This window comes from Periplaneta americana, chromosome 8, assembly GCF_040183065.1.
Source record: "Periplaneta americana isolate PAMFEO1 chromosome 8, P.americana_PAMFEO1_priV1, whole genome shotgun sequence".
NCBI lineage: Eukaryota > Metazoa > Arthropoda > Insecta > Blattodea > Blattidae > Periplaneta > Periplaneta americana.
The window spans coordinates 24,545,902-24,690,080 of record NC_091124.1 but is presented as its reverse complement, the minus strand read 5'-3'; the positions used below and the strand labels follow the sequence as shown (position 1 = coordinate 24,690,080).

Sequence of the window (144,179 nt, the reverse complement as noted above, 5' to 3'; positions counted from 1 at the left end):
TGTACTAGTGGAAATAGAAACTTTTTCAGTTACTCTATACAATGCAGAAGACATTTATTTAATAAACCTTATCCAAGTTACGATATAAGCTGTTATTCCTGTATACTTTTAGTGTGCACACAGTCGGGGCGGATGCAAGGGGGGAGGGATTAAGGGGATATATCCCCTCCCGAAATTTTGAGAAAAATACGAAACAAGAAACAAAAATAATATTAATTTTAATTTGTGAATGTACATAGGAATTAGAGAGTTTTCCACGTAAATTCTCTTTGCTAAAATGTTAAATTCCAAGAACTGCAGGAAGACAAACGCAGAGTTCTTATTTCAAGACAGAGAGTCATGAAGAGTATTTTAGGCTTTTAATTTTCCTTCTCTTCTTAGAATATTTCATTAGTCAGCTCAAGGACAGGTTTTTAAATCATAAGGGAATCTTAAAGTCCATACAAACTTTTCTGCCTAAAAACATAATGCGAGCATCAGATGAAGATTTAGAAATTGCTGTTCAGGCTGTAGTAAATCAGTGGCCCAATGATGTTGATGCATCACCAGAGTCTTTCTTCAATGAATTGAAGATTTGGAGAAGAAATTTCCTTGATCAGAAAAATCTTCACCTAATACCTACTGTTTTTATATCATCTTTGAACAAGTGCAATGAGATTATTTTTTCCCGCACTCGCAAGGCGCTGAAACTTTTCTGCACGGTGCCTGTAACTACAGCAACACTAGAACGGTCGTTCTCAACATTGCGGTGTTTGAAGACTTACTTGAGGAGCACGATGGGAGCAGACAGATTAAATGGACTGGCCTTGATGTATTACACATAAAAATGTAGAAATAAAAGCTCATGAAGTACTGGATGAAATGTCTAAGAAGCCTCGTCGCCTTCTTCTGTAAATGTCATTGTCATTGTTTTTGTATTGCAGTCATTGTAAATGTTAAAATTAAAAAAATTATGGTTTATTTAACAACGCTCGCAATGGCCGAGGTTATATCAGCGTCGCCGGTGTGCAGTAAATCGACTGATATGAGGCCTTTCGCATTTAAACACACTTAAATGCCATCGAGCTGAGTTGGGGAGCACAGAAGGCTATACCGACTACGCTACTCAGGCCAACTTGTAAAGGTTTGTGACTCGGAAACAAATTGTGAGTATATAAACTTATTTCTCATTACTCCACTTTTACTATCTCCTCAAATCCCTCCCCGAAAAAAAATCCTGCGTCCGCCCCTGCACACAATGTATTTTCATTTCTGTATTTATACTTCCCGCATTTAAATTCAACAAGGCGTAGCCTTCTCGTTAATTATTTCATAATCGCTTACTCATTCCACGAGGCCTAGTCTCGAGACAACAATGAAATTGATAGTCGAAATTACACACATTAATATGTCGCCAATAAGACGTTTGAATTTTATTGTAAAGAATATTAATATATAATTACAAAGAACTGGACTTATTTGGAAATTTACACCACAGTTAAGTACTCTAGATTCAGACTAGGCCTATGTTAAACTATTTCTGTTCCTAAACTAGTTCTGTTCCACGTTTGTTAATCATCTTCATTTGTGCAGCATGAATAAGAATGAATTCATCATGATGTTACATTCATTTGTTTCCCATTGATGTTTTATCATGGTTGACTGGATTCCTCTGTTTATACGCGAACTTTTCGGCACTTGCTTTTACCTTGACAACATAGGTTTGTTCGCCTATCCAAAAAACAGACGATTTTACTGATTTAATAATTATGTGGGGTACTTTGGAATGTCTGAGTTTCGCACTTCATATTGTCATTTTTTTAATTATGACAATTTAAAAAAATATATATTATTTTTCACGTGAACAAGAAAATATTGAATTTGCCTGTTAAAAATAAAATTAAGAGGTTTCGTCGAAGTTGGCAGAATTGTGGCCATAAATTCATTTACGCAATGTTCAACATTATAACGATAATGCTATCGAATTAAAATTTCTATACGGAAGTAAGTTTCAAGAATAAATATGTAATGTTCTGCTGTAACATTCATTTCGCCCTGAATAAATGAAGGGTGCAAATGGCAAAACGTTCTATGTGTCATCGTGAATAATTTTACAGGAGGACACCAACTATTTTCATTGCTTGTATTAAACATAACCATGCACGTATAGAACACAGTATCATCACAGTCTAGTATATAGGCCTACAGTCACGAAGCTCAATACGTAGCAAATATGCATCCATAGATAGTTGCTAACCACTAGGATCGCTAATATCGTCTCATTACAGACAATGCGAAATAATACCGGCACAGTCTATTGTTCCCAGCACCCTCACAACTCAAGCTTCGTGACTGTATATACTAGACTATGGTATCATGGCACATAGAACGTGAATTACGAGAAAAACACTTTTGAAAAAAAAAAATGGCACTTAAAACGTTTTGCCAGTTGCATCCTTCAAATATTAAAAAAAAAAAAAAAGTAAATAAATAAATGAAGTTTGGTTGTAATAATAACATGGAAGAAATTTATTTCATGTTTTTAATATACATGCTGCATTCATTTGTTGACAAAACAAAAGAAAAATACCCAATGCCAACAACAGACATGGCGTACATCATTATTTACCTATGTCTTGAGGATTAAACTCGCTCCATAATGAAGACCTCATGGCTCTGCTAATGGAAATACAGAAACAAGTGTCAAAGCTACTATCCAGAATTTAACACTGTCATCCAAGGCCTATTGTAATTAATGATATCACCGTATTAAAAGAATGTCAACCGCACAAACGTTTCACGTTTAAACAAGGGGATAAAGAAGAAAGGAAGCGAGAAAGAGAAGAATAGAAAGAAATGACTTAAAAAACAAAAAAAAAATAAAAAGAATAGAAGAGAGGAGAAGAGAAGAGAAGAGAAGAGAAGAGAAGAGAAGAGAAGAGAAGAGAAGAGAAGAGAAGAGAAGAGAAGAGAAGAGAAGAGAAGAGAAGAGGAGAGGAGAGGAGAGGAGAAGAGAAGAGAAGAGAAGAGAAGAGAAGAGAAGAGAAGAGAAGAGAAGAGAAGGATGACAGTAAATGAAAGGAAAAAAGGAACACAGAAGGGGAAAAGAGAAAGAGGAAGAAGAAAATATAGAAAAAGATCAGAACTGAAAGAAATAAAAAAAAACTAGGACAGAAAAAGAAGAGGAGAGAAATGTCATGTAATCGCATGCCCACAAATTTGTAAGCTGCAAAATCGTAGGCAGAAATAGATCTGTGTAGCTTACCTAATGTTCTAATGTTTAGCCCACGTTTTGAACTCGTTTTGTATAAAGGGAGAGGGAGAAGCGGAGGCGGGAAACTCGGCGCATTACTAGCATTTGGAATAAGAATTATTACAACTAGCGCCTTGAATTATCTGTGTGGGTATATCAGTTAGCAATACCTCAATCGCACTGTAGTGAGGGCGCTGAAGAGTGAAAGGATGTATATCCTCTACGCGTGCAAGAAGTGAAGCTTGTTAAGTCATATATAAATTTTGTGTAGAAATCGTTAAGGGTGCTATTCATAGACATTTCGCTAGCTCGCGCTACGAGCGTGCTAAACTAGCCCCGGCTACCGACTGGTTACTTATACGGGATTCATATCATAGCATATCGCTAACACTGGTTTATGAATACGAAAAACGTTAGTTCGCTGATCATCCACCAGAAGCACGCGCTAAGAATGTCTATGAATATGGCCCTAAATCTTTTTTAAATATTCGCACGATGAGAGACGCTACATTAAGAGTAAATTTAACACTTTCACATTCGAAACTCTTCAGGATTTAGAAAAGCAAAAATTGGCGCATGATAACTTGAATAATATAAATATGAAGATCATCCACATAAAGCCAACTTACCGAGCGAGGTGGCTCAGATGGTAACATTTGAGACTAGCATTCGGGAGATACTGAGTGCAAACCCCGTGGCCGATCAATCTGGCTCGATTTTTCATGGTTTCCTTTAGTCTCAAAGGCAAATTCTGGATTGGAAATTTAAATGCAATGATTCAACACCGCCTTAATGTAGAAGATGGATGAAAATTCGGTAATTTTTGGTAAAATAGCACTTTTTTGTGGTAGAAAATGAAGCTATGATGCCTACTTTGAGGAAATTTTAGAACTCTACGGCGGTTGTATAATTAATTACCCTTCTTTAAAAGTCTACGCTCTTTAGGTTTAAAATGCATGCAAATTTTAAATAACCTTCCCGTGCTTTTTTTTCACGTCTCTCCATTCACATTGCTAAGAATTACACAAATTTTATGCTAGGACGCTGAAATTTTACTGCATGCTTTTTAAGATATATTTAACAAATAAAACAGAAAATAATAAAAAAAAATAAAATAAAATAAAATTTGGGCTCGCACTATGTAAATTTTATCAATTTCAATATGGACAGATTTAATTTTTTTCTCCTATCTTTACAATGCAAAACTAAAAAATGTGATAACATAGAAACTTTCTAAAGAAATCAAAGGTATCGTAAAAAAATTCAGACAAAATGCTTAAAATTTGGGGGAGAATAAAAATTTTGAAAATATACAAATTATTCATATTATTCATATTATTCATATTCATATTATTATTATTATTATTATTATTATTATTATTATTATTATTATTATTATTATTACTAGTGACGCTGCGAGTGGTTCTGCGTTTGAAGCACTGCTTAATACACTAACATTTTTGTAAAGAATTTTTCAGTATTCCAGTGAACATGGACATACAGGGGGATATACTTTTGACAACTTTGCTCATACGGAAAAAGAATACACGTAAAAACAGAAGAGTCTTGGTCCATTAATTGGTTTTTAATAGACAAAATCGATTATTACTTCACACTTCAGTTTCTTTTTTTTTTTTTCCGCATATTTAAGAAATCATTTCAAGAACTTCTAGCAGGAATTACCAATGAAATTAGAAAACAAGACACTGTGGCACTATAGACTGTATACTGTCGTGGCGGTGTAAGGAATTGGTGGTCCAACAGTCGTCCGTTAGCAGCGCCACAGACGCGCTACTGAAATAGTGGCGTGGCTGTGGCCCCGTCTGAAACCTACAATTTAATTCTGTGTATAATGATGGGAAGCGCCACTTTTAGTGGCCGCCACCAGCGGCGAAGCTAATCACTCAGACCATCTGCAGCGCCAGTATTCTGTGGCTGTGGCTGCGTCAGAAGGCCCTCATTTATATTCTTAATTCACAAGCGGCAGCGCTCCAGCAGCGCTTCTAACAGTGGCCTCGTTTGAAGGGGCTCTAAATAATTCTTAAACTACTGAACTTATTAACATGGAACTTAAACACATCATTGGTGATATCAATAGGAGTATGTGTACAAATAAATCAAGTCTCTAGCTTGAAAAATATATAAAATAGTAAATTAACTCATCACCAATATCATAAACATTAAAACAAAATCTAAGACCCAGTTTCACCAAGCTTCTTTAAAACAAATCAGTTACATGAACACAAACCATCTATAACAGTCATGTCAATTGATGCCCATAGGAGCAAGCGCGCGCTTTATAGCTCAGGAGAGCCTGAGCGCTTACAACGGAAAGGAAAGAGACAGACGAAAGAGGTAGTACTGTACTCCAACCACGAGAAAGTCTTTGGGGACTGAGACGAAGCGGGGTAATGCTGTGAATGAATGTTGATTATATAAGATGTCATAAGGTCACACACATGGGTACTCGTATCTGCATTGGCTAGCTCTCACAGCACAAACAATAACAATGATACACACATATTGATACTACCCTGGTTACAAAACTATATCACTATTAATCTCCTGGTTTTTTAATCTCTCCATACAGGAAGTAACATATGCAGGAGAGCGCATGGTTTTTAAACTGACGTTATAACAGTAATATCATCTATCTACTTCGCTCCAATAGATGACGCAATAGTAAGCACATTCCTTTCACGGTTGGAGAACAGTATATGCCACTTGGTCGAGCTATATTCAGGGATGGCCAGCATTGATTCAATAGATAAAGGGAAGAGAACGTATTAAAACTGTAACCATGTTAATTTTTAGATTTGTCTGAGAAGTATAAGTGCATTATAAGAATGTAAGTTTTAATTTTAATGTTAATTTTTCACAAGTTTGATCTTTTTATTCAAAAGAAATATTTTCTCAACTTTTTTTTTATAGAAAAGTGAATTTTTCAGATATATGCCTATTTATTTAGTAAATCTAATATACTGTAAATACGTATTACTGAAGATAGTGTCCTGAAAATTTTGAAAATATTCTCATGGGAATTGTCTGTAAGGAAATGACTTAACAAAGCAACTACTGTTACATCACAAGCAAAAGATACGTGCCCATGTGTTGGAAAAATGTCAGCTCTATAGCTTCAGTACATTTCGAGAAAATAATTTAATATTCTGACGATAGGAAGTTGCTCACCAATATCACCTTAACAGCATAATGCTTTGAGTTTTGTTATGGAATATTAGTTACACTTAAAATATATACAGCACCTAGGTAACTTTGCTTTGTACTGTAATATTGTTTTGATTAGTTTATTGATTGATTTATAAGGCTAAAGGTACCATCAATATCAATTCCAACTTGTGTCATACTCAATCTCTTTTTTTTGGGGAATATCACTTTCTTTATGAATGATGTGTTTCATCCATTTAATACAGTATAGTTGTACTACTATGGAATTTATGTGAATATTCCTTCTTAACTCTTTATTATGTTATTAACATTTAAAACACAACTGCAATATTAAAAAATTGGTATTAGTACTTTTGTTTTACAGACAATATAGATAATATCAAACAGAAAGAAGCCATATAAAAATAACGACATAAAATTTCACGTTCCGTCTGAAGTTTGTGCACCACTGTTTTCTTAATCCAACAGGCTGCTTATTCATATACTCATACACAACCCTTCCTCTTTCCATACTTAGCGCTTGATGCCCGCGCACGACGTCAAGTTCAGAAAAATGCGCTTGCTTTGACATCACTGATCTATAACATACGATAATAGAAACAGGAAAACTCAACAATAGCCAACGGCCTACTGAAACTCAAAGATTCTACACATGCCATATGACTACACATGTTAAAGCATGTTCGCGTTTTCCAGTGACGAAAGGGTTTTCAATATTGAATCATATTTTCGCACAAGTACTGTCGTCCGTTTGCCTACGTCGCATCCAGATTTCCCCCACCTGCTTCTGTTCACCCCTCTGTAAAGGTTAGTGGTTGGGCTGTCTTAGCTCTTTTCTGAAAACACTAATTTCTGTTAGGAATTGGACGTCTACGTAGTATTATACAATTCTTTAAAATAACTAAAATAAAAGGGCCTCGTTAAGTTATTAACTGTCACGTGATTTCCCTCCCCCTTTCTACGATCCTGCGGCATAACCACTTGGACGGACAGTAGATAGCATGTCTGAGTAATTTTATCTGTTCGAGTCGGGCAGAAGCAAAGAATGAATTTACAGTACGCAAGGTACTCTTTTATAGAGTAGGTACAGAATTATTTCAACATATTATTAGTACGAAGGACGAAACTGGTAATTGGAATTAGATGCAATAGTCTATAGTGCGATAAAATGCACAAAAGAACTGAAGCCTGTATCGAAATGAACGGCCACCATTTTCAAAAATGTGTTTAAATATCCATATTATGACTGTTTTTCAATTTAACTTCATTCTCTATATTGTACGCTAATGTGCTGTAGACAGTATAATATACACTGCCTAATGAATACGTTCGCATGTATAACTCAGTTCGTGAGTAAAAACATTCATTGTTAATACTGTACTGTATTTTGATTAAACAAAAACCTAATGAAAATTATCAAACTCAAAATTGGGATATTTCCTAATTTACGTAAATAGATGAACTACTTTTCTTCCCTCCTATACCTAGTAAAGTGATTTGTTTTTATTTTACGCCAGTATTATCGAACTCCAGTCGTTGAAGCGGGTAACAAACGGTATTTTCGGTTCTCAACCGTTAATCCAAAGGTATAGCCAGGTTAATATTAAAGATGTTAGTAAAAATAAAATGATGTCCTTGTATAAATAAACACATATAAAATGAAAATTGGTTATTTATGAATTGCTTCTTGAATATCTGAATGGGAAAATAAGAGTGTAAAAGATAGCTTATTATCAAAACCTAGCACTGACTGTTATTGTTATGTACAGAAACGATAACGTAATACTATTTATAACTCCCTGTCTGTTACTCAACTTTTAGAAAGTTCAGTTTATCGTGTCAACGGATTCTCGCAACATTACTCCCAGTTTATTGATTCGCGCGATGCCTTTATAGACCGGACGAGGTCCCACGTCAAGCAAGGCGACTGTTTTGAGATTCCTTGACAGGAGTCGTAATAACATCCCATTGGTCATGGCAAAAACCGGTTGTGGTCTTTATATGAAAACTGTTATATAATGAGCAGCATTTAAATTTTATAGTAGAAAATTGGAGAGCTATAAGGACCACCACCTAGCCGTAAGAATGCAGTGGGTAGCATACGACTAATCGATGCTCACATTGAATAAGGAATGAGTCTATTATACTAACAAATTCGTCAGGTCTATTTTTTTGTCACCTAGGAGACATATGTCTGTTGGATAGAAGCTCTTTCTTCCTTGCAAGAATATAAAATTCAATGGTTCGTTTAATTGAATTCTTGGAAATACGAAATCATGAGGAGAAATAAATAAGCATCCTGTATTTCATTAAGGAATTTATTGTACGTTTTGTACAAATTATGGGTTGTTTCCTGAAAATAACATCTTCATAGAACTGCAATATCTTGGAATATTTGTAAAACAGCTTTTCCAGAAACAAATTACTTAGAGATATTTTATAAGGTAAGATTATTAAGTTCCTGGTAAACGATCCACTAATATGGATAAATAAATAAAACATAGGCCACATCTACGAGAGTCATTTCATAAGACATGACAACTATGTTATATCTTCCGAATATCCGAAAATGGGGTTAGTTTAATATAGGCCTATGCCTTTGAAAATCTGTTGTACACAGAGACATCATTTAGGCCCGTAACACACTTGAAGAGTTTTCGCTAGCGAGAAATGTGTTGCGAGAAAGAGGCGAAGAGCCTTCCTCCACACATTTGGCGAGTTCTCGCTATCACAGATCACACCTCGCTATGATCATCTATGCACTGTCTTCATGCAGAAATCATTTCTCTGATTATAGTAATCACTCGTTGGGGGGAAATATTATAGGTTATGTATTGACGTATATTGTCGTACTTAAATATTAGTATTAGTATTTATTTATTTAACCTGGTAGAGATAAGGCCGTCAGGCCTTCTCTGCCCCTCTACAATATGAACAATAAAATTACAATTAGTATTAAATTTGCAATTACAATTACAAATAACATTACAATTAGTATTAAATTTACAATTACAATTACAATAAAATCAAAGTACGAAAAGATTACCTGAATAATTAAACCTAGATAATTTGTCATAGAAAAACAAAGAATATTTTATATTTACTGAATTACAAATTAAATCTAGAATAGCAAAATTGTATAGTGATGAAATTACTGAATATTGAAATATTTTGTGATAGATTAAAGAAACTTTTTACAAGAAATCAATTACTGACCAAGTGCCTAGTAAGTTATCGTTTGAATTCAATTTTATTTCGACAGTCCCTGATGCTAGCAGGTAGCGAATTCCAGAGTCTTGGCAGGGCTATTGTGAAAGAAGATGAGTATGAGGAGGTGCTATGAGATGGTATTGTTAGTATTGTTTCATGACGAGAGCGTGTGTTCAGATTATGGTGGGAAGAAAGGTAAGTGAAGCGAGACGACAGGTACGAAGGAATAGAAGAGTTCAAGATTTCGAAGAGAAAGAGAAGTGAATGTAAATTTCTTTTCTTATCTAGTTTAAGCCAACCTATTGCTTCCAGGGATGGGGTAATGTGATCACATTTACGAACATTGCTTACAAAACGTACACACAAATTATGAGCACGTTGAAGTTTCATGTTGTTGTCGCTGGAGAGGTCAGTCAGTAAAATGTCCGCATAGTCGAAATAGGGAAATACAAGCGTCTGCACAAGGGACTTTTTTAAGCAAGAGGGGAGATGAACATTTATACTTTTTAGCACATGGATAATAGAATATACTCTTCTGCAGGTTTCTGTGATATATAACCTGTAAGTATATTGTCATACTTTACAAATTACGTACGAACGCTTTGTTGAATCTGAGTATTCAGATGATGAGGAAATGGACTTACATGAACATATTTTGTTCATGAAAAGAAGAAGTAGGCCTAAAATTAAAGCTACAAATATCTGAAAATCACATTGTATCTTACGAAAATAAGGGCGAGTTTTGGACACTGGTTTCGATTTGATTGATGATACATTTAGGCGTTATTTGAGGTTCAATGGACCACAGTTTTTTTTTTTGCCATTCATGATATGATAGAGAATTCTTTGCTATATTCTGATTAAAATTACGTAAACTGCTAAGACATATAGATACATTATTTCAAATGTTTAATCAATACTATTAAATCTCATCAAAATAAAATATAGCCCTATTTATTTCCAGATAATCTGATATTTGTCTCCAGATTTCTTCTTTAAGTTTCGTGTTTTTATAGTTTCCATCCTGTGTATCATATAAATAGGCCTACGGGTGACATCGTACAAGTTCGATAAGTTTCTGACTGCAATTATCAGCCATCTTTCCGCATTTTCAAATAAAAACAATACAATTCATCGTCACCTGTGATATCTTTTTCTACAGTAAATCGTCATAAAGAGTATAAATATCAAACATCTTTGATAAATGTGTCAAGAAAATTCGCTGAGCTACCGATTCCAGCGAGAGACTCGCGCGAGGTTTTTGCCTCGAGCGAGAATCTCTTCCAGTGTGTGGACGTCCATTTGAATCCATGTTATCAATTTTTTAGTTTTATCGCAACACATTTCTCGCTGGCGAAAACTCTGCAAGTGTGTTACGAGCCTAAGGCGGCAATCACCAACCCTACAGTCCAGGCTTCGCACCGTCTCACTTTCATCTCTTCGGACCAATGAAGAAATTCATAGGAGGACAACGCTTCGGTTCGGATAAAGAAGTGAAATCAGTCGTGCACAGGTTGCTATACGCCCCCAAAAAACGGAGTTTTATGAACGAGGTGTACTGAATATGGTGTCACGATGGGAGAAATGTGTCGAGAGTCTTGCTTCCAATGTCGAAGAATAGGTCAAATCTGTATCTTTCTTGTGGATTATTTCATTTTGCTTCTCTTCTTCTTCCTTTGAAGTATTAGGCCAAATGACCTATTACGATCTCACAGTTGAATTTTCAATCCAGCGCTTCTTTGGAAGACCGAGAGATCTCTTCCCGTTTGGACGATAGTGGAGCATGACTTTTGGGATTCTATCTCTACGCATGCGATGCAGATGATTTATCCAGTTGTTCCGATAATGTTTCACGTGATTAATTACAGTGTAGTTGTAATTCTTCCATTACATCTTCATTGCGTTTGTGATTCCATTTCGTATATCCCGCTGTATATCTTATAAATTTCATTTCATTAGCCGTTATTCTGCTTTCGTCTTTCTTCCTCAATGTCCATGCCTCACTGCCGTAACAAAGTACAGGTCTCGCCAAGGTCTTGTATAGGCGAATTCTAGTATGCCTTTGTACTAAGGAAGGTTTCATAATGGTGTTATTATCCACATTGTTTTGGTGTATTTAGAAATTTTCTGTGAAATGTCTACTTCATCGAGATATGTAAAATAATTTATCCTTTCTAATAATTTTGAATCTCAACATATTTTGCTAGGCACAGGGTATTTTCCGCAGAAGGCCATAATTTAAGTTTTTTCTTTATCTATGAAATACGTTGCCACAAAAAACGTTGTGAGTTACTTTTCGATCCACCCTCATAGTTGTTTTATGTTCGTATTAAAGAAGAGAACAAAAATCTGGGGACCGAAAATTTGTTCAAAGTTCGTATAAACAGATATTCGTATTAACCAAATAAAAATCCGTTAAAATCACTGTGTTTGGGCCAGGACCGGGAAAACTGTTCATATTAAGGAAATGTTCGTTTTAACTTAGTTTGTATTAACGAGGGTTTACTGTAGTAAGGAGTTTGGGCCAGAACCGGGAAAACAGTTCGTATTAAGGAAATGTTCGTTTTAACTGAGTTTGTATTAACGAGGGTTTACTGTAGTAAGGAGTTTGGGCCAGAACCGGGAAAACAGTTCGTATTAAGGAAATGTTCGTTTCAACTGAGTTTGTATTAACGAGGGTTTACTGTAGTAAGGAGTTTGGGCCAGAACCGGGAAAACATTTCGTATTAAGGAAATGTTCGTTTCAACTGAGTTTATATTAACGAGGGTTTACTGTAGTAAGGAGTTTGGGCCAGGACCGGGAAAACTGTTCGTATTAAGGAAATGTTTGCTTTAACTGAGTTTGTATTAACGAGGGTTTACTGTAGTAAGGAGTTTTGGCCATGACCGGGAAAACTGTTCGTATTAAGGAAATGTTCGTTTTAACTGAGTTTGTATTAACGAGGGTTTACTGTAGTAAGGAGTTTGGGCCAGAACCGGGAAAACAGTTCGTATTAAGGAAATGTTCGTTTCAACTGAGTTTGTATTAACGAGGGTTTACTGTAGTAAGGAGTTTGGGCCAGAACCGGGAAAACAGTTCGTATTAAGGAAATGTTCGTTTCAACTGAGTTTGTATTAACGAGGGTTTACTGTAGTAAGGAGTTTGGGCCAGGACCGGGAAAACTGTTCGTATTAAGGAAATGTTTGTTTTAACTGAGTTTGTATTAACGAAGGTTTACTGTAGTAAGGAGTTTGGGCCAGGATCGGGAAAACTGTTCGTATTAAGGAAATGTTCGTTTCAACTGAGTTTGTATTAACGAGGGTTTACTGTAGTAAGAAGTTTGGGCCAGGACCGGGAAAACTGTTCGTATTAAGGAAATGTTTGCTTTAACTGAGTTTGTATTAACGAGGGTTTACTGTAGTAAGGAGTTTTGGCCATGACCGGGAAAACTGTTCGTATTAAGGAAATGTTCGTTTCAACTGAGTTTGTATTAACGAGGGTTTACTGTAGTAAGGAGTTTGGGCCAGAACCGGGAAAACAGTTCGTATTAAGGAAATGTTCGTTTCAACTGAGTTTGTATTAACGAGGGTTTACTGTAGTAAGGAGTTTGGGCCAGGACCGGGAAAACTGTTCTATTAAGGAAATGTTCGTTTCAGCTGAGTTTGTATTAACGAGGGTTTACTGTAGTAAGGAGTTTGGGCCAGGACCGGGAAAACTGTTCGTATTAAGGAAATGTTCGTTTCAACTGAGTTTGTATTAACGAGGGTTTACTGTAGTAAGGAGTTTGGGCCAGGACCGGGAAAACTGTTCGTATTAAGGAAATGTTCGTTTCAACTGAGTTTGTATTAACGAGGGTTTACTGTAGTAAGGAGTTTGGGCCAGGACCGGGAAAACTGTTCGTATTAAGGATATGTTCGTTTTAACTGAGTTTGTATTAACGAGGGTTTACTGTAGTAAGGAGTTTGGGCCAGGACCGGGAAAACTGTTCGTATTAAGGAAATGTTCGTTTCAACTGAGTTTGTATTAACGAGGGTTTACTGTAGTAAGGAGTTTGGGCCAGGACCGGGAAAACTGTTCGTATTAAGGAAATGTTCGTTTTAACTGAGTTTGTATTAACGAGGGTTTACTGTAGTAAGGAGTTTGGGCCAGGACCGGGAAAACAGTTCGTATTAAGGATATGTTTGTTTTAACTGAGTTTGTATTAACGAGGGTTTACTGTAGTAAGGAGTTTGGGCCAGGACCGGGAAAACTGTTCGTATTAAGGATATGTTTGTTTTAACTGAGTTTGTATTAACGAGGGTTTACTGTAGTAAGGAGTTTGGGCCAGGACCGGGAAAACTGTTCGTATTAAGGAAATGTTCGTTTCAACTGAGTTTGTATTAATGAGGGTTTACTGTAGTAAGGAGTTTGGGCTAGGACCGGGAAAACTGTTCGTATTAAGGAAATGTTCGTTTTAACTGAGTTTGTATTAACGAGGGTTTACTGTAGTAAGGAGTTTGGGCCAGGACCGGGAAAAAAGTTCGTATTAAGGATATGTTTGTTTTAACTGAGTTTGTATTAACGAGGGTTTACTGTAGTAAGGAGTTTGGGCCAGGACCGGGAAAACTGTTCGTATTAAGGATATGTTTGTTTTAACTGAGTTTGTATTAACGAGGGTTTACTGTAGTAAGGAGTTTGGGCCAGGACCGGGAAAACTGTTCGTATTAAGGATATGTTTGTTTTAACTGAGTTTGTATTAACGAGGGTTTACTGTAGTAAGGAGTTTGGGCCAGGACCGGGAAAACTGTTCGTATTAAGGATATGTTTGTTTTAACTGAGTTTGTATTAACGAGGGTTTACTGTAGTAAGGAGTTTGGGCCAGGACCGGGAAAACTGTTCGTATTAAGGAAATGTTCGTTTCAACTGAGTTTGTATTAACGAGGGTTTACTGTAGTAAGGAGTTTGGGCCAGGACCGGGAAAACTGTTCGTATTAAGGAAATGTTCGTTTTAACTGAGTTTGTATTAACGAGGGTTTACTGTAGTAAGGAGTTTGGGCCAGACCGGGAAAACAGTTCGTATTAAGGATATGTTTGTTTTAACTGAGTTTGTATTAACGAGGGTTTACTGTAGTAAGGAGTTTGGGCCAGGACCGGGAAAACTGTTCGTATTAAGGATATGTTTGTTTTAACTGAGTTTGTATTAACGAGGGTTTACTGTAGTAAGGAGTTTGGGCCAGGACCGGGAAAACAGTTCGTATTAAGGAAATGTTCGTTTCAACTGAGTTTGTATTAACGAGGGTTTACTGTAGTAAGGAGTTTGGGCCAGGACCGGGAAAACAGTTCGTATTAAGGAAATGTTCGTTTGAACTGAGCTTGTATTAACGAGGGTTTTTCTGTAGTAAGGAGTTTGGGCCAGGACCGGGAAAACTGTTCGTATTAAGGAAATGTTCGTTTTAACTGAGTTTGTATTAACGAGGGTTTACTGTAGTAAGGAGTTTGGGCCAGGACCGGGAAAACTGTTCGTATTAAGGATATGTTTGTTTTAACTGAGTTTGTATTAACGAGGGTTTACTGTAGTAAGGAGTTTGGGCCAGGACCGGGAAAACTGTTTGTATTAAGGAAATGTTCGTTTTAACTGAGTTTGTATTAACGAGGGTTTACTGTAGTAAGGAGTTTGGGCCAGGACCGGGAAAACTGTTCGTATTAAGGATATGTTTGTTTTAACTGAGTTTGTATTAACGAGGGTTTACTGTAGTAAGGAGTTTGGGCCAGGACCGGGAAAACTGTTCGTATTAAGGATATGTTTGTTTTAACTGAGTTTGTATTAACGAGGGTTTACTGTAGTAAGGAGTTTGGGCCAGGATCGGGAAAACTGTTCGTATTAAGGATATGTTCGTTTCAACTGAGTTTGTATTAACGAGGGTTTACTGTAGTAAGAAGTTTGGGCCAGGACCGGGAAAACTGTTCGTATTAAGGAAATGTTTGCTTTAACTGAGTTTGTATTAACAAGGGTTTACTGTAGTAAGGAGTTTTGGCCATGACCGGGAAAACTGTTATTATTAAGGAAATGTTCGTTTGAACTGAGCTTGTATTAACGAGGGTTTACTGTAGTAAGGAGTTTGGGCCAGGACCGGGAAAACTGTTCGTATTAAGGAAATGTTCGTTTTAACTGAGTTTGTATTAACGAGGGTTTACTGTAGTAAGGAGTTTGGGCCAGAACCGGGAAAACTGTTCGTATTAAGGATATGTTTGTTTTAACTGAGTTTGTATTAACGAGGGTTTACTGTAGTAAGGAGTTTGGGCCAGGATCGGGAAAACTGTTCGTATTAAGGAAATGTTCGTTTCAACTGAGTTTGTATTAACGAGGGTTTACTGTAGTAAGAAGTTTGGGCCAGGACCGGGAAAACTGTTCGTATTAAGGAAATGTTTGCTTTAACTGAGTTTGTATTAACGAGGGTTTACTGTAGTAAGGAGTTTTGGCCATGACCGGGAAAACTGTTATTATTAAGGAAATGTTCGTTTGAACTGAGCTTGTATTAACGAGGGTTTACTGTAGTAAGGAGTTTGGGCCAGGACCGGGAAAACTGTTCGTATTAAGGATATGTTTGTTTTAACTGAGTTTGTATTAACGAGGGTTTACTGTAGTAAGGAGTTTGGGCCAGGACCGGGAAAACTGTTTGTATTAAGGAAATGTTCGTTTTAACTGAGTTTGTATTAACGAGGGTTTACTGTAGTAAGGAGTTTGGGCCAGGACCGGGAAAACAGTTCGTATTAAGGAAATGTTCGTTTCAACTGAGTTTGTATTAACGAGGGTTTACTGTAGTAAGGAGTTTGGGCCAGGACCGGGAAAACTGTTCGTATTAAGGATATGTTCGTTTCAACTGAGTTTGTATTAACGAGGGTTTACTGTAGTAAGGAGTTTGGGCCAGGACCGGGAAAACTGTTCGTATTAAGGAAATGTTCGTTTCAACTGAGTTTGTATTAACGAGGGTTTACTGTAGTAAGGAGTTTGTTCGTCTGCATACATGCTCTGCTTCAAGGTATGAGCACGTCTACTTTTGTACTTGAGACGCATTCAGTTATTCAATAATTTAATTAGTAGAGCCATTTCGTTTGATTACGAAACAAGCAAAATTGATTGTCGGTCAGCTCGACGACTGAGTTCGATTAATCTCTATCACAGAAACGTTAAGCATCAATCAATATTATATCTTAGATCAAATTGTTTGGCAGTAGCCACCGTCAACTCTGAGAGATGTTATCCTCTTCCAAAGAATTTTGAACAGCCAAGGTTTGCATCCCACAGGAATGATGATTAATTACCTTCATTTAACTCGACACTTCATGTTTTTACTGTTTCGCTGGAGAGAATTACAATAAATATAACTGAACTTACGATGAGACATCAACAGCCCCTCTAATAAAGCCAATGCCTGCAGTGTCTTCCTCTATCTTAAGGGGGTTCGGAACCTCAAAAATTACGAAATTTTGAAATTTTATTTTATATCTCATTGTAGGCCTATTCTACAGACTTCAGGGATTACAATGATATATGACACTAATTGTTTTGAAAATTGGGAAGACTTTTTTTTATCTTTTTTATTTATGTTGCACCTGTCAATTGATGTCTCTAGCCAACTTTGAAGTTTCCCAAAGATTAAATTTTTTAAACATATGACCCATTATCTCAACTTCTACCTAAGATATAAAGTTCAAATTTTTACCACATGTTCTCCATAAGTATTTCATACTTTTAACCAGTAGCGGCCCGCGGTTACAATGGTTGGCAGTTCTGAATGAAAATAGTATATTTAGCAAACGCATGCTGTTTATTTCATCTAAATCGGATAACGCGTGTAATTACAGCCCCTTCTCGAAGATGACTGTGCACCCGAAATTGTACTCCAACCATCCGTGCGCTACACCTCTCCCATCTGGTACAACTAGTCACGTAGTGGAGATGTGCCCCACATGCTTTTCTTGTTTTTTAAGTCAAATTAACTAAATCCTTCACTCCGGTGTTTGTCCATGTATTTTCTCCTCTAAACAGTTTGCAGAAAGCGTTTTCATGAGCGCAGCAAAAACCCAATCGTTTCCATTACACATTTCGGTATAAAAATGACTAGTAGGCTACATGATTTCCTCGACTTTTTCCAGAAATTTCAATATTTAAATTTTGTGTAGGACATCCTAATTTCTTAAGTTAACATGCAATTTCTCTTTTAATTTCGAAAAGGGTTGGTCGATTAGGTTTCCATTTCATTCATTTTTAATATAAAATATTTCCTTAGACACACTGACTAATCACATCACACCACCCACAGTACTATAACACACTGGAACTGCAATGACATAAAGTAGTCCAGAAGCCTATGTGTTCTAACGCAGGCCATAAAGAGATGAGGGTGTTGGCGGTTCTTTTGTATATTCGGAGAGAGCTGCTTCGGTTGCAGCTCTAATGCAGTCACAGTCTAAGACATAGTCACGCAACTCATACGTATAAAATATGCCAACATTTGACAGCTGGCGCGACAGTAGCCCTCTAGCGGCAGGCAAGTTAAAAGCGTGCACACGACATATGATAACATATCAGAAAACGGGTTTTGCGTAATTTGTTTTATATTTTTATGCTATACAGTAAGTGTATATGATTCTTATTAATTTTAATTTAGAATCCTAGAAGAATTTCAAACGCAGTTAATCTACAAGTTTCAGAAGCTGAGAATAAACGTAATTCTTTCTGCTCCTTACAACTGAATCATGGAACTGTTCACGTATCATGGTTTGAAATAATATAATTGTTCGTACGTGGATGGTTAATTAAATTCATTCCTGAATATATTTATGAATCATTAGAACTCTATATTTCCTGTGAGAAGAGTCAAAATTAGTAGCTTCAAAATTGTAGGTTACATTGCGTGGTGAACGCCTCTCCCTATTTCCTGAGAAATTAACTATTTTCCATACCGCAAATTGGGGTAAACTCGGCCGCTGAGGTAAACTTGAAAATAAAAAAGGGGAAGATTTAAACCTTAATATGACAGACATTGATTTATGAAGTTTATTATTTTTCATTTCTTAAGAACCGGTATTTCCTTTATTATTTTGAGTGACAAATAGTGCTGATATTATGGTTTAAATGTTTATGGCAAGTTTACCGCATTTTACATTACATTTCCAGTTTTCACACATAATGCCTAATTTTAACTTATCCTACCTATATAATACGTAATTTGCATGCCCTTACTGTTAATATGACGTAGGTGAAAACAAATAAATGAACACACAATTTTGTTGAAAAAATTGTGACTTCAATTATCTCAGAAAATGTAGGCCTAATTTTATTTTCAGAGCAGAAGTGGTGTAAGTCAAAATGGGTAATGAGGGTTAAAGTAAACATTCTTTAAAATACAGCGCAAAGTAGCAGTTAATATTGAATTTATTTAAACTATTAGTAGTCAGTGAATAGCACGAAGGATATATTAATTGCTACTTTGCGCTGTATTTTACAGAATATTTACTTTAAACCTCATTACCTAATTTTGACTTACACCACTTCTGCTCTGAACAGCTCAAATAATCACTGGGAATGTAAAATCAACACCAATAGCAGTCATACAAATTATTACAGAAAGGATTGCTTTTTATATTAAATTTAAAAAGGCTCTTGAGAACTTAATACGTCTGCCACATGAATCTACACCAACACATCAGAAATCTATCGACACAGTCTGGATTTATTCAAGAAGTGAATATTTTGCAAAAGGATTACAATACTTCATGAATTCTTGAAAAATTAACACCATGATCCCTACTTGAATGCAATATAACGTTCAACTTTTGAAAAATATATAGAAAAAAAAACACGAATACAAAAAGTATGGAATTATTTGCATTAAAAACTGTAGATACATTATCCAAAATCGGAATGGTTACACATTTACACATATGATTTCTGCAAAAAAAAAAAATAATATACTGTAACAGGTATTTACTTTGTTTTTATTTAAACTCTCCTTCCTGACATACAAATATGTAACTGATAAGTAATAATAATGTTTTATAGAACACAATACGTAGGCTACCTACAACGTGGATTATTGGTTATTCCTGAGTTATGATTTTCTCATGGTCTTTAGGGAATCTGAAGAACGACAAATTCGGAGATTTAAACTTGTTGTTACTGCAATTTTCGTCATTGCACACATTGCCTTTATTCCGATGTATGATTAAAACGTTATTATAACATCTCGCATCCCTTTAAAGCACGTGCTGGCTGAACGAGACTATGGCCAGTGCCTTGCCTGCCGCTTGGGCGCTAGTGTCGCGAATGTTGGCAGAAAAAGTGTTGAAGTTTCGTAACTGTATGTCTTAGACTGTGATGCAGTCTTATGGGACGGTGAAGAAAACCAGTTTTCTGCTGCCGACTACCCTACGTTGAGCTTCAGGAACTGCCGATCACAGATCCGAAAAGTACACTACAGCTAAAATTCTCGAGCAGTTCAAGGCTCCTACAGACAGTAAAATCTCGAATCGAAGGAGAATGAATTGGAAAAATAAATTAAACAATGAACTAGATTAAGCACGTTTTATATTTTTAATTTTTTCAGGTCCATTTAAATGGCGGTTCTGCAGCTCTGCAGTTCTTATTGTAGAGCCGCCCCTGCTTTTAACACAGGGAAATGTTTGTGTGATGGATAGTTTAAAAATAAAGAAAAAATAATTCTTTCTTTTTCTTTCCAAAATTCAGTTTCATAATAAAAAAAATTATTTTGTAAAGTTTTTATAATAACTAAACGTACTTATATCTAAATCATTAACAGGCTTGCAGTAATATGTGGTAAAAGTTTCATCTTTCTACATATGAAGGTTTCTGAGAAAATGAGTCATGAACTTCGTGCAATTTAACATTGTGGAGGTAGACGATTCCGAACCCCTTGCCTTAAGGTATCGGGATTTGACGTTCATTTTATCTGTAAACTAGAAACATACTCAGTATAAACTTCCGCACAACGCTGGCCTGCGCATAAAGCAGCAGTGAGAAACGACCACTAAATTTTTCCAAGAGCCCCATAATTTTACAAAAACCGGAAAATATATGTCTCGGAGTTCTTCGACTTGCGAAAAAATTAATTCTAGAAATTATAGTTCAGCACTTGGCAGAGCGTTGGCTTTCGATGACCGCAGATCCCACTTCAAATCTTGGTAACTGCGGAATTATATTTGTAGTAAAAAGGCTAAGGTTGTGTAGGTTTTCTCGAGTTCTCCCATTCTTTCCTCGTCATTCCACCAACACTTTCCAAAATACCTATTTCACTATTATTCCGGTCTCAAAAATAAGACAATACTTGTCTATGTACGGCACCGAACGCCACAATGGGAGTTCATCGTGGCCTTCGAGGCATATTAAATAGAAAATGAAGAAGGACGGACCGCGCTGAAAACCACGATACATGAAGTTCAATTCACACTCCTGATTCCATTATTATACAATCAGAACAATCCGCCATGTTGAATCCTGCAGTCAAGGCAACATGAAGAGATTAAATACGAGATCATGGGTAAGGACAAGATTATATGCAAATTTAAGATAGCGAGACATTAAGCTTTCTTTGTAGTTATACATTAGTTAAATGTCAATATTTAAATACAGACTGTGTTACAAAAAATAAAAGAAATACGAACAGGACAGGAAGTAAGTCTATATGATCCTTACAGATTATTTTGAGCTACGATCTTTTTTCTCTCTCAGGAATAGTTTTTGAATTATTCAATTAAAGTTTTCCATTGTGGTTTTATTATTTCGGCATATGTTAGTATGAATATAGCAAGTAAAAGGATTAATAAGCCTATTTAATTTTATAGGTGTAATGTTACTAGCCAGCGATGTATACAATTGAGGAGAGGAACTGACCATTCTATCCATTATCTCCTGACTTATTAGACTCATGAATGATGACTTATTGATGTCATTTATGAGGTTCAAACCTGTCTTTGGGCAGTTGGCTAAATAATAATAATAATAATAATAATAATAATAATAATAATCAAATCAAACAGGAGTTTGATTTGCCCTATGCTCATGAGGAGCTTAGGACATTCACAAAGTGCCTCCATCGGATCCTATTTGTAGCCAACTTCTACGCTCCATGTTTTCCCCTCCCTAGCAATTTCCCCCAAAACTGTTCTCTACCAAGTATTTTTTGGCCTTCCTCTTGTTCTACTACCCTGGGGGTTCCAATCCAAAGCCATTCTTTCTACTGCTCCATCTTCTTTCCTGATTGTGTGCCCTATCCAATTCCACTTTCGTCTTTTGATTTCTAATGTGATTTCTTTCTGATTTGTTATCTTCCATAGTTCTGAGTTTGTGATTATATCTGGCCATCTAATTTTTAAAATTCTTCGTAAACATCTATTAAAATAATAATAATAATAATAATAATAATAATAATAATAATAATAATAATTTTATAAAACAGTTATATTACCGGTTGTTCTGTATGGCTGTGAAACGTGGACTCTCACTTTGAGAGAGGAACAGAGATTGAGGGTTTTTGAGAATAAGGTTCTTAGGAAAATATTTGGGGCTAAGAGGGATGAAGTTACAGGAGAATGGAGAAAGTTACGCAACGCACGCATTGTATCCTTCACCTGACATAATTAGGAACATTAAATGTTTGAGATGGGCTGGGCATATAGCACGTATGGGCGAATCCAGAAATGCATATAGAGTGTTAGTTGGGAGGCCAGAGGGAAAAAGACCTTTGGGAAGGCCGAGACGTAGATGGGAAGATAATATTAAAATGGATTTGAGGGAGGTGGGATATGATGGTAGGGACTGGATTAATCTTGCTCAGGATAGGGACCAATGGCGGGCTTATGTGAGGGCGGCAATGAACCTCCGGTTTCCTTAAAAGCCATTAAGTAAATAAGTAATAATAATAATAATAATAATAATAATAATAATAACTTATTTTTAGAACATCAACAAAACTCTTTTCTTAATTCTTATATAATTGCAATGTAGCTTGAGGGTACAAATATATTTTGGGTGTAAGCTAGCAAAAAAAAAAAATAATAAAAAATAAAAAATAAATATCACTGTTCTAGATGATTAAGATGGCGGCGGCGACGACGGTGATTGTGAACTTCCGTGGTGCAACAGCCCAGGAAGGGCCAAGGCCGATCAATCGATTGCTGGCCTCATGTCCACATACAGCAGCAGAGGTGAACGATCATACAATGGTTAAAAGTGTAACTTTAGATCAGCACAATTATCCCTCAAGCCGTTACAACTGACATACTGAACAAGATTTCGCTACTCAATCTACTTCTCCAAAAACATTCTCGATGCTGGGTGGGCACTCATTCTGTATTGATAGTCCAAGACCAGTGTTCCGCAACCTTTTTATACTCACGGCACATCCTAGATGGACCTAGACTCAACACGGCATAACAAAATATTAATCCCCTCAAAAACATATGATGTGACTCTATTAATATAATTACGTAATGTAATTAAATCCATTATTATTATTATTATTATTATTATTATTATTATTATTATTATTATTATTATTATTATAAAACAGAAATCGACTCTTACATTTGTTAAGAATTTATGAACTTAAATTCACTGTAGAAAATATGCATTTTTATTACTAATGTTAAAGTAAATAACTTTACTGACACCTTCAATGTGATACTTGGGCCTGCTTAGCTGCACACAGGTGGCTGATCTGTGGCGGAATCGTTAACAGTGCAAGCCTCATTTCTTCATCCATGGAGTTGAGTCTCTTCCTCTTTGATGTTTCAATTTTCAGTTAACGTCGAGAAGCCCAGTTTACACACACACACATATATATATATATATATATATATATATATATAGTTGAAAATGGCAATAACATATTAACTGTCATCTCGGAAATAGCCGGGTATTCACTCCTTATTGACAACCAAAATGTTTCCAAAGGCACTTCGGGAAGTTTTTATTTCAATATTCTGTCTCCTTATAAGTCTGCTAGTTCCTCTTGTACGAGTATATTATTCGGAAGATGTTTTGAATTGACAATAAATAAATCACGAACCCAGTAAAAATCTTGAACACTCCGAAATACTTCTTGAACTTCTGTTGCAAGATTACTAAATGTTCTTTAAGTCCATCAACACTTTATTACCGTCAGCAAGGGGTCATAGTTGGGAACATCTCAAACAAACCATTTTCAGGCATTAACAACGTTTCAGCTATTATGTGTGTGTGTGTTTTTTTTTTGCCAAGATAAGTTCGGCTCCTTTTTAGCTAGCTTCCTGTACGTTTTGTGAAACCTGTACCGACATAGTCATGAGCGTCACTTGTTTTTTTTTTATTTTGTTCCAACAACCGATGATAATAATATACATCTATGTTTGACAGAAAGGAATATTTTGTTACCAAATGTCTTTTCAATTTTCTGGGAACCATAGCATTGCTGAGATTTTCACCACACCCAACACACTCGAGGATTGGGCATGTTTTGTCAGCACACCATTTTAATTTCAATTACTTTTCGTGTCACACCGGTTGCGGAACACTGCCTTAAACTACGCAGCTACGGCGCATGACGAAGACGATTTTACTGTTCTTAAAATTTATTTCAAGCAATTCATAGATGAAATACAGTATATGTACCTACGTGAAATTATAACTCTTCTCTTTGGAACATGAGACAAGCAACCTTTCACATTATCCTCGAGTTGCTTGAAATATTGCACGTTGCCGAAGCCGATTATAGTCGCTGATACAGCCCAGCTCAGCAGCAAAATAGGTCGCTTGAGACACTCGAATAGTCAGTCTTTTGTTACTATCTTGTTCCTCCCACTTCGTCTCTCACATCAGAGTCGTTCAAGAAGGTGTACTTGGGAAGGTCATCAGTCCTTTTTAGAACACAACAAAACTAATTCATCTTCACCGTGGATAACACGCTGCAGTCTAGCTCGGCCCACAGGCAGGTCCACGGCCTGTAGTACCGCTCACAGCCTCCAGCTGACGCGAGATGACAAGAGCAACACGACAAGAATGCACCTGCTCGAGCGACGGACAATGTGCGCAACACTTCCTCATGGACAGGCCACGGACATTTCTTGCGAAAAATCTACATATTTCCTTACTTGCTTAGAAGGTGCTTTTAAAAAACTCGGAGGTTCATTGCCGCCCTCACATAAGCCCGCCATTGGTCCCTATTCTGAGCAAGATTAATCCAGTCCCTAACATCATATCCTATCTTCCTCAAATACATTTTAATATTATCCTCCCATCTACGTCTCGGCCTCCCTAAAAGTATTTTTCCCTCAGGTCTTCCAACTAACACTCTATATGCATTTCTGGATTCGCCCGTACTGTACGCCCTGCCTATCTCAAACGTCTGGATATAAAGTTCCTAGTTACTTACTTACCGGTACTTACTTACTGGCTTTTAAGGAACCCGGAGGTTCATTGCCGCCCTCACATAAGCCCGCCATCGGTCCCTATGCTGAGCAAGATTAATCCAGTCTCTATCATCATACCCAACCTCCCTCAAATCCATTCCAATATTATCCTCCCATCTCGTCTCGGCCTCCCCAAAGGTATTTTTCCCTCCGGCCTCCCAATTAACACTCTATATGCATTTCTGGATTCGCCCATACGTGCTACATGCCCTGCCCTTCTCAAACGTCTGGATTTAATGTTCCTAATTATGTCAGGTGAAGAATACAATGCGTGCAGTTCTGTGTTGTGTAACTTTCTCCATCCTCCTGTAACTTCATCCCCCTTAGCCCCAAATATTTTCCTAAGCACCTTATTCTCAAACACCCTTAACCTTTGTTCCCCTCTCAAAGTAAGAGTCCAAGTTTCACAACCATACATAACAACCAGTATTAATTTAATTTAAACAAACTTCCCCTAAAATAGACGTTGCCCAAGGATAAAGTAATACCAAATATACAAGTATTAGTAAATGCGTACAATTTTCGTTAGAAATATAATTATTATTGTTGTGCTATTAATTTACTTTATATATATGATTTTACAGAAGATAGATTGAAGATTTTAGAGCTGTCAAAGAAATAGTCTTAGACAAAGAGGATTCAAGATTTAATTTACTTACTTACTTACTTACTGGCTTTTAAGGAACCCGGAGGTTCATTGCCGCCCTCACATAAATCCATCATCGGTCCCTATCCTGAGCAAGATTAATCCAGTCCCTAACATTATATCCCACCTCCCTCAAATCCATTTTAATATTATCCTCCCATCTACGTCTCGGCCTCCCCAAAGGTCTTTTTCCCTCCGGAATCTCAACTAACGCTCTATATGCATTTCTGGATTCGCCCATACGTGCTACATACCCTGCCCATCTCAAACGTCTGGATTTAATGTTCTTAATTATGTCAGGTGAAGAATACAATGCGTGCAGTTCTGTGTTGTGTAACTTTCTCCATTCTCCTGTAACTTCATCCCTCTTAGCCCCAAATATTTTCCTAAGCACCTTATTCTCAAATACCCTTAACCTTTGTTCCCCTCTCAAAGTAAGAGTCCAAGTTTCACAACCATACATAACAACCGGTATTAATTTAATTTAAACACACTTCTCCTAAAATAGACGTTGCCCTGATGGACAAAGTAATACCAAATATACAAGTATTAGTAAATACGTATAATTTTCGTGAGAAATATAATTATTATTATTATTGTGCTATTAATTTACTTTATATATGATATTTTAGAGAAGATAGATTGAATATTTTAGAACTGCCAAAGGGGATTCAAGATTGAACACTTTGCAGAACTGAAACTGTTTTATAAATTCTAACTTTCAGCTTTTTTCAAAGAAGACTAGATGACAAAAGCTTCTCAACCGAATAATAACAGGTAATTCCCATATTTCTAGAGTGTCATTTATATTTCTTTTGTTGCTCCAAGGTACTTCAACTTTTCAACATTTCCAAAGGATAAATTTCCAGTTTTTATATTTCCATGTCGTATTATATTCTGATCACGAGACATAATCATATACTTTGTTTTTTCGGGGTTTACTTCCAAACCTATCTCCTTACTTGCTTCAAGTAAAATTCCCGTGTTTTCCCTAATAGTTTGTGAATTTTCTCCTAACATAATAACGTCATCCGCATAGACAAGCAGCTGATGTAACCCGTTCAATTCCAAACCCTGTCTGTTATCCTGGACTTTTCTAATGGCATATTCCAGAGAAAAGTTAAAAAGTAAAGGTGATAGTGTATCTCCTTGCTTTAGGCCAAGTGTCAAAATCTATTTTGTAACTAGTAAAATACTCTAGTTCCTAGTCGGCTATAGGCCTATACTGATTCTGTATTATCTGTACGATTATCTATCATCGTTGAAATAGTCGGCCTCGGTAGCGTAGTCGGTATAGCGCTAGCCTTCTGTGCTTGAGTTGCGGGTTCGATCTCGGCTCAAGTCGATGGCATTTAAGTGTACTTAAATGCGACAGGCTCATGTCAGTAGATTTACTGGCATGTAAAAGAACTCCTGCGGGACAAAATTCCGGCACACCGGCGACGCTGATATAACCTCTGCAGTTGCAAGCGTCGTTAAATGGCCCATTATTTATTTATTTATTTTTTTAATTTCGTTGAAATAGGGACCACGGACTGTATTTTTTGGTTCGTTAAGGCGTTACATACATCTTCGAGGCTCAAAACAATAGATTTTTCATTTTTCTCAGGGAAATTTGATATAATCTTTTAACGTCATATCTGTGAAAGAAATTTTAAAGCATCTACTGTATAAAATTGACTAAGTTATGCATTAAAATCTCCTACCATGCACACAAGTACCACCCAGCGGTCTGTAAGATTATTGCTTATTTCTCAAAAATGTATTTTTGAGAACTATCGAAATCATATCGCCCACAATTTGTTTAAGATAAATGCATAAAATTTTGCGTGGCTTTTTTTTCTTAGGGAGATCAACAAACTGTAACTAAATCTACATTTAATAATATTTTACATTAATAGTTTGTGGTTTATCGAATCACCGATAAGCGCTGTCTCCGTAACCGGTATGTGGGAGCGCGTTCGTCGATAGCTAAAGTTGCCGTTTCCGGACAATAGTTAATTTGCTCATCCAGTATTTTGCATAATGAGGAAGTAAAAAGTAGTTAGGATTAATTTCTGTTAGTACTTACATTTTTGTTACTTCCGCACAGCGGTGTAATAAAAAATTAATTAAATAACACTGATCTACTGGCCTTAGCTCTGCCAGATTAAATTAATTAATTAATACTAACAATAATAGGCCTATATTCGTCTTTTACATTGAACCGAGAACATCCATCCAACAAATTAAAGTACATAATAAAAATAATTACGTGTGAAGATACGGTAATGTTCCCATTATCGCCAATTGAACAACTCTGTTTGTTTTTCTAGTTCTGTTTACATCATTAATAGCAGCTGTTTGAAGTGCACTTCTATTCCATTTAGCATATTGCTTTTTGACGACTGAAACCTTCATATCATTCCACTCAGATCAATGCCTTCGTCCAACGATGTAGCACAGAACTCGTGGGTGAGGAGGACGGGTACAATGCACTATTATTCGGTATGGTTTTTAAGCTGCGTAATAATTCATAGTAGCTCCTTGCCAAAGAACGACATTTCAGTCCATACTGCTGCGGACGTCATAGCAGCTGTGAGGAAGCAGTTGGGCTTGGGATGTGTTTCTGTAGTTCGTGTGTATGAAGACACAGGGCACGGTAAGAATTATACTGTTGTGATTCCTGTAATTTTATTTATGTTTTCAAATAACACAGTAACACTAACGCACGCCCCTTTAATATAGGCCTAACACATGCACTTCAGTGGTATCGGTTCAATTATTACTGACCTGAGAAAGAAGTTAATCTTTATTTGAAACTGAACTGAGTACTCGGAATAAGTATTTGGAAAGAAATTTCTTTGTTTATAAAGTGAAAATGAGATGTTTTAAATTGGCATATAGGCTACTGAATAAATAACTTAAAAATGGATAACAGAATTAATAAATTAATGAATCACTCAAGAAATGGATGAGTCAACGAATGAAAAAATTGTATCAATGAACTACTCAACTTGATACCAGCAAGTAGAGTGTTAGCACCACTACAATCAGTTTTATACAAACGAATATGATTATGTGAAGCACCATTAAAATTAGATTAATAATATTAGTAGGCTACAATATTCTGCTCTCATTTACAGAACTTGAAACGAATCTTATGCTGGCAAAGGTGGATAAGTTACTGACGGGGATGGACATACAAACCACCATTACTAGTGACAATGCTTTTAATTATAGTGCTTTAAATAATTGTAATCGTACATTACATGTGGTTCTAATGGGAAGAATGCAGCCATTACTTGAGGTAAATGTATATTAGCTTGACGAAAAGTTCACTTCTTAAATAATAATGTTCACTTTTTTTTTATAAAATTTGATCATATCTTTACAATATATTTTATTATAAACCAATATAATATAAATTATTGTTATAAAACACTTATTGCTGACTTTAACAAGTAAGCTACTTCATATTTTGCTGGAACATTAAACAGCAATTGACAATTTTCTACCATATCGTTAAAACAACTGATCATAATTTCCACGTAGTTAATGTCTAGAAGGTATAATTACATTTCCAAAAGATTATAGTCGTCAAGTATTTAAAATTCAATGGGTTTGTAAATCATAATTCATTATAATTGCTAAGTAATGACTGCTGAGTAAGTTTACATACTATTATGTTTATAAGAATTATAATTCGTAAGTATTGCTGAGTAAGTTTATAAATTATGTTTATGAGGGATTATAATTCGTAAGTAATTACTGCTGAGTAAGTTTATAAATTATGTTTATGACAGACTATAATTCGTAAGTAATTATTGCTGAGTAAGTTTATAAATTATGTTTATGAGAGATTATAATTCGTAACTAATTACTGCTGAGTAAGTTTATAAACTATGTTCGTGAGAGATTATAATTCGTAATTACTGCTGGGTAAGTTTATAAATTATGTTTATGAGATATTATAATTCGTAAGTAATTACTGGTGAGTAAGTTTATACATTATGTTTATCAGAGATTATAATTCGTAAGTAATTACTGCTGAGTAAGTTTATAAATTATGTTTATGAGAGATTATAATTCGTAAGTAATTACTGCTGAGTAAGTTTATAAATTATGTTTATGACAGATTATAATTCGTAAGTAATTATTGCTGAGTAAGTTTATAAATTATGTTTATGAGAGATTATAATTCGTAAGTAATTACTGCTGGGTAAGTTTAAAAACTATGTTCGTGAGAGATTATAATTCGTAATTACTGCTGGGTAAGTTTATAAATTATGTTTATGAGAGATTATAATTCGTAAGTAATTACTGCTGGGTAAGTTCATAAACTATGTTCGTGAGAGATTATAATTCGTAATTACTGCTGGGTAAGTTTATAAACTATGTTCGTGAGAGATTATAATTCGTAAATACTGCTGGGTAAGTTTATAAACTATGTTCGTGAGAGATTATAATTCGTAAATACTGCTGGGTAAGTTTATAAATTATGTTTATGAGAGATTATAATTCGTAAGTAATTACTGCTGGGTAAGTTTATAAACTATGTTCGTGAGAGATTATAATTCGTAATTACTGCTGGGTAAGTTTATAAACTATGTTCGTGAGAGATTATAATTCGTAATTACTGCTGGGTAAGTTTATAAATTATGTTTATGAGAGATTATAATTCGTAATTAATTATTGCTGGGTAAGTTTATAAACTATGTTCGTGAGAGATTATAATTCGTAATTACTGCTGGGTAAGTTTATAAATTATGTTTATGAGAGATTATAATTCGTAATTAATTACTGCTGGGTAAGTTCATAAACTATGTTCGTGAGAGATTATAATTCGTAATTACTGCTGGGTAAGTTTATAAACTATGTTCGTGAGAGATTATAATTCGTAAATACTGCTGCGTAAGTTTATAAACTATGTTCGTGAGAGATTATAATTCGTAATTACTGCTGGGTAAGTTTATAAATTATGTTTATGAGAGATTATAATTCGTAATTAATTACTGCTGGGTAAGTTTATAAACTATGTTCGTGAGAGATTATAATTCGTAATTACTGCTGGGTAAGTTTATAAATTATGTTTATGAGAGATTATAATTCGTAATTAATTACTGCTGGGTAAGTTCATAAACTATGTTCGTGAGAGATTATAATTCGTAATTACTGCTGGGTAAGTTTATAAACTATGTTCGTGAGAGATTATAATTCGTAAATACTGCTGGGTAAGTTTATAAACTATGTTCGTGAGAGATTATAATTCGTAAATACTGCTGGGTAAGTTTATAAATTATGTTTATGAGAGATTATAATTCGTAAGTAATTACTGCTGGGTAAGTTTATAAACTATGTTCGTGAGAGATTATAATTCGTAATTACTGCTGGGTAAGTTTATAAACTATGTTCGTGAGAGATTATAATTCGTAATTACTGCTGGGTAAGTTTATAAATTATGTTTATGAGAGATTATAATTCGTAATTAATTACTGCTGGGTAAGTTTATAAACTATGTTCGTGAGAGATTATAATTCGTAATTACTGCTGGGTAAGTTTATAAATTATGTTTATGAGAGATTATAATTCGTAATTAATTACTGCTGGGTAAGTTTATAAACTATCTTCGTGAGAGATTATAATTCGTAATTACTGCTGGGTAAGTTTATAAACTATGTTCGTGAGAGATTATAATTCGTAAATACTGCTGGGTAAGTTTATAAATTATGTTTATGAGAGATTATAATTCGTAAGTAATTACTGCTGGGTAAGTTTATAAACTATGTTCGTGAGAGATTATAATTCGTAATTACTGCTGGGTAAGTTTATAAATTATGTTTATGAGAGATTATAATTCGTAATTAATTACTGCTGGGTAAGTTTATATACTATGTTCGTGAGAGATTATAATTCGTAATTACTGCTGGGTAAGTTTATAAACTATGTTCGTGAGAGATTATAATTCGTAAATACTGCAGGGTAAGTTTATAAATTATGTTTATGAGAGATTATAATTCGTAAGTAATTACTGCTGGGTAAGTTTATAAACTATGTTCGTGAGAGATTATAATTCGTAAATACTGCTGGGTAAGTTTATAAATTATGTTTATGAGAGATTATAATTCGTAAGTAATTAGCATACTGCTAGGTAAGTTTATAAATTATGTTTATGAGAGATTATAATTCGTAAGTAATTAGCATACTGCTGGGTAAGTTTATAAATTATGTTTATGAGAGATTATAATTCGTAAGTAATTAGCATACTGCTGGGTAAGTTTATAAATTATGTTTATGAGAGATTATAATTCGTAAGTAATTACTGCTGGGTAAATTTATAAACTATGTTCGTAAGAGATTATAATTCGTAATTACTGCTGGGTAAGTTTATAAATTATGTTTATGAGAGATTATAATTCGTAAGTAATTAGCATACTGCTAGGTAAGTTTATAAATTATGTTTATGCCATCCTATCATCATAAACAGGTTGCTACTACATCCACTATCGTACATAATCGGCTTATTATAGCACGCGTGCCGATAATAGCAATTACGTATTCGCTATGACGTAATACCGGAATGCTTGCTGTCTTGGTTATCGCTTCTATGCGCGACGTAACAAGAAATGAAATGCAGGACAGAAGGTAACGTATCATTTATGTCCAATCGTCAACAATTTTGTATCACTTTTGTAATATCACATAAAACAGTTCTGAGGTTTACAGAAACTATATTAACAAAATAAGGCAACAATTGTAACATAACCTGCAAGGTCATCCATTTCTCTTTACTCAATGCCAATGCCAGGCGCAACTAATCGATACGAACATATGAAGACTTTGTCAGCTATGAATCCCGAATTTCTTTCATAATTTATTTCCTACAATTTATAATGCTAAGATGCCATAAAGTGTTGTATCCAACTCATGGATAATGTTATTGTGACACTCGTGAAAATTGTCGCACGAACGATAGTTCGTACGACAAACATTCACTCATCCCATATCATTAAAATCATCCACTTGTTGCATAAATAAATATTATGACAGGTTATATATATATAATTCATAAGTAGTTTCTGCTGAGTAAGTTTATGAATTATATTTATAAGAACTTATAGTTTGTACTTGCAGTTGTGTGGGTTATAAATTATTATATTTACAAGAGATTGTAATTCGTAAGTAGTTAGGTCTTCATTTCCGTAAGTTTATCAATTATATTTATAAGGGTGGTATTCATAGACATTTCGCAGCACGCGCTACGAGCGTACTAAGCTAGCCCCGGCTATCCACTGGTTACTTGTACAGAATTCAAATCATATCCTATCGCTAACACTGGTTTATGAATACGAAAAACGCTGATAATCCACCGAAAGCCCGCGCTAAAAATGTCTATGAATACGGCCCTAAGAGATTATAATAAGCAAGTAGTTATAAAGTTCATTAGCTACAGTAAACTACAATATGCATATATGTTAAAATTTGGTGAAATAAAATTGTATATTAAAAATATTGTTCTAAGGTATATTTCACGCTCTCTATTTTAAACTTCTAGGCTAGAGATATTGCAAATGAAAATTGGCTGATATTTCTGTCGGATATTTCGTCCTTGGAAGACGGGTTCAAAGGGCTGAACATTCCTCTCAATAGCGAAGTCCTGGTTGTCTGGAAACACGAAGTCATACAACTAGTGGAAGTGTATCGTGTCCATGACGAATATTCCTTGACAGTGCAGCAAGTGGGCAACTGGTCCTCTACAACTGGTCTGCAGTGGACAAGGACCTCGCTTTTGCAGAGGAGAAGCAACTTGCAAGGGCTGACACTCAGAGTGGCATTTGTTTCAGTAAGATTTTTGTTTTATCTTCTCTTGGAAATTCTTACAAATATATTATACATTAAACTCAATCTTATAATTGGAGATAAAAACCCAAATTAAAAAAGTAAACTTACAGCATAATAGTAATATGCGTTACAAGAGCGGTATGTTGAAGTTTTCATGTTCGAGGAAAAGTTTGAAAAAGCGAAAAGTAGTTGAGCTTTTTTTAATTTCCGAGAATTGAAAGAAAACATACCGCTCGTGTATCGTACATTATTTTGTGCGAAGATCGTTTATTACATACCTGAAAGAGGAATTTCTAATTAGTTGCAATGAAATCTCCATCTTGGTTTCTGTTCAATGACGGCAAATTTGCAAAACAAAAATATCTATCTTCAATATTGTTGCTTTAAAATATTTTCTGTGTTTACTATACTCCAGCAGGCCGTGATATACGTCTGTCTTTTTTTCCCCCAGTCTATAAATGCGAACTTAAAACAAACGGTAAGGTTATGTAATGATTTATTTTTCATTTCAATATTTTAACAATATTATTTATATAACATATTGCAGTAATAACATCGGCATCTGGAATCTTGTTGATTTTTTCACGGCTTCCTTAATGTTACTTGCATCACGAATGCAATAACTTTAGTGGAGTTGTAGAGTTTACTTAATTTTTGCAAATATTTAAAAACAACAATTAACAGTGCAATTTGGGTGAAATTGCAGTGGTAAGTTTCCAATTTATAATTATTACTATATTGAACGTCTCTAAAAATAATATGTTAAAAGCCTAAAGCAGTAAAATCAATATGTCACTTAAGCGGTAAGAAGAGGGAAATTGTTATGTGTGTTAGGTTGGGAATACTGAATGTGGAATTTTACACTTTCCGCGGTTTGGTTTTGTGCGGAAACCAAGCAAATACGCACGATCTCGCACAAAAATAGTTCAATGTGCGGAAAAAGTTTTGGGGGATTAGCCTATCTGTCTACAGTGAAAAGAATAACAAAAGAGATTTAGACAAAGTTAATGATGAAAACAAAGGTTTGGGACGGGTGGTGAACTGTATTTTGTCCGGGGGCCATAGCCTTCACTGAAAAGCCCTGCAACCCTGCTCTCGTTCGACACTAGAAATGAAAACTGGCAAGAATACTATGTAAGGAAACCAACGGCCAATAATGTCACAAGACATTGGCTGATGATCGTTCGGTAGAGTAGGCCTAATAACATGCCTCTTACTACAGAAAGCATTGCACCGAAGATATTTATGGCACTCATAAAAAGACCATTGCGATCCCAAACAATTTTTCAGTTATTGTGGGCTCTTTATACATTGTTAAAACACTTATTTCTTTACAACGAGGATATGGAAATAATACAGAATGACTCTCTAGGAAGAATATTATGTTATTGTGCTCGCATTACATAGTTGACGATTTTCTTAATTTTCTTCGCTGTTTTACGGCTAGTTGTAGACGATTTATTTTTCTGCCCTTGTAGGAGTCTTTTGAGAGCTTTCATGATGATCGAATTGTGGAGTATATTCAATAACGAATGGATCTACAGGCCTACTAGATTTCTTTTCGTTCAGTATATTAGCAAATGTTTGTGTTACGTTTTTGAACTTGTTTAATGTAGTCCCATGTTACTCCTCAAAACACTTTTCAAATTTAACCACACCCAACAGTAGGACGAATATTTCTCCGTGAAACACACTGTAACAAAATCAGATTTCATACTTTCCTAGTTTTCTTTTTTTATTTTGTTTCTTCGCTATAGAAGAGTAGTTTGCAGTATATACACAGACTATTTCGTTTATATGACGTCATTCCATTTTCGACCAATGAAGTGTAATGAAATTTTGAATTCCAACCAATCACAGTCACACTTTGCGATAATTTTTGCAGCTAGAGTTATCGCTATCAATTTATCGCATTGTCGTTCTTTTGTTTAGTCGTTGTCGCCAACTGTTTCCCCGTAAATTGATGATCATGAGTACATTAAGATGCAACTACACGGTTAAACGTTTCTTTCAACTTTAAAGCAATGAATGCAAGATTGATATTTAATATTAATTAATATATTTACGCAGTGAAGACGACATTCAAAACGGCGCAGCATGTAGTCACAAAATCTTCATGCATCTTAATTGAACGTACGTTTTAAATTTGGTTCTTTCAATATTCTTCCCAGATTGCACGCATACGCGATTGGAATATTGAACTGTGTAGATGCAGCTTTAGTTCCGTTACACACTACAGCGAGAATGCGTTTGTCGAGCTATAAAAATACTTTCGTGTAGCACTGATTGTCAGTAATGGTCGAAATAAGACACAGCTGACCAATGTCAGCACCCACAGGTAACTTAACCTATAATTGTAGCCTATAAAATTTGTATTTTGTAAATGAAATGAACCAATTAATAGAAAGTCAGATGTTCACATTTATGTAACATCATCGCATATCAAACCCAAAGACCTTGCATAGTAATAATGTCTTTGATGAAACTGCCTTCCGTATGGCGTAATAAAATTCGTGTTTTAATTAGGCCTATCTATACAGAGATGGCTTCACTGTGTAGCAACATGTCTCGCTGTGAATACATAAGCATTGGTATAACTCATAGCTGTCCCCACTGTTACTGTTAAATTAAATTATGATTTCAGCAGATAATGAAAATGTATTTATGTTATAATAATAAGAGAAAAGTACAGTACATGTAATTAGCATTGTTAAACTTGTATTTCGCTTTTCGCAATTGGCATTACTGAATAATATCGAATTTCTTCATTGCAGTAATCGATATTAATCTACGAGTATTTGAACTTCACAATGTCTGAATAGGTTAAGTATTCGTTAATATACAATTATTAACATTTTGTGATCGAATTTTAGGGATATATTATTTACATTTTTATTTTATTCACGAAATAGTCCTAATAAATGTCACTCGAGATCTGATTTTTCCCAGATAAATCTCAGACCTCTCGTGACATTACTACAGATATATTTCTTCTTCAATCGGTACGAAAGATAACCGGCTAACATTAAATTTCAATCAATTCAGTTTTTTCATAATTATTTACTTTAAAACTTCGATTTAATTGTTATTGTTAATCTCGCCCGTATGTTTTAAATCTTCTTATACTGCTACTTCCGAAACAAACCCAGTGTGTAGTAAATGATTCCTCCCTAGTTTCAGCGCACGAGATATATCACACAAAACTCAGATTCTATGCCTAGATGTCACAGCTCTTACGAAAGAATGAAAATAAGTAGTGACTCTATTTTGTTATGAGTATGACTAGCCTGGATACTAATACGACTGAAGTGAAATGAACATCTAAATACTGTCAGTAAAGTTATGTATAAAAAAACAACTGTATTTGTAACTGGTGTTGCTATTAGATATTTGTCCTTGTTGGTCAATCATATTTTGAAATGTGTTGAAATCATAATTCCTAGTTTTACTAGGGAAATTTTAGTGTGAAACCTTTTTAATAATATGTATATGTTTTTGTTCACAAGCAGCTGTGTCCCACTACAATACCAATATTTGTGAACTACAAGTGTGTCAAAGTTGAAGGTTATTTTGGGAATATATGGTCAACTTTGACAGAAGTAATAAATTGCAGGTAAGCTGAAGTATAAAGTCAGAAATTTAACCATATTTGATGACTCTGATAATGGAAGGAGATTTGTTACATAATATCTGAATGGGTTAAAGTGCAGATCTATGTGTACATCAGCATCCTATAATGCAAATCTTCTTCTTCTTTTTATTCTTAATTTTTTCATTATAGGCATAAAACGTAGAAATTTTCATTCCCTAGTTCTCCTTTTCCAAGTCCTTCACACTTCTACACCTACCTACCTTGCCTCCCGTTTCAGTTACCTGTCATCATATCATAATCTCTTCACACGCACGCAAAATAGCCGCATACTAGCCATACCAAGACATAAGACATCATCGTATTCATCATCATACACTATCTCGCTATAGCGCTTGTGGAATACCCTACCCAGTGACATCAGAGACTGTCGGAATTTAGTAGCGTTCAAAAGCAAGCTTATTAAGTATTTTCTTACTGCGTAGAGTAGGTTTAATTTTTACTTAATCAATAAAAGAAATACTTCTCTCGTCTTAACTTTTACAATAAACTGTCTAGCTTTTATTAATCAGTTAATCTTTTAGTACTTTTATTTTTATTGTATATGTAAATTTAATATTAATTGTAATTATAATTGTAATTGTATTCTTAATATTGTAGTTGTAATCCCCTGATAGAGGGCAAGAGAAGGCCTAATGACCTTATCTCTACCAGGTTAAATAAATAAATAAATAAATAAATAAATAAATAAATCAATCAATCAATCAATCAATGAATAAATGAATAAATGAATAAATGAATAAATGAATAAATAAATAAATAAATAAATAAATAAATAAATAAATAAATAAATAAATAAATAAATAAATAAATAAATCAATCAATGAATAAATAAATAAATGAATAAATGAATGAATCAATCAATCAATGAATGAATCAATGAATAAATGAATAAATAAATAAATAAATAAACAAATAAATAAACAAATAAATAAATAAACAAATAAATAAATAAAACCTGTTCTTCGGTTCTCTGCCATTCGGCTCAGGTTCCCATGCCGTTCCCTTCTAGTTCGGCCATGTTTCCTTCTACTTGTTGGCGAACTCTGATCATGAGAAAAGCTCTTTAACCCTGAGCTCAATTTTTAGTAAAGTGTAACATTAATCGTTCCTGCCCATATGTCTTCAATTGTCTTCAAATATGTAAATCTATTGTGTATTGTTTTGCAGTTCTAACTTCCGAGCAAAACCTTACTGGGGAAGCAAGATGACAAATGGATCGTGGACCGGAGTGATCGGCAGTATCTGGCGTGACGAAATAGACATAGGACTGTCGGCATTCAGTATGATCTCCGATCGACTTGGTGCAGTAGATTTTCTCACGCCGCTTATGAATGGAAAGTAAGTACAAGTATAATCTGTTCAATTTCCTCGAGTGCAGTTTCAAAGAAAAGACTTTCCCTACTGACCATCTACCGCTTATTCTAATTGATTGTCATAAATACAGTAGAACCTCTATTATCCGTGGTAATGAAGGGGCATCCTGAACGGTTAATCGAAAAATCGGATAATCCGTACCATGAAAGATTTTCGTAAATTTAGTGAATGATATTTACGCTTTCGTAATTGTCTCCATAGTCTTGTATTTAACACGCTAGGTAGTGGATCAGAAGTTCACTAATTTAAGTCTGGTTGTTAACAACGGGTTTTTAAAGGCCTCCTCCTTGTAATGGCTGCCTGTAGAAGGATATGAATAGTAGAGTTATCGTGTTGTAGATTTACATACTTTATAAACTCTAAACTCACATCCTGTTGCGAGATGAACCACAGTTTCCCTTTCCTCAAACCACTCAATTATTTACCCTTTTTTTTCGATACTTAGCACAATAAGATTTCTTTTTACACCTGTAAAAGACATTTTATATAGAAGTTATACAGTACGACAATACGAACAGTAGACCATATTGTGTAAGGAAAAAGTCTTGTAATAGCACAGTCTGGAAAAAATAACGTGCTAATACAATGTACAGTAACGTACTTCATACATTTCTGCAGAAAAAAGAGAGAGGAAGATGGATGGATAATACACCAATCGGTTAACAGAGTTACGGATAATCGGAGTTCTACTATAAATGTTTTTCTTTACTGAGACAAATTTTTCCTCCGCCTGTTAATAACCAATCACAACCCTCGTTTACAAATCCTGACGATTTCCCCTTCAACTCCACGTGGAGAGAGAGTTGCCACATCTATGAATAAACTGAAGTAGCAGTCATAGAGCGGTCGAGGGTCGCTAGAAATGTGGCAACTGTGCAGTATGAGGCGGTTAGAAATGTTTGACAGGGAAAAATAAATCCGTTAAGAGAATGTACATCGAATTGCACACGAGTAAGTTGTAGGAACTGTAACAATGATTCCACTTTCCTTAAACGCAAGATTTTTACAACAATTAAAATCTTGTGTAAATTAAATACAAAAACTCAACAAACACAAAAACACACAAAACACAACACAAACAAAAGAACACAAGAAATACATCACACTAACATACGAAAACAAAAACACACAAAGATCGCATCCTCATTCAGAAAACAGAAATACAACATAGCATACAGAACAGAAAACACACTACAAAGACATCTCAAAACACAAACAAATAAATACAACCACACAGGCGTAATCAAACTCACATGCAATAGTTGCGACAGTTTCTACATTGAACAGACAGGCAGATCATTCCAAATTCGATACAAAGAACACATTAAAGCAATAACCAGAGGACACAATACATCTACAAATCGCTGGCTCAATATTACAAGGTTCTATGTCTATATCAGAAATATTACTACATACACCCTTGTAACATTTAGCCAGCGATATGCCGAACACATAACTAATGCTAACCACACATACAATAACATAAATACAGACATGGAAATCCTACACATACAACCCAAAAACCAAAAACTCAACACACTAGAACAATATGAAATATACAGACACACTAAAACACACCCCAGTCAAATTCTCAACACACAGATCAATTTCAGAACACACACACTATTTGACACAACTCTTCATCGCACGAACGCACCCACACAACAGGCAGCGAAGTTGAGATAGCGCCGAGATCTAGTAGGCTCTGAGGATGGTGTCGAATAGCACCGAAACAGCTGTAAGCCGCACATGCTTACATAATTAACACGAGTGAGGTCGCCATTTAATCAGTTATTTAAATGTAATAATCAGGGAAAGGATTTATATGTAAATACATATTTACTTATAAAGCTAATATAATTTATATTTTACATTATCTTTATGTTTCACAATGTGTAGGGTTGAAAAATCCTACTTTTATTTTCCGTATTTTTCCATATTTTAGAGTTTAGTACATATTTTCGTTAATTTCCATATATTTTCCATATTTCATATAAAACAGTCCATATTATATTAGGTTTAACAATAAAACAAAACAAAATTCCATTAACTTTTAAAAATACATTTCAACAATAGAGATTTAAACACATGTTCAGTAATCCCTTTAACATCAGAGTTATTTGAAAATTAGCAGTCCTATCAACAATGGGAAAGTAAGTTACAAAACTGTATTAATTTAATTTAAAATTTTTAACAGACTTCAGTTGTGCAGCTCAACAGTTAAATGCCAGTCAGAGTACACATAGGTTCAGTTTTGTAAATCATACTATAAAGACGGTAAATATGCCAAAAGTACGTCATTCAGTCAATTTAAAATCAAAACTAACAAGTTACATTTCAGAATTTAAAGAAGATGGTTTATCAACTGACAATAAAATATTATTTTGTAATTTGTGTCAGTGTGCAGTATCATCTACACAAAAGTTCCTGGTGCAACAACACATTACAACTAGTAAACATCAGGCCAACAAACAACTAAATTCCAAGCAGAGACAATTGTTTTTAACACAACCAACAACATCGAATGTAAGATCTGAGTTTAACATCGACCTGTGCCGTTCTCTCATCTCTGCTGATATTCCTCTCTACAAACTAAAGAATAAGGTCTTCAGGGAATTCCTTGAAAAATATACTCAACATACAATCCCGGATGAGTCAACACTTAGGAAGACGTATGCTCCATCCATCTACGATGAGACAATACAGAAGATAAGAGATGAAATTAAAGATAGTTCAATTTGGGTTTCCATTGATGAGACTCCCGACAAAGAAGGTAGACTTGTTGGTAATGTAGTTATCGGTTTGTTAAGTGAACAATATTCTGAACGAATTCTTTTACATTGTGATGTTCTAGAAAAGTGCAATAACAAAACTATAGTTAAACTGTTCAACGAAGCTATGGGTATCCTGTGGCCAAAGGGTATTATGTACGATAATGTGTTATTCTTTATTAGCGATGCTGCCCCTTATATGGTCAAAGCTGGACAAGCATTATCTGTTGTATATCCTAAATTGACTCATTTTACTTGTGTGGCGCATGCATTTCATCGTGTGGCAGAAGTGGTCAGAGACAATTTCCCTAAAGTAGATTTGTTGATTTCATCAGTGAAAAAAGTATTTCTCAAAGCTCCCAGTAGAGTTAACGTGTTGAAAGAAATGTACCCTGAAATTCCATTGCCACCAAAGCCAATTTTAACTAGATGGGGTACATGGCTAGAAGCAGTTGAATATTATGCCGAACATATAGACTCTATTAACAATGTTCTCCTTGCATTGGACTCTGAAGATGCAGTCTCAATTGATACTGCGAAAACAGTTACCTGTGACATAAGTGTGAAGAATGACTTAGCTCACATTCAGCATACATTTTCATGCATCATAAAAACGCTCAAAAGTCTCCAAAATAGGCACCTTTCACTATCTGAAAGTTTTGAAATTATAAATAGTACTGTGGAACAACTGAATCGTGGTAGAGGTAAAGTTGCAGATGCAGTAAGAGCTAAGGTGGACACTGTACTTTCAAAAAACCCTGGATATGAAGAACTACAAAAGGTTGTTGCTGTGATGAGTGGTGAATCAACAGTGAAGATTAACTTGGACTTATCCCCAGCAGACATTGTGAAATTGAATTATGTACCAGTTACTTCTTGTGACGTCGAACGCTCTTTTAGTCAGTATAAATCTATCCTCAGAGACAATAGAAGAAGATTCACTTTTCAGCACTTGAAAGAAATGTTTGTAACCTATTGTTATGGTAACAGACAATAAAAATTGTGTTTTGTTGAAACTACATTGGAAGATAAGGTACGTCCATTATATTTTTTGTTTAGTTTGATTAAAATGTACCAATATTTAACGTACATAGTCATTTTTTTATAATTTTAAGTCCATATTTAATTCCATATTTTGGTAAAAATCCATATTTAATTCCATATTTTGGTAAAAATAACTACATATATATTTACATATTTCATATATTTTTAGTCCATATAAATCCGTTCCCTGGTAATAATTCATAATGTTGATTGTTCAATTAATGATGGTTAAAAATGTCTTATTCTGAAGGAATCTATGCAAGTGAAGTATTTAGGAATTATTGACCAGCATTTAAGGTGGGATAAACATGTTTCTTCTTTATGTAACAGACTTTGTAAAACAATTTCTTTGGTCGACCGGAACAGGCACATAAGTAAAAAAAGTCGATTTTTCTGTTGCACCTAATCACATAAGTCTAGAATTTTTTTCTAATTTTTTTTAAGTTTCTTGTATTTTAAATTGAAAAGGGTCTTAATTTAACCAACACACATGAATTTCATTGTTATACTTATATTCGGTTAAGAGGAGGCCTAAATTAAAAAGAAATTCTCTCCTAAAAAATTATTTTTCTTTTTTTACTTATGTGTTTTTTCCCGGCGACCAAATTTTATAAATCTCTAATTCTTCGCTCCTGCATCCCTACAGATATTATGCGAATATTTTATTTAGGTTTGGTCCAATCTGTCATCCAGTACGGTATAATGGATAGGGAGAAGCAACAAATTTTACACGTTCTCCGCTCACATTGCTTCAAAAGCGGATAATTAAAATCTGCTTAAACAAGACAACTGATTATCCAACAAATTTGAGTTATTTCGATTTTAATGTTTCCCATATTGAAGAAATATATAAATATACATTATTAAAATATTATTATAAAAATCGTCTGAAATACAAGATGAGCCAATGAAAAGGTCGATTTTCAGATTCGTGTCTTTTCGGCTGTTGTCGGGTATTTTAATTATTACATGCAACAACCTATTCTTCATTCGATAGCATTTGTTTATAATGGATCGTTTGACGGATGAACAACGTTCTTTTGCTATTAAGGCATATTACAAAAATAATGATAGTTTCATTGCTGCACAACGGCTCTTTCGACGTCATTACAATATCCATCGCAATGATCCGATACCATCAGCCCATGCAATAAAAATCTGGATTCAGAATTCTGAAGTAACTGGTTCTGCGTTAAAGAAGAAGTCTCCAGGTAAGCAAAGATCTGTACGTAACCCGAAAAATATCAACATCGTAAGAGTTGCTGTGATCCGTAGTTCTAAAAGTTCCTGCAGGTCGTCATGCAATTTCACTTGGCTTGTCAAACACCAGTATTTGAAGAATTCTTCTTAAGGACTTATATACAAAATTCAAGTAGTGCAGACATTAAAAGATGTTGATAAAATAAACCGCATGATTTTTTGCCAACAATTTTATTCTTACATCTAAATGTTAACGAAGACATTGTCCACAATACGCTGATGAGTGATGAAGCTCATTTTCATCTCCCTGGATACGTTAATAAACAAAACTGTCGTCACCAACTAACCTTTATGAAATGCATGAGGAATCATTACACAGTGTCAAAGTCACAGTTTGGTGTACAATAGCGTCATTTGGAACCATCGGTCCTTATTTTTTTGAGGACGATAATGGGGCATCTGTTACTGTAACATCACAGCGATATGTCCGAATGATTCAAGAATTTTTGTCTCCACAAATTGCCAATAATCCTCTCATCAATAGACACACGTGGTTTCAACAGGATGGTGCGTCCAGTCACACGTCTAGACTTAGACTCGAAGAATGTGTGCAACGAAATGGGTCCCACCTGCAGTATGTAGTGTTCAGAATATAAGAATTTCATGAGGTACAGGTAAATGGTATTGTGTACACTTTAAATGTAAAGTGAAAGTTTCGTTTCAAAGTAATCAGTGCAATAATGATTAAAGTTTTAAAATCGCTCGTTTCATTGGCTCATCTTGTATAAATAAGAACAACATGTTTATTCTACTAGAAGAAATTTGACATGCCCCTTAGCTGAACCTAAATGTTACACAACCACCGAAATAAATCGTAGTCATAGTTACGGTACTGGTCAAGGTTATACAACTCTATTTTTAGAATAAATCCTGACCTAGGTTATTTTGAGTTAATATTCATGTCTCTTTTTCCATTTTCCTTTTTCTTAATTACGATATACTGTACTTTTTATTAATTACAGCTTATATTCTGTTCTTGACTTGATTCTCTACTTTTATCTTCGTAATTATAGGCTGATTCACAATAAACCGTGAACGGAAACGACAACGAGAACGAGAAAGGAAATAATGTTAAAATAAATGTATTTAAATGTCAGCGTTCACAATAGTTAATTGTGAATGCTCACATTTAAATACATTTATTTTAACAATATTTCAGTTCTCGTTCTCGTTTCCCTTCTCGGTTTATTGTGAACCAGCCTTATCCCTGTTCATAATAATTTCCTAACAATAAAATTATCAATAAAATTATTAACTCTATATAAAAAACTCCTGAAAGTCCTAAATTGGATTTTATAAAGTCCTAAATCTCTCTTTTTTTAGCACTTAGAAATCCGATCCCTATTCATCATAGACGAAAGAAAAACAAATACTTACTTACTTACAAATGGCTTTTAAGGTGTTAGGTACACAGCAGTAAAATTTTGGAAATTTTCAACATTTTTTTCTTCCATTACTGTATCTTGTACAATAATTAAATTAGTATGTGCAAAACACTGTTCTTCTGCTATGTGAAAAAATTTTTGACGATTTAAAAAAAAAATTAATTAGGGTTTTTTTTTTCAAACTTCAGTTCACTGTGCAATGATGAAGCGTTTCCCACATAACTCAAACACTATCCAACAATCTGTAATGAAATTTTTTGTGTGTATTTATGCATGTCATATCTACAATATGATGCAGGATCACTTCTCTACCTTTGATAGACTGTCTGATAAAAAAATAAATTCATTTTAAAAAATGGTAAAATATCACTATTTTCTTCTAACACAAAAAAAAATTATTAAGGAATGTAGTTGAATGAGCATGATATTGCAAACATGAGTTTCAGCAATAAAATGAAAGAGAGAGAACAAGAAAAAGGTGGTACGTTTATGACTTATGAGGGAAATGCTTCATCACCATTATGAATTTTGAAAAAAAAATATATACATATATATTTTTTTAAATCATAAAAATATATTTTCAAAAATTTTGCTGCTGTAAGTTGTACCTAACCCCTTAAGAAACCCGGAGGTTCATTGCCGTCCTCACATAAGCCCACCATTGGTCCATAACCTGTGCAAGATTAATCCAGTCTCTATTATCATATCCCACCTCCCTCAAATCCATTTTAATATTATCCTCCCATCTACGTCTCGGCCTTCCCAAAGGTCTTTCTCCCTCCGGCCTCCAAACTAACACACTATAAGCATTTATGGATTACAGAAAGACAAATGACATGCAAAAACCGTTTGTCATTATTTTCCTTCCTACTCAATTCAAGTATTGATCGTCATGTGTTCTCTGTTTAGGTCAATGTTATATATCCGGAAACCAGACACAATCAAGTCTTGGAGCGACTTCACAGAACCATTCAAGTGGCAATTATGGTTAGCGATCGTAGCCGCACTTCTCCTCCTGTCTATTGGACTTTGGGCCACCTGCTATTTGGGCTGCCGCTACAACTTATCAGAGCCTCAACGCTACTCCCTTCACGATTCGTTTTACAGTGTTTTCGGCAGCTTCTGTGGACAAGGTTTGATACGGACCAGTTTATACATTAGTATAATCCATACAGAGGTTCTCGACGTAGTCAATTTATTAAAATTTGAGGCAACCAAGGAGTGTAAATCTACTACAAAATATAGTAGCGCAGATTTTGTTCTTACTTACTTACAAATGGCTTTTAAGGAACCCGAAGGTTCATTGCCGCCCTCACATAAGCCCGCCAGCGGTCCCTATCCTGTGCAAGATTAATCCAGTCTCTATCATCATACCCCACCTCCCTCAGATCCATTTTAATATTATCCTCCCATCTACGTCTCGGCCTCCCTAAAGGTCTTTTTCCCTCCGGTCTCCCAATTGACACTCTATATGCATTTCTGGATTCGCCCATACGTGCTACATGCCCTGCCCATCTCAAACGTCTGGATTTAATGTTCCTAATTATGTTAGGTGAAGAATACAATGCGTGCAGTTCTGTGTTGTGTAACTTTCTCCATTCTCCTGTAACTTCATCCCGCTTAGCCCCAAATATTTTCCTTAGCACCTTATTCTCAAACACCCTGAACCTATGTTCCTCTCTCAGAGTAAGAGTCCAAGTTTCACAACCATACAGAAGAACCGGTAATATAACTGTTTTATAAATTCTAACTTAGATTTTGTTCTACATCTTATAATTTTTTAAAGCTATCCATTAGATAGTTTATCTTTCATTGTATTTATTAACTTGTATTCATTTCAAACTTACTAGTAATAAAATAAATAAATAAATACATAAATAAATAAATAAATAAATAAATAAATAAATAAATAAATAAATAAATAAATAAACAAATAAATTAGACATTTTTAATACAGATTAGCGAAAGTCTAACCAATATTCTCTGTTAAATTTTATCACAGTTTCCTTACTCTGTCTTAAAAATTTCAAATATATAGGCTAGCTTTAAAAGTTGATGAGATACAAACAAAATGTATGTATGTATGTATGTATGTATGTATGTATGTATGTATGTATGTATGTATGTATGTATGTATGTATGTATGTATGTATGGGGTTATTTTACGACGCTGTATCAACATCTAGGTTATTTAGCGTCTGAATGAAATGAAGGTGATAATGCCAGTGAAATGAGTCCGGGGTCCAGGACCGAAAGTTACCCAGCATTTGCTCGTATTGGGTTGAGGCAAACCCCCGGAAAAAACCTCAACCAGGTAACTTGCCCCGACCGGGATTCGAACCCGGTTTCGCAGCCAGACGCGCTGACCGTTACTCCACAGGTGTGGACGTATGTATGTATGTATGTATGTATGTATGTATGTATGTATGTATGTATGTATGTATGTATGCAATGCCTACCCGCTTCACTTTACGTGATTCGGGTTCCAAATATTACGGATAGATGGCAGGATTGTAACCCATTTTCTAGTTGCACAACACTTCGGCGGGCCACGCTGTATACCGAGTTGCGTTCCGGCATGGGTTCGATTCCCGCTTGGATTGATTACCTGGTTGAGTTATTTTTGAGGTTTTCTCTAACTGTAAGACGAATATCAGGTAATCTATGGCGAATCCCCGGCCTCATCTCGCCAAATACCATCTCGCTATCACCAATTCCATCGACACTAAATAACCCAGAGTCATTAAATAACTAAGTAAAAAGAATGAAGGTAGTGACTCTTTATGAAACAAGGAAAATATAGTAAATCAATGTCTTGGCTTGTATTTCCGAGGGTCAGACCTAGGACTACACTCACTGTACACCCCATAAGCCTAAATGCGATGATTTTCCAAGTTCGACAGGTGACATGGATAGCATTCGTGAATCCGATGCTAACGGGTGGTCCGTACTGTCCCGGTTCTGATAGTGAGGTTCCATCTTCAGGTCTCTGATAAGACTAGGTACCACAAGCTATCCAATATTATGATGCGGGGAGCCGAGTCAAGTCCCGTCAGTTTCTCCAGTAAGGGAGGAGGGGAAAGAATAGAGTACTGGTCGTGTGACAGATGGCATCATGCTAACCACATGATCAGGGAGGCCCGCAACATGAGAAAGTCTGGTATTGCTTGAAAGATATAACTACCCTCCATCGCATTAGCGTTTGTTTCACGCGACTTACACTATATTTTGCTCACTCGATATAGAAAGTAGCCTATATGTAGACTAAGTTATGATTTAGCTAATCGCATAACTGAACTAACTAATTAATTACCAGGTTCGATGTGGGCCAATTAAAGGGAACTTATATGTATTGAGAAATTAACAAAGCTCATTCGCAGGTCATGAATGGACACCCAAGTCCTGGCCATGCCGTACAGTGTACCTGACGTCATACTTCGTGGGAGTGGTGCTGCTGGCTGCCTATTCGGCTTCTGTGATTTCATATCTAACCGTCCGACGTAATGTATTGCCATTCGAGACTCTACAAGATTTACTAAGAGATGAAACATATCACTTCAGCGCACCCAACGGCCAGGAAGTGGCGCTGTTTCGTGTAAGTAGCAACCTATTATTTTTCAGAAAACTGTCATATAAAGAGTGAATACTGTGACTATTGTTCTTCAAACTGTGAATTGATTATCATTCTTTATTACCCAGGGTTGGGAAGTTACGTGTAAAAATTAACTTCAACGTAAAAATACGCAATTTACGACATAAAATAATGTTCAAATAGGTGATGATTAATTTTTGGTCCTACAGAATATATCGTAGATTCTTCACCCAACAGTGCATATTACTGTGGAATCCCGGCCACCAAGTCACTCAATTGAGTGCGCTCCTTGTATAATGGCAGCAGACTTAATGTATGTCAACATATATGTCGAACTTGGAGTCAGGGCAAAAATACTAGAGGAGAGGGATTCGATCCGATGCTATGGATTGAACTTCGGCGTAGCTCAGTGGTTAGAGCACTTGGTACGTAGAGCCAAGGACCGGGGTACGAAAATGTTAAAATGTTATGTTTTATTTAACAACGCTCGCAACTGCAGAGGTTATATCAGCGTCGCCGGATGTGGTGGAATTTTGTCCCGCAGGAGTTCTTTTACATGCCAGTAAATCTACTGACATGAGCCTGTCGCATTTAAGCACACTTAAATGCCATTTGACCTGGCCCGGGATCGAACCCGCAACCTTGGGCATAGAAGACCAGCGCTATACCAACTCGCCAACCAGTCGGGGTTCGATCCCCGGCGCCGAAGAGAAATTTCTCCTCTAATAATAATTATTGTTACCATAACATGTATTCGTCGTTGTTCCTGTAATAACTCCTATGAGCAAAATATACAATTTTTCAGTAGGAGGAAAAAACACATTTATTCATTCTATGGCAGTGATACATAGGAGATTGTGAATTCTTCCATTTTCGAAAGGAAGAAATATAATTATATAGGGTATTGGTAATTTCGTGATAATTTCATGAAAATTAATTTAAAATGCAAATGTGTAAATATATCCTTATTCCGATTTTTTCATCTAAAAGACGATAACTTGCTGTACAAATCATAAAATATTGGATACGTTCTTGAATATGTGCTAAAAACCACTTTTACAACTTAAGCTGAAAGGCTGGTTATTTCGTGATAACCTTGGTAATTTCGTGATATTGCATTGATAATTTCGTGAGAGGTAGAAGAACTGTGGAAAAATTCATTAAAGTCAAATGAAATTCTCATTTATTGTTACAAGGCTTCAAACATAGTAATTCCGTCTAATATTCATAACAAGAAAACATAGAAATACATATCAACACATAATAAGAATGAAATCAAAGTAAAAATTGAAATTGAAAAGGGATCTTCTTTGCCCTGAAAGGGTGAACACTTTTATTACGGACTTTACTATAGCCTATATTACTAGGGTAACTCCAAAAGTAATGCATAACGTTTGTTTAAAAATTATATTTTTATCCTACAGCTTTGATATTTTCACAGAATGTAGATGCATCCTTAAGAACCAAAATGTCACTTTTCCACATAATCCCCGTCCCTTTCAACTGCCTTACGTAACCTAGGAACGAGGGCCTGTAGACCAGCACGGTAAAAGTCTGGACCAACACGTCTAAGCCACTCTTTAGCAGCGTGCACAAGGGAGTCATCTTCTAGCCTCTTTCAGCGAAGGGATTCCTTCAGTTTACCAAAGAGATGGTAATCGCACGGTGCCAGTTCAGGACTGTAAGGCGAATATTTCAGTGTTGTCTATCCGAATTTTCTGATCTGGTCTGTGGTCTTGTGACTGACATATGGCTGTGCGTTGTCGTGCAAAAGCAGAACATCCTGCTTCTCCCGATGTCGTCGAACACGACTCAGTCGAACTTGAAGTTTCTTGAGAGTTGCAACATACCCGTCAGAATTAATAGTGGTTCCGTGTGGCATGATGTCCACAAGCACGAGTCCTTCTGAATCGAAAAACACAGTAGCCATAACGTTTCCTGCCGAAGGTGTACTTTTGAATTTCTATTTCTTTGGTGAATTTGCATGATGTCAATCCATTGTCTGCCTCTGTCTCCGGTCCAAAATGGTGGAGCCATGTTCCATCTTCTGTCACAATTCTTGCAAGTCATCTAGCAATTATCATCGACACTTAGCATGATAACAAATCAAATAGAAGCTACACTGAACCCATTTCGTCTCCGTTTTCTTTTTCTTAACACATCTTGTCTTCAGATTTCTAAAATTCCTATTGTAATACATTTTATACTATTTTAAAAATTGTAACACTTAATGCTCAACAAAATTTCACCTCAAACAGCTAAGATTTCTATCAGTAAAGCTAAGCCTATATGGCGACTATAGCGGTATCTAAAATTCCAAAAACATTTCCTAAAATTTCATGAAGATACAATAAATCTTTGTACCAAATATCATATGCTTATCTTTAGTAATAAGCCTGTAATGTAATTACAAACATCCACAAAATTTGTACGCCTGAGAAGTCGACGCTAACTTGCTCTCTCCAAACATAAAAGCTCACTGAAGCAACTACAATAGTCACACAAAACTTAGCTGTATGTTTCTGGAAACTGGACAACATGTGCAATCCCTTGGCGGAAATTTGGATCTCGTAACATCATTGGTTAGTTCACAAAAGAGCAAAGAAAAAATATCACGAAATAACCACTGCCACGAAATTACCAATGTTTACCCTATAGGAGATTTTATTATTTGCTATATCACTATTTAAGTTATTTAATAGAGCAAAAGTCTGAAAATCGATAAATATATCACATAGCAGTTATTGCAGGAACAACGACAATAGGCTATATTCTGTAGGACCAAAAATTAATCTTTACGTAAAATTCGGACTTAGGTTAAATCCTAGTAAGTGACAAGCTATAATAATTGGACGTAAGAGACTACTGAACACAATGAACGACAGACATACCCCAATCATTACAGTACATAATGCCACTATTCCTTACCATTCCGTCGTCAGAAACCTCGGCATTTTCTTGGACGAAAATTTAAATTGGGAAAGCCAAATAAAGGAAATATCCAAGAGAGTGTGCTATACCATGCATTCTCTTAACCCATTCAGAAACTTCCTCCCGCCAGAATTAAACAGACTCTAGTGCAAACCCTCGTACTACCACTGTTTGACTATTGCGACGTAATACTTACAGACTTGACAACTGACCTTTCGAACAAGCTGCAGCGTGTGCACAATGTGTGTGTCAGATTCATCAGCAATGCTCACAAATTTGACCACATTACACCCTCGTTCAAATCTTTATCCTGGCTGCAACTTAGTAACCGTAGAACACTTCATTCGCTGTCTCTTCTGTTTCGAGTTCTCCACACTTCTACTCCAAATTATCTTCGTCCCCGGTTTAACTACTTATCCTCCAATCACAATCGAAACACCAGGTCACAGGACAGCCAAACCCTAGCAATTCCTGCCCATAGAACATCCCACTATTCATCCTCTTTTACTGTCTCAGTCCCCCGTGAATGGAATTCTCTACCTCAGAAGATTAAGGGCTGCCAGACAATAACCACTTTCAAAAAAAAAAAAAGCTAAACGATTTCTTACGGGCACAGTCAAATTGAAGTTATAATTGTGATCGAGTTTAATAATTTAATTTAATTTAGGTATGACAATTACTATTACTATTATTATTATTATTATTACATTATTATTATTATCACATAATTATTTTCTTTTGTTATGAAGATAAAAAGAATTGGCATTGTATTATATTAATTATGTATTTTATTGTATTGTATTGTAGTATTGTATTGCTTTGTATTGTATTAATTATGTTATATTCATAGCAATGTAGTAATTTTCTATCATACTGGTTGAGTGGAAGAGAAGGCCGAATGGCCTTAACTTTGCCAGTTAAAATAAACCATTATTATTATTATTATTATTATTATTATTATTATTATTATTATTACTTACTTACTTACAAATGGCTTTTAAGGAACCCGAAGGTTCATTGCCGCCCTCACATAAGCCCTCTAGCGGTACCTATCCCGTGCAAGATTAATCCAGTCTCTATCATCATACCCCACCTCCCTCAAATCCATTTTAATATTATCTTCCCATCTACGTCTCGGCCTCCCTGAAGGTCTTTTTCCCTCCGGTCTCCCAACTAACACTCTATATGCATTTCTGGTTTCGCCCATACCTGCTACATGCCCTGCCCATCTCAAACGTCTGGATTTAATGTTCCTAATTATGTCAGGTGAAGAATACAATGCGTGCAGTTCTATGTTGTGTAACTTTCTCCATTCTCCTGTAACTTCATCCCGCTTAGCCCTAAATATTTTCCTAAGCACCTTATTCTCAAACACCCTGAACCTATGTTCCTCTCTCAGAGTGAGAGTCCAAGTTTCACAACCATACAGAACAACCGGTAATATAACTGTTTTATAAATTCTAACTTTCAGATTTTTGGACAGCATATTATTATTATTATTATTATTATTATTATTATTATTATTAATTACAAATAGCGAAAAATAGTTCTAATAGTCAACAATGAATGGTAGGAGTACAAATATAGATTCTCCCAAAGCCACTGAAATCATTAAACTAAATTTCAAGTTTGTGCTAGCTTCCAGAGGGAAATTATACTGTAACTCATTAAAACTGTAAAGGTTCATATCTGTATTTTGTGAATGAATTTGCCTGAACTTCCCAGAATCCCCGTTCAAATATCTCTCATACCTGAGAAACCCTTTTATATGCTTACACTTTTTCTTTAATGATTGAAATGTCGAGAGCTTGCACGAAATACGGCTCGGTATTCAACATAAAAACTTTATCTTGATTCCAGGATTCATTGGACACCACGGCGGCGAAAAATATTTATAACAAGATGATAGCTCCGATTGAAGACGTCCTTCCAACGTACGAAGAGGTGCTATTGCGAATTTGTAATGAGGAGAGATATGCTACTATTTTATCTTCGTACTTGATTGATGCAATGCAGGCCAAAAACATCTTGAATTGTAACTTAACGGCTGTCACCCAGGCCTCTTTCCCAGAGCAACTTTCAATAGCGATTAGCAAAAGGGGTTCATACAGGGAAATCATGAACTACAAGTACGTATGCTAACCTGTCACTTATTTTTATCTCTTCTAATTCTATGATGAAAGAGTGATGGAACGGAGAAAAATTCTCTCCGGGGCCGGGATTTGAACCCGGGTTTTCAGCTCTACGTGCTGATGCTTTATCCACTAAGCCACGCCGGATACAACCCCGGCGCCGGTTAGAATCGTCTCAGATTAAGCTCCATCTCTTGGGTTCCCTCTAGTGGCCGCCCTCTGCACTACGTCATAGATGTCTATGAACGCAGGACCGAAGTCCACACATGTGCTGAGGTGCAGTCGTTGTGAGTGACTAGTTAGCCGGGATCCGACGGAATAAGCGCCGTCTTAAATCACGAAGTGATTTACGCATATCATATATATTTTGATGTACCGAAGTACATATGATATTTCCACGCAGATATTCTGCGTCATCATATGATGAAAGAGTGATGGAACGGAGAAAAATTCTCTCCGGCGCCGGGATTTGAACCCAGGTTTTCAGCTCTACGGGCTGATGCTTTATCCACTAAGCCACACCGGCCACTAGAGGGAACTCAAGAGTTGGAACTTAATCTGAGACGATTCTGTCTTGCGCCGGGGTGGGTATCCGGTGTGGCTTAGTGGATAAAGCATCAGCACGTAGAGCTGAAAACCCGGGTTCAAATCCCGGCGCCGGAGAGAATTTTTCTCCGTTCCATCACTCTTTCATCATATGATGACGCAGAATATTTGCATGGAAATATCATATGTACTTCGGTACATCAAAATATATATGATATGAGTAATAAATCACTTTGTGATTTAAGACGGCGCCTATACCGTCGGATCCCGGCCAATCAGTCACTCATTCGAGTGCACCTCAACACATGTATGGACTTCGGTCCTGCGTTCATAGACATCTATGACGTAGTGCAGAGGCCGGCCACTAGAGGGAACCCAAGAGATGGAGCTTAATCTGAGACGATTCTAACCGGCGTCGGGGTTGTATCCGGCGTGGCTTAATGGATAAAGCATCAGCACGTAGAGCTGAAAACCCGGGTTCAAATCCCGGCGCCAGAGAGAATTTTTCTCCGTTCCATCACTCTTTCATCATATGATGACGCAGAATATCTGCATGGAAATATCATATGTACTTCGGTACATCAAAATATATATCTTCTAATTCTGTTTACTTGTTACGAGGGCCGTCCAGAAAGTAAGTTTCCCTGGGACCATTTATGGAAAGAAAATACAATTTCATTGGAAGATTTATTGCAACATATACAGCAATTGAGATATTTTCAACATACAGTGAAACCTGCCTTTGCAGTCACTTCATTTAAACGGCCACCTGGCCAAAAGGCCAATTTTCTCTGGAACCAATTGGATTTTCCATAAGATCAATATAAATTGTCTCTTTATTTAGCGGCCACCTTATGCTTCGGCCAACGGCCGGGGTCTGTTTGGATTGGAACCTGACTATAACAGTCACTGTCCAACAAAAATTTTTTTCACGGATACTGTCTGACCTATTTTTTCGATGGTTAGAGGATAGGGGACAATAGCTAAGTGTACAACAGTACACCCTCCATATCTTGGGGTTAGTTGCTTACTGTTTTATGACTCTTTTGTCACTTTCCACTCCGACCCTGCATAGCTATAAATTCTTACTCGTTTTTAAAGGAATGGAACACGGACGTTTTCTATCGAAAATGTCACAGTATGTTTTAGGTCAGTAGTTAACCATTCGAATTTTTTTAATTGTTTTCCTCCTCTTTTTCTATTTGGACCAGCTTTTACGAATTTTTCTTCTTTTCATTCCGTCGATTCTGAGGAACTGTGACGTTAGTTTTAGAGAGAAATCACGTCTAACAATAAATGTAGAGTGGTATTAAGTTTAGAGGTGAGGCGAAAAATGATTTAAGAAAGTGAGAAAGGAACATGTGCGAGAAAAATTGCAGAAATATTCAAATGTGGAAGGACACAAATACACCGTACAATTAAGATGAAATATTAAAAGAATGGGAGGAAAATATGTAGGGTGGCCAAAAAAAGAAGAGAGAATCTGTGTTTAGTAATGTGAATGATTTCGTTTACGAATGGTTCAAGTGTGCGAGGGCGAAGAAATTGAGTTTTGAAAAGGCTAGTTGCAAGAGTGGAAGAGGCTGACATTAATATGCACGATTGTTGTACGCGCACAGTACTAAAAAGTCAATGAAATTCAGTACTTTCATGCTGATTCATAAAAAACGGCAACCTTAACCAAGCGGCCACCTGATAAAACGGCCATTTTACAAGGTAACTTGAGATGGCCGCTTTAGACAGGTTTCACTGTATTCCCTAACGAAATTGAGACATTTGTCATACCGTGGCATCAACTTTTGTATCTCTGTGTCGTAGAAGTCTGCCACATGGGACAGGAACCAGTGTGTTACAGCCGTCTGCACCTCTCTGTTGATCCCACAGTATGACAAAGTTTCAATTCCGGTGGAGAATATGTTGAAAATAACTCAACAATTGCCGTATCTATTCCAATAAATAATAATCCGTGGCGCTACAGCCCGTGAAGGGCCTAGACCGACCAGATGGCTGCTGGCCTCACGTCCACATGCCGAAGCAGAGGTGCACGATCATCCAACCAGAATGGAGGTACCGTGTGGTTAGCACGATGATCCCCCCCAGCCGTTATAGCTGGCATTCGCAACCGGATTTCGCTACTTATCGTAGCCCCCCAAGTGCATCACGATGCTGGGTGGGCACCGGTCCCATACACTGGCCGAAATTTCATGAGAAAATTTCTTCTCCCATGAGGACTCGAACCAGCGCGCATTCCGTAATGCAAGTCCTAGGCAAGATGTCTTAGACCACGACGCCACGGCGCGGGACAATGCAATAAATATTTCCATTAAATTGTGTTTTCTTTCGGTAAACGGCTCCAGGGAAATTTAGTTTCTGGACGTGCTTTTTATTAATATACATATTCCATTAAGAATATTGCCACTAACAGTTATTATCAAATAAAAAACTTCTGGAATGACCGTGAAAATTACGTCATATTTATAATCTGGATTGTTTTAAATATTTTGAGATGGGTTTAAAATCTGAAGAATTTCATGCATGAATGTGACGTTTCAAGGATTTCAGATGTGTATTTTTCCGTTTTAAAATCTTCAGAAATAAACAGGACTGCTTTAAGGAAAGGAGAGACAGATCTGACTATTTTAAGAATTTCATAAACATATTTCAGTGTACGATGAAAGAGTAATGGAACGGAGAAAAATTCTCTCCGGCGCCGGGATTTGAACCCGGGTTTTCAGCTCTACGTGCTGATGCTTTATCCACTAAGCCACACCGGATACAACCTCGGCGTCGGACAGAATTGTCTCTGATTGAGTTCCAACTCTTGGGTTCCCTCTAGTGGCCGCCCTCTGCACTACGTCATAGATGTCTATGAACATAGGACCGAAGTCCACACATGTGCTGAGGTGCACTCGTTATGAGTGACTAGTTGGCCGGGATCCGACGGAATAAGCGCCGTCTTAAATCACTTCGTGATTTACGCATATCATGTATTATTTCAATGTACCGAAGTACATATGATATTTCCATGCAGATATTCTGCGTCATCATACGATGAAAGAGTAATGGAACGGAGAAAAATTCTCTCCGGCGCCGGGAGAATTTTTCTCCGTTCCATTACTCTTTCATCATATGATGACGCAGAATATCTGCATGGAAATATCATATGTACTTCGGTACATTGAAATAATACATATTTCAGTGTCTTAAAAATAAGAAATAAATTTAATTTTTTAGATTGTAGAGACACATTTGACAACTTCAAGGATTCTAGAGATTGGTTTGACTACCATCAAAGATGAATGTTGCTCCTTCCTTTTCGGATGTCACATCTGCCTGTTTACTCTTTTGTTTATTAAATTGCAAAAGAAAGGATCAAAGAGCTCACATTAGAAAAGTGGTTCCCAAAGTATTGGTCGCATCCCCGTGTGTAAAAAGCTTAAGGAGGTCGTGAGATGATTTACAAAATAAAACAAAAACTTCTTATACTTTATTTATTTTGTATTTAGAAATATAAACATAGGCCTAAAGTTCAACAGAAAAATGAAAAAAAAGAGTTTCAGTAGTTACAAAGTAGAAAAATTAATACGATAGATAAAAGTACCTGTTCTTCAGAAAGCACCTTCTCAAATTTTCGCTCTGTATTTGATAGCCTTTACACATAATGATTTTCAAGTTCAACCAGATTTCTCGTATTTGTTTTGATCGCAATCTCAGACGAGAATCTTACTTACTTACTTACTGGCTTTTAAGGAACCCGGAGGTTCATTGCCGTCCTCACATAAGTCCGCCATTAGTCCCTATTCTGAGCAAAATTAATCCAGTCTCTACCATCATATCCCACCTCCCTCAAATCTATTTTAATATTATCTTCCCACATACGTCTCGGCCTCCCCAAAGGTCTTTTTCCCTCCGGCCTCCCAACTAACACTCTACATGCATTTCTGGATTCGTCCATACCTGCTAATGCCCTGTCCATCTCAAACGTCTGCATTTAACGTTCCTAATTATGTCAGGTGAAGAATACAAGCGTGCAGTTCTGTGTTGTGTAACTTTCTCCAGTAACTTCATCCCTCTTAGTCCCAAATATTTTCCTAAGCACCTTATTCTCAAATACCCTTAATCTCTGTTCCTCTCTCAAAGTAAGAGTTCAAGTTTCACAACCATAAAGAACAACCGGTAATATAACTGTTTTATAAATTGTAATTTTGAGATTTTTAAGTTGCTTAAATACAAGTTTGCTAATGTTATGAAGAAAGAGCTTGTTTTGTAAACTCGAAGTATTCTTACATTCCTGTGATCCAAAACTGATCTACACTCCTGCAAATTGTTGTTATTGTTTATTGACATTTCTGGCTTTTAGCTAGAAGCAGTTGTACGCCCTCTTCACCTGTTATACATAAATAACAACAAATATATAGGCTACATACAAATGAAACTATTTCTGGAATAAGTGCCAGTAGTTCTGTGGTGAAGTAGAGAAGAGCGACTGATTTGATTTATTCCAGTTGAGACCCAATTTGGTTTATTCGCTGTTTGTAGGGGTGGGGGATTGGTGAGTAGGAATACTTATATATTTTTATTAAGATTTTTAAGTTTCCCTTTCCGCTGGCAAAAACGTCTGAGTAATTATGGAGACTTTCATGAGGCAAAGCAATATTATTGATCTACGTCCCTGTTGCTGTCATGTGTCCTCTCAGACAGTATTCAAATTTCCAACACGTGATTGCGGTTTTGTTTGTGTGTTTTAGTTTGGTGGTTAGAGCTGGTGGTAATTGTAGAGGAGTTTTTCCAGTGTTGTTCTGTTGTTTGTGTTTGGAGGGTTTGTGAAGATGTGGTGTGTATACAAGCGGTTTATTGTTAAAAGTGTGTACTTCCTGTTTATGTGGTTTAGATGTGTGAAGAATGGCTTCATTTTTGTTGTAGTGTAAACTGTGTTGTTTCTGGCGTGTCTGCGTAGGTGGAAAATTTGACGGAAGATTCTTCTTTCGCGGACTTTGAATTCCGATGGTTCGATGGGGGAAAATAGAGGGCCGAATGCAAAGGGATCAAAACAATGCTTTGTGCAGATGGATGAGTGTTTCGGTGAAACGGTCTCGCCGGTTGATTGCACTTAGGCAGCTTATTGCTCTGGTGGCTGCGATATATATTCTCCCGGTTTCTTCAGCTACGTTGCTCCAGGAGAGTTTGAACGCGAGTGGTATTCCTAGGTATGAGAGATTTCGTGTCTGCTATTGTGATTGGATTGTTTTGAAGGATCCGAGTTTGGAGTTTTGGACGGAAGACGCATAACTGTGTTGACTGTGATCTGCCACGTATTGGTCCAATTTAGATACTGTCTGAGTGTTGAGTTTAGTAAGTGACCCAACATGCGACGTCTGAATATTGTGCCAGTTCTACTGGCGGATTGTTAGGGAGGACAATATCTGCCACATAGATGATATATAGGGTGGGGGAAATGACACTACCTTGGGGGACTCCAGCTTCTATTCGAAAGATCCGAGAAAGTTCGTTACTTCCGAGTCTCAGTGCGAATTAAGTTTCTCGTCTATGATTGCTATTAAAACAAGGGTGGGAAGAATTCTTGAATTTGCGTGTATCGAATACAGAGTTAGGATTTAAAATCTACGTTCTGAAAAAAGGCATACTTATCGTATTAATCATTTTTACTTCATAAGTACTGAAACAATGTATGTTAATGAGGAGTTCATGTTTAATTTTGTAAATTATCACGCGACCAGTAGCGGCTCGCCGTAAAAAATAAGTGAAGTGCTGTTCACATACCAAATGCATGAACAATTTTACCAATATAATAAGTGGGCCTACTATTCGTAAACTACGTACAATTTTACTAGTTCTAGAACACATGCAAACAAGAAAATTAATTTATTTCAGGACTCACCCAATTTCTTGCATGACAAGTCAATCCTCCTATCTTTTAGTGATATAGCATTCCGAGAGAAATTTTCAATATTTTCAAACAGAAAAGCTTCTTTCATCGGAAGAATTTTTTTAAAGTTATTTTATACAACTTCTCTATTTTCTTAGCATGTTTTAAAACAAAGAACAAGTGAAACTGTAGGTCGTCCAGAATTTAAAACTTTTTTTATCCTCATATTTAACGATGAAAGAGTAATGGAACGGAGGAAAATTCTCTCCGGCGCCGGGATTTGAACCCGGGTTTTCAGCTCTACGTGCTGATGCTTTATCCACTAAGCCACACCGGATACAACTCCGACGCCGGTTAGAATCGTCTCAGATTAAGCTCCAACTCTTGGTTCCCTCTAGTGGCCGCCCTCTGCACTACGTCATAGACGTCTATGAACGCAGGACCGAAGTCCACACATGTGCTGAGGTGCACTCGATATGAGTGACTAGTTGGCCGGGATCCGACGGAATGAGCGCCGTCTTAAATCACGAAGCGATTTACGCATATCATATAGCCTATATTATTTTAATGTACCGAAGTACATATGATATTTCCATGCAGATATTCTGCGTCATCATACGATGAAAGAGTAATGGAACGGCGCCGGGATTTGAACCCGGCTTTTCAGCTCTACGTGCTGATGCAGCTTAATCTGAGACGATTCTAACCGGCGTCGGAGTTGTATCCGGTGTGGCTTAGTGGATAAAGCATCAGCACGTAGAGCTGAAAACCCGGGTTCAAATCCCGGCGCCGGAGAGAATTTTTCTCCGTTCCATTACTCTTTCATCGTATGATGACGCAGAATATCTGCATGGAAATATCATATGTACTTCGGTACATTAAAATAATATATATGATATGCGTAAATCACTTCGTGATTTAAGACGGCGCTCATTCCGTCGGATCCCGGCCAACTAGTCACTCATATCGAGTGCACCTCAGCACATGTGTGGACTTCGGTCCTGCGTTCATAGACATCTATGACGTAGTGCAGAGGGCGGCCGCTAGAGGGAACCCAAGAGTTGGAGCTTAATCTGAGACGATTCTAACCGGCGTCGGAGTTGTATCCGGTGTGGCTTAGTGGATAATGCATCAGCACGTAGAGCTGAAAACCCGGGTTCAAATCCCGGCGCCGGAGAGAATTTTTCTCCGTTCCATTACTCTTTCATCGTATGATGACGCAGAATATCTGCATGGAAATATCATATGTACTTCGGTACATTAAAATAATATATACTCATATTTAAGTCTACAAAACGGCATTTATAATAAATTACAAACCGTGTCATTTTCGGGATATATATTTCGCACTCATTTATCAATATTTGCTGTGTATTTATACCTAAGTATTTGTATAATAGCACTATAGTAATTAAACATATAATATACACTATGATGTAGGATTAATATACTATATACACTTATCAATAATACAACATAAATACATCAAATAATAAGTTAATATATACGTACATACTATTAAATTACATGTGTACATTTACGCACGCGTTAAAACTTTCAAATACATGAGCTGGAACAAAACTGGCACGTTCATGAGCTTAGTGACTCACACTTTGCAAACAACTGACATACCGAAGGAACTTAAAATAATCTTACATTACATTGCGATTATTAACTTTATTTCATACAATTCTTTCTTTCTATTTTACAGTTTACTGAAAATGAAATCTGTAGGAGTTATACAAAGACTTTATCACGCCTTCTGGTATAAGGAGAAACAAGAAATAGAAGATCTTGCGTTTGAAGTGTCGTTCGAAGCAGTGATACCTGTGTTCATAATCTTAACAGTAGGACTAATAGTTTCTGTGTTATTTCTTGCTGTGGAAATTTGCGTACACAGAAATTCTCAAATATAATCTCTTCAAAAGTAAAAACGCTGCAGTTTGAGATACATAGGCTAAACATAATAATTTAAATGTAGTTTTCATATGCACCACGAGACTGTGAACTATGTAAATCACTACACAAACCAGACGAAGCACTTTAATGCTTTGAAACAGATTGTACACGGGCAACTACATATTAAAATGCGTAACAAAATAATGGCATCGAAGAAATAATTTTCTCTTTTTATCTATATTGATTTATAATAATTTACAAAGAGGATTATATACATTAAATAAAATATTAAAAGATTTTGTGATGGAAATTTCAGCACAAAATCAAAGGTAATGGCATTTTTAGGACAAGACCCAGTCAGAAGTAAGATAATACACAATAACCAATGCCTCGAACAAGTACAAAATTTCAATTATCTGGGTTGTGAAATTCTTATCAAAATGAAAAAGATGTGAACAAGAAAATTACCAAATTTACACAAATTCTAGGAATAATAAACAATACATTAAAAGCTAAATTAGTACAAAAATCTACAAGAATAAAAATATATAATACACTAGCATTACCCTCCCTTTATACGGAAGCGAGGTTTGGACATTAAAGAAAAAAGACATGAACAGAATCAAAGCAACGGAAATGAAATTTTTCAGGACAGCAGGATATACTCTTTTAGACCGAAAAAGGAATGAAGAAATTTTAGAACAATTAGAAGTAGAGTCAGTAGAAGAAAAAATCAACAGATACAAATTAAATTGGCTAGATCATGTAAGAAGAATGGAAAATTCAAGAATCCCAAAAATTATGGTGCAGTATAAACCTAGAGGACATCGTCGACCAGGAAGACCTTTTAGAACACTGCTAGATGGGGCCGAAACAGGTCTACAGAGGCCTAATTCGTGAAGGATGATGATGATTTATAATTATTTTAAAGTGATGTATTCATAATTAAAACATTAAAACACTCTTATTACAGTAACATGATTCAAAATTATTTGTTGAAACTGAGAAATTTAATGTAAAGATGTTTATAAAACAGATCTGGACACTAAAAACTCAATCGAGTCATTGCAGACTACTTTTAACTCTCCACACCACCTTCCCCGGCTGAGACAGTAATGTTTTGGCCCGATACGAGTAGACAGGAAAGTAAGCATTGCTGAGTCACGGATTGTCTAAGGCAGGTGTCATAGTTTTGCGAATTTTCAGCTCTCGCTGGTCGACTCAAATCCACCATTGATGCACAAGATCTTTTATAAAGTAAACTTGTTCTCTAGAAACAGGGCTTATAAAATGCTCCAATAATATATATACACAGGGTGTTTCCGAGGTGGTATTACAAATTTTCAGGGATGATGGCGAAGGGCACATGTATCAATTTGAGATAAGGAACCATGGTCCGGAAATGACTGAGTCGAAAGTTATAAGCAAAAATAGTTGTGTGGAAATGGAATTGTAATTTGGCACCACGTGCCCTCCTTCCCTTAACCTCTGGAACAGTCGTGGAAAGATGGTATGGGCCGTATGTCTCCTACGTGGGTACTTGCGCCTGATACAATCTGTGAGTTTGTCTACTGTTCCCATTGGCTCATCCGTATTCGAAAATCTGGTCTGCTTATTCCGCTCTCGTGTACTCCTCCATTTCACTAGGACTGATCGACTGGACACTGCAACTTGTACACATACACTGCTGTCTACAGACGTGCATATCAGGACCGACCATGTCCGTTACACATTACGCTATCTGCATTGGTTTAGTGTAGTTTCCTGTCCCCATCCCTCAGACAGCGCATTGAATGGAATACTGTAAGTAGATAACGTAAACAACGTCAGATGAATACAGTATGTGTAAGATGTACAGATAAATACACATAAATAAGGTGTACAGAGGAATAAAATTATTTCATTTCCACACAATTATTTTTGCTTGTAACTTTTGACTCGGTCATTTCCGGACCAGGGTTCCTTATCTCAAATTGATACATGTGCCCTTCGCCATCAGCCCTGAAAGTTTGTAACACCACCTCGGAAACACTCTGTATATAAAACACTATTGAAGTCGGAATGTATTATTTAACAAAAACTTGTACACAAATATTATTATAACAATATGCAAATTGTTTTGATAAAAGTGCATTGAAATCGCAGTTATACAGGGACATCATTTTATTTTTACTTCAATTTTTATTGTACCTGAGTTTTTGAATGTACTTCACTCCCACCCCTTCTACTAATGAAGTTCCAACTGTCCTCCACACAGATCCAAGGCCGCATATAGTAAACAGCACTAAATTAGTGAGTATAGTACGTTCCAGAAATATGTTCGCGTTTTCCAGTGACGAAAGAGCTTTCAATATTGAATCATATTTTCGCACAGGTACTGTCCGTTTGCCTACGTCGCATCCCGATTTCCCCCACCTGCTTCTGCTCGCCCCTCTGTAAAAGCTGGGCTGTCTTAGCTCTTTTCTGAGAAAATTAATTTCTGTTAGGAATTGGACGCTTACGTAATATTATACAACTGTTTAAAATAACTTCAATAAAAGGGCCTCGTTAAGTAATTAACTGTCACGTGATTTCGCCCCTTTCCACGATCTTGCGGCATAACCACTTGGACGGACAGTAGATAGCATGTCTGAGTAATTTTATCTGTGCGGGTCGGGCAGAAGTGAAGATTGAATTTACAGTACGTAGGTACAGAATTATTTCAACGTGAGTTACTAGTACGAATGACGAAACTGGTAATTGGAATTAGATGCAAGAGTTTATAGTGTGATAATATGCACAAAAGAACTGAAGCCTGTATCGAAATGAACGACCACCATTTTCAAAAATGTGTTTAAATATCCATATTATGATTATTTTTCAATTTAACTTCATTCTCTAAATTGTACGCTGATGTGCTGTAGACAGTATAATATACACTGCATAATGAATACGTTCGCATGGATAAATCAGTTCGTGAGTAAAAACACTCATTGTTAATACAGTACTGTATTTTGATTAAACAAAAACCTAATGAAAATTATCGAACTCAAAATCGCGATATTTCCTAGTTTACGTAAATGGCTGAAGTACTTTTCTTCCCTCCCATACCTAGTAAAGTGATTTGTTTGTGTTTTGCCCAAGTATGATCGAACTCCAGCCGTGAAAGGGGGTAGCGAACGGTGTTTCCGGTTGTCTAAAGGTATAGCCAGGTTAATATTAAAATTGTTAGTAAAAATAAAATGATGTCCCTGTACAATACGTGAAAGCAAGAAACTATATATTCCGAAATAAAAATAAATATTTCAATCATTGTTCTTTCGAAACATGACTTTTCCTTATGGCCCTTGTTCCGGCTACCGCCTCAATTATTTAAGACAAATTTTTTTAAAATGAACACACGGTATGTAAATCAATATTGTTCTAAATGAAAATTTTATCGTCGGAATGTAGTGACGTGTTAAAGACGTTATAATTATTTAAGTGCATTCGTCGATTGTTTTGTAATTCTAAGCCTAATTTATTACTTAATAAATTGCAAAAAGTAGACATAAGGAAACAATCAAATTTGACCGAAAGGCTTACATCTCAGAAAGACGAATTTTTCCTAGAATAATTTATCTGAATTTCATTAGCTGAAAGCTGAGAAAGTGCCTGGACACGTATAGTCAAGAGGAACTAATTACATTGAAACCAGTTCCGTCCGACCAGTCTCCGGAGGAGAGACATGAATTGCAGTTAAGAGAGAGAAAGAGATAGCGAGTGAGATACGAATGAGCACACTGACGCTATCTTTTGTTGAAATGTTGAATTTCTTCCTGGAGATACTACAACAATTGAGGCTATCAAATGCAAAACTAATAGACAAGATTTTCATTCTCCTCCCAGTTATTACCAAAATGTTTCTCTAATAAATTAACTACATCTTTCAATTTTTCTTCCTGTGTTGCAATACCTATATTCAGATTTCTTGCAGAAAGCATTTCTAAATTTTTTTCAACGTTTTAAAATGGTCTTGCCCACACACAGATCTGACCGATAATTCTCTCTTACTGTTGTTCTTTTCTGACACTCTGTCTCCACCTCTAAGCTCTTTCGATGCAGGGTTGCCAAAATGAGCATAGAAATTTGTGTTTTTCTTAACGTTGGATAAGACGAGTTTTGCTCTTCATATTTCTTAATGGTAGTACAACAAACATTGGATAAGAAGAGTTTTGCTCTAAATTAGTTACATGAACACAAGCCATCTATAATACACAATAGAAATAGGAACTCTTACAATAGTAACAACGGCCTACTGGACACTGGTATACTCATAGATCATAAACACACGATATGACCACAGATATTAAAGATTGTATAAATAAACTTAACAAAACAAAAAAAGTGAAAATTGAAGAAAACTAATTGTTGCAATCTTGATTCAAATATTACGGCCTACTGGACACTGGTATACTCACAGATTATAAACACGCGATATGACCACAGATATTAAAGTTTGTATAAATAAACTTAACAAAACAAAAAAAGTGAAAATTGAAGAAAACTAATTGTTGCAATCTTGATTCAAATATTACGGCCTACTGGACACTGGTATACTCACAGATTATAAACACGCGATATGATCACAGATATTAAAGTTTGTATAAATAAACTTAACAAAACAAAAAAAGTGAAAATTGAAGAAAACTAATTGTTGCAATCTTGATTCAAATATTACGGCCTACTGGACACTGGTATACTCACAGATTATAAACACGCGATATGACCACAGATATTAAAGTTTGTATAAATAAACTTAACAAAACAAAAAAAGTGTAAATTGAAGAAAACTAATTGTTGCAATCTTGATTCAAATATTACGGCCTACTGGACACTGGTATACTCACAGATTATAAACACGCGATACGACCACAGATATTAAAGTTTGTATAAATAAACTTAACAAAACAAAAAAAGTGAAAATTGAAGAAAACTAATTGTTGCAATCTTGATTCAAATATTACGGCCTATTGGACACTGGTATACTCACAGATCATAAACACGCGATATGACCACAGATATTAAAGTTTCTATAAATAAACTTAACAAAACAAAAAAAGTGAAAATTGAAGAAAACTAATTGTTGCAATCTTGATTCAAATATTACGGCCTACTGGACACTGGTATACTCACAGATTATAAACACGCGATATGACCACAGATATTAAAGTTTCTATAAATAAACTTAACAAAACAAAAAAAGTGAAAATTGAAGAAAACTAATTGTTGCAATCTTGATTCAAATATTACGGCCTACTGGACACTGGTATACTCACAGATTATAAACACGCGATATGACCACAGATATTAAAGTTTCTATAAATAAACGTAACAAAACAAAAAAAGTGAAAATTGAAGAAAACTAATTGTTGCAATCTTGATTCAAATATTACGGCCTACTGGACACTGGTATACTCACAGATCATAAATACGCGATATGACCACGGATATTAAAGTTTCTATAAATAAACTTAACAAAACAAAAAAAGTGAAAATTGAAGAAAACTAATTGTTGCAATCTTGATTCAAATATTACGGCCTACTGGACACTGGTATACTCACAGATCATAAACACGCGATATGACCACAGATATTAAAGATTGTATAAATAAACTTAACAAAACAAAAAAGTGAAAATTGAAGAAAACTAATTGTTGCAATCTTGATTCAAATATTACGGCCTACTGGACACTGGTATACTCACAGATTATAAGCACGCGATATGACCACAGATATTAAAGATTGTATAAATAAACTTAACAAAACAAAAAAGTGAAAATTGAAGAAAACTAATTGTTGCAATCTTGATTCAAATATTACGGCCTACTGGACACTGGTATACTCACAGATCATAAACACGCGATATGACCACAGATATTAAAGATTGTATAAATAAACTTAACAAAACAAAAAAGTGAAAATTGAAGAAAACTAATTGTTGCAATCTTGATTCAAATATTACGGCCTACTGGACACTGATATACTCACAGATCATAAACACGCGATATGACCACAGATATTAAAGATTGTATAAATAAACTTAACAAAACAAAAAAAGTGAAAATTGAAGAAAACTAATTGTTGCAATCTTGATTCAAATATTACGGCCTACTGGACACTGGTATACTCACAGATTATAAACACGCGATATGACCACAGATATTAAAGTTTCTATAAATAAACTTAACAAAACAAAAAAGTGAAAATTGAAGAAAACTAATTGTTGCAATCTTGATTCAAATATTACGGCCTACTGGACACTGGTATACTCACAGATTATAAACACGCGATATGACCACAGATATTAAAGTTTCTATAAATAAACTTAACAAAACAAAAAAAGTGAAAATTGAAGAAAACTAATTGTTGCAATCTTGATTCAAATATTACGGCCTACTGGACACTGGTATACTCAGAGATTATAAACACGCGATATGACCACAGATATTAAAGTTTCTATAAATAAACTTAACAAAACAAAAAAAGTGAAAATTGAAGAAAACTAATTGTTGCAATCTTGATTCAAATATTACGGCCTACTGGACACTGGTATACTCACATATCATAAACACGCGATATGACCACAGTTATTAAAGTTTCTATAAATAAACTTAACAAAACAAAAAAAGTGAAAATTGAAGAAAACTAATTGTTGCAATCTTGATTCAAATATTACGGCCTACTGGACACTGGTATACTCACAGATCATAAACACGCGATATGACCACAGATATTAAAGATTGTATAAATAAACTTAACAAAACAAAAAAGTGAAAATTGAAGAAAACTAATTGTTGCAATCTTGATTCAAATATTACGGCCTACTGGACACTGGTATACTCACAGATTATAAGCACGCGATATGACCACAGATATTAAAGATTGTATAAATAAACTTAACAAAACAAAAAAGTGAAAATTGAAGAAAACTAATTGTTGCAATCTTGATTCAAATATTACGGCCTACTGGACACTGGTATACTCACAGATCATAAACACGCGATATGACCACAGATATTAAAGATTGTATAAATAAACTTAACAAAACAAAAAAGTGAAAATTGAAGAAAACTAATTGTTGCAATCTTGATTCAAATATTACGGCCTACTGGACACTGGTATACTCACAGATTATAAACACGCGATATGACCACAGATATTAAAGATTGTATAAATAAACTTAACAAAACAAAAAAGTGAAAATTGAAGAAAACTAATTGTTGCAATCTTGATTCAAATATTACGGCCTACTGGACACTGGTATACTCACAGATTATAAGCACGCGATATGACCACAGATATTAAAGATTGTATAAATAAACTTAACAAAACAAAAAAGTGAAAATTGAAGAAAACTAATTGTTGCAATCTTGATTCAAATATTACGGCCTACTGGACACTGGTATACTCACAGATCATAAACACGCGATATGACCACAGATATTAAAGATTGTATAAATAAACTTAACAAAACAAAAAAGTGAAAATTGAAGAAAACTAATTGTTGCAATCTTGATTCAAATATTACGGCCTACTGGACACTGGTATACTCACAGATTATAAACACGCGATATGACCACAGATATTAAAGTTTGTATAAATAAACTTAACAAAACAAAAAAAGTGAGAATTGAAGAAAACTAATTGTTGCAATCTTCATTCAAATATTACGGCCTACTGGACACTGGTATACTCACAGATTATAAACACGCGATATGACCACAGATATTAAAGTTTCTATAAATAAACTTAACAAAACAAAAAAAGTGAAAATTGAAGAAAACTAATTGTTGCAATCTTGATTCAAATATTACGGCCTACTGGACACTGGTATATTCACAGATTATAAACACGCGATATGACCACAGATATTAAAGTTTGTATAAATAAACTTAACAAAACAAAAAAAGTGAAAATTGAAGAAAACTAATTGTTGCAATCTTGATTCAAATATTACGGCCTACTGGACACTGGTATACTCACAGATTATAAACACGCGATATGACCACAGATATTAAAGTTTGTATAAATAAACTTAACAAAACAAAAAAAGTGAAAATTGAAGAAAACTAATTGTTGCAATCTTGATTCAAATATTACGGCCTACTGGACACTGGTATACTCACAGATTGTAAACACGCGATATGACCACAGATATTAAAGTTTGTATAAATAAACTTAACAAAACAAAAAAAGTGAAAATTGAAGAAAACTAATTGTTGCAATCTTGATTCAAATATTACGGCCTACTGGACACTGGTATACTCACAGATCATAAACACGCGATATGACCACAGATATTAAAGTTTCTATAAATAAACTTAACAAAACAAAAAAAGTGAAAATTGAAGAAAACTAATTGTTGCAATCTTGATTCAAATATTACGGCCTACTGGACACTGGTATACTCACAGATTATAAACACGCGATATGACCACAGATATTAAAGTTTGTATAAATAAACTTAACAAAACAAAAAAAGTGAAAATTGAAGAAAACTAATTGTTGCAATCTTGATTCAAATATTACGGCCTACTGGACACTGGTATACTCACAGATTATAAACACGCGATATGATCACAGATATTAAAGTTTGTATAAATAAACTTAACAAAACAAAAAAAGTGAAAATTGAAGAAAACTAATTGTTGCAATCTTGATTCAAATATTACGGCCTACTGGACACTGGTATACTCACAGATTATAAACACGCGATATGACCACAGATATTAAAGTTTGTATAAATAAACTTAACAAAACAAAAAAAGTGTAAATTGAAGAAAACTAATTGTTGCAATCTTGATTCAAATATTACGGCCTACTGGACACTGGTATACTCACAGATTATAAACACGCGATATGACCACAGATATTAAAGTTTGTATAAATAAACTTAACAAAACAAAAAAAGTGAAAATTGAAGAAAACTAATTGTTGCAATCTTGATTCAAATATTACGGCCTATTGGACACTGGTATACTCACAGATCATAAACACGCGATATGACCACAGATATTAAAGTTTCTATAAATAAACTTAACAAAACAAAAAAAGTGAAAATTGAAGAAAACTAATTGTTGCAATCTTGATTCAAATATTACGGCCTACTGGACACTGGTATACTCACAGATTATAAACACGCGATATGACCACAGATATTAAAGTTTCTATAAATAAACTTAACAAAAAAAAAAGTGAAAATTGAAGAAAACTAATTGTTGCAATCTTGATTCAAATATTACGGCCTACTGGACACTGGTATACTCACAGATTATAAACACGCGATATGACCACAGATATTAAAGTTTCTATAAATAAACGTAACAAAACAAAAAAAGTGAAAATTGAAGAAAACTAATTGTTGCAATCTTGATTCAAATATTACGGCCTACTGGACACTGGTATACTCACAGATCATAAATACGCGATATGACCACGGATATTAAAGTTTCTATAAATAAACTTAACAAAACAAAAAAAGTGAAAATTGAAGAAAACTAATTGTTGCAATCTTGATTCAAATATTACGGCCTACTGGACACTGGTATACTCACAGATCATAAACACGCGATATGACCACAGATATTAAAGATTGTATAAATAAACTTAACAAAACAAAAAAGTGAAAATTGAAGAAAACTAATTGTTGCAATCTTGATTCAAATATTACGGCCTACTGGACACTGGTATACTCACAGATTATAAGCACGCGATATGACCACAGATATTAAAGATTGTATAAATAAACTTAACAAAACAAAAAAGTGAAAATTGAAGAAAACTAATTGTTGCAATCTTGATTCAAATATTACGGCCTACTGGACACTGGTATACTCACAGATCATAAACACGCGATATGACCACAGATATTAAAGATTGTATAAATAAACTTAACAAAACAAAAAAGTGAAAATTGAAGAAAACTAATTGTTGCAATCTTGATTCAAATATTACGGCCTACTGGACACTGATATACTCACAGATCATAAACACGCGATATGACCACAGATATTAAAGATTGTATAAATAAACTTAACAAAACAAAAAAGTGAAAATTGAAGAAAACTAATTGTTGCAATCTTGATTCAAATATTACGGCCTACTGGACACTGGTATACTCACAGATCATAAACACGCGATATGACCACAGATATTAAAGATTGTATAAATAAACTTAACAAAACAAAAAAGTGAAAATTGAAGAAAACTAATTGTTGCAATCTTGATTCAAATATTACGGCCTACTGGACACTGATATACTCACAGATCATAAACACGCGATATGACCACAGATATTAAAGATTGTATAAATAAACTTAACAAAACAAAAAAAGTGAAAATTGAAGAAAACTAATTGTTGCAATCTTGATTCAAATATTACGGCCTACTGGACACTGGTATACTCAGAGATTATAAACACGCGATATGACCACAGATATTAAAGTTTCTATAAATAAACTTAACAAAACAAAAAAAGTGAAAATTGAAGAAAACTAATTGTTGCAATCTTGATTCAAATATTACGGCCTACTGGACACTGGTATACTCACATATCATAAACACGCGATATGACCACAGATATTAAAGTTTCTATAAATAAACTTAACAAAACAAAAAAAGTGAAAATTGAAGAAAACTAATTGTTGCAATCTTGATTCAAATATTACGGCCTACTGGACACTGGTATACTCACAGATCATAAACACGCGATATGACCACAGATATTAAAGATTGTATAAATAAACTTAACAAAACAAAAAAGTGAAAATTGAAGAAAACTAATTGTTGCAATCTTGATTCAAATATTACGGCCTACTGGACACTGGTATATTCACAGATTATAAGCACGCGATATGACCACAGATATTAAAGATTGTATAAATAAACTTAACAAAACAAAAAAGTGAAAATTGAAGAAAACTAATTGTTGCAATCTTGATTCAAATATTACGGCCTACTGGACACTGGTATACTCACAGATCATAAACACGCGATATGACCACAGATATTAAAGATTGTATAAATAAACTTAACAAAACAAAAAAGTGAAAATTGAAGAAAACTAATTGTTGCAATCTTGATTCAAATATTACGGCCTACTGGACACTGGTATACTCACAGATTATAAACACGCGATATGACCACAGATATTAAAGTTTGTATAAATAAACTTAACAAAACAAAAAAAGTGAAAATTGAAGAAAACTAATTGTTGCAATCTTGATTCAAATATTACGGCCTACTGGACACTGGTATACTCACAGATTGTAAACACGCGATATGACCACAGATATTAAAGTTTGTATAAATAAACTTAACAAAACAAAAAAAGTGAAAATTGAAGAAAACCAATTGTTGCAATCTTGATTCAAATATTACGGCCTACTGGACACTGGTATACTCACAGATCATAAACACGCGATATGACCACAGGTATTAAAGATTGTATAAATAAACTTAACAAAACAAAAAAAGTGAAAATTGAAGAAAACTAATTGTTGCAATCTTGATTCAAATATTACGGCCTACTGGACACTGGTATACGTACAGATCATAAACACGCGATATGACCACAGATATTAAAGATTGTATAAATAAACTTAACAAAACAAAAAAGTGAAAATTGAAGAAAACTAATTGTTGCAATCTTGATTCAAATATTACGGCCTACTGGACACTGGTATACTCACAGATTATAAACACGCGATATGACCACAGATATTAAAGTTTGTGTAAATAAATTTAACAAAACAAAAAAAGTGAAAATTGAAGAAAACTAATTGTCGCAATCTTGTTTCAAATTTTATTTAACCTTATTGTCAAGCGAATAAAACCGATATATTTTGATGTTAACATTATGTGTGAAATGAATGAAACTCCTATTTGAGGCGACCTTGTGATAAGTGAATGAAACTGCTATCTGACGTAAATTATTAAATTAATAAAACTGTTTGACGTAACCTTGTGTGAAATAAAGGAAACTACTTTATGTGAAATGAATGAAACTACCTTCTGTCAAATGAATAAAAATATTTTACGTAACCTTCTTTGAAATACGTAAACTGCTGTCTGGGGTAACTTTATGTGACATGAATGAAACTACCTTCTGTCAAATGAATAAAAATATTTAACGTAACCTTCTTTGAAATACAAAAACTGCTGTTTGGCGTAACCTTATGTGAAATGAATGAAACTACCTTCTGTCAAGTGAATAAAAATATTTCACGTAACCTTCTTTGAAATAAAAAAACTGCTGTTTGGCGTAACCTTATGTAAAATGAATGGAATGAAATGAATGGAACTACCTTCTATCAAGTGAATAAAAATATTTCATGTAACCTTCTTTGAAATACAAAAACTGCTGTTTGGCGTAACCTTATGTGAAATGATGAAACTACCTTCTGTCAAATGAATGAAACTACCTTCTATCAAATCAATAAAAATATTTCACGTAACCTTCTTTGAAATACAAAAACTGCTGTTTGGCGTAACCTTATGTGAAATGTTGAAACTACCTTCTGTCAAATGAATAAAAACATTTCACGTAACCATCTTTGAAATACGTAAACTGCTGTTTGGCGTAAATTTATGTGCAATAAATGAAACTGTTACTTGCTAAACCTTCTAATGAATAAAATTATCTTCTGTCACATGAGTAAAACTATTTCACGTAACCTTGTTTCAAACACATAAACTGCTGTTTGCCATAACCTTGTGTCAAATGAATAAGGCTACTATTTGAGTAATAGAGTATGATAAATGCAGAAACTATTTTAGCAATGTTATGTCAAATGAATATATAGGTACTGATTTATTCACCATTGTTTTCATTATGTATATCAGAAACTTTACCAGTGTTTTAAACAAAACAGTTCTCCACATAACAAATTCAGATTGAAATTTCCTCTGGATTATCACTCATATTTTCACTAGACAAAAAAAAAAAAAATCCGAGGCACGACAGCCCATGAAGGACCATGACTGACCAGCCGGCTGCTGGCCTCACGTCGAAACAGAGGTGGACGATCATCCATCCAGAGTGGAGGTATAGTGTGGTTAGCACGATGATCGCCGCAACCGTTACAGCTGGCTTTCGTAACCGGATTGCCAATAATTATAACTAGATAATGGAGCGAGAGAGGTGAAGCACATTAACTGGAGCGAAACGGACCCTATGAAAAATCACTAGGCACTAAGTTCATCTTACTCTTCTGTTTCTATGGTAACAGGAGTGATGTTTGAGTAAATATTTCATGCTTAGGTAGGCTAATTTTTCTTAAATCAGAGCCTACTGCTTGCTTTATTGATTATTTTAAGCATTTTCGGTTCATTAGAATGCAAACCTTGACAACTTGTCGTCATATCTCAATGACACAAACACAGCACACTTGAGCTATGACCTGGTGTTGATTCTTCACACGTCTGAAAGTTAAATGGCAATGAGAAGAATGCTGAGTTTCGCTACATTGTTGATTGTAAACTGGGATCGAGGTGCGGTTGGCCTTGAGCCAGGAGTCTGGGCTACCCAGGCGGTCACTTGAAGACGTGTGATCGTTTAGTGCGTGGATGTCTGTCCAACTGTACAGTATACACACAGAAGCTTGCCGAGATCAACACTTCATCTGCGTGCTGGGATTTTCCATAAACGTCGCATCCACATACATGCGACTTTCTTGTCACTGCAAAGTAAGTACATTTCACTGTCTTTATAAGGCTGTCCAGATTCGTGACTCAACCGTTGACAGATTAACTTCTCAGAAGGCCGCGCATAGGGAGAGTGTTTGGGAGTTTAACCCCCTTCCTTTATTTGTGAAGAAATGAACAAGTTATAAAGAGAAATATTTCAATGTGATACACAATACCGGAGGTATAGACACCATTTCGTCACCTGAATGCAAGAACTAGGTAACTCCAAATTTGCGTTTTTCAGTTACCTCTTTAATAGCATAGCAAAAATCGCACAAAATGTAATCCAGGATCTAGGCAACTGATCGAAAGATACTAGCGACATCTATTTTCCAATATAACAAATAGGTCAAAGAAAACGAGACATATTCCTGCAATGTCACAAAATATGAAAAATCAAGTTACGTAGTTCTTGAATTCAGGCGACGATTTGGAATCGTGATATGAGGCTATTAGATGCAAAATTCGCCTTGTCCGTATTAAATGATTTTCCACAATTCGCAAAAAAAAAAAATCTCCTGAAATCTAAACTATTGGTCACAGAAACAAGAAAAAATATGACGGTGGATTACACTGTATGATAGTATTAAACCCTTATTTTGTGGAAATCAAAACCCGAAAAAATGGGCATAAACTGAATTTCATTTTTGAATAAGACCAGTTACGCTATTATCTGTGCATTTCGAACTGGCGGATCAAGGTCACGTACAAAAGTACAAACCACGCTTGAGTCACTGAATTGAAGCACTGTAATCCCGGCTGTTCCATCTGAATTTAGTTGAGGAGAATGATCCAGGATTGGAGTAAACACACGTGGCAAAAGTAGTCCAGTGCTTGACTTTGAGCCACCAGTTCGAAATGCACAGATAATAGTTTATGATAAGGGTAAAGTGAGTTTTGAAGAAAGTAAAATAATTATATGATAGTATATCTGAATATCTATGTATTGTGGGTCCCTATCACCACAGCATGGCGCGTCCTCAGGTTGCGGATAGAGGAGACGGCCTCCAGATATGGAGGTAGCTGCGAATATATTGAATAAGCAGTCGTGGACAGCGGATAAGGGGTGGTCCTCCAGCTTGGGGGTTGGGCGAAGGGCTAACAACCCATCACCGTAAAAAACAGCTTGTTGCGAATCCTTCAAATAAGCCTCGGAATGGGACTGATTCTCTGAGTCACCTCTACTTTTTAACTTTGCTCTAGAATATGCCATTAGGAAAGTTCAGGATAACAGAGAGGGTTTGGAATTGAACGGGTTACATCAGCTTCTTGTCTATGCGGATGACGTGAATATGTTAGGAGAAAATCCACAAACGATTAGGGAAAACACGGGAATTCTACTTGAAGCAAGTAAAGCGATAGGATTGGAAGTAAATCCCGAAAAGACAAAGTATATGATTATGTCTCGTGACCAGAATATTGTACGAAATGGAACTATAAAAATTGGAGATTTATCCTTCGAAGAGGTGAAAAAATTCAAATATCTTGGAGCAACAGTAGCAAATATAAATGACACTCAGGAGGAAATTAAACGCAGAATAAATATGGGAAATGCCTGTTATTATTTGGTTGAGAAGCTTTTGTCATCTAGTTTGCTGTCAAAAAATCTGAAAGTTAGAATTTATAAAACAGTTATATTACCGGTTGTTCTGTATGGTTGTGAAGCTTGGATTCTCACTTTGAGAGAGGAACAGAGATTAAGGGTGTTTGAGAATAAGGTTCTTAGGAAAATATTTGGGGCTAAGCGGGATGAAGTTACAGGAGAATGGAGAAAGTTACACAACGCAGAGTTGCACGCATTGTATTCTTCACCTGACATAATTAGGAACATTAAATCCAGACGTTTGAGATGGGCAGGGCATGTAGCACGTACGGGCGAATCCAGAAATGCATATAGAGTGTTAGTTGGGAGGCCGGCGGGAAAAAGACCTTTGGGGAGGCCGAAACGTAGATGGGAAGATAACATTAAAATGGATTTGAGGGAGGTGGGATATGATGGTAGAGGCTGGATTAATCTTGCTCAGGATAGGGATCAATGGCGGGCTTATGTGAGGGCGGCAATGGACCTCCGGGTTCCTTAAAAGCCAATAAGTAAGTAAGTATATCTGAATATAATTATTATTTGACAATAATTGAAGCTAAAAAATGAAACATTGTCGTAAAAACTCATTACAGAGGACATTTATAATATGCAAAGTGTGAAAAAAAAAAAATCTTTCACTTCAGTACAAGACGAGTTTTGCTTGAGACTTTCGATTAAAAATGCAGGGTAAGAACGGATTTGCTCAGAACTTTATGGAAGGTTCATGCAAGTTTTTCATAAAATTTTATAATGGTTTAGGCGAGTTATGTATTTAATAATGATTTTCGAGACCTCATAAAACTGTAACAGTCTTACTAATAAACCGTGTATAGTTTTTATACGAGACTTATGCAGAGTTGAGACAGAAAACGTTACTAATAAACCGTGAATAAGCTATGGACGTATAAACAGACTGTAACTATACAATGGGAATTGCTTTGCAGTAGTTATATACACGAAACCCCTTGTTTAAGCGTTGTATATAGGGAAAAAATGGCCGCCCCTTTAACAGCTGTTCGTATCGACTGTCATTTTATGATGATGTTTACCTTGTAACCACAGAAGAACAAACCAAAGATCATAGAATTATTAGAATAATATTGTTGCAGCTTGTACTCTTTGATCAAAATGTAGTGTGGTAATCGATTAGAGCCAGTTGTACTATCGATATTTAACACGCCAAACTAGAGCGCTCTACCGGATCCAGTAGAGAACCTCAGATATTCTATTACCTTTCGTAACGAAGTAATGACGAAACTGTGACGTAGCTGTGTAACAGTTATATTGTTATACACGACGTATGTAGTGATTATTAGTAAGGAATTTACACACGACTTATAAACGAGCTACTCATTGTATAAGTACAGGGACATTACTTTATTTTTACCAACATTTTTAACAGTAATCTGGCTATACTCGGAAACACTGTTACCCCCTTCCATTACAGGAGTTTGGTGTTACTAGTGCAATATGTAAACAAATCATTTTACTAGCTATAGGAGGAGAGAAAAATAGTGTATCCATTTATGTTACAGGGAAGTACGATATCACGATTTTCAGTTTGTTTATTATTTTTGCGGTATTTTATCAAAATACAGTAGAGTAGATCTAGTTTTTTTTTCACAAACTCAACTCTTCAGGCGGTTGTATTCATTATACAATAGCTACTTTATTCAGCATATTACCGAACTTTCGGTAACTCTAATCTTCATTTCTGCTCAGTCCACACAGATAAAGTTATTCAGTCATGCTATACACCGTACCTGTGCGAAATAAGCAGGGCCGGGTATTTATAGAGATCGCAATAATGACGACATAATAGACATACAATAGATTTTACTGATCTTTACGAATCAAGTGATTCTGATTAATAATATGCGGATAAAACAATCATAACAAATCGCGAAATAGAGTTCTAACAGCGAAATATGAACACATTAGCGAATTATTACTATTGCGTCGTTTTATAGCGAATTTCACATTCTGAGTTCTTTTTTCGGACATTTTTTTTTCATTTGAATTTGTTATACATTACATGGTATTCCAGGTGTTCTGATTACATTGGTGAACTCAAAAGAGGAAGAATTCAACATTTCACTAATAATTTGAAAGTGTTAATTTGAGGGCTGCAGTTTTTTTTTTTCCGTTTTTAATTAACAAATATTGTCTATTGGCCATACCGCACCTTTACCAGAATCCAACGAACCTTTAATGTTAAATATTTGGAAAGTAATATTCATACTGATTTAATACTCCAATTTCCTAATAATTGTATTTTTCAAAATTTCCATTAATATCCGCCAAGAGTACAAATCAATCTCCGCCGACACCAATATTAAAAAACACAAATGATAAAATGAATTTCCATAAATACCTGCCCCTGGAAATGAGCTTCAATAATATAGACTCTTTCTTCTATAAAAAACGCAACCATATTTCTGAAACACACTATACTCTGTACTGTTTACTTCACTGCTAGCAGACTTCGAATGTAACAGCGGCCGTAAGTTTGTGTGGCTGACGTTAGCAAGGACATTAGTGAAAGGGGTGAGAGTCAAGTACATTCAGAAACCCAGGTACAATAAAAATGCAAGTAAAAATAAAGTGATGTCCCGGTATAAGACAGTTAACCCAGATAAGACTGACGTCCTATATATAGGACACCGGACTTTCACACAAATATGTTAATAACAATGACTATGACAGACTAAATATATGAAAAAAAAATTGGAGGCAATTTATAATACATAAGGATTACGGTATCATGATTGCCGACTATGAAAATCTTACACAGCAATGTTAAAAATATAAAACGTTCCGTCCTATATATAGGACGTCAGTCTTATCTGGGTTAAAGGCCTGTATATAGAGTTTTTATTAGTAAGACTTTAAATAGGCAAGTTTTGATGTAGAAACAAATTCCATTCGGTAGCGAACGACATCAGTATGCGATACCGTGCCTAATTCATTTTTTTTTTATTTTGGATAAGTCGAGTTTTGCATCTAATAACCTCCTATTGCAATTAATAAACAATCTATTATAAACTATTTTATGAAAAAAATGTTTTCCCCCTTTTAGAATTCCCACATTTAAGGGGAATTAATTGTTAAGCCTTGCGAAAGTTGTGAAAATATACATTTTACTTCGTCAAACCTAAGTTTCTAAACAACTACGTGTTTCCCCTCCTTCCTTCCTACTCTTTAAATACTCGTATGTACTAAAAGTTTTTATACATTGCTTCACTTCTTTGAAAAATAATAACATAAGTTTTCATTAACAGTTATAGTACTGTCAGTGACTCAGGAGAAGACGAGAGCGGACTGAGGAGGAAGGGAAGTGAACAGATAACGTACGACAAGTGCAATATTTGTACTGCAGTAAGCGGAAACATTAGGTCTCCTTCTGTTCAACTTAGCTTTAATTTCCATACGCATTGTTACTCATGTTTCCTGCACGAGTAATAACCTGGCTACTGGGATGCTTATCTGAGCGATGTTTATAATAATCAGCAGCGATAGTCAAGAAGGTCACATTCTTTCCGCTCGTCTTCTCCTGAGTAACGGACAGTAGGTCTACATGCAAATGCATTGGTACAATTTTCTATTTTCCTATATTTCAGATTTCAAAGAAATTTTAATCACAGTCACAGCCTCAGTAGAAGCAGACGGCACTCTTTACAGAAAGAATGTGACTAATTTCAAAATTACGTCTTGGGACATAATTTAATTGTTTAATAATTGTAAAATTTATTTTCTTCTCTAATACATAATGAAATGTATGTCAGAACAACGTTAATGCATTTCAATAAATCTGATAGAGTAGCATTATTAAGGCCTATACATCTGGTAAAGCAGTCTGAAAATTTCACAACTCTAGTGCAAATAGTTTGCTACAAAGTGTACTAATAATTCTGAAAACGTAAACTTCGGAAAACAGCGTTTAAAGCTAAACGTATATTGTTGGTCAACATGGTGTCGCGAATTTATCATAACAATAAGAAATCACGCCACTCTTGTATATTCTTTAAACCTGTACGTTAGGATGCACAATTAAACTGTAAAGAATCTAGTTCCTAAAGTCGTATGGTTTGTAACAATATTAGAAGGGTTCAGAGTCATAGTAGGCCAAGCGCCATTTATTAAAAACTGAGAAAGCAAGGGTTAAAGGTAAGTGAATGTCATAGTTTAATGAAGATGACATATCATTTAGTTTGAATGTGTATACTTTATATTACTTGGTATATGTTTCCATTGAATTATGGTAATAACTTAATTTCAACCCTTGTTTTCTACGGTTTTAGTAAATGGCGCTTGGCCCACTATGGTTCTGAACCTTTCATTTGTTGTAATAAGTGCGTAAGAATGATGTAATTTCCAGTAAAATAATCGAAAAACAAAATCTGTACAAAGCAATTAACAACAGATTTTTTAGCTTCAGAACACTAGCCAATTTAAAAATTGATACTTCTGAATAGTTCATTCTCTATTTGTAACATTCCTTAAGCCTTAAAACTATGTCTTATGCTGTAGTTTATTATTATATTAACACAGTATTGTGTTCATTGCAAAACTTTGCTAATTATATTCAATGTTATTGCAAAAAGGGGGTAGCTCCATTATTTGTTTATATTAAATCTCCCAAAATTCCTGATTATAATAAAGGGTGCGGCAAAACATCCTCCCTGATTTAAAGTTTAAATAAAGAACAGATGGATAAAAATAAGGAAACTGTTTTAATATGAATTGTATCTAAACAGTGGGAAATTTAGATTTACATGCGTTGTCATGCTAAATTTTATGTTTTATTTAACGACGCTCGCAACTGCAGAGGTTATATCAGCGTCGCCGGATGTGCCGGAATTTTGTCCCGCAGGAGTTCTTTTACATGCCAGTAAATCTACTGACATGAGCCTGTCGCATTTAAGCACACTTAAATGCCATAGACCTGGCCCGGCATCGAACCCGCAACCTTGGGCATAGAAGGCCAGCGCTATACCAACTTGCCAACCAGGTCGACCATGCGTTGCCATAGCGATATCAAATGACATGCGCAAAACAACAAGAATTGAATAGGACATTGAATACACGGAATTGACATTCAATTAGTGCAAATTGTAATCTGTAACGAATTCCAACTATGCCGTGGACGGGTGAAGAACGTGCTTACGCTGTGGTATCGTTTCTGGTAAGTGGTAATTCCGTTGTCGCTTCTCAGGAGTTTCCTGGACGCTTAATTTCTTCACGTGGCGACGTCCCCTGGCCAGCACGATCACCAGACCTTGCATCCTGCGATTTTTTTCTATGGGGCATCTTAAGGCCCTAAGAAATGCAATACAGGAAGAAATTGGTCTTATTCCTCAAGAAATGCTAGTTAGAGTGATTTAGAATTTCCGAAGTCGCATTCAACAATACATTGATAGTGAAGGACACCACTTGAGAGACACGTTATTAAAAAAAATGAAAAATTCCCACTGTTAACATACCATTCATATTAATAAAGTGTGCTTATTTTGATCCATCTGTTTTTTATTTAAACTTTAAACTAAGGAGGATGTTTTGCCGCACTCTTTATATGTTTGAGTGATAAAATGAAACTCTTAGGTACCTAGGATATGCTCCGAAAAAGAAAAGAAGCTCAGTTAAAATTTGAATTTTTTTTTTTTTTTTTAACAACTTTGTAAAAGTGGAGCTACCTCGTTTTTGCCCTTCAATTGTTCGCCTGAACGATCGTCAAGTGAGATGTACTACCTGACAATACATGTAATAGCCAGAATCTCAATCAGAGGCTTTGAACAATAGTATCGGATATAATATTTATGATGGTGGTGATGTTTCTAAGGTACACACAGTGTAAGAGAAAACAAACCAAGTAAAGAGTGTTACATAATTTACACGAGCGACCGTCAGCATATTAAAACTTATTAGCACTGCGCTAGGATTGTTTTGCTTTATCACGTTACTAATAAGTGTATTTCGCAATACAAACTATCTACACAAGCGTTTCTTTGACAGTTTAACAATTAAGGATAATAAAACTGCCATAAAACTTGAAAATGACGATTGCTTTCAATGTCTAAGCCTCTAAGCACATGAGATGTAGAAGAAATCATTCAAAACATGTCAAAGGAACATGTCTGCAATTTGTAATATTAACCTTCTAAAGTTTCACGTAACCAATGACAATTGATGCGGTGTTGCAAAATGGTGACGTGTCAGGGCCCACATGGAGAGTGCATAACCAGGTCTTCATTACTGCCATTTACAAGGATACTCCTACGACTTTTTACAGACTTCATTTTAACGTGGGATAACCACATCGAATACATATGCACGAGAGTATCAACAGTTTTATATCTGAGGCCTTGCAAACCCAAAAGAGCTAAGTGACAAAATTGTGTTTTTTGGGAAATAAGTAAAAACTGATTCATGCTTCAGGGTTTTGATATAACATGTAGCAAAAAATTATTAACATACTTTGAATCATGCTTTATTGACTACATGTGTTTGTTTGGATTATAATTACTCATACACTTCACAAAAAATATTTGAAATTGAGATATTTGGAAAGAAGCTAAGTGCAACCTGATATTTATATTGAACAGAGCTAAGTACCATGCTATCTTTCGAAACCATGCAGATTAAAGTTTGGCTGGTATTAGAAAAAAGTTAAAATAAAGAAAAATTAATGTTATCAGTGCTACAGGATTGTTTCCGATCTCTGATAACGAATTTGAATGATATCATGTGCGTCAGGAGTCACACGGCAGATGAGGTGACAGATCAGTAATGAGTGATTTCATAATTAGAGTGCACGGTGTATCACAGTAGCAATGCCCAAGAAAATCGAGCCTTCTTGAGAGGGGTACATAACAACTCATTCCAGTTACTTGAAAATAAAAGAAGTCTGCAATAAACGAGGTTTCGTTATTTCCAAGAAAGTTATCTTCTGTGTACTTAATAAGTTTGGTAAAGCTGTAATGGAATAATTTGTATCATCTTGTGGGGTGCAGCGACTTGTGACGGGGGGTGGATTTTGTTGCTTTTTCCACTCTGGAATGAATGGTCTAGATGGTCTCGCTTCTTCAATGGCTGTAGCAACGTGTTCCAGAACTTGATTGTTACTTGTAACCTTCCAACGTTGTTCTACTACAGCGAAATCACAATCTGCAGAACCAAAACTGTGACCTACCATGAGAAATTTGTGTTCCATCTTATCAATCATTCCCATGGCAATGAGATAAAGGTACAGAAATATTATCATGCGGTTTTTAAACTGACCGCAAAAGTTGTCACTCCAATTCACCATCTTCTTCTTGGACGTGATGAAATCCGTTGATTGCACGCAGTAAACACGATGCCATCTGATTTCCTCCACCAGAGACACATGCCATCATCTGAAGTATCCTGAATGTGGATCAATGAACCAGTAGATATAGTAATATATTTGGAATATAAAATAAAGTCATATGAAATAAATATAATATGAAATTATGTTGCCTGACCTTGCTTGTTTATTTGAAAGTGGGTTTTCTAGAATATGTTTACCACTTCCAGATACATATGAGTTCCCACTCACACGTGCTTTGTGCATTAACTTCTTACGAGAAACTTTTATTTGTGTTTCGTCATTAAATGCAGCAGGTTCCTCGAGCATTATTAGCAAAAAGCACGTCAAAAATACAACAAAACAGTCACTAGTCCGCCTTCCACTGAATAGAATCAGCTACACATAGCTCCTTTAGAATTGCAAAGGGGTCTTGACATAAATCCTGTGTCATTTTTTGGCCACTGTTGGAACTACTAGAAACTGGTTAAGAACATAGCTCTTTTAGCTGTACATTGGCGCTGGTTCATAGATTACTTAGGTGTACAAAACTCAGTTTTGAAAAATTTGTCACTTAGCTCCTTTGGGTTTGCAAGGACTCATTTGGTAAAGAAATTAACGACTTGCGTTTCTCAAACTTATTTAAGATGTGTCTACTTTTCTTTCTTTTAGTCGATAATCCGATATGCTCTAATTTTCTGGGGATACGGAACCAAATTTGGGAGTGTCTTGATTTTACAAAAGAAAGCCATTAGAATTTCATGTAAATCAAACTATCTGGAACATTGACGGACATTTTTCATACAATCACAGATATTAATAGTCATAAATTTATATATAGTCCGGGTCAGTTTACTTCATACCCTAAGTGTGAAACCTAACCATTTTCCCCCCATTACTATATATGCTAGTGGATTGCGGTGATTTTCTAGTTTGCAGGTTGAATTTTCTTTTGCCAACTTCGTTTCGAATTTCGATACTGACAAATACTACAAATGGTAGTGATTTTGTAACTGGTATGTTGGCAGCTGAGACAAATATCGACAATATTTGTCGGTACTGGAATTCCATGAAATTAAACTTGTACTAGATTTCTGAGCCGGTTAGTGGAAGCTAGTGAAATTTGAACGTACTAATAATTAATATCAATACTAATATTAATACATAATAGTTATTTTATGTGTTGCGTTGTGGTTACAGTTCAAGACTATAGTCAGGTAAGTTTTCGAAGTTAGTAGCTACTAATAATTTCATGTGGTCAAACAAAATACATTTTTAAGTTAAGTCTCGTGAGTCAATTGTTTAGTCAAACCAAAGAATTTCGTATTGCCAGACAAAACACTTGACATGTTGATCCCTTTCCCGTATAGTTTGCCTATGAAAATTGTTACAAATTATTGAATTATCTAGAATAACCTTCCAACATAAAGTACGGTAAGTAAATAAGTCATTTAGTACGTAGGATCGTGTGATATCTGGTATTTCCTGTTTAGGAACTGTTCTTATATAGTACTTTTCACTCGACAAAATTTCGACAATTTCATTTGGATCTGACGTTTTGTATTCAGTACTCTGCTGCGCTTGGAAGCATAAAAATTACGACATATTTAAATGGCTACACCCTTCTATTTTAATTCCATGCAAACTTCATAGGTTGATTTCTCACACTTTATTTCAGCACATTTTGTCATGTAAAAAGTATACATAGGATCTTACAATATTGATGCTATGAATATGCAACAGCCCAAAGATGCCAAAGATGCCGATTACAGTGTTTTCCATGCGTTAAAGAAGGTTAAATCTCATTAAGACAAGGTGTAGCTGCTATTGCAATTCTTTTTCTATCTCGCGAATGCCAGTTTCACAAGTTATATCTACACCTGCAAGCACGCGATGCAATTGACGCTATTATACGAGGAGTTAAAAAAAAAAAAGAAAAAGCACGTGCTAATTCGCGTGCTTACTTCCGTAAAACGACACTTCTATGACCTTCTCTTGCAATATTCAATGCACACATGAACACTCATTTCATTTAAAATCACAAACACAGCATGATTCTCGTAAGCTCTGCATGTTCCTAACAATTCAGTGCTTAGGCTATATCAAGTTGCGAATCATATTACTGCGTATAGTTTATTTCCTTAAATTATTATTCAAAAGATACACACAAATAAAGCCATTTAATGTGCACTCAAATAACAAGACGGAGAAACAATTCAGATTTTAACGCTTGTGTAACGTGCGACGGACTTACCATGTACAGAGAAAGCAAAAGATATCTAGATCATGAATAAATATATAATAGGTTGCGAGACTTGCTGAGTTTCTCGTAACACATGCTAGAGGCGCTAATGTAGAAATAGATCTTTCTGCCACCTGTTGGGAGTAGGCGAACTTATTGCATCTAGCAGCGCACCAAGTACCGAAAATAAAAACTAATTACTCCATGCATTTAGCAGCGCACCTGATGACGAAAATGTTAAACTGTGCAGAAAGTATTCCCTTCCACCCTCATAGATATTCAAAACTAACCCAATTTAAAATAAAACATTTACATTTTTATTCCTCACAGCATCTTACACTGAAAATTCTTACCGGAGACAACAGGAAGATAAAAGAGACGATCTATTTTACACTACCCAATTAAAATATAACCAGACAAAGACAAAAAATTAAGCAAAAGGTTAGATAATTGGGATTGTATTCTTTGGATATTTATGGTACAGCACAATGGAAAAGTCTGCAAAAACTACTTAGATAGTTCAATTTATTATATTACTACTACTTTACAATACATTCAACAACACTATTTTACAACGTCCATAAACATCACTGTTTAACATACACTGCTTATACACACACGTATCACTTATTAGCAAGTTTCTGGCTGCCATTTTGTCTTCTCAAGCAACGTCTCGAACGGATGAATAGAGAACTCTGGGTAATGTACCCAACACGTAGTTCTAATGTTCACCACCTACAACGTCGGGCGCTGATCATCTTATTTGAACCCCCTGCCGCCAGATGGTGCTGACCGCAGTTTCGCATCCTATTTATCCATGTCTAGAGAATGTAAACACCCCGCAGCCTATTCCTCCCCCCTACGGGCCAACCACACGGGGAGGTAAAGAGCATAATATGACCTTGAATGTCTGTTTACACTCTCCAACTATCCATTGCACCGAGTGTACAAGTCTCGATATTCACGCTATGACATTTTCAGTGTGGTAAAGAGAAGAGTTTCCTGCTTCAGTGGGCTTGTCTAACTGATGTGAATTGGCGTTACATTCTACAGCTCAACACCAACAGGTTGCCATACAAACTAAGCATACCACAAAGTAACAGCAATGCATTACTAGCTACGAAGTCAACCCCGAACGAAACAAAATCATATACTACAAGTTGTAACATGAGGTTTGAGGACAGTCACTGTAAATGTTAAAAAAAAAACTAATTTTAATAAAATATTTTATAACAGAGTAACTACATATGTAGGTACTGTATACCATAATTAAATGAAAATAATTACATTATAAGATTGATGTTTATAAATTGTTGTTTACAAACGCTTTGATTGCACACGCGTCCACACCTGTGGAGTAACGGTCAGCGCGTCTGGCCGCGAAACCAGGTGGCCCGGGTTCGATTCCCGGTCGGGGCAAGTTACCTGGTTGAGGTTTTTTCCGGGGTTTTCCCTCAACCCAATACGAGCAAATGCTGGGTAACTTTCGGTGCTTCATTCAGACGCTAAATAACCTAAGCTGTTGATAAAGCGTCGTAAAATAACCTACTAAAATAAATAAAAAAATTGCACACGCACGCTGTGCACTAGAGATGGGAGGTTATTCGAAAATAACCGGTTATTGTAAAATTAATTTAACCTGAAGAAGGTCAACCGGTTATTTTCCGGTTATTATTTGGAATTTTGAAGTCAACAAATTAGTTAGGAAAACAAATTGAGAGGTCATTTACAATATAAATCAAATAACAATCAGCAATAAACTGTTAACCAACCAGAAGATTGTTGAAAGAACGTCATTACATGCTGAGGATCATCAATGACGTCCCTGATCAAAATACGAGTATAAAAAATGGTAAGAGGTTATGAAATTGAATTTAGTTAATTACTTCACTGATATTACGGTCATAAGTAAGATAAAAATATCACAAAATTGCATAATTTTTATAATAATAATCTTGATTATGAAACTTTTGACGGGCAATTTATTCTCCTATAACCAATAAATATTGACGTCAAAATTTATCGCCGTTTGAAATGCTTCAATACCCGCAGATATATTATAAGTTAATCAGTGAAAGTCGGCATAGATTATTATTGATATTAAATCGAAATCTCATTTTTCATTTTTCCATCTACGGACAAATGAAGGAAGTAAAGTAGTAACCCATACCCTATCTAGGAATGGCCTACGAGACAATTTGTATATAGAATTGATTGCATAGAGTACAAAATAATAAAAATAAATTATGTTCGACTGACATCAAATTTGAGATAGAGTTAAAATACATTTGATTTAATGGATATTAAAAAAAACCGGTCTTCCGTTTATTGAGGAAAATAACCGGTTATTAGGTTAAACCGGCAAGCAAAAATAACCTGTAATTAACCGGTTAACCGTATGAAAATAACCGATTATCAAAATAAGCGGTTATTTTTGCCCATCCTTACTGTACACCGTCCATTGTTTCATGGCGCCTGATCACCAGTGTTTCCAGCACATAAATTGTATCCCCGTCAGTATAACATCTGCAAATCCGTCAGAATCCGTCAAAAAAAAAAAAGACCGACGGATTTCCAGGTGTTATACTGACGGGGATACAATTTATGTGTTGGCTACACTGGTGATCAGGCGCCATGAAACAATGGACGGTGAACAGAGGGATGGGCAAAAATTATATATGTGTGTGTGTGTGTAATGTATATATTAACAGAAGTTACTTACCAACCCTGACTAAAATAATAATTCGTAAACATCTAATTTGATTACGAGGAAATCTGAAACAGGGGATTCTTGAACATAGTACGAAACAGGCAGGGCTGTTCAAATAAAATGTAGAAGTTCCCAAAAATTAAACAATTAAAAATGACAGCAGCTAAAAATGTCAAAAGATTATGTAAATCGTAATTTCCGCCAGAAAATCCGTCACCCGTCAAAGCCATTTTTTCCCGTCCGCTACGTTGAAATTCCGTCAGTTTTGACGGATTTTTGACGGAATTTCCGTCCAGTTGGCAAAACTGCTGATCACGTTACGCTGCGTAAATAGCATAGTTTCGGCAATGTAACAAAGATAACAACACCTCCTATCGCCTACAATATTTCTGTAGAGAGTACTTTAAAATTGCCTGTTTCAATGCCTAGACCTACTGTATATCAAGTTGAAATCATGTTATTTTTCGGTTGTACAGTAATTGGAATCGAGTTTTATTTTCTTATTGTTAGCGAAATAACTTATAGCTAAATCAAATAACATTATTTTACAATTTACATTTTTCCAGCTTGTTATTTACTCAATTGCACCATCTTTCAATGAAAGGAAACTCTCAGTTCCAATAAGTACATCCGTCACACGATTACACAACATCGTAACACGCAATGTGATTGTTTGAGCCACATTCTTCAGCGTCCATTACTTTCCGATGTTAGACTGTTGGCGCTGAATAAGATTGCGAGTGTGTCTAACTACACATGGCTTGAAATCATTTCCATAGCGTGATATTACATTACAGGCTAGATAGCTCCGCTATATTACAACGCTGTGTCATAACGAAGATTAGATTAAACACTGTGACGACACAGGCAAGCTGCGAGGCCTTATATCAAGCTTTATTCTGTTCATTAATGCGAACGATAACCGTTCTTAATCCGACTCTGTGGAAGGTTTTCGGTAAAGTGGCTTAAAATATGAAGACATCGGTGCTGCAGCGTAGGGATAATTAAGGACTCATCTTAATAAAGAGGTCAGTTTACAGTTAAGGCTCATTTAACATTGAAATTAACATGTAATGGTTGTATTGACTCTTCGCGGACTCATCCGGGACGAATTCATTCATATAGTCACATAGGCGGAGTTGTGGAGGGGGGGGACATGGTGGGGCACTGTCCCCCAAACTTGGCCGAACTTCTATTAACGTTAGAAAATATTGAATTCAAAAGATTTTTCTTTTTGCTTCTGTTTATGATTAAATTTCTGTGCTTAAATTGACCGGTTATTCTTCTGGAGTTTTCGAGTATTTAAAATCTCCTCAGAATGGAGTATCAATCCTTCGAGCTGAGTGAGTCCAATGGTGGGAATGCCACCTTAAAGCGTATGAACGTGCCTGCTTAAAAGCAGGAACTTAAGGAAATTCTTTCTGGAAGCGGAACAGGCCAGGAGGCCTAATCCAAGACTGTTATTGATGATGATGATGATGATGATGCTTAATTTGACGAATTAATGCCTTCAGACCATGTGTCTAGACTATAATATTTATTTTAAATTTCTGAATGTACCGTATAAGAATTTCTATACCTCATTTGAGGAATAGAAGCACTGTAATGTCCTTTTTAAACAGCCTGTACTGATATGTTAGAACTCTGCAGGTGTTCAAGCAGCCACATGGAGAAATATGAATAACATACTGCACAACAATGTAGTAAAAAAAGTAATCCCGGTAAACTCAAAGATGAAATTAAATAAAATAATTAGAATTTACATTTCATATTATGATATCTTGCGTTTTAAAATAAACAGATAAAGTAAGTATAAATTGGTCCACCGCTGTGGAGTAATGGTTAGCACATCTGGCCATGAAACGAGCGGCCCCGAGTTCAAATTCTGATTGGGACAAGTTACTTGGTTGGGGTTTTTTAAGTGGAGCACGCGAAAACAAGTCTACCATCATGATCATCAATAGCCCGATGATGATGATGATGATGATGATGATGATGGTGATAATAATAATGTACATAAGTGTTCTGCCCAAGGACAGGTCTTTCACTGCAAACCACCATTCTCGAAACTTTCCTATTTTCTACCTTCCTCTTAGTCTCCGCTTATAATCCACATATCTTAAGGTCGTCTATCATCTCATATCGTCTTCTGCCCCGAACTCTTCTCCCGTTCACCATTCCTTCCAGTGCATCCTTCAGTAGGCAGTTTCTTCTCAGCCAGTGACCTAACCAATTCCTTTTTCTGATCAGTTTCAGCATCATTCTTTCTTCACCCACCCTTTCCAACACAGCTTCGTTTCTTATTCTGTCTGTCCATTTCACACGCTCCAGTCTTCCCCATGCAGTTCTTCTTGGGAATGAAAAATGTGGTAGCTTCCCGTTTCTTTCCGCATACCACTCTCTCTTTCACATCTTAAAAGACCACAAGGGGCCTCAGCGTGAAGGTAGGAGAGTGAATTTTACTAATTGAGCCCTCCGGATTTCACCGAAATTCACAGCAAGGATTAAATATCATAAAATTTACTTGTCACACGTTAAAAGTGTTAAAATTGTTAAAAAGGTATTTACCTTCGACAGACGGGTCGTTTCGACGCTATTTGTCGTCGTCTTCAGTGTCTCTTGAACCACTGCTGATTTTGGCTCTGCGATGTGCAGTTGTCGATGGTAAGGGTGGGGGTATGTTGCTCCTATGGTGGGGGTTGGTTGTCTGTATGCTATGACGTACTATGACGTCAAACAATGTGTGCGTATTGAACTGTAGTTGCGTATTAAGTATATATTGTGGGTGTGCTATTGTATTCTTATATATTTCGCATTGTTCTAGGATGTTTAACTGTGAACGTTTTGGTGTGATGTGTAAAATTTCCATATCTGTTTCTATATTATTGTAGTCATGATTATTGTCGATAAAGTGATCTGCATAATTTGATGTAATGTAAGGTTTGGTTATAGCTTTAATAGGTTCGTTGTATCTTGTATGAAAAGATCTTCCTGTCTGTCCTATGTAAAAATGTGGGCAACTATTGCATTTTAATTTGTAAACTCCAGTTGAATTATATATATTTGAATGTTTAGTGTGGTTATTTAAGTATTTCTGTGTTGTGTTATTTGTTTTGTATGCAATTTTGTACTTTAGTTTTCTGAATGAAGTTGCAATTTTGTGGGTATTAGTATTGTGATATGTTAATGTTATGTATTTATTCTCGCGTGCTGTTTGTGTTGGTTTGGTCTGTTTTTGTTTTGCCTTTTTTATTAGTGTGTGTATTATGTTAGGGTTGTATCCATTGTCTTGTGCTATATATTTTATTGTGTTTAATTATATAGCACAAGACAATGGATACAACCCTAACATAATACACACACTAATAAAAAAGGCAAAACAAAAACAGACCAAACCAACACAAACAGCACGCGAGAATAAATACATAACATTAACATATCACAATACCAATACCCACAAAATTGCAACTTCATTCAGAAAACTAAAGTACAAAATTGCATACAAAACAAATAACACAACACAGAAATACTTAAATAACCACACTAAACATTCAAATATATATAATTCAACTGGAGTTTACAAATTAAAATGCAATAGTTGCCCACATTTTTACATAGGACAGACAGGAAGATCGTTTCATACAAGATACAACGAACATATTAAAGCTATAACCAAACCTTACATTACATCAAATTATGCAGATCACATTATCGACAATAATCATGACTACAATAATATAGAAACAGATATGGAAATTTTACACATCACACCAAAACGTTCACAGTTAAACATCCTAGAACAATACGAAATATATAAGAATGCAATAGCACACCCACAATATATACTTAATACGCAACTACAGTTCAATACGCACACATTGTTTGACGTCATAGTACGTCATAGCATACAGACAACCAACCCCCACCATAGGAGCAACACACCCCCACCCCTACCATCGACAACTGCACATCGCAGAGCCAAAATCAGCAGTGGTTCAAGAGACACTGAAGACGACAACAAATAGCGTCGAAACGGGCCGTCTGTCGAAGGTAAATACCTTTTTAACAATTTTAACACTTTTAACGTGTGACAGAGTAAATTTTATGTTTTTAACAAAGTTTTAACGAGAACTTTAATCAATGATTAAATATCAGTTCTATCAGGTTTTTGAGGCGATCAGAGGCCGGGAAATCCCAATTAGCCTTTGCTCCCCAATAACAATAACAACAACAACAATAATAATAATAATAATAATAATAATAAATACCCAAATTATAATCCAAACTTCAAATACCCATACGAAGAGAAAAGCGTAAAATTAGACTTAAAAATAGTAGTAGACTAGTAATAATAATAATAATAATAATAATAATAATAATAATAATAATATATAATATAATTTATTTCAAGAAATAGTCTGCCCAGGCATCCTGGGTTGCCAAAAACACAGAATAACACACATATAAGAATAGTAATGATTACAGTAAGATAGATGAGCCAATTTTAAATGTGAACTAGGAGCTTAAGTTTAAGAAATAATAAATTTGTACATATATTTGTAACAATCACACACTAACGAATAGAAAAGGGGGGGGGGTATTATGATATTCCGTATAAATGATTTTTCAGAATTGCCACAGACCCTTTAATGGTTGAAGTAATTATTTTTGGAATGATGTCATGGATTCCAAATGTTTTGATAGTGTTTACAGTTGGTCGTGGGATGGTGCCCCTCGCTCCGATCATTAAACCATGTACTTCCCAGGTGCCTTCCATCTGATATTTTTCTCGAAAATACGGAATAGTAGGCTCATAAATTTGTTGTTTTTCTTTGTTGACCTCGGATGGTTGGGTCTGGCTCATCTCAAATCTAACAGTTGGGTCCAGTATAACGCCTTTACTATTAGTCTTGTCTAGAGCCACGATGTCCGCTCTTCTAATTCCGCCGCCTTCAGACGCAACGCAGTGCACCTCTTCATGGACCTCGAAGGATTTGTTTCTAAGGGCTTGTGCTATTAGTTTTCGGATGTTATGATGGCGTGAATTTCTCAGGAGTTCTCCATGCTGACAGGATCCTAGGTCGTGTGCTAAGGTTTCAATCTCGTTGCAGTATCTGCAACGGAAACCGTCCAAGGATCTCCCATGAAGACTTCTCACTGGTGCTACGTTAGCATTCATCTTAATAGCGTCCCGCCATTCAGAGGAAGACAGACCCTCCTTAGAAAAAATCCATTTATTTCCGGGAGTATATTCTTGAAATAAAATAACACCTTTTCCTTTATGTGGAAGCGCACACCATTTGTCGTACTCTTGTTTCCTAAGATTTTGTCGTAGTTTATGGACATTGATGTTACTTATATCCAGATGTTCAGGTGGAATTTTTAACTTCCTGGAACATACTTTCTTTTCTGCTGCTATGTTCCTTGTAGAAACGACAAGAGGATTCGAGGTTCTCAATAATGTGTTGCAAATATTGAGATGCTGTAAATATGCTTCCCATTGAGCTTTGAAAAGGCTGAGACCCTTATATTTACGTTCGGTGTACAACATCGCGTCGGGCGTGTCTCCTGACAAACATAAAATTTCCTTCACCGAACTTTTAATTAACTTATCCACATCTTCGAGAAACCGGTCAGAAAGCTGGTGAAGGGGAGCATTTTGAAGAGGATAAACAAGTATAGGCCAAATATACATATTTAAAACATTGAGTTTTTGTTCTGGTTTCAGAAGATAAGTAGACGTTAAAGCTTGGATCTTATTATTTAAATTATTGATTACTTTGGCAATGTCAAACTTAATTTCATCAGAAAAATTAATCCCAAGGTATTTGATTCGTTCATCTCCATCAATACTATTAACAATTGATCCTCCAAGATTCAATGTCGTACTACTTAATTTTCCTTTCTCGATAACGATGGTTTGAGTTTTAGATTCATTTAGACTTAATCCGATCTGCTGTAATGACCGTTTTGTCATGGTAAATATTTCAGATGCAGTAATTGTACTTTTAGCAACAAGTGCAATATCATCCGCAAATCCTAATGTTACTACATTATTTAGATCCGATACAAGGTCATATCCAAATTCTTCAGCCACACTAGGCTCGGATAATTCATCAAAAATGTGGTCTATGCTGGGATTAAAAAGCATTGGGGAAAGAGGAGCGCCTTGCATAACCCCTTGTTTAAACGGTATGGGTTTTGTTTTATGGATTCCAACCTCTATCTGGGTTTCATTTCCACACTGTAAATTTATAATTAAATCCTGTAATTTTTGGGGAAGGGCAGAATTGTGAATGACAGATTCCAAATGCCGATGTCCAACAGTATCATAAGCTTTATGCACATCAAGAAACAATATGGTGACATCTTCTTTTTCGATTTTGGCCTTACGAAGAACTGAATTTAATATAGAGGCATTAATCTGTGCACCAGCAGTAGATACAAATCCTCGTTGGTTTTCATTAAATTCTACGTATTGTTGCATTCTTGAACAAAGACACCTCTCCAAAACTCTTCGAATTACTGAACAAATGGTTATAGGTCGATAATTATTTGGGTCCTTTTTTTCTCCACCTTTATATATAAGAACAGTTCTAGCTTTCCGAAAAAAATTAGGTACCCAATTGTGTGATAACATTTTAGTTCCTATTAATGCTAAAATTACTGCAACTTTTTCACATTTAATAGTTCGCATCAATATTTTATCTGGTCCTGCAGAAGTGTCAATCGAAATACCTTGCATAGCTTTAAGAATTTCTTCCTTACTAACAGTATCCAGAAATTTGTTGTTAATATCATCTTTGTCAACTTCAGTAATATGGTTCGGATAATTATCCAAGTGATGGTGGTTTACATTATTAAATTTATTATTAAACGTAGTTTCAATCTCATTTACCGGAATACTTAAAGGACATTTCTTTGGTTCAAATATTTGACGAACTGCTTTCTTTCTTTGGTTATAATATAGGAATTGTGTCACCTGGTAATTCTATTTTTCTAGTCTGACTTGCTTTTCTCGTTTGGATTTCCTTTGCGGATTTGTGGTTTCAGTATAGTGTCTATTATTATTTTTGAAGTCACCACGTCTGCGTGCTAGATAATACCGCGTGGCGGGGTGTTTGGGGCCTGGGAGAAAATGATGAGCAGTACCAAGAAAATCTTTGAAATCTTCCGTATATTTTTTAAAGTTTTCCTCGTCCATATTACTCTGAAAAATTTGAATCCACTCATCCAAATTTTGTTGAAACCCATGAACATAATTTTTGTCTGAAACATTCTCACTCTCGAGATTAGGGAGTGGTATCTCCGGTATATCAAGGGAAACATTCTGATTATTAGAATTATAACTAGAACATAGATTAGTACGAAATTCTTCCGGATGAGCTTTAGCAATATGCTGCTTAACACCTTTGAAAAATTTATTACAATGAGGACAGATGTTAAGTGCAGTTGACCGTATACCATGAGCCACTTTCATGTGCTTATGAATACCCCTTTTATCATACAACTTTTTGCAATAAATACATCCAATTTTATTTTGTCGTAATGATGAATCATTATCATCAGGTTGATTAGTAGCACTAATATGTGTAGAAATATCGTAAGGATTTTCTGCTGCTGCTGGGGTAATATTCAGCGAAGAATCTTCTGATGTGTGACATCTCGAAATGTGGGTATTGATGCCTCGATGAGTAAAAGATTTATCACATAAAGTACAAGTGACAGAAGAAGTGTTAGTAAAATCAAATGGAGTAGACAGAGGGATGTTGGTTGACATCACTGATAAATTAAACTAAAACTCGTAAATAAACTACACAAAAACGAAATAAAACGAATTAATGTTTGTAAGCACTGTTGCTATGTAAAATCAACAAGCCTATAAAGTCACTAGAAAACACACTGAATTTCTTGAAGATTCACATGATGAAAAACTTTCCTAATATACACATGAACAAACGAAATAAGAAAGTCTTCGGATAATCAAGAATTAATCCAGTTAAGGATATTAATCACATAATAAACGTTTGAAATGAAAGAGCACACATTGATCAAACCATGGCCTTCCAAGTTACATATAAACATAATAATAATAATAATAATAATAATAATAATAATAATAATAATAATAATAATAATAATGATAATGAAAATAATACAATTTTAAAGGTGGAAGATTAAATCTCAGGGCACAGTTATAGCTCGCGCAAGGAACGATTACCGAAAAGCAATGGTGGCGTTGCTGTTTGTTTTGACGTGTGTATGTAGGCATGCCGAGGGAGCGAGAGGTACGAGCGGATGGAAGTACTGCCTCTTTCAAGAAGATGAACGAATGAGGACATCGCTGTTGAAATAAATAACGTAGCAAGAGAAAAATTCGAAGCTAATTAAACGCGCAACATATGTTTACGAATGAAATAATAATACCGTGCGATACAAGACACGTATTCACATGCAATGGAACAAACTAAAGTCGTAATGTAACTATCATAACACAAGACTGATTCTATCGATGTCGTTTCTCTTCCGACTGTACTACTGAATATCATTCAAGCTATCTCGTGACCTTTCCCTTCCCCCGCTCTTCCTAATCGTATTGTTTCATTCGCATTCCTTCTGTCGGTATTCCCTGCTTGCGAGACCTATAAAAATCTAAAATTATTGTTCGCAATCCATGTGACATACGTAAGCAGCAGTAAGTAGGAGTGCGGAATGGAGAACGTGTAATAATTATAGTGATGATGATGTTGATGATGATTAAAATAATAATAATAATAATAATAATAATAATAATAATAATAATAATAATAATAATTGTAAGAATGCTACGAACAGGGTCAAACGCTTAAAGAATGACCAAATTCAGCGGGCTTAACCATAGGCGATGTAAAATAGTTATTAATCAAGGAACTATAGAACAGATATCTTCTTTTAACTACTTAGGCTGCAATATATCTTATTTGGGTGAACAGGATATTAACAGTAAGTTGAGCAAATTCCAAGAGATGTGTGGAACAATAAGAAGAACTTTAAGAAATAAAACACAGCGCTCAACGCAATTAAAATTTTACAAAACCCTAGCAGTTCCATTATTAACTTACGGCTCAGAAAACTGGTCATTAAACCGTGCATCAAAAAGAAAAATTCAAGTAAGTGAAATTAAGTTTCTACGAGGTGTTGCCGGTTATATTTTATTGGATCATCAAAGAAATGAAAATATCCGACAATTATTAAATATTTTTAATTTAGAAGAAAAGATTAAAAATCAGAAACAAAATTGGTACCAACATATTACAAGAATGACTAATGACAGATTACCAAAACAAATTATGGATTATGCACCAACAGGATATAGAAATGTCGGAAGACCGAAAATAAGATGGACAGATGATTTAAGCCTTGAAGACGGAACAGGCCAATAGGCCTAATCCCTGTAGCTGAAGAGGGTTATTTTACGACGCTGTATCAACATCTAGGTTATTTAGCGTCTGAATGAAATGAAGGTGATAATGCCGGTGAAATGAGTCCGGGGTCCAGCACCGAAAGTTACCCAGCATTTGCTCGTATTGGGTTGAGGGAAAACCCCGGAAAAAACCTCAACCAGGTAACTTGTCCCGACCAGGATTCGAACCCGGGCCACCTGGTTTCGCGGCCAGACGCGCTGACCGTTACTCCACAGGTGTGGACCCCTGTAGCTGAAGAAGAAAAAGAAGAAGAAGGAGAAGTAAGAATAAACATAACGCGAAAGTGATAAAGGTTTTTTTGGAGAAGGCAGACAACGCGTTTAATGTGTGTACACAGTACTGGATAATATGGGGAACTAAGGACGCGAAACAGTAAACCGATGCTTCGTCGGGATTCGAAGTATGCGATCTGATGAATCGTGACACGGCAGTGGAACAGGCCTGACAAAAAAACATGTGTAAATCAGGCCCGGTGTAATGATTGCAGCTTTCTCCAAACCTTGTTTCCATGTCTCGAGGTGTAACACTTTTACTTCCGATCGAGAAGTCCCCGGAGTAGCACGATGCGCGACCTGCTCCTGCATCTGGCCGCTCTCCTGCTGCTCTGTGCATCCAGTGTTCTGTTCCTCGATTTCAAGTGGTTTGTGTCTGTGCGTTTGTTCCTACTGGCTGTTGGACTATTAGTGTAAGTTGAAATGCACATTCAATTCATCAGTTTATCCGTTACTACCATCATCTTCTTATATTCATCATTATCTTCATTATCTTAATCATAATGTTTAGCTTTTCAAAATTTGTCTTCAAAATCGAAATTTTTATACTCAACTATGAATATCGCAAAGTTGTCATTGTAAGATAATACAGGGAAATCATTTTATTTGTACTTAAATTTTTATTGTACCTGAGTTTTTGAATGTAATTCACTCCCACCCCCTCTACTAGTAAACTTCCGTACAGATACTGTCGTCCGTTTGCCTACGTCGCATCCCGGTTTCCCTCACCAGCTTCTGCTCGCCCCTCTGTAAAAGCTAGTGGCTGGACAGTCTTAGCTCTTTTCTGAAAACATTAATTTCTGTTAGGAATTGGACGTCTACGTAATATTATACAACTGTTTAAAATAAATAAAAGGGCCTCGTTAAGTAATTAACTGTCACGTGATTTCCCCCCTTTCTACGACTCTGCGACAAAACCACTTGGACGGACATTAGATAGCATGTCTGAGTAATTTTATCTTTTCGGATCGGGCAGAAGTGACGATTGACTTTACAGTACGTAAGGTACTCTTTTATAGAGTAGGTACAGAATTATTTCAACATGAGTTACTAGTACGAAGGACGAAACTTGGTAATTGGAATTAGGTACAATAGTCTATAGTGGGATAATATGCATAAAAGAACTAAAGCCCCTATCGAAATGAACGGCCACCATTTTAAAAAATGTGTTTAAATATCTATATTATGATTATTTTTCAATTTAACTTCAGTCTCTATATTGTACGCTAATGTGCTGTAGACAGTGTAATATACAATGTATAATGAATACGTCCGAATGGATAGCTCATTTCGTGAGTAAAAACACTTATCTATTGTTAATTCAGTACTGTATTTTGATTAAACAAAAACCCAATGAAAATTATCAAACTCAAAATCGCGATATTTCCTAGTTTATGTAAATGGATGAACTACTTTTCTACCCTTCTATACCTAGTAATGTGATTTGTTTGTATTTTACGCCAGTTCATCGAACTCCAGTCGTGGAAGGGGGTAGCAAACGATGTTTCCGGTTCTTAACCGTTAATCCAAAGGTATAGCCAGGTTAATATTAGAAATATTAGTAAAAATAAAATGATGTCCCTGTATAATTATAACTAAACGTACTATAAAGTCAATCTAGTATTAGAAGGCCGTGATTCCTAACCCACAAAAATCTCAATAGTCTTGGCATAGAATTTCCATGTAGTTGTGCCAAAAAATATTGTACGTAATTAGTACGAAAGTGTCTCTCGCGCACTGGTTTTGAAATTCCGGACTTGACTAACGCCTTGTCCATAAACGTCTCACTCCTACACAAAAGTATCAATTTCTGTTTTAGTTACGTAAATAATTATCACTAATTTCAATAGCCAAATATTGAACACTTTACAGATAACACATGTGATTAGTGAACAATTTAATACTGAAAATGTAATCCGAACTCTCCACCATCACTTATCAATGTGTAAGCGTCCGTATTTTACCAGAAACTCCTGAAACGTCAGTTTCGTATAAAAATAAAATGAGGTGTAAATCCCGAGAAGACAAAGTATATGATTATGTCTCGTGACTAGAATATTGTACGAAATGGAAATACTATAAAAATTGGAGATTTATCCTTCGAAGAGGTGGAAAAATTCAAATATCTTGGAGCAGCAGTAACAAATATAAATGACACTCGGGAGGAAATTAAACGCAGAATAAATATGGAAATGCGTGTTATTATTCGGTTGAGAAGCTTTTGTCATCTAGTCTGCTGTCAAAAAATCTGAAAGTTAGAATTTATAAAACAGTTATATTACTGATTATTCTGTATGGTTATGAAACTTGGACTCTCACTTTCAGAGAGAAACAGAGATTAAGGGTGTTCGAGAATAAGGTTCTTAGAAAAATATTTGGGGCTAAGCGGGATGAAGTTACAGGCGAATGGAGAAAGTTACACAACACAGAACTGCACACATTGTATTCTTCACCTGACGTAATTAGGAACATTAAATCCAGACGTTTGAGATGGGCAGGATATGTAGCATATATGTGCGAATCCAGAAATGCATATAGAGTGTAAGTTGGGAGGCAGGAGTGAAATAGACCATTGCGGAGGCCGAGACGTAGATGGGAGTTTAATAATAAAATGGATTTGAGGGAGGTGGGATATGATGGTAGATACTGGATTAATCTTGCTCAGGATAGGAACCGTTGACGGGCTTATGTGAGGGCGGCAATGAACCTGCGGGTTACTTAAAAGCCATTTGTAAGTAAGTAAGAAATTGGTATATATGTTGCAAATTATAGCTTTCTATGAGATACATCGCCAAGGAAAGCCTTTAACATGTGACGAGAAGAGAATTATACTTAACGTATTTTATAAGTAATTGATTAACTAGCAGACTTACTCGTGTTAATTATGTACGTTTGTGCGGCTTACAGCTGTTTCGGTGCTTCATCACACCATCATCAGAGCCTGCTAGATCTCGGCGTCATCTCGAACGTCTCTGCCTGTTATGTGGGTGCGTTTGATTGTTGAAATGTGTTGAAAAGTGGAGTCAAATAGTGTGTGTGTACTGAAATTGATCTGTGTGTTGAGAATTTGATCGGGGTGTGTTTTAGTGTGTTTGTATATTTCGTATTCTTCTAGTGTGTTGAGTTTTTGGTTCTTGGGTTGTATGTGTAGGATTTCCATGTCCGCATTTGACTCCACTTTTCAACACCTTTCAACAATCAAACGCACCCACATAACAGGCAGAGAAGTTTGAGATGACGCCGAGATCTAGTAGGCTCTGAAGATGGTGTGATGAAGCACCGAAACAGCTGTAAGCCGCATAAACTTACATACTTAAGGGGAGTTGGTCATTATCGCATGCAAAATAATGGTAAAAATAGCCTCTCTTCAAGCAGTCATAAATATAATACTATTTATCACAGCTCTTTCATTTTTTAGTGATATATGTATACACATTAAGCTTTGAAATGAAAAAGAATGGTTACTCTAGAGTAAATCTTTATCCTTAAATTAATTTTTTTAATTAAGCACAATTTTTTTTATAAATCCACTACATGTCTGTGATTAGGTACATTCTATTCACTTATTACAGCACATATTGAATTGAAAATTTGACCACTTACTGCTAATAGATACTAAAACATACCTTACTAAAATTATTCATGTATCTATAATATTATGGGCATAGGGCTTATAGCAATCATCACCGTCAATAAATTAAAAAGGAATTGAAGATTAGTATAAGCCGTATGTCCATAATATTACAGATATTTTAATAATTTTAGTAGAGTATGTTTTAGTATCTATTAGCAGTAAGTGGCCAAAATTTTAATTCAATGTGTGCTATGATAAGTGAATAGAGTGTACCTAATCACAGGTATGTAGTGAATTTATATAAAAAATATGATTAAATTCAAAAATTAATTTAAGGGTAAGATTTACACTAGATTAACCATTCTTCTTTCATTTTAAAGCTTAATGTGTATGCATATATATCACTAAAAAAATGAAAGAGCTGTGATAAATAGTATTACAATTCTGACCACTTGAAGATAGGCTATTTTTACCATTACTTTGAATGCGATAACATCCATTTCCCCTTAACACGAGTAAGTCCGCTAGTTAATCAATTACTTATATTCAAGTGTTAAAAGTAGCGTACGCAAGATTCAAAATGGTATTTTATAAGTTCGATGAGAAATATCCTTGAAGTCATGATATGATATTACGGGAGTTAGCCTACAAATGAATTTACTGCAGTTTCCGTTTCAACAATTTAGCAGTGGCGTAGCATGAAATTTTGAGCAGGGGAAGCTAACTCAAGTTGTCTTTCATGCAATATGAGAAAATGTATTACAAAAATACAGTCTTAAAATAAACAGTAGTCAATTTCAAGTCAGCAGTCGAAGATTGGTTGGAACATCGTAAGTAACACCAATAAGACATGACCTCAAATTAGACGTAATAAAATACGATTTCACGGTTTACACATATCTCTAACAAATAGACACGTATACGTATAACATTAGCTCACTCCCTGTCATACTTAGAGAAATCACAATATTAGTATCATTACGTAAGTATGCGTCTGTCTTTTGGTTGTGTCCTTCATTGACAGCAAGGGAGTCGGTCATTTGTTTTTTAAATCACACTTTTGTTCGTAAGTCAGTCTTGATAATACAATTGTCCTAAAAAATTCAAGTAAATTAGTGTCAGGAACTGTTATTTCGCTCATTATTTATTATATCAGCCACAATGCATACTAACACTTCAACTGAACACAACTGACGAATAGGGATAACTCGGAAACTACTTATTTTAAATGTTAAAGCTAGCTTCTTTTCGAGCCTTGCGACTAGGGTAGTTTAAAAGGGATGGAAAATCTGCGGGGTGGATTACACAGAAGAAACCGGTCTGCTTGGAAGCTGGTGTGTGCAGGCTTCTTGTTTACTGCTGCATCACAAATCATCCTGAGCTGCCGCATCACAATATTTAACGCGTAAATATAAATTCTATTAAAATTAATAAATAATTTTCTCCATAAACTGCAGGTTTATTATGAAATTATTAATAACTGGGGAAGCTAAGCTTTTTAGATTACATTGACGCTACGCCACTGCAATTTAGACTCGAAAACAGTGACAAGAAAGAGGCAAATAAAACACGTCTGGCAAAAACCAACGTAAGGAAAACCTTGTTCGTGACAACTGTGACGATTCTGTAAAAAGTACAGTGCGCATGAAACTACGACTTCTTTTTTAATGCAGGTAATGCGCGAATGTAAAGGCCAATAGAAAGCGGCTCCTTGTGGAGGAATACTTTTTAGTAAGAGCGGCAGAAGAGTAATGTTTTTTGTTGACTATCCACACCTTTCTAAATAATTAAAAAATATTTCAAGAACAAAATCCTTGTAACAATACTTTTATAAAATCTTAGCAGCGCCTTCGTCATTAGTTTAATGGGTATAATAAATGCATTCTTCTCTCTCATAATCATGATTTGGATGAAACTGAAATTAGCACACCCATTATTAATAGTACATTATGCAACGAGCCTATAATGGTAGTAATTAAGACGCAAGTATGTTTGTTTATGAAACGAGCGCAAGCGAGTTTCATAATTTTCATAAGAGCGTCTTAATTACCATTATAGGCAAGTTTCATACGACTTTTTATGCTCGACCATATTTCTAACTTGAAATTATTCAAAATTAGGTCATGTTATGGTTATGTGCGAACTGACCTGAATTGTGAGATGTGCGCAGACGTGAAAGTGTTGTTTTTTCCGAGGCCGAATGTCATTGACCTTGATAGAGAATAAGATGAACATTAGTCTGATATAACCTGGAAATTGATTTAGAATTGAAAAAAGAAATGACAAATTGAATTTATTTGAATATTATTTACAATTAACGCTAATTATTATAGTAACAGAACATAACCTTCTGCGACAGTATTGGATTTCCAGCCTCCGTGACTTTTCGCTAATTGTCTTCCGATTGCATATCCGAGAATAATCGATACTTGCGGTTTTATAACGGTACAAAGGTGACATCATTGGCTGAACACCTGAACTTTAATGAATAGGTGTACTTTAATGAGGTGCATTAAAGGACTACTGCCAGGTGTATAATTACTACATTTCAGCATGGTCGAACATAAAGTAATTAATCAGAGGACTTTTGTTAAATTTTTGGTCATTACCGGTATTTTGTTTGTTATTCTTATAGGCATGGATAAATTAGGGGAGAGTTTGGGTAGTATCGGACATCGGGTAATATCGGACAATGCGTTTCTTTCATCTACCAGCAGATCGTAGTACCTGAATGACATGGTTACGTTTCTGTATGCGACATCACAGAAACGTAACCATGTCATTCAGAGATTATCATCTGATGGTAGATGAAAGAAACTCACTGTCCGATAATACCCGATGTCCGATACTACCCAACTCTCCCCTATTTATATTGAAAATTACGGAAAATATAATTGCCAATTATTGTTTTTTTTAATGTTCATTGTTCATTTTGTTTTTGATTCTAAGGCCCATGGGTCATTGGCACAAAGATAAGTTTGGTTACCACCCGACTGTACATCTTTGTTTTGCTGGTTTGTTGACGTTGAGAGCTGCATCATTACAATTCATTCGGTAAATATATAGTCCATGCTCACGCAACTTAACAGTTTCGGTACGAACTTCTTACCTCTGGTACCGATATACATTTTGTGATTCTCTGCGAACGCATCGAAGTTTGATGGCTGACTTATTGTGATCGTTGATGAGACTGATAATGGCGAAATAGTATTTGGCGAAATGAATCCAAGTTTTCCCCATGGAATTACCCGACATACGGTTTACAGTTAGGAAAACCTCGGAAAAAACCAAACCAGGTAATCAGCACAACTGAGATTCGAACACGTACCTCAGATATCGAGCCTGAGCTACGCCGTGACTGAGTGTATATGTTATAATGAAAAAAAAAATGTAATTACAAAATTGTATAATATTAAGCGAGAAGTAATTGAAAACTTTCAAAGTTAAATTCATTTATAAATAAACAACGCATTCATCTTAAATTTTATGGACAATTTTAAGACCCAACAGACTGTTTCGGGAGACTGGAGCTGATCGCTGGAATTCGGTTAATCCCCAAAACACTAGGGACGCATAGCAACCTCGAGTAAAATTAATTTTCGTCACATTCGAAATTTTTTTTTTCCTTCATGTCATTGTACGTCTAATTTTATTGATCATTTCTGTCCACAGCATCCACAAGATGGGTTTCTGCACGTGGATTATCGTGATTTTGGTGGTGTTAATCACTTTATACGTCATTGCTCTGCTATTGGTTGACTGTGATCTCAGACTGGCGTGGGCTACAAAATTGGGAAAGTCTGTAGGTAAGTTTTACACACGGCAGGACATTAATTTCTTGTTGCTGCTTTTCCTTACAGGTAACTTAATCCGTCTAGAGGACAGATGTTACTGTTGAAAATAATGTATATTTATAGGTCTATTTCAAGTCAATTACTCCTTTTTTTCCCATATAACAATAAAGTTAAATGTCAACTAAGGCCATTCATTCACTTGAGGGTTTGGGAGTTAAACATGGTAAGTGACGTTTTAGTGTTTTGAAGTTATTGGGTAAGTAAACATTTATACATGCAACAGTTTATATAGTTACCAGGAAAGTAAGATCCAGAGTCCGTGGATAAATAATCTGTATACTTCTGACATCTGTTGAGATATATGAAAATTAACTACCGTAATTTCACACAACTATGGTCCTAAGCCACAACTATGGTCCAAACACACGCGCTCACGAAAACAGTGATATCTCAGTTCCTAGTGATAGTTAGTGATTATTTAAATACTAAAGCATAGAGCATAGATATAGTAATATTGTGAGGGTTATGAAACTCATCCTGTCTGCCATGTTTCGTCGCTAGTCAACTGTCAATTGGAGTTAGGTTTTGCATGTTACCTCGTCCACTGGAAACTTTCTCTGCCATCAGTTACCACAACAAGAATTTCTGTGTTCTTGATGGTCTATATGACAGGTAATTTAGTATTTACATGCATTTAATGAATATTTTTACAGTTGCATATGTATTTTCATATTTATTGGAAGAATAATAAAAAATGGTACTTGGGTTCAACTATGGTCCTATCATTTTTGTGGACCATAGTTGTGGCCCGACTTCTGGTTTCGGTTCTCACATTACAGAATGTTTTTATAGCTTTTTGTGGTGCCACCTAATAAAATTTTTCGTAGAAATTTGGCAGGAAGTTCCTATAAGCCATATGATGACAGAAGTATGGATCTTTGTATATAAGATATCACCAACAAGGTACTGACGCAGCGGGAAGCCGCAGTAAAGTACAAAATACCTCGTAGTTCTATAATACCTAAATCGAGAGCACTGCATGAAAATAAACTAAACTCACCTGATTGACAATGGTTCTTCTTGTCTTCAGAAAAAAAAAAAAGCATTCGTGCATTCGTCGGACATGCTATATCCATGTCCAATCTTGGATTTCTGATAACTGTATTCTACTTCAGGTGTAATGTGAAAATGTACCTGGATAGCCAAGACCGCAAAGTACCAGCATTCACTAAGAATCTACCTGGAAGACTTTGGGCAAAATGCTTTTCAGAACGTCACAAGAATGAATTATCACAGGTTTTGCAGTCTCCAAATGTGACCGATCTGATGCAACCACTAAACAGAACTGGTTTTCGAAATTGAAATACCATTGGCGGCAAATACTTGATGAAAAGGGACACCAGATGGAAGAAGCATGCCAACAGATTCCAAAAATGTATTTCCTCCATTGTTAAATAAGCTCTGGAATAAAGTTAGTGTATTCTGATATCGCAAGCAAATTTGCAAGTTTGATTCAGGAACGTTGGAATCTTTCCTCTTTGTGCAGTTGAAGTTCTAGAAAGTGTGTCATCATGTTCTGATCCTAACGTGAGAAACCCAGAAGGAAGTGCTGTTTCAGACAATTCATAAAATATATAGAAATGACAACGAATCAAGCAATAGAACAAGAATCATCCATAAAGAGGAGAAAGAAGAAACTTGATGTTGAGTCAGGTAAAAGTATTTCAGCACAAGATATTGAAAATTTTTCATTACCATCTACCTCCAAAATTGCAATTTGCTCAAGCAGAAACAAAGGTTATTGCAAGGGGAAGGCAGTAGAGAGTTCTACCTTGAAAGTGAAGATGGATATTCCATTGTATTTTTCTTAAAGAAACAGCAGTTATGTTAAAATTAAGAAATAAATAATTTTTCTCACTGTCTTCTGCAAAATCTGTATTTTATATTAAAAATTATTGACTGCTGTATGACACAGTTGCAAAACATCCTCTCAACTGTAGTCCATGAGCGATTTATATTAGGTTATATTCAATGGACTATAGTTGTGACTTCATAACACAACTATAGTCCACAGTTTATGAAAAGATGTTCCATATACCAACTACATTTCGAATAACAAAAGTGTTTGATATTAATTCCTGACCTTTCTAAAGTTGATAACAACAAAAAAAATCTTCTAATAGTTTTATTTTGTAAATTACATTGAGAAATCTAAAAAGTGATGAGATATTGGACCATAGTTGTGTGAAATTACGGTACTGCATTAGACGCAGACTGTAAGATATCATATTATACGCTAATATCTCATTTTTGACCAAAATGTCAGTTACCATGTTTTACGCCAAAGACCCTCATTTATAACAACTCATAGTGGGCATGATTTTCGGCCTCATTCACTAAAGCTCACTGCAGACTCCTGTCTTCAGCTGTGGCTTGAAGGCCTTTTACTACTAGAACAGCTCTGGGCATAAGAAGGGAAGTGAAAGGGACGCTTACACTTCCCCTATAAACAAACGCACAGTAAGGCTCTGTGCATCAGTGGTGAATTTTAGGCGACCAGCAACAGCCGAAAGTTCGTAAAAGCTATGATACCCGCCTGATACAATCCGTCACTGACTTTCCTGTATGCTCGTACCGCACCAAAACATTACAGTCTCAGCCGGGAAAGGTGGAGTGCGGAGTTAAGGGGTGGTCTGCAGTGACTCAATCGAGTTATTAGCGCCAGGCCTGTACTAGAAGAAGATCACTGTAGGGAGCAGACAGATTGCAAGTGTGGGCCGAGTTGGTATATATGAAGAAGCAGTAATCCTGTGATTGGATATGACGTAATCTATCAAGTCTCGCGTCGTAGCCGAATGGTATAAAGAGTCATGCCTTAGATTAGTGTTATGGAACGAGCTCTGTTTCGAATCTCATGAGGGAATAAATTTTGTCTCGAAATTCCGGCCAGCGTGTAAACCGATGCTCATCCAGCACAGTCATGAATTTGAGGAGCTACAGTGAGTAGAAAAATCCGATATCAAAAGCCAGCTATAAACTAGCGGGGGAATCATCGTGCTAACAGCACGTTAACCCGTTCTGGTTGTATGATCGTTCAACTCTGCTGAAGCATGTTAGGCCTTGGCCCTCTATCTCTATAGGTTGTCTTGAACAGGATTATTATTATTATTATTATTATTATTATTATTATTATTATTATTATTATTATTAAAATGACAGTTCATGTTGTACTTTAAATTACGTGCCAAGTTATATTGATGAATCAATTAGTATCATATATTTATTTTGGCTTTTGTGACACACATGATGTTAAATACCTAAAATTCTATTATAGCAACTTTTTAACATTGGCATTTATGCTATCTAACATTAAAAAAAAACACCAGATGAGTAAAATGCATGGAACAGTATTTGTAGAATTCCTATTTCTAATTTTAAGAATACATTCTATTCACAGAAGTTGTAAGGGGTGAAAAATTGCGTATTGTATATATTTATTCACACTGCAAATGGGTATATACCCGGTGGCAGTGGTAACTAATTACACTCAATAAAGATAATTAATAATAAACACAACTAATAAAAACATTAATCATTAATAATAATGATAAATAATAATAATAATAATAATAATAATAATAACAACAACAACAATAATAATAACAACAAGGAGCATCCTAAATTAAATGAAGTACGATCACTTAAAATAACATTTAAAGTAAATCTTAACCCTAAGTTCGAACTAAGACCCACGAGTGTGATAGGTTCATACCTGCACAAGTACATTTCAGCACTAACTTATTTCGCTGTCAACTCACTCACTGCACTGGAACTACGACACATTTCACTGATTCTATCCTGATTTCACTATCACTTCAAAACCATTTCACTGTTCAAATACAGTACTCTGCACAGCCACTATGAACTATAGAACTTCACTGACACAAACACACTTCACTTAGACAATAGACTTCATTGACACTTCACTGACACAAAACACTTCCTCACTGATATAACACTTCAAATAACAAAATATCAATTACACCCTTTAAATAGTGTGTATAATATACTACCGTCTATAGTAAAGTCCTTAAGCCTATTTTTAAATACATTTTGGTTATTGGTAAAGCTTTTAGTAAGTCTGCAGGTAAAGCATTCCAGTCCCTGATAGTAAGATTGAGAAAAAAAAAAAAAACTTTCCAGTATCCGTCCTCTGTCTTCTTTCCCTCAATTTATTTGAGTGGTCGTTCCTTGAAGAGTAATTTGGCGGCTGCAACCTATTTTTTATTTCTCTCCAGGCAGGCTCACCTCTGTATGTTTTGAACAGTGCGCATAATCGAATTCCCGTATTTTGAGCATGTTTTCAAAAAACTTGTTTTTAATATACAAATGGTGTACAAGAGTCTGTTTTATATAATGGTACTCTTATTATTCGCTGTAATAAATCGATATATTAAAGCATTGGAATCATAAACATGAGGCAACTTTTATAAAATACTATCGGCACTTTTCCATACTTTTTATCCACCTTGTATAACAAATGCAGAATTATTCTAGCCACTGCACTGGTATTTTGCTTGGTTTATTACAAGTGGTAGAGTAATTATATATTATGTACTGTACTGTTGCTGTTCCTTACAGACGCTCTGGGTGGCAAGGTGGTGTGGATTACTGGAGCATCCAGTGGCATTGGAGAACACATAGCACTCGCCCTGGCAAAGGGTGGTGCCAAGCTAGTTCTGTCAGCTCGGAGGTTCAACGAGCTAGAGAGGGTCAAACAGGCATGCCTTGGTAAGATTAACATAAATTTTCACCAATGTTACCAACATTACCACTATTGTCACCGTTATCACCGGCGTCTCATCGTCACCACTACAGACTTAAGGCCGGTTCACAATAAGCCGGGAACTGAAACGACGAGAACGAGAACGGAAATAATGTTAACATAAATGTATTTAAATGTAAGTGTTCACAACAGTTAATTGTGAATGCTTACATTTAAATGCATTTATTTTAACAATATTTCCGTTCTCGTTCTCGTTGTCGATTCCATTCCCGGTTTATTGTGAACCAGCCTTTACCGTGTCGGAGTACGGGCTTTTGTAGGCCTATATCTGTGCGGAACAAGGTTGTTTCGACAATGTTTTTAAAACAATCTTCAACTCATTGGAGATAAATTTCTCAATCATATTATCACGGGCAGTGACGTACGCAGAATTTTGTCAAGGGGGAGTCATTGTTAAAATTGTTTACAATTTACATATTATCGGTATTTTAAATTGTGTGTATTATTATTACTAGGCCTATTATTGTTAATACTATTATTATTATATTAATTTTATACTATACATTGGTTAGATTCAAGCTAGAATATGCATCTGTTGTCTGGAATTCCATTACATCAACTGATTCGCTTAAATTGAAAAATATTCAAAGAAAATTTATTTCCTTGTGTTCTTTTAGATTTTTACCTAATTCTTGTTATAATAATTATGGAATTAACTGCAGATATTTTAATTGTTGCAGTCTATTTTCCAGACGTCAAGATCTTGATTATTTATTTTCTTTAAGGTCATTAAGGGTGATATTGATTGTAAATCCTCCTTAAGCAATATCAGTCTTCGAATTCCGACCAAAGGATTAAGATTTAAAAAAATGTTCTACACTATAAACTCAAAATCCCTCTCTCCGGTCTGCAGATGTATAAATATGCTGATTTGTATGGATTAAATTTAGATCCATTCAATGTGTAGTATTTACTTTATTTAGTTGTATGTCATTTTGTTATTAGTTATTATTTGCCAAGGGAAACATTACCATGGTGTGTGGTTAGTGATTCCCCGACTTCGTATGTTTGTATACTCCGTCCTTTATTTCTTACAAAGCATTCATGGCTCACAAGTCAGTCATAAACTTGAAAAATGTAATAGGAGTAAATTTTTAGGAAAATTTATAATTATATCAGAATAATTATAACATTTAGCAAAATCAATCAACGAAAAAAAAATCTTGAATGAAGGAGAGTTTTCAAGATTATTTATATCAGTACAATTATAAATTTTATCAAATTCAGTAAGTTAAACAAATTCCTTAGCAAGGGAAAATATTCAGGAATGTTTATAATTATATCACTAAATTCTAAGAATCTGCAAAATCAATAACCTAACACAAAATTATTTCATAAAGGGAAAAAATTTTCATAAAAAAATCTTTACTTACGGTATATCAGTATTATAAAATGTAGCAAAGCAATAAGTTAAAAAAAATTGCTTAATAAGAGGAAAAGATTTTCAGTATAATTTACTTGTGCTGTAATTATACCAGTACAATAATTAATAAACTTTAGCAAAAGGAATGAGCAAAAATAATGCGTAATAAGGCAAACATTTTCATAAAATTCTATAATATTATAATCAGTGTAATTAATTATAAAACGTACCAAATCAACTTATCAACTTATAATAAAATTCCTTAAAATTTCAGGAAAATTTCTCTGTTTAAAATTTTCCGGAAAATTACAAGCAAACGTTCTGAGGGGGCAGAAAAAAAGTTATTTTTTTTTCTTCCACCATGTTAATAATGTCAAAAGAAGTGCTTATACAAATTTTGGCCACTCGACCGCAATTACGAAGCCGTCCAGAAAGTGATTTTCCTTGGGGCCGTATATAGGAAAAAGCACAATTGCATGGAAATATTTATTGAAACAAATACAGCAATTGTTGCGCTATTTGTCAACATATCCCCCACTGGAATTGAGACATTTGTCATACCATGGGATCAGTTTTTGTGTCGTAGAAGTCAGCCGCCTCAGATCGGAACCAGCGTTTGACTGCGTCTGCACCTCTCTCTGTCGATCCCATGATATGAGAAATGTCTCAATTCCGATGAAAATGTGTTGAAAAATACCTCAACAATTGCTGTGTCTGTTCCAATAAATTTGTCCAATGAAATTGTGTTTTCTTTCTGTTAACGCCCCCTGACGAACTTATTTTTTTACGGCCCTCGTAATTGCGGTCGAGTGGCCAAAATTTGTATAAGCACTTCTTTTGACATTATTAACATGGTGGAAGAAAATAATTTAACTTTTTTATCTGCTCCCATCAGAACGTTAGCTTGTTAGCCCAACAACTTGAGACAAACGTCTGTGAGGAAACTGTTGAAACCGTTTCCTAGGATAGTAAAGGAGTGATCTAGCTGAATTCGTGGAAACAGAAAACACATTATCAGCAGGAATATTCTGTGAAACACTTGGAAAATTGCACGGAGACAAAACAAAAGCGAAAGAGTTAATGGATGACGTGACATCATGACTGAAGACCCAGACGGTAACTTCCTTTGACGCAAAATCTCGTACTCCGATCTGTTTCAATTCACGACAGGATTATACTATGAAAAAGCCAAGATCTGTAGATATTTCCTATATTTAATAGAATATTTTGCTTTTATTGCTTGTTTTCTTAACAGACTACAAGGCATTGAAATCATAACAGTCCTCCTAATATGTATGATAATTCCCAGGGTGCGAATTAACGGGGTGGGGGGGATGGCTGGGATTTCCCCCTGTTGGAAAGTTATCCCTCTCTCATAAATTCATATTAAAATCCCTGTCAGGGATGACTTCTATCCCCTCCATCACAAAATATAATTGTTTTAATACGAGTATACTTTATAAAGTATAAAGTAAGCAAAGGAAATAATATTGATGTATTATCATCACCGGCAAGCTGACAACAATCAATAACTTAGGAATTACACATCTTATCTTAAGCCTGCTCATGGATATAATAATTATTATTATGATCAAGATGCAAGACAAGCAACTCAGTGCGACCAAGCGTTGAGCCATATCGAATGAGGATAATAATAATGTTATGTATAGTATTCTCTATCTAGGATTATATCCCCCCCCCTCATCAGAAATCTTAATTCGCACCCTGGTAATTTCTAACATTGCAAGATAATAAACTGTTTACAATTATTTAAAAACTGTATCCATGTATTTTTCTTATATTTATAGAAGTTGGAAAGAATCTAAGAGATCCAGATATTCTGGTACTACCAATGGATGTAACGGTCACCGACAGAATGGAATTCCATTTCCGACAAGTTCTTGAACACTTTGGAAAGGTAAACGTCACACAAACCGCAAAACATTTGTCACAAAGTAAAACATGCACTATATATGGATTTTATTCTTTAAATAGCCTAATTCTATGATCATTAATTAGGGGAAATGGTGACGTTTTAATAAAAATATCTGTTTATTGCAGACAATATGTATAAATTGTGCCATAAGTCACGTACCATAGGAAAAATTAAAGTTTAACATATATTTGAAATACTGATCATCTTTCTGTAAAGACATATTCAGACTGGTGACCATTCATTGAGTACACGTTGTAAGATGTTAGGGATTATTTCCCTAAGTACAGACCGATTATTTAGTCCTAACAGCTCAGCGACGCGAAAGGGGGGAAGTAATCGGAGGAGTGGGGAGAGTTCCGGAGTAGAGATAAGGGCGAGCAGTCGGTAAAGACAAGCGAGTGGATAAACCAAACACCCCTTGGCGCAACTAAATGGACTCGCCTGTCCCACGCGCACATCTCCGGCGACTGTCAGGACTAAATAATCGTACTGTAGCTGTGATTCTTCTTCGCGCATTACGAAGTAACATTATCACTTTTGCATATACAACGGACTTTTATGATCCCACAAATAAAAATCAAAAAGTGTGAGGTCAGGACTACTAGGGTCCATTCTATAAGTTCACGTCGATCAATCATTCCATTTTGGTATGTCTTTTGAAAGCTATGGGCCTAGTTCGGGCTGTAGCGCGCTTGCCTGCTGATCCGGAGCTGCGCTCGGGCGTGGTTCGATTCCCGCTTGGGCTGATTACCTGGTTGAGTTCTTTCCGAGTTTTTTCTCCAACCGTAAGGTAAATGTCAGGTAATCTATGTCGAATCCTCAACTACATCTCGCCCAGTACTATCTATTACCAATTTCATAGATGTTAAATAATCCAGTATTTGATACGCGTCGTTAAGTAACGGACTAAACATACTGTAATCTTTTAAACATAATGTATTTTACACATGAAAATGTAAAATGTTCTATAAAATTACTTCCCAAAAAATCTATAGGACCGCCTTATAGTTTTAAACCATATGCATATAATTTAGTATCACCACTAACTAGTTTTGCGATAGTTTTGTAAAAATATAGGCTATATATTTCTTTCCTTCCTTTCCCCTTTTTGTTCTCTTTATCAGCCGATGAATTTATTATCATACCCTTTTTATTGTGAATTTTATTTAATATTCGTATTTCTTTTCTTTTTTATTATTATTTTTTACAATCCATTTTGTTATATTCTACCTTACGCTTTCCATATTAACCATTTGTACTAAATGAGTTGCTTTTACTATATTCCAATGTATTTTACTTTCTTTTTTATTATTGTATTATTTTCATGTTGTTTAGTGTCGATTTTATTATGCTATTATTATTATTATTATTATTATTATTATTATTATTATTATTATTATTATTATTATTATTATTGTAATATTTTAGTATTATGTTCTTGAACTTTTTGTTAAATTTTAACTGCTTGTATACTTTGAGTGTAAGAGAAGGCCCTATGGCCTTAACTCTGCCAATATAAATAAAGAATTATTATTATTATTAACTAGCATATTTAATCTTACTTTAAAATATAAATGTTTTCCTAAAGAATGGAAATGTACAAACATTACTCCAATATATGTCTGGTCAAATTAACGAAATTAAAAATTTAAGACTTATTATAGTTTTATCAACTCCGGCTAAAATATCTGAATCATTAACATGTATACAAATTTATACTTAAGTAGCAAAATTAGTTTCACAAGATAAACTGTCACAAATTTATTACATTTCAATCCGACTTGAAAATAAACTACAAGTTGACCATGATATTCTTTTATTAAAATCGAAACAATTTGGATTTTCTTTTTCTTTATTACTATCATTAATTAAACCTTAGTTGAAAGGTAGAGTGCAAGTTGTGAATTTTCAAGGGCACACGTCTAAAATATTTACAGTAAATTCTCGTGTACCACAAGGTTCTAATCTTGGTCCATTATTGTTTTTATTGTTGTTAAAGATAATGTGAATTATGTAAAACGTTCTATAAGTTTATTATTTAGCGATGATATTACATTCTATAAAGAAAACAAAACTAATCAGATTGTACGCTATTTCAAAAAAATTCAAACTTACATTATTTGGAGTACCGGTATTAATAATAAATTGTTATTTAGTATTGATATGTGTATAAATATAACATTAGGATTCAATGAAAATGAAATAACTTATCAGTAATTGCACGATTATAATGTATTTCCTCCTTTGCAGTTGGATATCCTGGTAAATAACGCTGGTCGATCTCAGAGGGCCATGTGGGAGGACATAGAGCTGGGAGTTGACAGGGAGATGTTCGACCTGAACGTGTTCGGAGTGATAGCGCTCTCTCGCATCGTGGTGCGCCACTTCCAGAAGAAGAAGGAAGGCCACGTGGTTGTGACGTCAAGTCTCGCCGGAGTGAAGGCGGCGCCCTTTTCAGGCAGCTATTCCGGCGCCAAGCACGCACTGCACGTATGTCTTCAGCTTCAACACAAGGGCGCGTTTGACGCGACAGCCTCGCGACACAAAAAATTGATTTAAAGACAATGTTTTGTATTTATCTAATAATTCACAAAAGAAAAGTGATCTCTTGAGTCAGAACTCAAGTGGTAACTTTCCTCATTCTCTTTCCGTTCTTTCTTCTCTTTTACTTTCTTTTCCTCTAATGTTTACCGTTTTTATATCGTCTCTTTCAACTTTCCTTCGTCCCTTTCTTTCTCATTATTTGAGGAGTATAGTTTCAAAAACACTCTTATCCCAAAATATTCAAAATTGAGATATAAATTCATTTATATTCTGTTGGTACTTTTGCACTTTTCTGGTAAGTTTCAAGTAGGGGCCTACTGGTAACAAAATAAATTTTATCCATATGAAATATCAATGCGAATTTTCAGTTTACTTCCAGATTGAATCAAGTTTTATAAATGTCTCTTGCAATTTATTCAAAACTATGTCAGACGGATAAGAGTGTCTTTGAATCTAAATGCCTAATTGCTTTTTTTCTCTTTCTACTTTTCTTTCGTTTCTCTTTTTTCTTTTGCCTCTTCCCCTGTTTTTGACGTAAATAGAAGGGTTACTAGAAAATTCGACTGACTGAATCAGGGGACGAAAAGTACATTTTATGTATTACAGCCAAATGTCTCGTGTGGTTTTTCATACCGATAATTTTTATATAAGGGGATGAGAGAAAGAGCGATTAAAAGATACGCAATATTTCCTTTTATTTCTCTTTGGACTTTTTTTCCCTATGTTTTCTTTTCACTTTCCTTCTTAATAAATGACAAAGCCTTAAACACTATACTGTTTGCGGACGACCAAGTAATATTAAGCAACACAGAAGATGATTTACAAATTGCTATATTTAAATTAACTCAAATAGCTAACGAGTATGATATGAGAATTTCGGAACAAAAAACAAAAGTTATGGCTTTTGAAGGGACAAACCACTTGAGATGCAAAATAGTGATTAACGGAAAAATAATAGAACAAGTAAATAACTTTAACTATTTGGGATGCAATGTATCCTACTACCAAAAAAAATGATATCAATATAAAAATAAATAGATTCTATAATATGTGTGGAACAATAAGAAGAACATTAAAAAATAAAACATTAAGAACCACTCAACTAAAATTTTACAAGACAATGGCAGTACCTATGTTAACGTACGCCAGTGAGAGCTGGACACTTAATAGATCATGCAGAAGAAAAATAGAGACAGCTGAAATGAAGTTCTTGCGTTCCGTAGCGGGTTATACACTTTTAGACAAAAACATAATGAAGACATAAGAACACAATTAAATATATACAGCGTAAATGACAGAATAAACCAAATAAGAACTAGTTAGAAGACAATGAAAGGATGCCGCATAATAGATTTCCACAGCTGACACTTCAATATCAACCTAAAAGCAAAAGGAAAGTAGGACGTCCAATTACAAGATGGAAAGATACAATCTCTTGATGTGGAAACAGGTCAAAGGCCTAATTCCATGAGGAAGAAGAAGAAGAAGAAGAAGAAGAAGAAAAAGAAAAAGAAGACTTTCCTTCTTTAATTTTTTCTCTTTTCATGGAGTAGCTATACAGTCCCCTACTTCTTTCTTCCTGTGTTTTTTACTTCCTCTTCGATTTTTCTCTCACTTTCTTTTTTTTTCATATTTATTTTGCCTTTCTTCATTATCATCATCGTTGTATTCGTCTTCTTTTGTTTATTCATCTACCTAGTATCTTCTTCTTCCCTTCCTTCTACTCCTCGCATTCATCGAAGTCAGCCTGTCCTCTCATTGACTTTCAACGAAATTCTTCTCTCTCCCAGTCGCACGTATTTCCTGTTTCTAACATGTGAATCGATTCAGGCTTTCTTACAGCCTTCACGTTCTCATTACAAAATCGCTTTTAGTAGATCATCTCTTTCTAACTTTTTCATCATTATTATTATTATTATTATTATTATTATTATTATTATTATTATTAGGCTTAGTATTCCAGCTCCCTAAAGACTGAAGTTAAAGACACATTGGGTATATAGTACGGTGAACACAGGCAATGCAACGGATAAGGATATAAACAAACACGTCGTCGCTGCGTGTTCGTGGAGTACAGTCAACTCCTGACATTCTGAAGCTATACTAGTAAACACATGCTTCAACCGTGACGTTCATTTTCGTCGTGATCTTTGCAGTGAATACAGTAATAATGTGTATTCGTAAGTTACGAAACTTGAACATATGCGTATGTCACTAGAAATTATTTTATACTGCAAGAAATTCTTTCAGTACCACATGACGTTATTGGTGTATGATGTAGTACAAGATATTCCTATTATCTGATATTTTTTCGTGTTTCATTAGGATATTGCATGTCGTTCATCACTGAAAACCCACTAATTTTGTATGTACTTTTCTAGAAATTTCCTAAAATGTAGATTATTTAATTCATTAAGTTGGCACTGAAAAACATGATAGGCTACACAAATCCATGCTAAACGTCGAGTTAATATCTTCATAATTTTCAGATTTTGATGGTACTGGTTCTTTTTGATTACCAGTGGCGTAGCATGAAATTTTGAGCAGGGGAAGCTAACTCAAGTTGTCTTTCATGCAATATGAGAAAATGTATTACAAAAATACAGTCTTAAAATAAATAGTAGTCAATTTCAAGTCAGCAGTCGAAGATTGGTTGGAACATCGTAAGTAACACCAATAAGGCATGACCTCAAATGAGACGTAATAAAATACGATTTCACGGTTTACACATATCTCTTAACAAATAGACATGTATACGTATAACATTAGCTCACTCCCTGTCATACTTAGAGAAATCACAATATTAGTATCATTACTTAAGTATGCGTCTGTCTTTTGGTTGTGTCCTTCATTGACAGCAAGGGAGTCGGTCATTTGTTTTTTAAATCACACTTTTGTTCGTAAGTCAGTCTTGATAATACAATTGTCCTAAAAACTTCAAGTAAATTAGTGTCAGGAACTATTATTTCGCTCATTATTTATTATATCAGCCACAATGCACACTAACACTTCAACTGAACACAACTGACGAATAGGGATAACTCGGAAACTACTTATTTTAAATGTTAAAGCTAGCTTCTTGCGAGCCTTGCGACTAGGGTAGTTTAAAAGGGATGGAAAATCTGCGGGGTGGATTACACAGAAGAAACCGGTCTGCTTGGAAGCTGGTGTGTGCAGGATTCTTGTTTACTGCTGCATCACAAATCATCCTGAGCTGCCGCATCACAATATTTAACACGTAAATATAAATTCTATTAAAATTAATAAATAATTTTGTCTATAAACTGCAGGTTTATTATGAAATTATTATTAACTGGGGAAACTAAGCTTTTTAGCTTACATTGACGCTACGCCACTGTTGATTACGTTCAACACACTTTTTGTGCCTTTTGGTATTGCAGTATCTTTCAGTGCACTGTTTTTGTCACAATTTATATGTAATGTTGTCTATATTGATAGTGAAAATACAGGGACATCATTTTATTTTTACTAACTTTTCTGATATTAACCTGCCTATACCTTTGAATCAACGGTCGCTAACCCTTTCCATGACTGGAGTTCGATGGCGTAATATACAAACAAATCACTTTACTAGGTATAGGAGGGAAGAAAAGTAATTCATCCATTTACGTAAACTAGGAAATATCAAGCTTCTGAGTTTGATAATTTTCATTAGGTTTTTTTTTAATCAAAATACAGTACAGTATTAACAATGAGTGTTTTTACTCACGAACTGAGCTATCCATGCGGACGTATTCATTATGCAGTGTATGTTAGAGTGTCTATAGCACATTAGCGTACACTGTAGAGAATGAAGTTAAATTGAAAAATAATCATATTATGGATATTTAAACACATTTCTCAAAATGGTGGCGGTTCATTTCGATTAATGTATGTAATTCCAATTACCAGTTTCGTCCTTTGTACTAGTAGGCCTAACTCATGTTGAAATAATTCTGTACCTACTCTATAAAAGAGTACCTTACGTACTGTAAATTCAATCTTCACTTCTGCTCGATCCGAAAAGATAAAATTACTCAGACATTCTATCTACTGTCCGTCCAAGTGATTATGTCGCAGGATCGTAGAAAGGAGGGAAATCACGTGACAGTTAATTACTTAACGAGGCCTGTTATTTAAGTTATTTTAAACAGTTGTATGGGTATAATATTATGTATATGTCCAATTCCTAACAGAAATTAATGTTCTCAGAAAAGAGCTAAGACAGCCCAGCCACTAGCCTTTACCGAGAGGCGAAGAGAAGCTGGTGGGGAAAACCGGAATGCGACGTAGGCAAATGGACGACAGTACCTTTGCGAAAATGATGCAATATTGAAAGCTCTTTCGTCATTAGAAAACGCGAACATATTTTTGGAACGTACTGTGACGGTAAGGCTACTATGACTTGGATCTGTGTGGAAGACAGTTGAACTTCATTCGTAGAAGGGGTGGGAGTGAAGTACATTCAAAAACTCAGGTACAATAAAAATTGAAGTAAAAATAAAATGATGTCCCTGTATTAGTTCAAATATCCTCAACTATGCCCTGCAATATTACACGCTTCAGCGTCTTACCTAAGGCATTTTACCTCTGCAAAGAACCTTCAATCAGCCACAAAGATGTAGTTATTTAAATAATACGACTAGTAAGAGCAGTGATCGATAAGACTACTCACTATAATTGCGTCCCGGTTTTGACTTTCTAGAGAAAGAGGGCAGAAGATGCGTAACTATTTTGTATATCAAGGTACTTATACCTGCGCTGTGACGTCACATATACTTCGAATGAGGCAACTTCATTCTAGTTTATACTGGGTGTTCAGTTCAAAATGTGTGTTGGCTCGCTGTATGCCGTCATGTGGCTAGTTGACGAGCCTAGAGAATTCAATCTTCCTACACTTCCGCAGCTCAGGTGTATAATCTAAGAGACAGAGAAGTTGGCTAGCAAGTACGGCGTTCATTCTGAAGAGTACGTGCCGATACGTACGGTAACGCCGGTAGTGGCAGGAATGTGAACTCTTTGGAAATACGTACTGTCGGGATATGTGGAGAGGGTTAAGACGATTACTTACGTATTTGTTGACATTAACTTCGACGGTCAACATGGACACGGAGCATTTGATTTGTGTTGTGGAATGTTACCGTACGCAACCGATGATAACAAATACCCTGCGTACGACTTGCCCGCGCAAAACACAGTTCGAAGGAGGTTATGGTAGCACACAGACCGTACAGACCGCCATCTGTTGCTACGACGTTCAAGTTATACCGTACACGTTCTCAAGTTCAGATTGAAGAACGCCTTAAATAATAGGCAACTTCTCTAACATATAAGCTGAAACTCGCTTCAAATCGGTGACCCAACAACAGTGACGTCATGACACACTTTGAAATGAACACCCAGTAGGTAGCTGGAATACGAAGCCTTATTATTATTATTATTATTATTATTATTATTATTATTATTATTATTATTATTCATTATTATTCATCATTATTATTATTATTATTATTATTATTATTATTATTATTATTCACAGGGATATTTTGATGCACTGAGAATAGAGAAGCTGGAAAGCAACATAAGCGTGACATTGCTGTGTCCAGGCCCCGTGTTCAGCAATTTCTTGGCTGAGAGTTTCACAGACAGAACAGGAGAAGTAAGTTGCCGTCTGCAGTAATACAAGAACCACTTTCTGAGCTTAAGTCTACGCAGACATACAGCATTTTTATTAAAATTATTACCATTGCTCATTTCATCTTCCATAACCAAGTCATTGCGATGAAGATGAAACATATCACACGATTCGCAACAATTTAGTACTTCATCATGTTGCGAATATTTCTATTTATAAACTAGTATTATCCTGAACTTTCACTGACCCAAGATAATTTCGTTATAACCTCAAATCCCATCTTAGTGGGGGTTTTCTTTTCTGTTCAATACGATTGGACTTAGTTCAGCAGAAATTAAATAATAAATTACGAAAATAAAGACAGATAATTATTGTTCCTGTAAGTAAAGTTACGAGTGAACTTTAATTTAAGAATAGGCAGAAAAAAGTCTGTATTAATATTTCACGTAGAATAATTATGCGCATAATGCTATAATGCACTGTTGGAGCTTATAAGTTCAATTGTAGGTTATAGCTATCATTTCCAGATGTCACGTTTCTTTAAGCTTTAATAACACAATTTCAGACTTTTCCAATCTGTATGAATTGAATTCGTGGAGTTGTTTCCAACCGTCCTTTTGTTTCTCAGTATCAAAATAATAAATAATAATAATCCGTGGCGCTACAGCCCGTGAAGGGCCTAGACCGACCAGCCGGCTGCTGGCCTCATGCCCACATGCCGAAGCAGAGATGGACGGTCATCCAACCAGAATGGAGGTATCGTGTGGTTAGCACGATGATTCCCCCAGCAGTTATATCTGGTATTCGCAACCGGATTTCGCTACCTATCGTAGCTCCCCAAGTGCATCACGATGCTGGGTCCCATACACTGGCCGAAATTTCATGAGAAAATTTCTTCCCCCATGAGGACTCGAACCAGCGCGCATTCCGTAACGCGAGTCCTAGGCGGGATGCCTTAGACCGCGACGCCACGGCGCGGGACTCAGTAACAAAATAGACTATGTTTTTTTTTAAGTGAAACATTTACGCTCGAGGCCCAATTGAATACAACTTTACGAAAATTTCAACATCTGACGACACTTGCCCCCATGAGAATGTTTTCTTGTGAGTGATTTTTTGAACTGAATGTCTCCAACTCAGTGTTTAGTCTTCGTTCAGTTCTAAGAATCGCTCAGTTTTACAGTTCACGTGCTCCTTCTTACTTGCATGTCCGAACCGGGCTTTATAATCCTCCATTGATTCATTCAATTGTCATTTTATCGGATATGATGTAAGCACTCGAAGTCCAATTTCCGTTCCACAAAATCCTTTAATTTTTTCTATTAATATACCTAGATCGATTGTTGTTGTTTTCTAATGCCAGGCGTTTGACAATAAAGTCATTTGACCTCTTGCACTCCAATATTTTTCAAAGATTTTATCATGACCAGCCACTGAAGCACAGATTTTGAGGTGTTCCGAATCCATTTCTTGGTTTGAGTTGCACAATGGACAGTTAGGGGACTGATATATTCCAATTCTATGCAGGTGTTTGGCCAAATAATCATGGCCTGTTGCCAGTCTAAATGCAGCTACAGACGATTTTCGTGGTAAATCGGGAATTAACTGTGGATTTTGATGCAGAGAGTTCCATTTTTTCCCTTGGGATTGTGTTATCAAATTTTGTTTGTTGAAGTCTAAGTATGTAGATTTAATAAATCTTTTCACAGAGTAATACGTAGATTTAGTAACAGGTCTGTAAGTAGCAGTGCTGCCCTTCTTTGCTAAAGCATCCGCATTCTCGTTTCCCAGGAGTCCACAATGGGATGGTATCCATTGGTATACAATTCTTTTATTGAGTGATATTAATTGAGAGAGCATTTTAGTTATTTCTGCTGTTTGAGATGAAGGTGTGTGTTTAGAGACTATTGATAGAATAGCTGCTTTGGAGTCTGACAATATAACTGCATTCCTAAATTTACTGATGTGGCATAGAAGATTCCTGAGACTTTCACTTATTGCAATGATTTCACCATCAAAACTTGTTGTTCCATACCCAAGAGATCTATAAAGTGAGAAGAGACAGCACGTAACACCTGCACCGGCACCTTGTTCTCTGGAGATCAAGGATCGATTGTAATACGAGTTATACGTCGAAAATCAGATCCAGATCAAATTTTAGCTACCTATTTAGACTCAGCCTTGTTTCTTTGCTACAAAACTAAATACTGATTTTGTTACAGAAATTTGGGCAGTCTGTAGAAACGACTGACAGGCGGATGACCACAGAGAGGTGCGGGTACCTGTGCGCTGTTGCCATAGCTAACAAGCTGGAAGAGGCGTGGATGGCTCTTTCCCCCATTATTCCACTTTATTATGTTTTCGTCTATTACCCCAATATCAGATCTCTGTAAGTATAATTCATTCATAATTTTCTGCCCAAGGACAGGACTTTCACCGCAATCCCAGCATTCTCTAATCTTTCCACTTTTCCGCCTTACTCTTAGTCTCCGCATATGATCCATATACCTTAATGCTATCATCTGATATCTTGTGCCCAAACATTTCTCCCGTTCACAATTTCTTCCAATGCATACTTCAGTAGGCAATTTCTTCTCAGCCAATGACCCAACCAATTTATTTTTCTCTCCCTGATTCAGTTTCAGCATTATTCTTTCTTCACCCACTCTTTCCAACACGGCTTCAATTCTTTCCGTCTGTCCATTTCACGTGTTCCATTTTTCTTCCGACAACCATGATCTTCGTCTTGTTTGCAGTTATCTTCATCACATACTGTTCACAGCTGTGATTTAGCTCCAGTAGCATATCCCATAGTATCATCTCTTCTTCTACTAACAACGCCATATCATCAGGAAATCTTATGCACTTTACTTTTAATATAATGCATTCTTTAGGCTTCCACTGTGAATATGTTCATAAAACACTTTTGAGTATTGCACCATGTCCTGAAACTTAACATTTAGGCTACAATGTTTGGGAACTATATACAGGTTTCATCATCAGGGCAAATAAGTAGGCCATAACTAGGGGCATGTTTCACAAAGAGGACTTAGCACCAGGGATCATAATTACCTGTGGCACCGTTAGGGAAATACTGGATATCTTCGAACGGGTCCAACAGTCAATAGCACGACATTGTAATGCCTGTATTGATGCTGGTGGAAACAGTTTCTGTAATGAGTAACTTACTGGTAGGCCTATTTGAGTTGTGATATCGTTAAAATGAATACTGTATGTATGGTATTCATTAATTGAAACTTTATCATGAAATAACGTAAGTTTTGGGTTATTATTCTGCAATGATACTTAGAGTGGTTAGCACACACGTAACGTTCTGCAATTATTAGTAAAGGAGACGTTTCCGGACACCGTTTCCAATATAAAAGTTGTTAATAATGATCTTTTCTATCATACCTAAAACTTAAGTAACAGAATCATCCTGTATATTTAATGCACTGACCGGCACAAAAAGTGAAACACTTCAATTTTCTATCGATAATCATACCTACTGAAAATATTTTCATTAAACAATAATATATCGATATTTTACCGACAACCAATTAACAATTCAAATGTTTTCTACTTGCAAATATACAGCCATTTGTATGAATATCTTAACAAAAAAAAAAAAAAAAAAATTGAAGTGCTTCGCTTTTTGTGCGAGTGACAGTATATTGTATGACGTTTTAATACTCTGCAATATATGTAACACATTTTTGTTTTATATTCCAGTTTCCTACGCTACTTGGGAGCTCGATTCTTCCTAAAGATGAGAGACAGCAAAATAAGAATGGAAATAAGAAATGTGTGACAGATATTACAATCTTCTGGGTTCTAGTCAAAGCACTGAATATTTGAAGTGCCATACGAATGCAGTGATGTACGAGTATAAATTGCAAGAAACTGACATCAATGCAGGATTTTCGGATGTAACAGCATCACCACCACAAAGCTACAACGACCTATAAAAATTCTTAGGCTTACTGTTATCATGAAGACGAGAAAAAGACTGTCACTGTTAGACATCAGATATACAAAGTTATGTATTTTCTAAACGAATAGACATTTGTGAGCTTGAAATCATTGAGAGTGAAGCAATCTAATTAATTTTTATATTGCTTATTTATGCCTTTTTGGAATAAGTATCTTTTATTGTTATTCTTTGTTATTACTTTTTGATTAAACAATATTTTAAGTATTATTCTTAAGAAAAGTGATATTTAGAAAAAGATGTGGCATTAATCAAAGTGACATGACATGTATTTTTCAGACCTTATATCCGAAAAAGTATCCCAGCGGTCAATTGTACAAAGTATTGCCCGGCATTTGAATATATTTTATTATTGTATAACATAACTACTTTCTAATAGGCATTCAACCCGTTATTATAATTCTTCATGAGATTTCGAATGATTTACGTCTTTAATTTTTTTCAGAGATCTATCTCAGAACTATTGCAATAATCAGAAAAAAAAACAATATTTCAATAAATATCATTGTGTATATTATATCGTCTAACTCATACATGGGCATAATTTTCGGTTACATGAGGCACTCGATTTGAAATAGTTTGTTTACTAGGAGAGGAGACTGCAGAGTAGGATGGGAAATATAAACTGCTGTGACCTGCGTCACCTTATCGTAATCGCTAAGGCGGTCAGTGGCGAATTATTAGGAAAGCGCTTGGTTAACGTGAGAGACTCGAAAACTTTTATTCAATTTGGCAAATTAATTCGGCAGCTTTAATCATAAACCTCTTTACTGTTTCTCCGTCGTTGAATTGATTTAAATCACAGGCGAGAAATTGCTTAACTAGCCAATAATATTCCATCACGTTGTATACGTTTATTTTCTTGAATATTCTGGCGTTTTTCAAGATTACTTAATAGATTTACACGTTCTCGACCTAAAATAATTTCAGAAAATCATATTTCGTTTTCTACGCACATTTGATACATTTTTTTTTTATAAATTTCTTTTGGAAATAATACGTACAAACAACATTTAATTTCTCGTAGGCTACCTTTTGATGCAGCGTGTTTGAGGTATAGTGTCGTATTTAGTATACTATACAAATGTTAAGATCATACATTTTCTTCGGAATAGTACAAAAAATAACATTTAATTTGTCTCACCTTCTAATTCAGCATGTTCTTTATGACATAAGGAGTAATGTCGTTGTATATTAAATTTATTAATGCCTAATAGGATTTTCGAGGATAACATACATCATATGTTCTCCCCTTCTAAACAGCAAAAGAACTCTTCTCCCATTTCTCATGAAATAACCGTTTTCTAACGCGTACACACTGCTTTGATAATGCCATTACGCCACCACTGATATTGCTTATGAAACTGATATATTACCTGCCCACGCCTAGGAGCTAAGTGAGGGAGGAACGGGGACTGTGAAGATGATGTCACTCAGAGCGATAAGCTCTGTGAAGGTCAGTGAGGCACAAATTCTCAAGTGAGGCACGATGCCCATCTCTGGTCTAACTGAAGAAAATCATGACGTCCCTATAGATTCTGCTGTTGATAAAAGAAACTACTTCTCTGTTGATAACAGAAGCTTCTTCTCTGTCTTGAGAAATATCTGATGTCCAAGAAATAAACACAACACAATGAAGCCTAAAATATTATGATGAAACAATTATAGCATCACGTTTAAATAGAGAAGTTCTAGAAGGCACACGATATCAATCTTTACACAAAACAGACCAAACAGCGGCCATGTAAATTATCACCGCCAATAAGCTAATCATTTTATTATTTCTGCAATGCGAATTCAATTCAAAAGCGACTGTGTTCTACTGTTTGACGACTCAGATGAAAAACATCTCAGTAAGTAATAAAGGATAGGGGAATTTTGTGCTGATTGCCATTTTAATAGTTTAGGATGTACTGTAACATGAAAACGACCTATTTTTTATTTTTTATTTATTTTTTTATTTTATTGGGTTATTTTACGACGCTGTATCAACATCTAGGTTATTTAACGTCTGAATAAAATGAAGGTGATAATGCCGGTGAAATGAGTCCGGGGTCCAGCACCGAAAGTTATCCAGCATTTGCTCGTATGGGTTGAGGGGAAAACCCCGGAAAAAACCTCAACCAGGTAACTTGCCCCGACCGGGATTCGAACCCGGGCCACCTGGTTTCGCGGCCAGACGCGCTGACCGTTACTCCACAGGTGTGGACAAAACGACCTAAGGTGAGATATTTTGGGGAAAACTATAATGTATACATTTTTCATGTATTTATGCAAATAATATCCTTTTAGACAAAAAATTTTTATATACCAACTAAATTAAAATTTACAATAACAGATTTCATATATTCAACTACGAAGTTCTGTTCCTTTGGACTGAGAAAGACTGCCGGCGTTCTGTCGTAGAATTTTGATGTGACTTTGTTCTGCTTGAGGACAGAAGTAATACTCGATCGGAGATCCGAAGGGGGACTATTTTACTTGGAATATGTATGTTACTTCTCCTGGCATCATGTATACAGATATTGGAGACTAATGTAGCAAAAAAATATAACCGTTTTAAGGTAGGCACCATATTTTTATATTACGGCGGTTATATTACTTACACGTAACCCCCAAACTGGAGGACCACACCTGACGTCGGTTAGCGGGTTAGCCGGGAGGGTTGTCAGACAACTCCACCGACTCCATCCCCTCTTCACCACTGGGGACATCATGGCTGAAATAGCATTTCCTACATTTTTTATGGAACAGTTATACAGCTGTAATTCGGTCCCCAGAGCCTCGTTTGTTAAAAACAGGTTGCACCACGGGAAGGTGAGGATGGGATTAGAGTAGGAGAGGTTATGGAATGCACTTCACTACTCCTTGCAACCCAATTAAGAAAAAGATAAATCTTCGAATAAGTAAAGAAAATCTAATTAATTGATTAAATGTTGATCTTACTCGTGTTAATTATGCAAGCATGTGTGGCTTACAGCTGTTTCGGTGCTACTTGACACCATCCTGAGAGCCTACTAGATCTCGGCGCTATCTCAACTTCGCTGCCTGTTGTGTGAGTGCGTTCCTGTGATGACGAGTTGTGTCAAATAGTGTGTGTGTTCTGAAATTGATCTGTGTGTTGAGAATTTGATTAGGGTGTGTTTTAGTGTGTCTGTATATTTCATATTTCATTCACATTCATACAGACACACTAAAACACACCCTAATCAAATTCTCAACACACAGATCAATTTCAGAACACACACACTATTTGACACAACTCTTCATCACACGAACGCACCCACACAACAGGCAGCGAAGTTGAGATAGCGCCGAGATCTAGTAGGATCTGAGGATGGTGTCAAGTAGCACCGAAACAGCTGTAAGCAACACATGCTTACATAATTAACACGAGTAAGATCGTCATTTAATCAATTATTTATATTCAAGTCTTAAAAGTAGTGTACTGAAGTTTCAACATGGAAAACCTAATTCATAAAACTAACGCTACAGAAGCAACAGAAATAGAATATTATCTGGACCTGGCTAATGATACCAAATGTGACACTCCAAAAGATGTTCTAAAATTGCTAGTATTGGAAACTATTCATAGTGGATTCGTATTTTCACTAATGGATCCCAATCCCAACTGTCCAATCAAAACGGAGCTGGTGCTATAGGTCACATTTTATAATTGTATAAATCCTTAGATTATGGAGCTACAAATTTTGCTGTAGAAATTGAAGCCATTAATTCGACACGTCGAAATTTATTGTACCGAATCTCCTATTTTCAAAAAGCAGCTATTACTGCTGTAACAACCAATGTCATCTACAAGTAAAATAATAATAATAATAATAATAATAATAATAATAATAATAATAACAACAATAATAATAATAAAACTAAAACCAATTGTTGGAAAATTATACACCATTTAGCGACATGAGGCCGAGGATTCGCCGTGGATTACCTGACATTTGCCTTAGAGTTGAGGAAAATCTTGGAAAAAACCCAACCAAGTAATCACTCCAAACGGGAATCGAACTCACGACCGAGCTCAACCACAGAACATTAGGCAAACACCTTTGTCGACTGAGCTACACCGAAGACTGCCACTGACTTATACAATTTTAAATTACATGAAACAAAAGCAAAAGTTGTTTTCACTGATGTCCGTCACCAGTAATACAGTATAAAATAATAATAATAATAATAATAATAATAATAATAATAATCATAATAATAATAATAATAATAATAATAATAATAAAATAATTCATGGCGTGTCAGCCCATAGAGGGCCAGGACCAAACAGACGGCTGCTGGCATCACGTTCACATGCCTCAGCAGGGGTGAACGATCATCCAACCATTATATTATGTACCTCTATCGTAGCTCACCAAATTCATCACGACGCTGGGCGATATTTCACGACAGGCCTCCTTCCGCGGAGCGAATACCAGCGAATATCGAATTTCGCCATACTCGACAAACCTGAATCGAACATAACGCCTGTAATGCACAACGCTAGTGTCTATTAATTTAGCCGTTGAGAGCATAAGTGTGTAAGTCAAAAATGGGTAATGAGGGTTAAAATAAACATTCTGTAAAATTCAGTGCAAAGTAGCAATTAATATTGAATTTATTTAAACTATTAGTAGTCAGTGGATAGCGCGAAGGACATATTAATTGCTACTTTGCACTGTATTTTACAGAATTTTTACTTTAAACCTCATTACCCAATTTTGACTTACACTACTTCTGCTCTGAACGGCTCAATTTGTGGTAATTGATGTCCGATCCGGCAGTCGACCAGATTCGTCGGCACCAGGGACATCTCGGTTCCAGTGCGTTACCACTGAACTATCTCCTTCGATTGTGAAGTCAGTTCAATACAAATTGTAACTCTATTTCGCTTTACTACTAAATTGTAATTATTTGAATGTCCTGTACCATCGACATTTTACATAAGTGAGCATGGGTTCCCTATCTCAAAATACCTCTCCAAGACACCTCTACGTTCAATGAAAAATTGTGTTGTTCATTAACACCCTGTATAAGAAAAATAGCCGATTTCTTTGTCCTCGTTTTGTTGTGTATCGCCATTTATGAAATGTCTGAACTTGTAGCCTTCTTCTTCCTAAGATGAGATACGGCTTAATAAGAAGGAAGAATCAATATTTCTCCTTTGCTACTAGATATAAATTTAAACGTTTATGTTGGAGTGACAACAACACAGAAATGGATTGCGACGCAGAGATAATCTACGTCTGTATAGATTATTTCACAATATTGTACGAGCGACTGCGAAGTAGCACAACATCGTGAAGCAGTTCGTATTTCCACCATGTTGAAAACATGTTTGTTGCTAATGTTTACAGCTATTTGCTTCTCACGGGTAAAGCACGACATTCCTTTGAACATTTCAACAAAAATTATTTCTGCAATGAGAAGTCAATTCAAAAGCGACTGTGTTCTACTATTTGACGACTCTGATGAAAAACATCTTAGTAAGTAGGCCTAATGTATTTAAAAAGTACTGAAAATGCAGGTAGGTCCAGACTAAGGGAGAACAATAAAGAATGTTAACATGCTGTACATGTACCTCTGATTGAGGTTCTGGCTGATGAGTACATCTATTATCAGACAGTACACTCGCTTGACGATATGTGTCAGATGAAGAACAATTGTTTGTATGCATCTGAAGTCTGATTAGTGTAATACAGACGTGGACAAATTATTAACAAAATTGATGATTTTTATGATAATTCTGTTTACAAAATTTGACTTTTCAATTTAGACTACAGTTGACAATTTTGCATATTTCTATCATTACATTAGACAGAAATATGAAAAAATTTCAACTGTAGTTTAAAGTGAAGAGTTAAATTTTGTAAAAATATATAATAAAAATCTTCAATTTTGTTAATAATTTGTAAATTAGCAAAAATGTCAACTACAGTCTAAATTGAAGAGTCAAATTTTGTAAAACTATAAAATAAAAATCATCAGTTTTCCTAATAATTTAGAAATATCCAAAATGCCAACTCTATTCCAAATTGAAGAATCGAATTTTGTAAAAATATATAATAAAAACCTTCAGTTTTGTTAATAATTTGTAAATATGCAAAAATATCAAATGTAGTCCAAATTGAAGAGTTAAATTTTCTAAAAATGTACAATACAAATCTTCAATTTTGCTAATAATTTGGAAATACGCAAAAATGTCAACTGTAGTCTAAATTGAAGAATCATGTTTTGAAAAAAATATATAATAAAAATCTTCAATTTTGCTAATAATTTGTCCACGTCTGTATGTAACTAATCGGCGATGTATGCAATGGAGGGGGAAAGGAACTGGTCATCCTACCCCATTATCTTCTGGTCTAGTTGCCTCATACGTGGTGTCTTGTTGGTATCACTTGTGAGGTTCAGACCTGTCCTCGGACAGTTGACTACAACAACAACATGCTGTAGGAACATCCCGTCGAATAGATATACGGTAATAACCAAAGCTCGGAACTTGGGGACTTGTGTCTTTGCACGTGACTAAACGACCGGACTTCAATGTCAACAAACTCCCGCTTCCAGCACGAAGGTACTGTCAGGTCTGCTACAAAAGTTGTTTCTGGCTGCAACAACATATTGATAATATTATGGTAGGTTGAAACACGTAATTTCATAGCATATATATAATAAAAATAAACATGAGAAATATATCAAATTTACTGTTCTGCTGTGTACATTTTATTACAGTGTATGACTACCTACATTCGAAGATTTTTCGGTAGTAGACTTAAAATACTGAATTTTTTTTTCACTGTTACTGTTTTCTGTTCGATTTTCAGCAGTTGCTAGCTGATCTCGTATCTGAGAAAGATAAGTATATCCTAAATTTTTCTCGAAAATAGGGCAGGTCCCTCTACGTCTCGATCCATGGCTATGGACAGATTTTTCTCCAATTTGAGGGACTGCAATGCCTTTCAATGAATTCCGTTTCCAGCCTCTAGTTTGTGTGTGGCACAACTTACAAAATATAAACTCTCCATTCGAAAAAAATTATGTATCTCCTCCGAATTCTCCACGAAATTCTGTATCTAAAAATTAAAAAAAATGTATTTTCAAACTTCTATAATACCCATTCGAATAACACGTATTTTCTATTTCCTCAAACAGACCGTTTACCTTTAATTCTTTGAATGCCATTGGCTTCGGCATAACAGTTTCTTCGCCCGTCTTCCTGTCATTAGTTGTGGCCACTTTCTTAGTACACACGACTGTCCCTGAGCACTTGCAGCGTGAGCTTTGTGTACGTTGTACCTGTAACCTTACTCATGCACACGACACAAGTCCCCAAGTTCCGAGCTTTGGTAATAACACATCTCAACCTTTCTTGTTACAGATTAGAAAGATTCGACCTAATATTTAAATTCAACGACGGAAAGTTTCCTTCTGTGTAAAAAACAGAGGTTAAAGATACAGTTTACAGAAACAATTTTGATGAATGCAAGGTAAACTTAATAAAAACAATCTCTGTACAGGATGTTTTAACAGTTAAGGTCAACCAAATAGGATGTGAAAGAGGAGCTGGAATATAATAAATGATACCTATATACAAACACCTCTTGTGTTCGCAACAGTTCAGTAAAGACAGTTTTTCATATTGTAAGGTAATGATATTTTTGTACAGCTGACAATTAAGCACAGAACATAATTATTTTAAACAGCTCGACAATGTTTTGCGTTAAGTGGAGCAGATGTTCTAAATCAGGCCTGCACAAACGGCGCTCATTGAGCACGGCCGCTCCTTCGGAGCGGGAGAGCCGTCTAACAGTTTGCCGGAAAGGTACGTCGGAATGACGTAGGCCTGCTATAGGTAGAGGATAGGCCACGCAGCTACTAGTGTAGTGTGTACTATCAGTAGCTATTTCACTTTGCCTATCTACGGCTACATAACGGAGGAATCTAAAAGACGGAAAAGTGATCAGCAGGCAAATTCTTTCAATATTGCATGGGAAAATGCTTATTTTTTCACAGAAGCTGGAGTCAATACTTATCTGCCACAAAAGTTTGAAAGAAAGAAGAAAAGATAATATAATGCGTCATTACTGTCCACACATAGAGATACGGTGGTTTTATTGGTGAAGATTGCAGTAAAAAGGTTCAGGAGTTGAAAGTTGCATTATTACATGAGGTAGGGTACGTTAGAATTTATTAATCTTCAACAATTTAAATATCTCTCTTCAGGGAAAAGGCCAGTTCATTGTTGATATGTTGAATAAATTACGGGATTTCAGTCGTAAACTTACACTTTTCGTAAGTGAGTTTCGGGAAGGTAATATGGCTCACTTTCCAAAGATAGAAACTGCTCGTCATGAAACCATGTTAAACGATTATGTGCAAATATTCATTGAAATTCAAAATGAATTTAATTCTAGGTTCCAAGATCTTGTCTTAATTGGAAAGAAGTTTAAAGTAATCATAATAAATTCCTTCAACACCAGTTGAAACAGTATCATACGATTTACAGCGTAAACTTATTGTCTTCAATGTGGTCTGAGGGCTAAAGACGTATGAATAATAGTACTAGTTTGGTTGAGTTTTACAAGACTAAACCTCAGCATTAACATCCACGACTACACAGGCTGGGTGTGAAAATGATTGCTATGTTTGGCTCAACATTTATACTCGTATTTGTGAGCAACTGTTTTCTATTATCAACTTTAATAAAGGCAGACATCGACAATCTATAACTGATATTTCATTACGATCAGTAGGCTACTGTTCCTTTCAGCTGCCAACAGCATAAAACCCCGTTTTGATGTACTGATAAATAAAAATACAACAAAATGATATTGTATATTTAAATAGCTATAGCCAGTTATTCTATTATTTCCGTAAAATAAATATTTCTTTATTAATTAATAAAAGTCCAAGATAGTTTTGTAAACAGTGAACGGGAATTCATTTCATAAGCACTCGTACTAGTACTTTTGTGTACATTTTGTACGAGATCACCCCTTCTTCCAGTCCACCCTGTTACAGAGCGCAGCTAATATCTGCATTCCGTTCTCGAGCTGTGAGCCGACTCGGAGAGCGCAACCCTTGTGCAGGCCTGGTCTAAATGCTGTCATTTCTCAGTGCGTCGTTGAACTATATGTTGCAAGCTACACACAACTATTTCTTTCCATCACAGCTCTGGATTCTTATCTCATGCTGAAGAACTTGGTAAAGCTGCTTACTCGGTCCGAAATTCCGATTGCAATAGTTCACTGGCGTGCAGTTAACGAAATAATATCAGACATGTGCGATCGCCCGTTATCCGTCATCCCTTCTACTCATAACAGCGGAGAGACACTGAGGCAGGTGAGACAATGCACAAGTAACAAAACATAAATGAAGTTCAGTTTTTAATGTGAAACGTTTATACTCGAGGGCCAAAATGTAGAAAACTTTACGTAATTTTCAATAACACGTTTGCAACTGAAACGAGCTACGTTATACTATTGCTTAGCAACAACAAAGAGTTATGTCACACTAACTACAACGTGATTCGCATGCTTTTTACTATTAAGTTTTATGCAACCCTGTTTTTATAGCATACCCAAGAAATTGTTTTTATGTTTTTTTCTTCTTTACTATATATGTATATATATGAATATATATATATGTATATATATGTGTATATATATATATGTATATATACACACTAGCTTAAATTACCCGGCGTTGCCCGGGTTTTAAATTTTGGTCTATTTCTAAATAAACTGTTTGTTAGACTTATCGGAGATCTCGGCAAGGGAACTATATAAAAGCAAAACGAACCATATTTACTTATGATGAAAGAGTAATGGAACGGAGAAAAATTCTCGCCGGCGCCGGGATTTGAACCCGGGTTTTCAGCTCTACGTGCTGATGCTTTATCCACTAAGCCACACCGGATACAACTCCGACGCCGGTTAGAATAGTCTCAGATTAAGCTGTGGTTTTACAGACATGCCAACTTGCCTGCATAACGTGGGAGTCACCCGCAATTGGCTGACGACTTCTGCCCTCCCGAAATGACAAGTAATGTCTAGAATTTACAAATTATGGCATAACATGCGTTTTTAATGTTAGGTTTTGGTCATATTATTATTATTATTATTATTATTATTATTATTATTATTATTATTATTATTATTAGGCCTATTATTATTAATATTGATTTGAACTTCATTAGTTTGTGTTGTTTTTTAGCTTTTCTGTTCATGTATTTTGTAGTTATCTATTCATTTTATCATTATTGTTTATTTTATTTGTCTCTAATTTTAATAATTATTTGTATGCACTGTTTTTGTTATTCCTTGTACATACACTGAAAATCTTGTGCTAACTTTTATCTTGTGCTGAACTGTTATCGGCCCAGGCTGTTGTACATCACAATAAATATTAGTAAATAAATATATAAATAATTATTATTATTATTATTATTATTATTATTATTATTATTATTATTATTAGAAAGGATATAATACCAAATCTTCATCTCTCGTAAGATGGCAGGTCTGATGTCACATGCGCTATACAAAATACGAAGACATAAAAATACTACACATCTTTATTTTCACAGGGGAGATATATACATCCGTGAGCCAGAAGAATCAAGAATGTACTGGAACATATTTCTAGCGCCTTTCAAATGGAAATTATGGAGTGCCGTATTGGCATCCCTGTTGCTTCTGTCAGGCGGTCTGTGATTCATCTGCTTTATTGGGCGTCGACAAGGAGTCCCAGAATCTCAACCATATGGATTATTTAATTCCTTACATTGTGTGTACAGTGGCCTCCTCGCGCAAGGTCAGAACTCAAAGAAAATAAAATCATTAAAATAGAATAAGGTAGGGCTTACAATTTACAGATCCTCAATTAAAGAAACAGGGAAGAGAAGCTATAGGGTTATTTAATACTAGCCGTACCCGTGCGCTCCGCTGCACCTGTTAGAAATAAATATAAAGTAATTACATAATTAAAATAGGACGTTTGATCCAGGGAACATTCGTGTTTGATACAAGGATAAATCGTTTAATATGTTACTTAATTTAAATTGTATTTAAATAATTAAAATGCGGACATTTCGGTCCAGAGAGCAATCATTTGGTGCAATCACAATTCCTTTAACATGTTTCTTAATTGTTATTACATGCAACCATAGTTTAATGAAGATTGACATATCATTTAGTTTTAATGTGTATACTTTATATTACTTGCTATATGTTTCAGAACTTACTGTAATAACATTGTAGAATTATGTCCATCTAGAGAAACTACACTTTCCAAAGGTGAAATAATAATTATACAATTAATTAGCTTCCGATATTACTTCATACAAACACAGAAACATTCTCTGTAGGCTATGTTTAATAGCTTTCGATTGTTGTTGTCCAAGACCCCTTATAGACGAAGTCATTTCTTTTTATTTCAGTACAGCGCCTTAGATGGCATTGTTATTATAATTTTAAAACTCATTTATCTCATTAAATATCAGTCCTATCAAAATTTTGTGTAGAATAAAACTTATCGGAAATTATTTTTAAAGAAACTTTTGTTATGTAATATTTTTCATCAAAATCAATAATAAGCGAGATATTTCGATTTATTTAATTCAGGCCCCCTTTTAAGTAAAGTATTTTGAATGCCATATAGCCTAAAATCTAAGTTACAACGAACTTAATTTATATTCCAATTTTCATATAAATCGGTTCAGCCATTATAGCGTGAAAAGGTAACAAACATCCAGATAGACAGACAGACATACAAACAAAAATTAAAAAAAAAAAAAAAAGCGATTTTCGGTTTCAGGATGGTTAATTATACACGTTTACACCAATTATTTTTGGAAAATCGAAAATTACTAGAAAAATTTTGGTTACAGATTTATTATTAGTATAGATATAGATTCAGGAAAGATTATTTTCTTTTCACAGAAACTTGTGTTTCAGTTGTTTGATTATTGTTTCTATGACAAATGAAATAAATAAACAGCAATTCACGCTAATTTTGTTTACAGTACGAATGACATAATATTTTGTTGAACGCAATGTAAGAAAGACGGTGATTAAATATGTTACGATGTTCTACTTAAAGGGCAAAGTTCGACTCCAAGATCCTGGTCCTGCCGTACTGTGTATCTGGCGTCATATCTTTTGGGAGTGGTGCTACTTGGGGCATATTCAGGTGCTCTTACTTCATTTCTCACCGTTCATAAACCGAAGCTCCCATTTAAAACTTTCCAAGAATTGTTAAGAGACGGAAGCTACGACTTTCAGGTGCCACGCTCCAGTAATTTGTTTGCATATTTTCGAGTGAGTATGGAGAAATAAAGTGCACGTATTTTAATAGTATTAGAATAGCATTACAGTAAAACCTTGGATTACGAGTAACTTGGTTTGCGAGTGTTTTGCAAAACGAGAGAATACTGAGGAACATTTATGTTTGATAAACGAGCGATGTCTTGCAATACAAGCAGTACTATTTGTACATAACTTGCTTCGCTTGCGAGCAACAGCAAGAGGCAATGGAGGGGATTTTGTCTGAGGAGGAAGAGCAGGAAAGAGAGGATGAATTCCTCGCTTCAAATGACATTAAAAAGGTGTGTAAAATGTGGGAAGTAGTACAAAATGTTGTTCAAATTCACCGCCCTGATAAGGTTGTAGCAGTGCGGGCGATATAAAAACCGCTGCAGAGCTCAGTGTAAAAGGTTTGAGCATAATCAGGAAGGTAATCTAGCATGGTTAACAAATAGTTTTTCAAAACAGGTATTTGTTTCAGATTAAGCCTAATTTTCCTAATGTCCTGTACTGTCACGTTTCCTTTCAAAACACTGCAATATGTTCTGCCTCCAGTTCACAGAACGTAAGTTAGTAGCTAACTTTCGATGGGTCTGATACATTCACCTTCAAAACAGACGTTCTTGACAAAGGAATGCTTTTGGCTTAAAGAGACTTTCCTTTCTGACGTCCAGAAACATCCCTGATTTCTTAGTCCACGAAAAAGTTTAAGACGCAATCATGTGCCAATGTTTTGCGGTCGTATTAGCATTTGCTTCATAATGGGTAAAGGTATTGAAACAACAATGAAGCAGTGCAGATATCTTAGGTGGTTTTTATCGAAAGGCATTATAAACAACAAAATTATACAGAGCGGTTAGTAGCGTTCGGTGCCGTCAGACTCCGTTCCGTCCCTGCGCTATACCTCACGTTGCAACCGGGAAAAGGGAGCCAAGGGAGCCAACGCCGCCGATAATAGCCCGTAATGTAACCTTTTCGGTACTGAAAACATAAACTGATTTTTAAAATTGATAATATGGCACGTTTGTATGTATGTATGTATGTATGTATGTATGTATGTGTGCATGTATGTATGTATGTTTGTATGTATGCGTGCATGTATGTGTGTATGTATATATGCGTGTGTATGTATGTATATGTATGTATGTGTATGTATGTATGTATGTATGTATGTATGTATGTATGTATGTATGTATGTATGTATGTATGTATGTATGAGGGGCAGTCAAATGAAAACGAGTCACTATGCGTATATCTCACGGCGGACAAGTTGGTACCACTGGAATTTAATTGCTGACTGACATCTGGTGGCGATTTGCGAAAGCATAGTCTTTCGTTTATTGTTCTGAAAGTGAGGTTAGAGATACGTGTGTTAGTCCAATATCACTAATGGAGGCAGGTAAAGAAGAACAGTGAAATGTAGTGCGATTTCTGACTGCTGAAGAAATAGAACGACGAGAAATTCATCGTCGCATGTCTGCTGTTTATGGCGAATACAGCATGTCATGTTCGAGTATACTGGAATGGCACAAGAGATACCGAGAGGGACGCCTGTCACTGCAAGACAATGCTCGCCCAGGACAGGCTCATCGTGCCATCACTCCTGCTGACATTGTTGAAGTTGATGGTCTTATACGGGAAAATCGACGGATCACTGTGGAAGAACTTCATCGTTTGGTGGGAAAAAGTCACGGTTTCGTACACGTCACTGCGACGAAGTACCTGCATTACCGAAAAATCTGCGCGCAATGGATTCCACATCAGTTGACGGAGGAACAAAAAACAAACAGAATGGCTGCTTCACTGGGTCGTCAGCCTGGGTAGCACAGTCGGTATAGCACTGGCCTTCTGTGCTCGAGATTGCGGGTTCGATCCCGCCCCAGGTCGATGGCATATAAGTGTGCTTAAATGCGACAGGCTTATGTCAGTAGATTTACTGGCATGTAAAAGAACTCCTGCGGGACAAAATTCCTGCATACCGGTGACGCTGGTGTAACCGCTCCAGTTCCGAGCATCGTTAAATAAAACATAATTTTTAATTTTTCACTGGGTCATTTGCAACGATACCACGAGGTGGAGTGTGCGTTTTTGTCCCGTATTGTCACTGGTGGGGGGGGGGGGGTGAATCGTGGTGTCATGATTTTGAACCGGAGAGCAAACGGCAAAGCCAACAATGAAACACATGGATTCTCCCCCATCGAAAATGTCCGAAGTAATACACACAAGTTCCGTAATAGTAATATGCGTTACAAGAGCGGTATGTTGAAGTTTTCATGTTCGAGGAAAAGTTTGAAAAAGCGAAACGTAGTTGAGGTTTTTTAATTTTCGAGAATTGAAAGAAAACATACCGCTCGTGTAGCGTACATTATTTTGTGCGAAGATCGTTTATTACATACCTGAAAGAGGAATTTCTAATTAGGTGCAATGAAATCTCCATCTTGGTTTCTGTTCAATGACGGCAAATTTGCAAAACAAAAATATCTATCTTCAACATTGTTGCTTTAAAATGTTTTCTGTGTTTACTATACTCCAGCAGGCCGTGATATACGTCTATATATTTTTTCCCCAGTCTATAAATGCGAACTTAAAACAAACGGTAAGGTTATGTAATGATTTATTTTTCATTTAATATTTTAACAATATTATTTATATAACATATTGCAGTAATAACATCGGCATCTGGAATCTTGTTGATTTTTTCACGGCTTCCTTAATGTTACTTGCATCACGAATGTAGTAACTTCAGTGGAGTTGTAGAGTTTACTTAATTTTTGCAAATATTTAAAAACAATAATTAACAATGCAATTTAGGTGAAATTGCAGTGGTAAGTTTCCAATTTATAATTATTACTATACTGAACGTCTCTAAAAATAATATGTTAAAAGCCTAAAGCAGTAAAATCAATATGTCACTTAAGCGGTAAGAAGAGGGAAATTGTTACGTGTGTTAGGTTGGGAATACTGAATGTAGAATTTTACACTTTCCGCGGATTGGTTTTGTGCGGAAACCAATCAAATACGCACGATCTCGCACAAAGTAATGTTGACATTCTTCGATTCTAGGGTTTCTCTGTTTGTTGAATTTCTCGAGCATGGGGCCACAAACAATGCACAGCGTTATGAAGAAACTTTACAGAAACGAGGACGCACCATTAAGTTTACGCCTTGGAATATTATCGAACAGCATTATCCTTCTTCATGATAATGCCCGCCTACATACTGCCAACTCCGTGAGGAATACGATTCAGAGATTTGGTTGGGAAACGCTTCAACACCATCCCCCTACAGCCCAGATCTATCCCAATGCAATTTTCAAATTTTTGGACAGTTGAATAAAGACATTCGTGGACTTCGTTTTGTATCGGATGAAGGCGTGTGTGACTGGGTAAAGAACTGGTTCGATAGACGGCCCATAAGATTTTTCAAGAATGGGATTGATCGTCTTACCTCGCAGTGATATAAATGTACAAACAATTTTGGAGATTACTTTTGAGGTAATAAATGTTCTATTATACTTTTTGGCATCTGACCCGTTTTATTTGACTGCCCCTCATATAAGCATCTTAAGGCATGTGTCCTAACATAGATATTAAATTGCTTTCAGGATTCATCCGACACAACATTGAAGCAGATATATCACAGATATCTTGGCCCGTTTGAGAATTCCTTATCATATCCTGCAGAAGGCCTGCGACGATTATGCTCTGAGCCTAAGTACGCCTACATGGCGTCCTCTGTGGTGATTAAAATGATGAGGAACGAAATAAACCTAGACTGCAACATTGTGAGTCTGGATATTGATTTTCACAAAGAGATTTATTCCATCGCCATTACTAAGGAAAGCCCATACAAGATATTCATTAATTACAAGTTAGTAGCACTATTTAAGCATCTTCTGACAGAATCTCTCGTATAATACAGAGTGAAAGGAAACTTACTATTTTCCTTTTATTGCATGAATTTTTAAAGTGAGAGGAACAAGAAAAGCCTAATAACCAGACAGTGTATGCGGGATGACTTAAGGAAAAGTGAAGTTGTTTCGTATCGGAATATATGGCACGTGCCGCGTCGTTCGTCTTTTGTGTACCTGGCGAGTGCAGCAGCGTACATAACGAAGGGTCCACATTGCAACGCAATGTGTGCAGTTGTGTTATCCTGCTCAAGTATTAAGTACGAGTTGAATAGTGTAGTGCTGATCCATTCATAATGTGGAAGTCAAAACGTTAAATTCGCTTAGAGATACGAAATGCAATTAAGAAGTATGAGAGTGACATTTTATGTACGGTATTAACGAAGACAATATCGTGTGTAATGTATGTAAAATTGAAATAAAAACCAGAACAACTCAGGCTATAGAGAAACATTGCAACAGTACATCGCACAGGAGATGCGCTGAAATGAAATCAGGAATCATCATCATCATCATCATCATCATCATCATCATCATCATCATTTAGTTGTGCGGGTCTAAACGACACGTGCAACATGATGCTCAGTGTAAATATTCCTCTAAAGAAATTGAGTGATCCCCATTTTAGAGTTTTTCTTCAGAAATTATCTCGATACAAAAACTGTTTAAGCGATAGGCGAAGACGATTCAGCTTCGACAATTTACGAGAATATATCGTCGTTTACTGCAACGCTGGTAATTGCATCAATGATGACGAGGACTGAACTTGCAAGGTATGTACTACAGTACGTTATTTTTCTTTTCCTTCTGACTGTACGGAGATACAGTAGCATGTTGACGTCGTCTGTTTACGTTTAAAACCTGTTGAGCCAATGGTATTTTACGCACCCTAAATTTTAAAGGATTATTTTGAACTTTAATTTTGCTCCGTGTATTTTCCGCACACATTTTACCTACTTTTTTTTTTCAGTGTAGT

The 144,179-nt window shown here is 35.5% G+C and overlaps 1 protein-coding gene across 3 annotated transcripts; it reads left to right on the top strand.

Moving 5' to 3' along the window:
• Positions 1-75,545: 75,545 nt before the first annotated feature.
• Positions 75,546-127,189, top strand: LOC138704594 (dehydrogenase/reductase SDR family member 7-like). 3 transcript variants are annotated; one of them, XM_069832662.1, is made up of 8 exons: positions 75,546-75,702; positions 106,543-106,676; positions 111,306-111,455; positions 114,682-114,791; positions 117,060-117,299; positions 122,893-123,012; positions 125,211-125,377; positions 126,721-127,189. In XM_069832662.1, exons 2-8 carry the CDS (start codon positions 106,553-106,555, stop codon positions 126,797-126,799), a joined length of 990 nt encoding a protein of 329 aa, XP_069688763.1. In that variant the 5' UTR covers positions 75,546-75,702; positions 106,543-106,552; the 3' UTR covers positions 126,800-127,189. The 3 variants fall into 3 exon arrangements, with proteins under 3 accessions (XP_069688763.1, XP_069688764.1, XP_069688762.1); XM_069832663.1 differs by lacking the exon at positions 75,546-75,702 and adding an exon at positions 90,443-90,588; XM_069832661.1 differs by lacking the exon at positions 75,546-75,702 and adding an exon at positions 99,573-99,709.
• The last annotated feature ends 16,990 nt before the right edge of the window (positions 127,190-144,179 follow it).

What these genes read in the sequence shown, in the direction of transcription:
- LOC138704594 (XM_069832661.1), top strand. Translation starts at nt 99,588, where the DNA reads ATGCGCGACCTGCTCCTGCATCTGGCCGCTCTCCTGCTGCTCTGTGCA. An exon ending in GGTCAAACAGGCATGCCTTG is followed by an intron (nt 111,456 to 114,681) that starts GTAAGATTAACA and finishes TTATATTTATAG; the next exon opens with AAGTTGGAAAGAATCTAAGA. An exon ending in GCGCCAAGCACGCACTGCAC is followed by an intron (nt 117,300 to 122,892) that starts GTATGTCTTCAG and finishes TATTATTCACAG; the next exon opens with GGATATTTTGATGCACTGAG.